Source organism: Geotrypetes seraphini, chromosome 13 (assembly GCF_902459505.1).
Source record: "Geotrypetes seraphini chromosome 13, aGeoSer1.1, whole genome shotgun sequence".
Lineage (NCBI taxonomy): Eukaryota > Metazoa > Chordata > Amphibia > Gymnophiona > Dermophiidae > Geotrypetes > Geotrypetes seraphini.
Genome location: NC_047096.1, coordinates 19,977,460 through 20,091,454, shown reverse-complemented (window position 1 = coordinate 20,091,454; position 113,995 = coordinate 19,977,460). Strand labels below are relative to the sequence as shown.

General features: G+C 42.6%; 5 protein-coding genes and 1 pseudogene across 10 annotated transcripts; 3 read left to right on the top strand and 3 right to left on the bottom strand.

Moving 5' to 3' along the window:
- Window positions 1–4,932: 4,932 nt before the first annotated feature.
- Window positions 4,933–6,057, bottom strand: LOC117347564 (C-C chemokine receptor type 8-like). Its single transcript, XM_033918659.1, has one exon. The coding sequence runs from the start codon at window positions 6,055–6,057 to the stop codon at window positions 4,933–4,935; it is 1,125 nt and encodes a 374-aa protein (XP_033774550.1).
- Window positions 6,058–14,766: 8,709 nt separating this feature from the next.
- Window positions 14,767–28,740, top strand: OARD1 (O-acyl-ADP-ribose deacylase 1). 3 transcript variants are annotated; one of them, XM_033918513.1, is made up of 6 exons: window positions 14,767–14,827; window positions 17,955–18,017; window positions 20,011–20,155; window positions 21,798–21,856; window positions 26,778–26,890; window positions 28,473–28,740. In XM_033918513.1, the coding sequence occupies exons 2-6, from the start codon at window positions 17,979–17,981 to the stop codon at window positions 28,573–28,575; spliced, it is 459 nt and encodes a 152-aa protein (XP_033774404.1). In that variant the 5' UTR covers window positions 14,767–14,827; window positions 17,955–17,978; the 3' UTR covers window positions 28,576–28,740. The 3 variants fall into 3 exon arrangements, with proteins under 3 accessions (XP_033774404.1, XP_033774403.1, XP_033774405.1); XM_033918512.1 differs by lacking the exon at window positions 14,767–14,827 and adding an exon at window positions 14,864–15,027; XM_033918514.1 differs by lacking the exon at window positions 14,767–14,827 and adding an exon at window positions 14,948–14,966.
- A 4,706-nt stretch (window positions 28,741–33,446) lies between these two features.
- LOC117347220 (C->U-editing enzyme APOBEC-2-like) lies at window positions 33,447–49,925 on the bottom strand. Its single transcript, XM_033917839.1, has 3 exons — window positions 49,682–49,925; window positions 44,310–44,853; window positions 33,447–33,735 (listed from the first exon to the last, which is right to left on the bottom strand). The coding sequence occupies exons 1-2, from the start codon at window positions 49,816–49,818 to the stop codon at window positions 44,322–44,324; spliced, it is 669 nt and encodes a 222-aa protein (XP_033773730.1). The 5' UTR covers window positions 49,819–49,925; the 3' UTR covers window positions 33,447–33,735; window positions 44,310–44,321.
- An 11,277-nt stretch (window positions 49,926–61,202) lies between these two features.
- Window positions 61,203–86,098, bottom strand: BAK1 (BCL2 antagonist/killer 1). 2 transcript variants are annotated; one of them, XM_033917841.1, is made up of 6 exons: window positions 85,877–86,098; window positions 80,530–80,659; window positions 73,889–74,030; window positions 73,340–73,483; window positions 69,116–69,296; window positions 61,203–61,756 (listed from the first exon to the last, which is right to left on the bottom strand). In XM_033917841.1, exons 2-6 carry the CDS (start codon window positions 80,621–80,623, stop codon window positions 61,697–61,699), a joined length of 621 nt encoding a protein of 206 aa, XP_033773732.1. In that variant the 5' UTR covers window positions 80,624–80,659; window positions 85,877–86,098; the 3' UTR covers window positions 61,203–61,696. The 2 variants fall into 2 exon arrangements, with proteins under 2 accessions (XP_033773732.1, XP_033773731.1); XM_033917840.1 differs by lacking the exon at window positions 61,203–61,756 and adding an exon at window positions 65,580–67,833 and having other exon boundaries at window positions 85,877–86,091.
- Window positions 86,099–86,104: 6 nt separating this feature from the next.
- On the top strand, window positions 86,105–112,787 carry LOC117347219. 3 transcript variants are annotated; one of them, XM_033917837.1, is made up of 7 exons: window positions 86,105–86,264; window positions 88,115–88,143; window positions 101,601–101,716; window positions 103,735–103,826; window positions 104,906–105,026; window positions 110,499–110,626; window positions 112,491–112,787. In XM_033917837.1, the coding sequence occupies exons 1-7, from the start codon at window positions 86,238–86,240 to the stop codon at window positions 112,527–112,529; spliced, it is 552 nt and encodes a 183-aa protein (XP_033773728.1). In that variant the 5' UTR covers window positions 86,105–86,237; the 3' UTR covers window positions 112,530–112,787. The 3 variants fall into 3 exon arrangements, with proteins under 3 accessions (XP_033773728.1, XP_033773727.1, XP_033773726.1); XM_033917836.1 differs by lacking the exons at window positions 86,105–86,264; window positions 88,115–88,143 and adding an exon at window positions 99,347–99,938 and having other exon boundaries at window positions 110,508–110,626; XM_033917835.1 differs by lacking the exons at window positions 86,105–86,264; window positions 88,115–88,143 and adding an exon at window positions 99,347–99,938.
- Window positions 88,153–89,240, top strand: LOC117347222 (annotated as a pseudogene).
- Window positions 112,788–113,995: the final 1,208 nt, after the last annotated feature.

Here is a 113,995-nt window from a genome sequence, read left to right as displayed (position 1 = left end):
CTCTCTGCAGGATGCTGTAACTGCTGGATTTATTCAGAGCTACTTGACCAATGGTGATAGTCCCCAGGGCAGGTCGGGGTGGGGGAACTTGATATCACACACCTTATGACTTGACTGCAATTAATTTGCTCTGGCATAAAGTTTCTTGTTTCCCCTCATTCGGTCCATGCGTGCCCCCAGGGTGATGAGGTAGTGCCAACTTAGATCAAAGGCATACACACAGTTACAGCTTTTAACTACTAACTCCCACTCAGTTGTAAAGGACCCACGTCTGTTTTATCATTCCCTCTGTGAGAAATTCCCTAGCCCCTATTTATCCTGTGTGTCTGTTTTAAATTTAAACATTTTTTTTTTTATTAGATTGTAAGCTCTCTTGAGCAGGGAGTGTCTCTTACATGGTTAATGTACAGTGCTGCATACATCTAGCAAAGCTACAGAAATGATAAGTAGTAGAAGGAATGTGGAAACACAGGCACCGCTATGTAGGGTTACCATATGGCTCCAGAAAAAGGAGGACAGATTGAGACATTGCCCGGATAACTCAATCCATCCTCTTTTTTCTGGAGCCATATGGTAACCCTAGAATGTGCATCACAGTTCTCGAGATGTAGAGGGCCTTATACTTCCAGTTTGGCATCTGAAGGACAAATAGAATGCAGCATCCAGAATGTGATGAACTGGGAGATGTTTAAGAGCACTTCATGCTACTCTTCACTTCTGAGCTCCCCATAGGAAGCAAGCTACATCTTGTTTTGAGTATTTTCACTCTCTGTGGCGTAGATTGAGAGGGGACAAGATCGAAACATTCAAGGTACTGAAGGGAATAGACTAGTAGATAGGGACAGGTTGTTCACCCTCTCCAAGGTAGGGAGCACGAGGGGGCACTCTCTAAAGTTAAAAGGAGATAGATTCCGTACAAATGTAAGGAAGTTCTTCTTCACCCGGAGAGTGGTTGAAAACTGGAATGCTCTTCCAGAGTCTGTCAAAGGGGAAAACAACCTCCAGGGATTCAAGACAAAGTTAGAAAAGTTCCTGCTGAACCAGAACGTATGCAGGTAGGGCTAGTTTCAGTTAGGGTGCTGGTCTTTGACCAGAGGACCACCGCGTGAGCGGACTGCTGGGCACGATGGACCACTGAGCAACAAAGCTGGTGAAAGGTATGGAGAACCTGGATTACGAGGAAAGACTTAAGAGACTGGGGTTATTCTCCCTTGAGAAAAGGAGACTACGAGGGGATATGATCGAGACATTCAAAATACTGAAAGGAATCGACAAAATAGAGCAGGAAAAAACGTTATTTACAAAGTCCAATGTGGCACGGACAAGAGGACATGGGCTGAAGCTAAGGGGGGACAAGTTCAGGACAAATATCAGGAAGTTCTGCTTCACGCAACGAGTGGTGGACACCTGGAATGCTCTCCCAGAAGAGGTAATTGCGGAATCCACCATTCTAGGATTTAAGGGTAAGTTAGATGTACATCTCCTTATGAGTGGCATGAAGTGACATGGGTAGGGGTAGGCTAGATGCACTTCTCTTTACGAGAAGCTTGGAGCTATATGGGGACCAAAACTATGCCAGGGTACACCTGGCGGGGCCTCCGCGTGTGCGGATCACCGGACTTGAAGGACCTAGGGTCTGTTCCGGAGAGGGCGCTTCTTATGTTCTTACCCAGCAGCGGCAATTCTTATGTTCTTATATCGTGTGTACAACCCTATTTTTTAAAAAAGTCTTTGTATATCACTTAGAAGTTTGATAAGCGATTTAATCAAATTTTAAATGAAACTTGTAGCTTTCATCCTATGGAATAAGCAAGCTCCCTCTGCAGATCTCCAGGGTGTAGCTCCCTCTCTGCTATCAGGTCTCACTTTAAAACCTATCTCTTCCCATCCTGGATTATTTAACCAGTCTGACTCAGAATGATAATTTTCCATCTGCCATGCACTGGTGGTGTTTTTTTTTTTTTACTAAGCATTATAAGAACATAAGAATAACCTTACTGGGTCAGACCAATGGTCCGTCTAGCCCAGTATCCTTTCTTCGTGACCAATTCCAGTCATAAGTACCTAGCAAAAACCCAAGTAGTAGCAAATGAAAGCTGAAATTATAAGATAGAAGTAAGGGGAACAGATAGAGACATCTAGGCTTTACTTCTATTGAAACCAATGGAAGTAAAACCCGGATGTCTCAATCCATCCTCCTTTTTCTGGAACCATATGATAACCCTACTCAAAGGGATTTGAGAAGATAGAGCTTCCTGTAGTGTATACATCTCTGGGCATGGCCACATTTATGTGTACTGTGGTCCCTAAACTGTAACCTTTATGAAGCAGCCCCTTTGATTAAAACTATATTGCTTTGAATCCTGAGATAAGTGAATTGACATCTGCTTGTGAGATACCCAGATAGAAAACTAGGTAGCCCTCACCTATTTACACTGGACTTAAGACAGGAGTTGATATCACTGCAGGTGCTGCTTTTGGCTGTAGTGATGTCACTTCCTAGAGTTACCATATGGCTCCAGAAAAAGGAAAATGGACTAAGACATCCAGGTTTACTTCTGTTGAAATCAATGGAAGTATGGAGGACAGATTGAAACATCTAAATTTTTTTTCCCTTGAAAGCAATGGATGTAAAGCCCAGACATCTCAATTTGTCCTCCTTTTCCTGGAGTCATATGGTAACCCTATCACTTCCTATCTCATACAGTTGTAAAATATTTGCCATGTTGAGTTAGTTTCCAAGTCATATTAGATACAGGTTGAGTCAGTTTAGGAAAAGTAGACGTGGGTATGTCAGGAATGTTGCAGGCTTGTGGACGCTGGTTTTCCCAGAGTAGTCCCAGCCCCTCAGGCCAGCTTTTGCCCAATCGCATATAGAGAATTGTAGTTTTGTTAAATTCAAATGGCAGAGCTAGATTTGCCATATTAACTCCTAAGTCTTTCAAGATTCAAATAAAAAAATGTTATTCAGGCTGGTATCCCCTGATAGGCAGCACTTTGGGATAAGGCTTGAAGACTCTATTATTGAGTTCTGAGTCCTACCACCATTTTCGAAAACAATTAAAGACATACTTCTTCCCTACATAATAATTTCCTTTAATGTTTATATAGGGCCTCTTCTATTAAACTGCACTGTTTCTAGTGCGGGGAGTTCCTAAGAGCATCGGGAGCAGCGCGGGCCATTCAGCGGGGCTCTCTGCGCTAAAAACTGCTAACGCAGTTTAATAGAAGAGGGGGATAGTTTTTAAAAAATTTGTACACCACATAGAACTTATCAGGTTATGCAATATAGAAGTTATTTGTTATGCTATAGTTTAAATATTTCTCAATTTTTGGAATCATCCAAAGATATTATAACCATGCGAGCAACTTTGTTGGTTACATTTAAGATGGAATTAGAAAACCAAACTATTCTTAAACTATATTTTGCTTAAAAAAAAAAACCAAAACAGGACTTGTTCTGTGGTCAGCAATTGAGAGTTTTTCCTGATGTTGCCAGACACGCAATTTTGGAGGAAACAGTTCCTACAGCTTAAGCCTAAGGTTTTGGCAATAGAAGCTTCTTTCTTCCTCAAATTTCCATGCAAATGTTTAGAATCTAATGAAACAGATAAATATATATTTGTGGATCCATCTCAATTCGAGAATTTCCTATAAGATAAACCTTTACTTGAGAAATCATTAGAGACTAACATTGAGGTTGATGATAAAGGGCTAGATTCACTAACCTGACTTCCGTGGGCGATCCATGGCCGATTCCAGCAGGCCCGACCAATTCACAACAACCCAAAATTCAAATGAGGGTGATCGGAGGAACGCTGCCCTTTGACTGCACGGATCGCTAGGTCAGGTTTTCAGGATAGCCACAATGAATATGTATGAGATGGATTTGCATACACTGCCTCCTTGAGATGCAAATCTATCTCATGCATATTTATTGTTGATATCCTGAAAACCTGACCTGGCTCTGGCTCTCGAGGGCTGGAATTGCCTACCACTGTCTTATGACATGTAGCCATATGATTACTTTAACAGTTTAACTTAACATCAACAAGCTTTGGGATCAAGACCACAAGCTGGATAAATCCTTTTGCTCATTTTTCATCTGGCATTTTGAGGGCAAGAGAATAATAATAATAACTTTATTCTTTTATACTGCCATAACAAAAAGTTCTAGGCAGTGTACACTAAAAACAGCTGGACAATCAGCGAAATATAATAATACAGTAAAAAATACAAACATTTGTAAAATAGAATTTCAATAATAAAACTCTCATTAAGTAATAAACTTATCGAACAAAGTGGTCTTAATTAATTTCCGAAAACTGCAATAGGATAACATAGCTTGTTGAATACATTTACTTAACCAAGATTGTTGCCTACCAAGATTGTTGCCTACCAAGATTGTTGTTCCTAGGGTCCTAGATAGGACCCTAGGAAATGCTAGGGTCCTATCTAGGAAGGTCTTATATGTATACCCATTAATTTTTGGATAAGCAAATAAGTAGAAGTTTCTAGTTTCTCTTGATGGTCTGTGCAACACAAAATGAGGATAAAGGTAAGCTGGAGACAATCCCGATATCAGCTTAAAGCAGATACAGGAAAATTTGAATAATACTCTTGCCTCCAAAGGCAGCCAATGAAGTAAACAATAATATGGACTAATATGGTCGTTCTTTTTTAAACCAAAAATCAATCTAACAACTGTATTCTGAATTATCCTTAATTTCCTTATAATTTTTTGGGTGCTCCTAAATAGATGATGTTACAATAGTCTAAAATAGATAAAATTAATGCCTGTACCAATAGTCTGAACGATATTTTTTTAATGGTTCTTAATTTCCACAATGTAAAAAAAGCATTTTTGTACCACTAAGTTAGTGTGTTCTGCTAGTGTTAAATGTACCTGCTCTGAGGCTGAACTGGCACACTCTAATCCTGTCTGTGGTGTTCTTGATGAACAAGGGTTCTTTCAGAATCTAAGGAACTCATCACAGTATCGAAAGCCTCTGACCTTTCCATATGGGCTTTGCAGGTTTTGCTTTTCCCTGCTTCCCTGAAAAGCTTCCATAATCGTGTTCGAAACTGATCAGAAAGGCCAAAGTAAATGATGGGACTGATGCAACAGTTGGCAAAGGCCAAAGCAATCGTCATGTTGGTAGCAACGTATAGTGTGGGGGTGAGAGCCAACTGCCGTCCCCCTGTGATAAAAAGCAGCAACCAGCAGGGGACCCACATGAGAACAAAGGACCCAACCATGGTCAGGATCATGACAGTGGCCTTCCTGTTGACCTGCAGACTGGAGGTTCTTTGTACAATAAGAGACTTTCGAGACCAAAGGGCGTGAATGACTTTCAGATAGCACAGGATCATCAGGGACATGGGGGGGAAGAAGGCAACTCCTGCCAGAAGTCTGCTATAAAGTGTGATCTGCTGAGTTGTCATGAGAAGGACGCAAGTCAGAACTCCGTGGACCTTTGCTACTGAACTATAGACCCACAATGGGAATGACACCATGAAGCTCACTACCCAAATGAGTAGGCAAACTAAGGTCATCAGTTTTTTGGATAAAGTCCGAGAGCGAGTCGGGTGGACCACTGCCAGATACCGGAGCACGGACACAGCGAGCATACTGTACAAACTGGAGAAATTGCTCCAGAGACAGACGGCAGGGTGGGTCAAGCAAACCACATAGCCTATCCGCCACTCCACCGTGACTAGGTTGAGAAATGTCAAGGGAATACAGTAGAAGAGAAAGACAAGGTCCGAGACTGTGATGTTGATGATTAATGGAGAAGTCAGACGTGAAAGGGGCTCAGTGCTCATCCTCCGGAGATTCTGGAGCAGGACCAGAAGCATCAGAATGTTGCCGGGTATGCCCACCACAAAGATGAACATATAGACTGAAGCCAAGATGTATCTGCTGCGAGTCAGGAAGAGGTCACTGGAGTCTAGAGCGGAGCAGTTCCTCTGGCCGCAGGTCCTAGTGGCAGGGGGAGAATCCTCAGCGCTTGTGGCATTAAAATGGAGATATGCAATTACAGGTAATATCTTCATCCTCTGCTACAGAAAGATAAGAATATCACATTAACTATAGAACAGCCTGGGAGATAGTAGTGCTGGGAAAAACAGACAAATCAATCAACTGTTCATGAAAATAAAGGGGTTGTTATTTAAAAGTAGTTATGTGCAGTGGCGTAGTAAGGGTAGGAGGTACCCAGGATCATGGAACCAGGAAGTGATGTCAGAGGGAAATCCAATACTGGCGCGAGGAGCATGCTTCCGAAGCCACTTGTTCTGGCGAAGACTTAGAGGTATGGGGGAGGGAGAGCATAAGTGTGGAACAGGGGAGGGAAGGAGCAGGGAGCATGGAAGGAGTGGGGGTGCAGAGAGGAGGGCACAGGGGGTGGGGTCTTTCCCTCCTCGATCCTTCTCCCAGGGTGAGAAAAAGAAAGGGAGAAGCCGAGTCGGCGCCCCGTTGCGGCCGGAGCCGGTTCCGATCCCGAAGCAGAACTGAGGTAACCGGGGAGTGGCTAAAACCTGAACCGGAGGCAGGATCGGACCGGGGACCGGCGCGCGCCCCCACCCCGGGGCTGAGACCGATTCCCCTCCGGAGCCGGAAAAGGGGGGGGGGGAGAGGAGCAGCGAGATCCGATCCGGAGCTGGAGCACGTGTGCAATTCGGATTCCCCACCCCCGGCTGAATTTTGATGAGTCGCTGGCGCAGGCGCCAAGAGCAGTGACACAGAAGCACACTTCACGCCACCAGGACTCACGATATTTCAACAATGCATGAGCGTTCTAGGATTTTATTTATGATATAATCATGAAAATATAAAATAAAGCACGTAATATACATTTTAAAATATGCAAATTAAAACATATGTTAAGAACTTACTTAGAATTCCGCAAAATGAAGATATTGTCACAAAAAAATTTTTCAATAGTCTATAAACACTTCACTAAAGTATTGAACCTACTGAACTCAAAAGGCGAGAATCAAATGATCGTGTACGCAATCCTAAAATAAGAATCTTTTCTAATAACATTAACACGTGTTTCATATTATCGAAGTAACACGAATATAACCGAACGTCGGGATATCAATAGGTCTGTTCGTTTGTCTGTTCCAATCTACACCAATCTGCACTTTATTGATGCAAGAACAAACCAGAGCTTAGTAGCATAAGGCATGTCAATATTTGCCATAGCAATCAGTGAACGTATGAACTATACTTTGGTGCAATCTAGTATATACAAATGAACAGACCCAATGAGACGAATGCGTTGCTCTTAACCAATACATTTTTATGTTTGTTTATTAGTCATATGCGTAGAATTTCTCCTTATTTTCGGTTCAGTGTTTTAGTGTTCACTGTTTTTAGAATAGTGTAATTTTAATTTTGCTAACAATTTGAATGTAGGCCCCTCTTGATCTTGAGGCCCTAGGCTGAAGCCTAGTTAGCCTATAGGAAAATCCGGCCCTGACTGCCTCCATTGTATGCAGATCTATCTCTTGCATATTCATTGTGAGTGTCCTGAAAATCCAACTGGCTAGATGTGTCTCCAGAACTCGGTTAAGAACCCCCTTCCCCCCCCACACACACACACCTGAACTGATGTGATGCCAGCACCCTGGCAGAGGTTCACTCAAGATCAAGAGGGGCCTACATTAGTCATTAGTCAGAGTTCATTCCTTTTGAAAAATATTTAACCAGCGTTTGCTATTACTGTATAATGCTAATAAATGAAGACTAATTCCAAATCTGAAATGACCCCTCTATCTCTTGAGAGTATGTTAATGGATGAGAAAAAACATGTTTCAATGTTCACAGAACTCAAAAACTACTCACCAAAAACCAAGGCAGAATTAACCCTTTGGTGGGTTCTCCTAGGCAAAGATTCATGTTGGTCCTCCCTTAAAAAATATATACCCCACAAATGCTCCCATACCCTTGTGATTTCTGAGTATAAAGGAAAACCAGTAGAAGAGGAATCAGGTAAGAAACCCTGTTCACCAACTCTTGCCAACTGGAAGACAAGGTAAAGGGGTTAAGAAGTTAGACAGACCTCCAAGGGCAAAAGTGGCTCCTTCCTCCTGCTCCAACTCTTCTCTCTGCCAGCAGCTGACTTACCAAGCCAAAAATCTAGCTTGAGAACCGTTGAATTACCACATCAGGGAGGATCTCCCCTAAACATCTGAGCTCTAGGTACATGCCTAGTTTGCCTATGCCTTAATCCTGCCCTGCCAACAACCTCTGTCATTTACCCTTTGGAGCCACAGAGACACTTGTCCTCCAGCGAAGTCTTTCCAAAATCTCTGAGGGAAATGACTGAAGAGCAAACAACCAGTCTGAGAGATGATGGGCACTTGATAAGTCTGAGGCATTTTATAACCTGGCCCTGAAGAGGTGAGAGGAAGGAGGGAGGGCCAAAAGGCTTTCACTAACTGCCCATGAGTGTCCCTTCACCCCAGTTACACAAGAAATCTCAGGCAGCAGAGAATAGAGCTGTCAATCAAGCTAACCAAATTACCTACTGATCTCACTTAGGGAAAAGCAGCCTTATTACAAGAGAAAAACACTGCCACAGAGGGGCTTATTAACAGTGACAAATGTTGCCACTACTACCTTAGATTTACAGGGTGCAGATATACTGAAATGGATCTCAGTGTGCTTTAAAGTCATATCACATTCAATCCTGGCTAGGGATGCTATGAGGGCAGCCCTGGTTTTTACTATCTTTAGATGTGGTTTTTGTTCTATAAGCCACTGTGGTCTTGCGATCAAATTGTAATAAATTTAATATCAAAATCCTCCACCAAAAGTAATTCCTTTTATTTATGGGGCCTCATGTCATTGCTCTTGTGTTCTGCATTGATAGGTCAGGCCCTTCAATATGGCCCCATGTCATTTCAGGAAACTGGAATTATCGATTCATTTGAGAAAAGACTCCTTCATATACTATGTTAAACATGGAAATAAAGATCTTGTCTGGATGATTTTATTTGTCATTTTCAGTTTTACCACCTCCCTATGCCTATGTGTGTTACAGAGAAAAGCCCCACTCTCATTTTCAAGGATTGTGAGGAGAGGGAAGTGTGATTGCAGAAGTTTATTCAAATGCTACAGTGAACTTCAGAAGCTAAGATCTGTACAGACAGTCAGCTGAGTTCCTGTAACAAATGCAGCTACACACAGAGCTGCCAAAGGGACTCAAGTTTTAGAGGGACACAGCTCTAGTCCCACCCCCTCTGCCAGCCCCACCCATCCCACTTCCTGGCTCCACCCCTTGGCACACATTACTGTAATTCTGCAGCCGCGGGTCCAACAATCTGCCCCTCCTTCTGGCAGCAGGAGATTTAATAAAATGTCATTTTCTGTTGCACGGGGCCAGTTTCGCAATTAGACCTGTGAGATTTTGCAGCTCTTATCATGAGACTGGTTCCACTGCAGCAGGAGATGATATCTCATTAACTCATCCCCTGCTGCCAATGGAAGGGAAGGCTACTGATTGGAAGTTATTGGTTCCCCAGTAGTAGTGCAGAAAATGACCTGTGAAAGCAGGAGTCTCCCACTGAATGCGGGAGACTTTACAGGTCCTTACAAATATATGGGTTCTCTCAGCTAAAATTCACTTGGTTGCCACCGAATGATTGATGCTAATATCTATTTATTGTACATGCCAGACCTTTTCCATTTTTTCCTTTTCCCAGCTCCAGAACCTGAGCTATACCAACCTCAGATCTATGGAAAAGAGCTGTACAGATTTTAACTATTATTCGGTTCTATACCAGGAAGCAGGGCTGGATTAAAAGGAAGGCCCAGTAGGCACGAGCTTCGGTTACCCTAGATCCAGGATCATGGTGCCTATGAAAAATCTTTAGACCACCATGGCAGCAGCAGTGGCAGCCACATCAGCATCAAATTTGACAAACTGAACATCGGGCATGTTCACCAGCACTGCAGCACTAGCGCCTACTTCTACCGCATTTGGGGGGGGGGGGGGTTTCTAGAGTATTCTAAAACCTACGTGGTAGGAGGGGTTGAGACTGCCACAGGGCCAGACTGTGAGTGAGTACATTGGCTCAGAGGCCCAACTCAGTTTCTCTCATTTAAAGCTGCTGCCACTGCCTGAGGTCCAAGACAGACTGAAGACATGCGGAACAGACTTCCTGTTCCCCTTGCTCCACTAATTCCAGCACTGTGATTTTGGCATCTGGAACATTTGGTTGGAGGCCATTGCTGCCCTTATGCTCCCACACTTCGCCCATGGGGGAGGCTGTGTATACAGACCTTGCTGTGTCCAGTACAAGGTGGCAGAGGGGAAAGGGACACCATGGCGCTGATATTCAAATGCATCTATTGGTTGACTTCAGGGGTTAAGTTGACACTAAATACTTATATTCTGCAGATCAAAGTAGACTTCTTCTCAATGAATAACAACATCTATATAAAATCATACATTTCCTGATCTGTTCAATGCATGAATTTTGGCCAGATAGCTAAAGGTGTGGCAAAAAGTTATGTTTAAAATGAGGGGAGTCAGAGGCATGACAGGGCAGGTTTGTAGACAGCAGCATCTGCCAAATTGTATCTAAGTAGGTTGGCCAGAGATTTAATAGGCCTAAGATATCAGATACCTAGGTATTTTTAACCTGCAACTGTATATTCGGTAGCATAGACTTAGCTACACTGGTAGGTATTAAATATATCTGGATAACTTTAAGTGGATATTAGTCAACTGAATATAAGCCAAATGCCCACAGATCTCTGTTACTCTTTCTAATATAGATGTTGGGGGGGAAGAACCTTGGCTGTTACTGTCTTGAGTATGGAAAGAAGATGGCACAGACCTCTTACAGAGAGTGGTGTTACTGAAATCTATAGAAAGAACTGAAATGGATCAGCTTTATCTAGAGCAGTATCTCTCTGGCACGCTAAATGCATCAAATGTTTTTTGTGGCACACTAACCAACAGAACCAAAGAAGAAGGGAGTTCCAACCTTGTCTGCAGTAAAAAACCAACCAGGAACAAACAAAACAAAACTGCAGATATGTACAATGATGTAGACAAAATTTATTGTGACAAATAAAATATATCTAAAAACCTTTTTACCAAACAAGGGACCCAACACGGTCCGTGATTCGGACAATCTTCATCAGGGGTCCATGGTAGAAAAGGAAAGAAAAATGAGTCACAAAAAATTGCAGCAGAGAAAATTGCAGTAAAAAAACGGATTAAATGTATCACTGAGGGTCACCGAATGTGTCAACCTGTGGCACACTATACAGAGTGTTTTTCACAGCACATTATAATTGAAATTATAAAATTGCAAAACCAAGAAAAAATTAAATTTGAGAGTTATTTATTTAAAGTTCTTTAAGCTACATGTATTATGGGCAATTATAACAACGGTGAAACTAGATAGAATAGAATTGCTAATCAATGCGATGGACAGGCTTGTTTTTAAGTGCAAAATATCTCAAACGTGGCCTGATAATTATCGACAAACAAACACGCATTTCATCATCCACCATCTGCAGTCATTCTCTTTTATTCGATTTAATTTCTGTCAGAGCTGAAAATTCAAGTTTGCAGAGATAAGAAGATCCAAACGGTGACATAGTAAATGAAGGCAGTTAAAGACCTGAACGGTCCATCCAGTCTGCCCAACCATACATGCTCCATAAATTAATTTAAATGGTCCTTTTTCTTAGATATTTCTGGGCCAGAAACCCAGAGCCCTGCCCGGTACTGTGCTTAAGTTCCATCTACTGGAGTCTCCATCGAAGCTCACTCCAGCCCATCTTAACCATCCCAGCCATCGAAGCCCTCCCCAGCCGTCCTCAACTGAATGTCCATATATGGGACACAGACCGTGCAAGCTTGCCCAGTACTGTCCTTAGTTCCTTCAATGTATACCCATTATTTTCTGATTAGAGATCCTCTGTGTTCATCCCACGCTTGTTTGAAGGTAATAAAGCCTTGATTGCTTAAGTTAGGATAACTACTGCACACAAAATAAAAATGAAACTAAAATTATTTGCCATTAGTTTTCAATGACCAATCACATCAATGATGCTTGTCTGGGCGGTTGTATCCTTACACACACATATGCCACGTACATGTCATCTATTCTAGTGTAAACCAAAAACCAAAAACAACTGCAGACTATGTACAAGATGCAGGCACTGTTTATTTCAAACTCTAATGGTATATACAACCTTATTACCAACCGAGGGACCCAACATGGTCCGTGTTTCGGACAACAAACCTTCCTCAGGGGTCCGTGGTAGATAAGGTTTTGCAACAAACAACATTAAAGGAAAAAAACAAGTGCTGGATTGTAAAAAGCATTGCAATCTCAATGGAAAAGCATCTTGTACATAGTCTGCAGTTGTTTTTGGTTTTTGCTTTTCGTTTGGTTTCGCTGCAGTTCCTGTTGGATTTTTCTCTTGTTTGTGATCTATTCCAGTGTATACTTATGAAGGGGATTTTTAAAAATAAAGTAAAACTTTGGAATCTCTTTGAGGCACACCACTGTACCTTGGCACACAGTTTGAGAGACACTGATCTAGCGGGTGTCCAGGAAAGATCACCTCTGTCACTAGTGAAACTCATTTTAAACTTTGAAGTCCCAGATGTAAGAAGATTCACAAAGTGGCCTTTTTTTTTTTTTAATGAATCTGTAGATAGCTGCTCCTGCACTCTTGGGGGCAGCGCTCTCCCCGCCCTGAGACCAGCAGCTTCTCCCACATGTGGAATAATTGTTCTATGGGAGTGTTAATGAGGTACCACATCGCAGTAAGCATTTCATTCACTTTGATCCCTGAGGACATGATTAGGAAAACAAAGTGATGGGCCACAGTTGTGGGGCTGAGTGTCCCTAAAGACGTCTGGTTGACTTCATAACGTGAACAGTCTTGCCCTCTTTCCGTTGTTGGAACACACACATAGGTGTCTTGGGGTTCATAAAGAACTTTGTTTTTTGTACAGTATCACTGTATGTGTGCCAAAGTGCGGACACCTCAGTTACTGGAACAATACTATCCATTTGTTATTCAGCCACCTAATGAAGTGTTTCCTAATTAAACTTGAGCTCAGAAAAGAACAAATTTATCTCATTAGCTATTACTGGTAGTCATAAAAATATGTCCCCCTCCACCACCATTCAGACAGAAACCTACCAGATCACCCCCAACTATTCCAATGCTGATCTCCACCCACAATTCTGCCAGATTATGTGATTCTTAACTGAAGACATCATATATTTATTTTACATAACACATTATATACAAGTTATGATGATTAGAAATGATCTAGCTAGGTCAGGATTTCTCAACCCAGTCTCAGAAAACACCAAGCTAGTCTGGTTTTCCAAGATCTACACAATGAATATGTGTGCAATAGATTTTCATATGATAGTGCATGCCAGCTTATGCCACGGATACTCATTATGTGTCCCAAAGTCTGAAAACCCCTGGTCTAAGGTATATAACTGACTTTCATGGTCATCTTGAGGGTTTTGAAAATGAAAGCAGTATATAGACTGGTTAATATGGAAAATAAGCACAGTTCATAGCTCATAATCCATGCCACAGTAAGAAACAAGCACTTAGCTATAGTTTGTGCTGTACTGGAACTTCCAAACTTCACCAAAGTTGCGCTACAGTCCAGGTAGGGTTGCCAGATTTTACGTCAGTAAAATCCAGACCCCCTAGGCCTGCCCAGTTCCACCCATCCCTAACCCATTACACTCCAGCTCTGCCCCTGCTGCCTCTTCGTCAGGCAGAAAGGCATCTGCGCATGCCCCCCTGCCGATACTATCAAATTTTTGCCTTCCCGCCACTGCTGTGTACCTTTTCCCGCATCCCTGGTGGTCCAGCGATGTATGCTCGTTCTTGCGGCGGTGGCAGGGGGGGGGGGAAAACATTGTTAGCATCGGCCAGGACGGGAGGGATCCCTCCTGTCCAGGCCTACCACTAGACCACCAGAGGGGGAAGAGGGTACAGGGCAGGAAGGTGGGACAGGTTGCACAGGGATGGGGGCTGGCTGAATAGCCTGGTAGGGCAGGGAGGGAAAGGGGCTGAGTGCAGAGCCTGGTAGGGAAGGGGGTTGGGGGCAGAGCCTGGTAGGACAGGGAGGGAAGGGGGTTGGGGGCAGAACTTGGCAGGGAGGAGGGATGAGTGCAGAGCCTGGCAGGAAAGGGCATGAGCGAGGGGACACTGGGTGCAGATCCTGGCACGGCACTTGAATATTAAGCCCCCGTCTTATACTCGAGTCAACCATTTTTCCTCCTTTTTGGGGGAGAAAAATGGGGGTCTCAACTTATATTCGAGTATATACAGTAAATCCAAAAGCAGCTTCTACAGGGTTTTGTTTTGGGTTCTTTTTTATTACTGAATTCAATTGCCAATTAACTCTAAGATGTGTTAAGTTCAAAGAATGACATGGGGAAAAATGTGTCCCCGTCCCCACCAGCTCTGTCCCCCATCTACGCCCGGTGGATAACCGCGGGTACTGGTCCCGGTGTCATCTTCTACAAAACTAAGGAGGCAAGCTGCTGGGTTTCATGGAGCATTTTCAGCACGTCTTGTGCTCTTAGGTACAAATTGTCTGGAATCCGAAGGAGCAGCGCGGCCAGTCACCCACTTCCTAGCCAGTCCTGGTTTTTGAATCGGCGCACACCTAATTCTGCCCATCGCAATCTGTGCAGCAAGTCCCGCGATGAACTTAGCAGAAATCCAGGGCTGGTTTTTGGTCTCCCTCCTGGGAGATGAACAGTGTGGCAGCTCTGAGAGGGAGGGACCGAGCAGAAGGCAAAGGTAGGCTGGGGCGGGTGTTAAGGATGACGACTAGAAGGGGCGTGGCATAGTGGAAGAACGGAGCCGGCTGCCCAGTCTGTCGGAGTTAAAGCAGGAAATGACGTTTTAGCGTTCCCGGAAGGCGGAAGGGAGAGGCGAGGAGAGTGGGAGCGGGAGCTTCAGGGCATCTAGTGCCCGGGGAAGTTTTTTTTCGCCTGCCTGTATGTGGCTCGTTTTGTTCTCTCGGAGTCGGGAAGCCTACAAGAAGCTGCCCTAGGCGGTCTCTGAGAGGGAGGGGACAGTTGAGGGGGGGGGGGCAAAATCCTGACCCTCCTAGCCTGGATTTTACTGTTAACTTACACTGCTAACCAGGCTTTCTTCTCATCCCAGTCCTCGGGATACGCTAGCCTAGGGGTGTCAAAGTCCCTCCCCGAGGGCCGCAATCCAGTCGGGTTTTCAGGATGTCCCCAATGAATATGCATGAGATCGATTAGTATACAATGAAAGCAGTGCATGCAAATAGATCTCATGCATATTCATTGGGGACATCCTGAAAACCCGACTGGATTGCGGCCCTCATGGAGGGACTTTGACACCCCTGCACTAGCCAGTGGGGTTCTCGGCAACCCTCACTAAATAGATGCATACAGTGGAGCTCTGTCTCATGCATATTCATTGCGGATATCCTGAGGACTAGCTTGAGAACTTTTGGGGCTAAACTATAAAAATAAGTAAGGAAACCCAGCGTTATCCAAAAGCCGTTTTAGATTAGGAAGAATAATCAAATTGAGGTAACTGTATTTTAGCAGTTCTCCCTGTCATTTTGACAGTCCTTGCAAGCTTATGCCTCAGCTTTAAGTTTCATCAGAAACAATGTGTAATATAGCTAAATTGCTAAATAATATTGACAGGTTGAATAAAAACCCGAGCTTTTGTGTGCCATAGATTTTTCTTGTCTAAATTTCCCAGCCCCTATGGCTTCCCTGTCCTGGCTCATAATAAGCAGTACTGCCCTATGGCTTCTGTGCCTTGGCATAACTGTGGGGCACACTCCGCTAAGTCTGGGCTGGGGTCCATTGGTCTAACCACTTTCTCTAATGATGAAAATATAGGGGATAACTTCATAAATGATTTTTTGCATGCAAAAATCTCATAAAACTACTTTGTAGGTACATCCATGAAAGTATGCATGGGGCCAAGAAGCATATACTTTTACATGTTGGGGGTGGAACATGACAGTCATGATTTATGCATATTATAATATTTATGTAAAATACATATGCACATTTGATCATAGAAATCTATGATGCCTTTATGGGCACTCTGTTCCATTACCCATAGTCATGTAGAGTGGCCACTGGCCAGGTATTATAGTTCAGATAAAGACTCCAATAGCCCATCCAGTCTGTAGAGTAGCAATTTGGCCAACATGGATAAATGTGTACACAGATTCTTATATGAAACGTGGTACTTTTTTTCTCTTCTCCAATTTAAATAGAGTTCCTGTCTCCTGCTTAAGTAAGCACAATAGTCCTGTTTTTCTTGGTTTAAATTTCTTATATGACACACATGGGCAACACGCAAATTTTTAAAAAGGTTGCAGATGGTGATCCATCATCAGTTTCTCTATTCCTATCCCCTTCCCTCCACACAATTATTTTACATTCTTTTACATAGTCTTCCTCCAAAAGGACTCAAGGCAGTTTATACTATAAACTGAAAAACAATTTCAGTCAATAAAAACCCTGGCCAGATTACAGTGTTCCCATCCCACTTATTGGGGAAAATCTATCTTCTCTATTGCTCTCTCTTCCACTTTGCTTCTAGGTTTCTCCCCATTACCCCCCCCCCCCCCCCCGATAGTTTGCTCACCAATTCAGTTATTAAAAAGGAGGAGTTCAAAAGTGATATCCTTCTGCAAAAGATGAAGTGTGCAACTTAATTTTTCTCTTCTTCCCTCCCATGTTTTGCTCCATAAATCCTAATTTTCTTCAGCTACTTCTTCTCTCATTATTCTCAAGTTCCTTTATATTAACTGTTTTCCTCTATTCCACTTATGCTCCTATCTAAGTAAAATGGGTTTGAAAATGGATGTGGATTTGAAAAGTTGATTTATTGCTGCCAGGCTTTTGCACTTGCCTCAGTCAAACCAGTATTCCAAGCTGCTGACTTTCCTTTTACAATTTTGCTTTCAGTGCTAAGTGGCCCAGTTCCTGAAGAAAGACTTGAGGCCAGGCCTTGTTTTTAATATCCCTCTTCTGTTGCCTTCTGATACTTGCAGTGTTGCCTGCAAATGGAAGAAGCAGAGATTGACTGGAATGCAGTGGCCAGTCAGGACAGTGTCTTTCTGTAAAGTGGGCTAGTTGGTAGTTGAAATGCTTTGTTCTAGTCACTGTGCAATGTGTCTAGTAGTCCTGAGCGCTAGGGGTATGCACCTGAACCCGTAATTTGCTTGCAGAGTGATATCACTCATCTTTCAACTCCGCCTCCCCCAGTTTTGTGCAAGCAAGTTGCTGAGATATTTTTCTGAACTGCTCTTAAACCAAGAAAAACTATTATTTTCTGGGGTTTTCCTGTTGTTTTAAGTTGGAGGCTTGGTGCCCAGATGTTTCCTCTTGTTGGGGCGTCTGCCTGGGAGAAGACGCAGATTCGTGCGGACCTCAGGCCTCTGTTGTAAAGTGCTGCATAGGGATTATTTTGTGATTAGAAAATGTTAACTTAGAATTCCTGATGGCATGCAGATTTTCATCTGTTATCACTGTTAGCACAGTGGAATTCTGGACAGATTGTCAATCTAATTTACTAATGAAATCCCTCTGTATGCATATTAGTGAGACATTGCTTGTGTGTCTGGAAATTACTAGGGAGGAGCACTGTTCCCTATAAGCTGAGCGAGAGCATTCTACCTATAGAATGGGGGGGGGGGGGTGCTGTTTCCCTACCACATTTTGAAAGGGATAGGCAAGCTCTGCAGAACTCCAGGGAATCTACTGTTCCTAGTGATTGAAAATACAATATTAAAGCACCACTTCCCACTGGCCATAATGCAGTAGGAGGCCTCCTGCTCAGTTTAGAGGGAACAGGGGTGAGGGAAGACCATGACCAGAAGATATTTGATGAATGAAACCTCTATTTCTCTTTCTTACAGCTGAAGACAATCTGTCATGTGAACATGGCCAACAGCCATTCTGAGCACCCTGCGGCTGGCCAGGTATGCACAGGTGTTCTGTGCTAACTAAATATAATAGAGAAGATATGAAATACTTTATTGAAATATTTATTGAAAATATATATTCTTAAGTTTTCTTTAACTCAGTGGATACACACATAATACATCAACATGGCAACAGGGAATAGCTGCATTTACCCATTTGAATTGGTGCTTTTTGGGGGGAATTTTTATTCTGAAAGAAAATGGTGGACTATTTTACAAATTTGTTTTATTTGAAGGCTTTCTCTTCAGACTTGTTTGATTATATGTCAGATAAACATGTACAGAGGAGTAGTCTAAAGGCATTTATCTGGATAAGATTGTGTGGATAGACGCCTTAGCTAGCACTATGTAGATCAGTGTCTCGCAAACTTTGCCAAACCGTGGCACACTAAACCTGGTGGCCGCTGCTTGAGACATCCAGAAGTGCGCGGACGTCGATGTGATGATGTCCATGCACGCGAGAAGGCCCTCCAAACGGGCCCTGAGCTGCCAATTAGGGATGCTGGAAGGGAAGACGCGGGGAGAGAAGGAGAGGCCTTGGCGCCGGCCAACTGCCTAAAGGATGTGAACTGCTATCTGCCACTCACAGAATTCTGCCAAGAGTAACTATTTAAAAAACTGTGCCAACTCAGCTCAGTATTGCCCTCGTAATTGGTTTGTTATATTTAATGGATATAGTTAGAGAATTATACAATTATGTCCTGTTGCCATATTATTGACTTGGTTGAGGTATTATCTATAAGGTTGTATAATGTAGAAGGATAAATATATTTTTAGTAAATGTTTAAATAATAATTTCGACACAAATTTTTATTGCCTACTTGAGTCCTTTCAAACCTAGTCATTTATCGTTTCATGGGTCTCGTGCCTCAGTTGTATTCCATCGCTGTTTGTGGTCTATTTACCAAGTATGTGACAGTAAGAACAGCACTCTGCTTTCTTTTCTTCACCTACTGTGTTTCCCCGAAAATAAGACAGTGTCTTATATTAATTTTGGGTCCAAAAAATACACTAGGGTTTGCTTTCGGGGATGTCTTATTTTTTTCATGTACAATAATCATCTCTCCCTTCCTCTCCTCCACTCCAATTCTTCCTGTTTTCTCACCCCCCTCCCTCCCTCGTGCAGCATCTTTCTTCCCCTCTCACCTATCCCTTTGTGCAGCATCTTTTTATCCCTCCCATCCCCCTGTGCAGTAGAACCCCACTGACCCTCCCACCATGAGACTGACATACCTCCGCTCCGAGGTCTAAAGCATCTGAATTGACGAATCTGATTTTTTTCAGCAAATCAGGTAGCACTAGTGTCAAGAATGGAGTCGGGGACATTCCGGGGGGGGGGGGGGAGGGGGGGAAACAGTCTTAACTAGAGCTTATTTTGGGGGTAGAGCTTATATTAGGAGCATCTTTATAAATCATGCCAGGGCTTATTTTCTTGATAGGTCTTATTTTCGTGGAAACAGGGTAGTCCCACCATGAAGTCTAATTTAGCAACTTCTCTACCACTAATCCAATGTAGGGGATGGAGCCAGGAATTCATGGATGCAGGTTGAAACGTGTTAAGCAGTAGAACATTATGTCTGAATGAGAGGGGAGAGATGAGGGAGGAAGAAAATCCCTTTTCTGGGTTACAAGTGAAGTGGGCGAAGATGGTTGATGGGCAAAAATGGTTGATGTTTTAGCAAATATAAGAATATCTCTGAAGAGGATGCAGTCTGGTGCTTGAGTTGGGATTTGAACCAGCTTCTTTGAAATTGCTCATTGAAGCCTGTCTAAATAATGAGCAATGATACCCTAAGCAGTAATATTCCAGGCTTCTTTAGTGAGATTTCTCTTTTTAACCACCAGTGAATCCAGAGAGAGGGAGAATAGTAGGGCTGACATACACATTTTTGCTGCTTGGATTTGATGTAAGAAATTGTCAGTGAGGACTAGAGCTGCATCCCAGTGATTCGGACTGGAGGCTTTACTTGATATCTCTGCTTTTTTTCAGATCAGATACATCAAGGGTGATCTTTTTTCATGTCCAGAGACAGATTCCTTGGCTCACTGCATCAGTGAAGACTGCCGAATGGGAGCAGGCATCGCAGTCCTCTTTAAGAAGAAGTTTAACAGAGTGCAGGAGCTGCGAGAGCAGCGTGAGTAATGCCCCAAAAGGTTACTGCTAAAACAATGTGGCATTGAAGTCTCCTGATGCTAACACCTGCCAGTATGCTATTCAGGAGTTGGGCGTTGCATGAACGTATTGAATCTCTATATTGTGTAAGGGACTGAGGGACTTTCCAGAGTGGACATAATGTCCCTTCAGATCAGAGAATCTGAGCATAACTGAATCACAGAAGTGATGGGGAAGTTTTGCTTTCTGCTCTCTAGTAAACCTGTGCCCTTCTTTTCTCTTCAGGCCCACCACATGCCCTGGTTGGGACAGAAGGCACCATAAACACATTTGTGAGCTTGCACAGTGTTAATGCTGCTCTTTACAGGTTTCCAATGAAATCATGTCATTAGGGCAGGAGGCCTGATGATCTATTTCCTGTCTCCTCCTTGCATTAACTCACCTATATAACATTGGCACCGTAACAGCTTACAAACTGATTAGTATAGATAGCCTAGAAATTTCAAAAATGATTACTGTGCCAGTGTACGTGCTTGGTGGCACACGCAACAGAGGTTGCCAATCCTCTGCATCAGATCTAGTGTATGTCCTTCTTCCCAGGGAGCTGTAGACCCAGTCATACGAAATGACATTCTGGCTTTTCAGCCTCATTAAGATCATAGCTTATGTTTTGGTTTTTTTTGTAAATCTTTATTCATTTTCATTTCTTACATCAAGTGAAAATACATACTAAAAGACAATTATTTCATAACACTTGAATTACATTCAAATACTCTTATGATATAAAATAAATATCCCCCCTTTTTGTCAATATTCCTATTTCCAAATAAAATAAATTACCCTCTCTAACCCCCTATATATTCTATCCATGTGCTAAGATATCTGATCATTAGAGTAACTAGCCAATGGTCCCCATATTTTTTTAAAATTATGAATATTCCCTTGTTGTAACGCTATCATCTTTTCCATCTTATATATATATGGCAAACTGAATTCCACCAAAATGTGTAATTTAATTTAGTATAGTCTTTCCAATTTTGAGTAATTTGTTGCATGGCGACCCCTGTCAATATTAATAATAATTTATTATTATTTGCAGAAATCGGACTCTGAGTTCTCATTGCTGTACCAAATAATATAGTATCATATGAGAGTCCTACATGGTTTTCTAATAATTTATTAATTTGGGGCATATGCTTATGTTTTGTTTTTGTAAGGCCCAGCTTATTCCTAATCTATTGTATATTTTTTTTAGTTATATATTTGATATATTATTGTTAGAAACCACTTTGAAGCCTTTCCCAGAAAGTGTCCATAAGATGATTAATTAATGAGTTTATTAATTTTTCACCTGGGTGCAACAGTTGAAAACTGCTCATGGGGGTTGGGGGGGGGGTAGTTCCCCTTGCCAGGTCCACCAGCAAAGTTACTTGTCTGTGAATCATATTAAAGCAAACCTTTACTGTTTTGATGTGATTTTTCATTTTGACAGTAAAAACTGATTTGGCCATCAGGCTTCATTGCTTGTTGCATAGAGGGATTACTTCTGTGTTGAATACAGTGAAAGTAATAAGTGGGATGAGTTCCACCTCCCTAATGGGTTCCTGGGAATCTGGCTCTGCTTCTCACTTGCCAGATCTTTGTTTTTTGACTTGTGTCCTCAGAGAAGAAGACTGGAGAAGTGGCCATTCTTAGGACCGGGGAGAGGTTCGTGTACTATCTGGTAAGGATATTCCAGTAGTAACATATTCCAGTAGTAACACTTTTATATTACCTTTGAAAAGTAACTTAGGGGTTACTCATTCTTGTAGTTTTCAAACAATTTTTATTGAGGCCAATCAATAACCACAAACAACAGGGTTCATAACACAATGAAGTAGGTACAGTATCATATAAAGCAGATGTTCCCCAAAAATAGTGACCATTGACCCCCCCCAAAAAAAACATTTTTGCAATGTACCCTCCCCTCATCTCCCTCCCATAAATTCCTATCCGGGGAAGAGAGAGAGAGAATCCCAATGAAATCTTCAGTAGTATAACTTGTCTGGTGGCCTTGACGCTTATGGCCCCCAGAAAATATTAGCTACCTCTATCTACACCCCCCTCAACTAGAACATCAACATATTCCTACAAGCAAATACTTTCCTTCTCATCAGCCCCACTATTATAACATATTGAAAAGCAGACTTTGACTTTTTGGATCTAAAGAGGCCAAATAAGCATCCCAAGTATTTAAAAATCTTTTTCGCTGTTTTAAGATGGCCCTCTACTGCTCGTGTCTCCCAAGTGATGAGGGTATGAAGCTGAGCCCTGCATTTCCATTAAGATGGGATTCTGAGGAAACCCAGGACTGTACTATGCATTTGCAAGCAAGGAGGCACACCTTACGACACAACATGATCCTCCCTTTGGGTATCCCAGAAAAGTTTCCAGTATGTCCAACACCATCTGCTCCACTGTACCCTCAACTGTATACCTCACAGACCAAAAATTTTGAATATAGTAGCATGACCAAAAAGATTGGGAAAGTTTATTAGATTCTCTACCACATTTAAAACGTAGGGGGTGGGGGATACAATGCCTCCTATTCTATATAGCTGCACTTGGGTAAAATAGGCTCCACACAGCACCTCACCACTAATTAACTTGGGCACACCTGTAATATTTCTCAGGCGATACCATTGTCCAAAAGTAGTTTGAAGCTCCCCTTCCCAACCTAATTTTATATGTTGCAGGTCCTTATGTCTCTCAAATGGAGTCAGGGCCTTATGCAACGCCGACACTGAGTTATTGAAGTCCTCCACCCTTACAAAGAATGCTCTAATACTTTGCCCTATTGGTTGACACAGGGGTTCCCTTGGTAGTGATTCTATGTAATCTTTAACTTGACAATATGCAAAAGTGTCGTGTACCCCCCCCCCCCCCCCAGCGATTACCTAACCTGTCACTTAGAACATCTAAGGACTTCAGCCAACCTGTATCATCTAAAATATGTTCCAGTAGATACGTATAAACCTTTCTTTTCCCATTCTGATAAAGCAGGGTTGTTCATCTCTGGCTCAAAAGTTGAATTCCCTCTTAGTGGTAGTTGGTTTGTGACCCTCACAGTTTCTGTATTAAAATCCCCCACAAATCCTGCATAGATTTCAGCAAAACACTGCTACGCAAGCCAGATGGTAGGGCTCCACTTGACATATGCAGCAAAGCTTGTAAAGAGTATGGGGCGTAAAAAGCAGATTCAAATGAAATAGGTGTATGTTGCTGCTCCCTTAGCATCGTGTCCTTTTTTTTTTTTTTTTTTTTTGATGATGATGTGATGTTATAAAGACCCAGGTTGGGGATGCCTAGACCTCTTTGATTCCAACTCCCAACAAGATAAGTCCAGTCAAACCTTGGTTTGCGAGTGTTTTTGCAAGACGAGCAAAACACTCCAGCAAACTTTGACTCGCAAACCGAGCATTGCCTCGGTAAACGAGCACGTACGCGCGTCATGTGTAAACACGTTCTCCATCAATAATATTAATTGTTAATAAGTTATAATTTTTATAAGGGGAATCCATGCTGCCGCCCGTGAGCCTCTGCCGGTTGGTGTCTACTCTTCTTTTCTCTGTGACAGCACCAGCAGCAACTCCAGCCCGAGGCCCTGCTACCAGGGGAGAGAAGGCAAAGGCTTCTGCGGACAGGGCCCAGTGCAGCTCCAGAGGCACCCGAGCGGCACATGGAGGGGGGAGAGAGTGGAGAGCGCAGGGAGGACGGGATGGAGGCGAGGCTGGCCCGAGCCACCGCTGTCACCAGGAAACAAAGGGTCAGTTCAGAGCGAGTCAGTGTAGCATATAAGTAATCCCAGCAGACTTTATTGAATGCCTTCTCCACATTGAAAATTATAAGCAAAGAGGACAGTCCCTCAAAGGTATGATACTCCAGCCATGTCCAGATTTTCCTCAAATTTTTTGCAACCGAGTGGCCTTGAACAAACCCAGCTTGGGAACTATGAAAAATCTTAGGGAGTACTCTCGCCAAGTGATTGACTAGTATTTTAGCTAAAAGTTTTACCTCAAAGTTGAGTAGTGAGATGGGGTGATAGGACCCCAGTTTTGTGGGGTCCCTCCCTGGCTTCGGAAGTACTGTTATCTGAGCCACATTAAGATGTTCTGACATAGCTTCAGCATTAATCATCACATTAAACATTTTAGTAATCGGTTGTACTATATCTGCTTTCATTAACTTATAAACTCAGCTCGATATCCATCCAAGCCAGGAGCCTTCAAAGTAGAACTGTGTCCAATAGCCTACTCTACTTCCCCTTCCTGTATAGGTGCATTCAAGACCTCAAGTTGTGTTGACGTGAGATGAGGCAAATCTAACCCATCTAAGTACAGTTCTCCAGGCAAACCTGTCTCTGTTGGAGAGGCATCTAATTGAGCATAAAAATCTCAAAACGCCTCACAGATCTTTTTGTCTCTCCCTTCAGGGCACTAGGTCAGTATTTTCTTACGGCCTTCTCTTTGGGAAATCAACAGTGCAAACATTCTACCACTTTTATGCCCATGAGCATGCAGCTGAGGAAGCTTTTCGTTCAAGGTTGCTTGTATAGAAAGCAGGGCTTGTTTATTGGTGGGCATGGGATGATTCACACATTGTTGCCTTATGGCAGCTAAATGACGTGATGATTGTAAAATTTCCCGGTCTCGTGCTTTCCTAACATGACTAAAACCAAAACAAAAACTGCAGACCATGTGCAAGATGCAGGCACTGTTTATTACAATATAAATGCAGTATGGTAAATATACCACCTTATTACCAATCAAAGGACCCAACACGGTCCGTGTTTCGGACAACACCTTCCTCAGGGGTCCGTGGTGGATACGGTATATAACTGACTGCAATGAACGAATCGAACAAGTGTCGTACCGGCTCCAAAGCATTTTAGCCGTGTTGGGTCCTTTGGTTGGTAATAAGGTGGTATATTTACCATACTGCATTTATATTGTAATAAACAATGCCTGCATCTTGCACATGGTCTGCAGTTTTTGTTTTGGTTTTTGCCTGCTGTTTGTTTACTGTAGATTCTGTTGGATATACATTTTGTGCTTCCTAAAATGACTAACATATCCAGTGATTTTGCAGTTTTTCCAGCCCCTCCAACCTTTTCTGCCTCTCACTGCTACCCTGAGTGGATCTGTAGCTCTCTTTGCTACTTTACAGGCCTCCAACCCGAATTGTGCAGAAATCAGGAGAAAAGTATGCCCCTGCATTGGTTTCAGTGTGTGTCACATCAAGGGACTGTTTGCTTCCTTTTTCTGTGGGTAGGAGTCATGGACTGTGAGAGATGTATCTTGTCCTCTGTGATATAATTTGCCTCAGGAGTAGTGAAAGGAGACTTACTGTGGTGCTCTCTTCCTTCAGGGTCAGCCCCATGATGCTGGATGTCAGGGGAGAAGAGCATGGAGTGTGCTGTGATGCTGGCTTTGCCTGGCTGCAGGAGGGGGAGAATGCAGTACTGCTATTTCCTCCTGGAGATGGGGTTTCTGTGATATATGGGCCCTGCGGCATTGTCTTTGCCTGGTTGCAGGAAGGATTGGAATATACTGTAGAGATTTTGCTTGGGAGATGGATACATTCAGGAATAATAGGTATTTCTTAGGTCCTCAAAGGGGTCATAGTCAATGTTTGTCTGAAGCTATGAAGGATGAAAGGAATTAAGTAGGAGGCTGGTTTTCTTGGTACTCATTACATTTGCTGTCTTACTGGAGGAGAAGGAACAATGAGAATATAGGTGGGGGTCAAGCAATCCACAGTACTCCCTCTCCTATGCATATTGAGGTTGGAGTGCAGTATACAGTACATCTTGGCTGTAGATCTGCACTGGTACACTACTCCTCTCACAGCCCCACAGGAAAAGCATTGTTACTATCCCTACGTTATGAGAACACTTGCTATTTTCTGGACAGTCTGCCCATTATCTTCTGCGTGCACCTTTGTTTGTTTAGTTTTGCTTGGCTATCCACCCAAAGTCTTTCTACCTGCATCTCGATTGCATTGCATTCTGTCATCAGTGTGCTCACCTTAGTATTTTCCATAACATTAACCTGGAAAGCTTATCCAGTTTGAGGTGTGGCTGATATATCCCACCGTCCACATAGAACTCCTGATACAAGTAAGTAACTTTACTTAATTTCTGTGGCAAAATTGAAATTAGAATTCCATTACCACATTCTGAGGCTATGTTTAGCCCCCCCCCCCCCCCCCTTCTCAAAAAAAAATACTCAGCAATGGAAGATGCTGTGATGATACATTATTCACTGTTCCCTCTAAGCTGAGCTGGAGTCCTCCAACTGCATTGATGCCAGTGGGTGGTGGTACTTCAATATTGGGCTTTCAATTGCTAGGGACAGACAGGTTCCACGGAGTCCTGCAGAGCTTGTCTGTCCTTCACAATTGAAAATGAGATAGTAAAACAGCGCCCCCGCTGGAAGGACTGTAGATGGAGGACTCCTGCTCAACGTAGAGGGAACAGTGGATAATACCGAGTCCAACACAAAGCAGTACAAAGTAATACAATCAATAACAAATTGTAATGAAGGTGAGTGAGATTAAGGCATATCTGACATCATTATTTATTCTTTATCTTCTCTGCTCTCTAGATTTCAAAAAAGAAGGTGTCTGATAAACCAACCTATGAGAATCTCAGGAAGTGTTTAGAAGCTATGAAAGAGCACTGTATAAGGAACAGGGTCACTGACCTGTCTATGCCCAGGTATGGGGACGAAGAGAGCACTGTGTAAGAATCAAGGTCAATAACCTGGGGCAAGCGCTATGTAAGGAACAGGGTCGCTGGCCTTCGTCCAAGTGTGTCAATGGGGAGAGCACTATTTAAGGAATAGGGTTACTGACCTATGTCCAGGTGTGCAGATAAGAAGAGTGCTGTTTTTATTTTAATTATTCTTTATTGAACATTCTGGGATACCATTCACCATAACATATAATCGGCAGCATCGTAACGATCTACACTCTACAGCATCCTGAATGTACTTTTATATTAATTAGTAAAACCAATAGCAACTATCGAGCCACCTAACGCAAGGAATCATACAAAAGTAAAATACAAAAATAAAAGTGAAACCCAATCTCCACCCTCCCCACATCCTCCTAATAAGGACTGTGTTTTTTTATATGTTTGTCTAGATCCAAGTATATCCCACTCCAACCAAATCACTGGATACCATTTTTGTTTATATTTATCTTTCCGACCTACAGGGTTACTATGATCTTATTGCATCTGCAAAATTCTTCACAAACTATTTTCCATAATAGAAATGTAGGATCTTGTGTCTCCTTCCAAGCACTAACTATAGTCATCTTTGTTGCTAGAAGTAGTGTCATAACAAGTGCTCCTTGATGGTCCTACTCAAAACTCACAGTAAACAAATGAAAGGCAAGTTTTGCCAAGAAATCCCTGTCCATTTATTTAAGGCCTTCCACAGTAGGTCCCAGAATAATTTGCTTTTAGTACATTCCCTCTGTTGATGCTCATAGTTCCTAACTTCTCCAATAATAGTCCCTCTCTGTTAGCTATGGCAACTGGACACATCCGCTTTTGAGGTATCCAGTATAATCGAAGCACCAATATATATTGCAATTGCCTATAATTAGTCACTTCAGAGCAGTGATGGATGTACCAATATGCATGTTTCCAAAAGGAGTCTTCTGAGTTGCAAGACAATCATCGTTCCCCAGCCTTCTGATGATGCTGAGACATCGACCTATCCAGGGAGCTCAAATCTTTATACGATCCAAGCAAGATCTTTCTAACCATTGGAATTTTGAAAATATTCTATAGTTGTGGATATTCTGCATGAGCTTTCTTTTTTGGAGTTGGATAGTTGTGGGAAATCAGGCACTTGAAACTATTGAAACAATTAGATTTCTATGGCTGTAACATCCTGAGATGAGCTAAAACCGCCCCATCTAATATTAAGTCCACACATTCCCCAAGGCACAAAAATTCCAACCTTTCCACCATCGGTTTAAGTTACTGTGTAGAAAAAGGATGTTAATCCTTCAGTTTACTTGCAGGGTGAAGAGCTTCAGAGATGCCCTGGTCATTTCTTTATGATGTCCCTGGGGAGATTGTTGTTTAAGGAACAGGGGTTCTGACTTCCTATGGGGAGGTGGGGAGAGCACTATGTAAAGAACAGGGTCAGTGACCTTTCCATACTAAGGATTGAGATTTTATGAGGCGAGGAATGTGAGAAATATTAAACCATAGTATTCTGGACCTCTATTTTACATTAATTCAGTTCTCTCTGTTGTTTCTCTCCCCTCCCCCCCCCAACCAGGATTGGCTGTGGCCTTGATCGCCTTCAATGGGAAAAAGTCTCAGTGATACTTGAGGATGTGTTTATGGACACGCAAGTCCGAATCACAGTATACAGCCTCTGAAAGCATCTTTTCCCCAGTTTCACAATCCTCAGGATACAGATAGAGACACTGAAGGAGGCTACCAATTCCAGCTAGTTCCTATAGTGTTTCTCTAGCCCTTTTTCAGTCTTGATCCTTACTTTCCTTTATCAGGGAAGCTCTGGCAGTTTGAGAACTGGTGAGATATACCGTGTTTCCCCGATGATAAGACAGGGCCATCAAATAAGACAGCCCCCCCTTTTTAGAAAAAATTGTAAAATAAGGCACCCCCCCCCCCCGCAAATAAGCCACCCACCGATACCTGCGCTTACCCGAATCGGGTGGTACGGTGGGTGACTCCGTGTGGTCCCTCCGTCTACCGCGGGGGTTGGCAACCCGCGGCTCCAGAGCCGCATGCGGCTCTTTTCCACCTTTGCCGTGGCTCCGGTAGTGTGTCATGCAGGCGTGCATCTTACAAGTCCGGCGTCGCGGCGGGAAATAGCCATGCTGAGTGAGCTCAGCACATACACAGATGAAAGCCTTGCTTGCTGATTGGTCCGGCGGCCGTGCCGCCGGACCAATCAGCAAGCAAGGCTTTCATCTGTGTAGTGCTGAGCTCACTGCTCAGCATGGCAATTTCCCGCCGCGACGCCGGACTTGTAAGATGCACGCCTGAAAAAGAAATCATCCTGGCCGGGGTTGGTGTCATGCTCCGGAGATCTACTGCCTTCCTATCTCCCTCTCCCTTCTACCTGCTTCCGGCCACATCCCCTGCTCCGCGGCTCTCTTCGGCAACTCAGCAGTAGCGATCGACACAAGCTTCTGACGTCGGGGCCTACCCTCTGCGAGTCCCGCTTGTTTCAACTTCCTTTTTCCACAAAGGCGGGACTCGTAGAGGGAAGGCCTCGATGTCGGTAGCTTGTCTTGATCACCGCTGCTGACAAGTTGCTGAAGAGAGCCGCGGAGCAGGGGGGTGTTGCCAGGTGCAGGTAGAAGGGAGAGGGCCAGATGCAGGACTCGTGGGTGAGGGAGCAGAAGAGAGAGAGAAAGGATAGAGATACAGAGGGGACATAAAAGGGTAAATAAGGCATCCCCCCGAAAATAAGCCCTAGAGCATATTTTGGCCGTCCAAAAAAAATAAGACAGTGTCTTACCATCGGGGAAACACGGTAGTAACAGCAAACGGATCTTTAAAATGTACTTTGCTACTCCTTGGGGCTAACTATTCATACCAAGAAGAACCAAAGAGATGATTGTCTTTTGAGGGGGAAGGGTACAGCAGCCACTTCTGAAAAGTGATAGTTTGAGTTCAAAAATGTTGATGCATCACCCTGTCTTCCTAGCACCATTATATTTATTTTTGGATTCTTTGTACAGAGCTTTACTGAGACCACAAACAACTTTCCAGTGCAATAGAGATTGTATTCTGAACCGTTAGGGTACTCCATCAGTGCTCACGAACATACTGCAGATGTCAATCATAACTTTTCAACTCCTCCTCCACGGTCTTCTGCCCCCTTCAGTTCTTCATTTTGCTGGTGAGAACGAAGCAGGCGAACTGACCAGCACTTTGAGGCAGAGAACCCCCTCTAGATCCAGCTACTCTTTCAAGGAGCTGAAGCAGGCTGCAGCACCTTTTCCCCAGTACAGCCTAAGGGGAACATTGGGGGGAGGTCTTGAAAACTGTGTTTTAACTGTTTCTACAGTTAGAATTTTAGGGGAGAAGGACCGAAGACCTATTTTTGTGGTTTTTGGTCAGCCCTGAAGGACTTTTAAGCCTTTTTTGGTGCCAAAACGCTGCTGTGGTGGCCATCTTGGATTTCCCAATTTTTGTTTTTCATCTTTTCATGTTAACCAGTCAGGGGAGACCCACTTCCAAGGCTACCATCTCTAGATGGATTCGTAGAGCTATTTCCTCTGCATACATTGATTGTGGCAAACAGCTGCCTATCTCTTTGAAGGCACTTTTGATGCGTGGCCTCCTCTTGGGCAGAAGCAAGGGTGATTCCCCCTGAGGAGATTGTAGGTCAGCCTTCTGGTTCTCCATTCATATTTCCACCAAATTCTACAGGGTGGACATAACAGCACAGGAGGAGGATGCTTTCAGGTCCTCAGTATTACATGCAGACTCATCTCTCCCACTCTAGAATTTGGGTACTGCTTAGCTACGTCTTATGGTTCAGCATACCATCCCTATTGCACTGGAAAATGAGATTAGATTATTACCTTGATAATATATTTTCCAGTAGATAGAGATGGTATGCTGACCCCCCATAATGACAAACCGCCCCATTTCCAAGTGTCCAGTGCAGAAAGAGATCTGAATGGTCTCCAACACCCACTTAATTAAACACAGATTGTGTAATTCCAACACTTAATGGGTAATGATATCAATCCTTGGCCCTTATTATCACCTCCTCCTTGATGTATTACTTATCACTTTCTGTTGTTTCATAATTCAATAAACAATTTCAAATAAAGCTTCACAACAGAAAGTATTTTCTCTTATCTTTTAATGTGCAGAATCACTAGCCTGCCCCGACAGAGCCCATTTCGCCACAAAAAGGCTTTCTCAAGGGTTCTAAAGGAGCTCCACTCGAGTGTCCTTCCTTTTTTTAGGACTAGGGAGCAGCAGAGACCATGGAGAAGGAGGAGAAGTTAAGCTATGATTGACATCTTCTGCAGTTTGCTAGTGAGCACAAATGGAGTACCCTACGGTTCAGCATACTATATCTATCTACTGGAAAAAATATTATCAAGGTAGGAACATAATCTACTTTTATCTTATGTGCCTTTCTCTGCTGGTTATTGCAGCTTTATATGTAACAGACTCTTTCTTGCACAGTTACGGCCTTGTCTTCTTACCTGTCTCTCAAGACATCTCCTATTGGAAATCTCTTCAGAAGGGATTTCTTATTCTCCTGTGTTGGAAAGAAGGGTGTTTTAGAGAGGATTTGGCCTGAGCAGAAGGCAAGCTACTTCCTCTAGTTGAGATGCCTGATTTGTAATACTGCGCATTCTTAGATAACAGAATTGCTTGGCCATTCTTTAGGTGAGAAACCTGATTATACTGTCCTGACATTTTATGATGAAATAAGATGTCACCTCATTGAGAAGGTTAAATAGGATAATAGGAGAGCATTTATGTTTGGTAGGGTTACTACATTTTTGTACAATAAAAATTGAGTTAAGTTTATCTGGGAGATGTGTGATTCTTGCTTTCTTGTGGTGATGGGGATCTCTGAAACTAGAGTATTAGAGGCCTGAATCTTATGATAGGGCTGTTTTGAGCCACTGTCTTGTACAGCTGCGGTTCTCAAACATTGTCCCTGGGGACCAGCAGCCAGTGGAGTTTTTGGGATATCTACAAGGAATTTGCATGAGAGAGATTTGCATATATTGGAGGTAGTGGAGCTTGCAAATCTCACTCATGCAGATTTATTGTGGATAGCCTGAAACTTCACTGACTGGTGGTCCTTCAGGATGGGTTTGAAGACCATGGTAGGATTGATGCTGTCCCTGTATAGCAGGGGTGTCAAAGTCCCTCCTCGAGGGCCACAATCCAGTCGGGTTTTCAGAATTTCCCCAATGAATATGCATGAGATCTATTAGCATACAATGAAAGTTATCCTGCTGCTGTATCGGGCAATGGTGCACCCGCACCTGGAGTACTATGCTCAATACTGGTCGCCGTACCTCAAGAAGGATATGGCGATACTCGAGAGGGTTCAAAAAAGAGCAACAAAAATGATAAAAGGCATGGAAAACCTTTCATATGCGGAGAGGCTGGGGCTTTATTCCTTGGAAAAGCGGAGACTTAGAGGGGACATGATAGAAACTTGCAAGATCATGAAGGGTATAGACAAGGTAGAGAGGGACAGATTTTTCAGACTTGCGGGGGTAACAATAACAAGAGGGCACTCGAGGAAATTGAAGGGAGACAGATTCAGAACAAATGCTAGGAAGTTCTTCTTCACTCAGAGGGTGGTGGACACCTGATACGCGCTTCCAGAGGAGGTGGTAGAGCAGAGTACGATTTTGGAGTTCAAAAAGGGATTGGATGAATTCCTGAAGGAAAGGGAATTGAGGGGTATGGTTAGAGGGATACTATACAAGGCAAAATGTTGTATGTAGAAGATCACCAACAGGTCTTTGACCTGGAGGGCCGCCGTGGGAGCGGGCTGCTGGGCACGATGGACCTATGGTCTGACTCAGCAGAGGCGATGCTTATGTTCTTATGAAAGCAGTGCATGCAAATAGATCTCATGCATATTCATTGGGGAACTCCTGAAAAACCGACTGGATTGCAGCCCTCGAGGAGGGACTCTGACACCCCTGCTGTATAGCATCAGTGTTCCTAAGGGCCACTGATGAGCTGTAGACCTTGGTTAATGGTGCTTGCTGAACAGCTAAAATAGCATTCATAAACCCAGTCCTTCTCATTTGTTAGAGCCTCTCAGATCTGGCCCTTTGTATGGGAAAAGATATGGCTGTGATTGACACACAATTTGTATCACTAACGACACTCAAAAAGCTTTCATTCTCCCATTCTATTTTTTGCATGATGGATTTGTGATAACTGTGAGGCTGTAGAATAGCTTTGAAGGCTCCTTATATGGCAATGTCACTTGCACCTCTACTATCAGCTGTCTCTTAAGAGAAGCTTTATATTCAGCGCTGTAGGAGGAAACAGTTTAATGGAAAAGAAGCATGAGGGGCTTTACTGCACAAGTACATTTACTGCCATTGCTAGCAAAAGACCAGAAAGTTTAGCTGCTTGTTTTCTCCATTCACTTTTGCCTGGTGTCCAACGCTCACTGCTTGTGAAACTGGTGTTTCTTCCCACAGTGCCTGTAAAACAGTCTTAGGAATCAGACTGTTCTTTTAACTTTACATAATACAAGTGCACTTGATAATTTTAACTACTGAGCTGCTAACTCTTCTTTTAATTAGAAAACCATTTATTGCAATGTGTCACCAAAGAGATGTTGAAAGCCATTGACCATTTGACCCACCACAGCTCCAAGCCGCATGCGAGCTCCTGCAGTTCAGGTCACTGTGAAAGACAGTTACTGTGAGTGGGCTTTTAGCATGTGGAGGATAGGGCCTGCCTTTTGTCAGACCAGATAGATAGGCTCAAAGTCTAATGAGATGTGTCCCAAGAGCCCGAGTCTATGGTGGCAGATCCTGTCGTATCCCAGCCTAAGGAGAAAGAGAGAATGATTATAGTATGGAGGTAGAGTTAAGCACTTACATTTCCAAGGAGCACTTTACAAGATTGTTTTATAAAAGTATTTTTGAAAAGGAACATTCTGCTATCCAAAACAACCTAGGCTGAAGAATGTGGCTGATAGAGCTGGGACACAGTATATCATTTTCCCACCGATTTAATTTCTTGCAACTTCTGGAATGGCAAAAATTCCCCATAAAATATTGCAGATAAAAACTTGTACTAAAGCTTTACAGGATGTTGGCAATTAAAATTAGCATTTTGTGCACTCTTCTAGTACCTCAGGGTAGTCCTTGCTTTCGTCTGTCCTTTTAAATTTCCCTGTTTAATCTCTGCTTTAATAGTTGGAACTCTCAAAATGTACAACTTTCCTTGTGCTGACAAAGCTCTTTAGGAAGGATTGAGGTCTCTAGGAAGGGTTGGATGAGTATCTCCATCTGTGCTGTCATAGCTTGCTGAGAAAGGTTAAGTGAGCATCCCCCCCATAATGTCGAAGCTCTGTGGGAACAGTAGATAGAGCAGCCCCCCACCCCATACAATCAGAGCTCTCTTAGAAGAGTTTGGTGGTCCTCTCTGTGCTACCAGAGCTCTCCAAGATTGATACCTTGTTGAGGTGCATGGCAAACAGATGCAGATAAGAACTTCTCTGAACCAGCTGTTGCATCTCTCATATATCACCCAGGAGCACCTGGATAAATGGGACCCCTTAGTTTTTGTGACACACCACTGAAGTTACTAAAGCTCTGAAAGGACAGAGATCAAAAACAATAAAAGAAATATATTCTGCCAAAGTCAGAGCACTAGCAACAGAAGGCAAAACAGATGGTTTTAGAGGAGAAAATGAAACCTATAGAGGTGGTGACAGTGAAGATGATATGGATCAAAAGGATGACTCTGCAGTGATGTTGCGAGAAATTAGAGAAGCAAAAGAAGATATGAGAGGACTTCAAGAGAAGGAGAGACCTTCACTGGTAAGAATTTGCTTGGAAATTGCCTTTAAAATTGGGGAAAGGTAGACTTAGAGTTAAATAGGGAAGTTCAGGGACTTTTATTTTAAGTGCTCTACTTACTTAGCAAAGGAGTGTGTGGGATAGTTTTTCTTAGCAAATAAAGTCTCTATTACAGTTCCATAGGCTAGCATTTAAGGAGACTATTTTTAAGTTACTATAGTATTGGTATAAAGCACAGCTAATAATCACAAGAAGACTCCACCCCAACTCCTTCCTATCCCTGGCCTAATGCCTGATTTATAAGCCCCTGAATCAATTAGGAGGCTACAAATTTAATTGGAGCATCTCTATTGGCCAGTGATTAGCTCTTTTAAATACAGTCTACTTAGATCTCTAGAAGGGAGCCTACCGATAACATTTAAATAATAATAAAACCCAAATATTAGCATAGCCTAGCATATAACTAGCAATCTTAATAACTTAATAAGAAATCACCAATAATAAGATGCAGGCAGCAGTCCAACAGCAAGATGGGGGATACCTTGTCTTTTGCTCTGAGTGTCACATGTGAGAGGTCATATATGTACATTCAGTGCGAAGAGCTCCTAGCACTTAGGGAATGAGTCCAATTTCCGGAGGCAAGAATAACAGACTTAGAGGAGCTGAGGCAGACAGTTTTATAGAGGAGGCCTATAGGACTTAGTAGAGAAATCCCACCTCCAGTCTGGCAACCTCTGTGCTGCCATGGAGGAGAAAGGTCTCCTAAAGAGAGAGCATCACCATGGAGAGTCAGGAAATAATCCTGTAGCCAGAACTTGCCCTCCAGATGATGAAATATCCTCTTGCACCGAGGATGTATCTCCAGGGATAGGGACAAGATTGTAGTTAGAGATTCAGTCATTAGGCATGTATAGTAGATAGCTGGTTGGCTGATGGATGTGGGGATCACTTGGTCATGTATCTACCTGGTGTGAAAGTGGTAAACCTCATACATCACCTAGATAAGATTTGAGACAGTGCTGGAGAGGAGTCTGTTGTCTTGGAACTTGTGGATGCTGTAGGGATATCTCTGCATCACCTTTTGTAGGCTTGAGGCCTTGCTAGGCTGTGAACCATCTTTTCTTCACTGAGTAAGATGTGGGGAAGATATCAGTGCCAGAAATTGTATTCAATTCTGATGAATCAGAGAAACTTGTACAAATCTCTGTAACACTGGATGATTTAATGGGTCAATTTGACAAACTGAACAGTAGCAAATCACCTGGACTAGATGGTATACATCCCAGAGTGCTGATAAAATTAAAAAATGAACTTGCAGAGCTATTGTTAGTAATGTCCTTTTATAGATTGAGAACTGGTTGAAAGACAGAAAAGAGTGGGTTTAAATGGTCAATATTCTCAATGAAAAAAGGTAAATAGTGGGGTTCCCCAGGGGTCTGTGCTGGGACCCTTGCTTTTTAACATATTTATCAATGATCTAGAAATGGGAATAACTAGTGAAATAATTAAATTTGCTGATGACACAAAGTTGTTCAATCACAAGAGGATTGTGAAAAATTGCAAGAGGACATTGTGAGACTGGAAGACTGGGTATCAAAATGGCAGATGATGTTTAATATGAGCAAGTGCAAAGTGATGCATGTGGGGAAGAGAAACCTGAAATATAGCTATGTGAAGGTGGGTTCTGTGTTAGGGGTCACTGCCCAGGAAAAGGATTTAGGTGGATTGTTGAGGATACGTTGAAACTCTCAGCTCAATGTGCGGAGGCTGCTAAGAAAGCAAATAGAATATTAGGAATTATCAGGAAAGGAATGGAAAACAAAGATGAAAATGTTATAATGTCCTTGTATTGCTCTATGGTACAACCGCACCTCGAATACTGTGTGCAGTTCTAGTCGCTGTATCTCAAAAAAGAAATAGTGGAATTATAAAAGGTACAGAGGAAGGTGACAAAAATGATAAAAGGGATAGGACGTCTTCCCTATGAGGAGAGGCTAGGGCTCTTCAGCTTGGAGAAGAAACAGCTCAGGGGTGATATGATAGAGGTCTATAAAATGTGGAGTGGAGTGGAAAGGGTAGATGTAATGAAGCTACTAAATAGTAGATTTAAAACAAACCGGAGAAATTATTTCTTCACACAACATTTTCTGGAATTCATTGCCAGAGAATGTGATGAAATCAGCTTAGCGGGGTTTAAAAAAGGTTTGGATAATTTCCTAAACGAGAAGTCCGTACTAGGCCATTATTGAGATGGCTTGGGGAAATCCACTGCTTATGCCTGGAATAAGCAGCATAAAATCTGTTTTACTACTTGGGCTCTAGCTAGCTACTTGGGGGCCTGGATCGGCCACTGTTGGAAACAGGATACTGGGCTTGATAGACCTTCAGTTTGTCCCAGTAGGGCAATTCTTATATTCTTTCAAAGACATCGTGTATCTTTCCCTGTTACTTGCTAACAAATTATTTTGCTCAGCCAAGGTCAGCCACCTCATACTAGCCTGATAAAGTGTGAAGAAGCAAGCTTCTCATGCATTGCTATGTCATCTGTCTTGCTTTCTTATCTTGGCGGAACATTCTGTATTGAGAAAGAGAATCCATCTAGAAGCCTATTCACCCTCCTTGTGTGTGACTGTACGGATCCTGACCATCCCAAGTTGTCACCTGGATCATGAGTGAAGAGAATCGGCATCAGGCTGAACTAGAACTTTTGGGTCTGGCTTTAAGAGAGAAAGGAAGGAAAGAAGAAAAAAAAAAAAAGAGATTTCCTGGTTATTGTGTGTATATGTCTGTGAAGCGAAGGCCTAAATTGTCTGTGATGCATATGAACTGTCTTATGTGCTAAGACCAGCACCAGGAAGATTGCTGCAGTTATTTACTGAACATCCAACTGCAGGAACTGCGCAAGGAACTTTACTTATACCGGAACAAGGGCTCGCAGGAAAGCTGGTAGCTTGAAGAGGAATTGTTTCATTAACATCGGACGCTGACTCCAGCTGAAGAAGGGTGAGAATGGGATACCTCGTACAGTTCCAAGGGGTTAATTGGTCACATGTACTTTGCTGGCTAAGGGTCGGCTATTTCAGGGACTCTTGGTAATTAATATAGTTGATGCTTTGTGATATAATAATAATAATAATAATAATAACAGTTTATATACCGCAATACCGTTAAGTTCTATGCGGTTTACAGAAGATTAGTGGAGTACAAGTTGAGTTGACGTACAAGTTGAGTTAACTTAAGGGATGTGGGAACAATGGGGAGAAAGGGCAAGAGAGGGGAAGGAGGGAAGTGGATCAGCTGTCTAGGTATTTCAGGAATAGGTGAGTTTTGAGGCGTTTCCTTAATACCTCATAAGTGGTGGGCAATAGGAGTTGTTCTAGGTCTTTACCCCATAGAGCAGCCTGATGTGAGAGAAGATGCTCATGGTGTTTTTTTAGTTTGCATCCTCTAACCGGGGGAGAAACGAAGTGCGAGTGGGAGTTTCTCTTGTGTTTGTTGGCTGAGAAGGAGAATAGGTCAGTGATGTATTTAGGGGTTAGACCGTAGAAAACTTTAAAACAGAGGCAGGCGAACTTAAACTTTACACGAGCTTCCATCGGCAGCCAGTGTAGCTGTTTGAAGTATGGCGTCACGTGATCGAACTTCTTTAGACCGAAGATTAGTCTGACCGCAGTGTTTTGCATTAGTTGTAATCGTCGCATATTCTTTTGGGGGATTGCTAAGTAGGCGATGTTACAGTAGTCGAGTTGACTTAATACGAGGGATTGTACCAAGATTCTGAAGGCAGAGTTATCAAAGTATGCTTTAATGGATTTAAGTTTCCAGAGGGTGAAAAAACTCTTTTTGATTAGGGAGTCCACCTGATCTTTCATGGTGAGGCATTGGTCCAGAGTTACACCCAGTTTTTTAATGGTGGGCTGTATGGGGTAGTTATGTTTGTTGATGTCTAGTGGGGTTTTGGTGTCAAGAGGGCACGGTGAAGCGACAAAGAATTTTGTCTTCTCAGTATTGAGCTTGAGTTTGAAGTCTGTCATCCAATGTTCCATCAAGTTTATGGCTTCTGATGCTTTGGAATTGTTTCCGAGATGGAGTTGATATCTTCTTAGGAAATTTCTGTAGTATAACACATATATATTTTGTAGTGTTATTTTGTAAATAGTTGTAGTGTTACCGGATATATCTACATATATATTTTTGTGTAATCGTCAGTATATTTTTGTAACCTGCTTGCCATATTTCTAAGTGTTTATATTATAAATAATATATAATCCCACATTGGCATTATTCTCCTAGTAAGGCAGCCATAATAGAATCACAGGGTTGCAAGAGGTGCACTTATATCTCTACACATGAGTTCAGAATATTGCTATCTAAGTGATTTTCTGTTTTATATTTGCACCTACAGTACCAATGACATGGGAGAGAGGTTCTAGAAGCCAAATTTAGGCTCTTAGTTAGGAAGCTGACAATTAACTGAAATGAAGTATTTTTTATATACTTATGAGCTAGCTGCTAAGTTTGTGAACAGTTTACAGGACAATAAGGGACGTGAGATGCCATTAGTGACAGAATGGATAAACATTGAAAATGTAGAGAGTGGATCAGCTGTGCAATGAAAGGCAACCTGAACGGAGAAACTGCCAAGCGGAAATAACTATCCGCTACCACAAGGCTGCTCACTGAAAGGAGTTTGTGATAGTCAGGGACACAGGAGAAGAAGAAAATGGACCCTAGGACCCTTTGTAGTTCTTGCTCAGAGATAAGAACTGTGGAAGTCGATAGAACAAATGTGTCGAGATTTATTCATTCTTTACTTTAGTGTACTTGGGGGCTTGTGAATAGGGGTTGGTTAGGGTTGAGAAAATATCAGGGGTGAGAGTGATTGGGCTGGTAAGTATAGCTTTAAGATCCAGTAAAATGATAAACTTACATATATTATAATGTAAGTTTTTTTTATTTTGAAGCTGGAGTCGGAATAGTTATACCAAAAACTGACTCTGACTCCGTCTCAAAATACTTCAAATGAGTTCTGTTCTGTCAGTGGCGGAAGGCGGGATGGTGTGATTTGAAAAGGAGGGGCGAGAGGGTTGGGGGAGGCTTGGCAGGGCAGAGATATGGAGTAACAAGTTGAGTGAGGGAAAACGCTGAGTTGCAGCTTGGGGTAGTCAGTGTTTTATTTGAATTTTGAAAGGATGGTTTGCTGTTTTGTTGTAATGTTGAGACTGTACATACGTGTACATACTTGAAATGTTACTTTGGTTTATTTGAACTTCAATAAACATAAGTGGTTCATAGATATCTGAGAAGGTTTGGTTGAACAGCCCCTTCTGTGCTGTCAGCGCTTTTTGGGAAATTTTGGTAGGCTGGTCTCCCCATGCTGTCAGAACTTTTCCCCTGTGCTGTAAGTGCTCTTTGGGAAAGATTGGTTAAGTGTCTCATCCATGTTGCCAGAGCGCTCTGGGAAGAGTTGATATAAATGACCCCTTCCAATGCTGTTGGGTGAGTGGCCTCAAACTGTCAGAGCTCTCTGAGTTGAACAGCCCCCTCTGGGAAGAGTTGACTGATCACCCCCCTCCCACTCTGAGATCTCTGGGAAGAGCAGGCTCAGTGGCACCTTCTGTGCTGTAAGTACTCTCTGGGGAGAGTTAGTTGAATGCCCACCCCACCATCAGCGTTTTCAATGAACGGTTGGTTGATGCCCTCTCCCCCTATGCTGTTGGAATTTTTTGGGAAGGTTTTGGTTGAGCATTCCCCTGTCATGCTGTCGGATCTCTCTTGAAAGGGTTGGTTGAGTGTCCACCCCACGCCGTAATGTCTGAGTTCTATTGTAAGGGGTGATTGAGTCCCGTCCCCCCAATGCTCTTAGAGCTCTTTCTGGAGGGTTGGTTGAGTGCGCTGTCTCTTAGAGGTCTCTGGAAATGGTCAAATGTATGACTTGCCCTGTGATATGAAATCTATATCAGAGTCTGGTCTGAGCACACCAGAATCTATGTAGTGGTTCCCCCCTCCTCCCTCTCTTTTTTGCCTCTTATCTTCTTCCTACATCTTTTGGGTTTTTAATAATAATAATAACTTTATTTTTCTATACCGCCATAAGCGGTTCTAAGCGGTTTACAAGGGAAGAGACTGTAAACAGACAGCGACATTACAGCGAACTTTCAAATTTACATTGTCTTGTTAAGTTTAGTCAGGTTTATCTGGAAGTGTATTGAAAGTACATCAGGTTGAGATAGGGTCAGAGAAATTTGTCAAAGAGAGAGGTTTTTCTTTTTGTTTTGGTTTTTTTTAGAATTATCTTTATTAGCAATTGCAAAGGACACATACAGCCAGTATGAAGAAAGTGCAGAAAATGCAACAGCCAGAGAAAACAAGTGTGTGTGTTTGCTTGGGGGGTTTTGCTATTTAAAACTGTTAATTGTGATGGGCATCCAGCCAAAGGGTATCTGTGCTATGAAAGAGTTTTTATTGACTTTTTAAACGTTTGGTACGAGAGTGCGTTTGAGATGAAGTTGGTTAAATGTTTGTTCCATTTGCTTATGTAATGCGCAATCTTATATCCCACTGAATCCTCACAAATTGGAGTTCTAGGTGGGTTATAAGCAGCATATCACTACATAGAATCATACATGAGTTATACATATTACATAAAATTATACATGTAATATAAGATAAGGCATCTAAAACAGTAAGTAACCACTAACATTGTCATCCTATAGAGTAGAACAACAAAAGAAGAGGCACAGGAGATATCAGAGACAACCTCCAGTTACATATATCTTATTGATAATTAGTCCAAGGTCCAAATACAAGTCCTTGAATACAATTTGAATATGGCCCTGACTAGGATCCAAGTTTTGGCGACTTCTTTTCTGAGCAGAGACGCCGAAGCATTATCGTGAAAAATTTGCAGAGCATCACAAATTCCTTGTAGTCCCCTGAGGAAGGCGATGCAGTTGCCGAAACTTGGATCCTAGTCGTGACAACATTCAAACTGTATTCAAGGACTTGTATTTGGACTTTGGACTAATTATCAATAAAATATATGTAACTAGAGGTTGGTTTTTGACATCTCCTCTGCCTCTTCTTTTGTCCTGTTTTCACTTCGAGGTTTGGTGTCTTCTCTCTTTGTTCTTCGCATCCTGTAGAGCAGGGGTGTCAAAGTCCCTCCTTGAGGGCCGCAATCCAGTCGGATTTTCAGGATTTCCCCATTGACTATGCATGAGATCTATTTGCATGCACTGCTTTCATTGTATGCTAATAGATCTCATGCATATTCATTGGGGAAATCCTGAAAACCCGACTGGATTGCGGCCCTCGAGAGGGGACTTTGACACCCCTGCTGTAGAATAAACGTTTATTACAAAGTCTGAGTCTCCTTGGGCCCTTAACGGGGACTTCTTGAAAAGCTATGTTTTCAGACTTTTGCGGAACAGTGCATATACAGTGGTTGCACAGATTTTGATGGGAAGTGAGTGCCATACTTTTGCAATGTCGTAGTTAAATGATTTGCTATGAGGCGTCTTGTATTTTATGTCTTTCAGAGTTGGGAATGACAGAATCAAGCAGTCAAGAGTTACGATGATTAGCAGATCTACCTAATAGTTCAGTAAATCTGAGGAAGCTATTAGGGGTTATATAATGCTATGGTGTCCTGAGCCTTCTTGGTGTTTTTTCCACTATTTCTATATTCCCCCGCTCTGCCAAGGGGTCGGAAACCACAATTTCCTATGGAACTCAGCTAATGTGACCCATAACTTCCTGTTAACAATGAGTGATGGTCAATCATCCTCTTCCTCCTCCTCCTCCTCCTATGCAGGGTGTGTGAATGCTGCTCCAATCCAATCGTTTATATACCAGGTCTTCTCCTAAATTAGGGGCTCGACTCGGTTAACATAAAGAAACGAGGAGATGGAAACCGTAGCTAAATAGAAAGAGCACATTTCTAAATCCTCAGTAAGGTTACTCATGTATTGATTGTTGAAAAAGTCATGTTTTTAAAGACTCTAAAAGTATATAGAGAGAAAGTAGTTCTAATCTCAACAGGAAGTTCATTCCAAATTGAAGCAAAGATATATGTAAAAGAACGGGAAACATAAACCTAAGGCTTTCGTTGCTTTAAGTGAAGGAAAAGAGAGATTAGACAACTGAGAAATTCTTGGTTTTGTAGTTCGTAAAGAATTGAAAGAGATTGAAAAAAAAGCTCCATGTAAGATTTTGAATATTATGCTTGCACATTTAAATTGAATTCTAAAATAAACTGGAAGCCAGTGAAGTGCCTTCCGAAGAGAGGAGGCATGGTCTTATTTCCTTTTTCTATTGATCAGTTTGGCTGCCTTATTTTGAATCAGTGGTAGTCTCTTCACATGACCCTTACTCAAACTGACATAAAGAGCGTTACAGTAATCCAGCTGCGCCAATACGATAGCTTGGACTAATGTAGCAAAATGTTGCGGCATCCTCAGGTGGTAGGGGCCAGATTCCTAGCCTGGGAATCAAAATCCAGGACTCCTGCATGGCAGTGTGCAGTATTATCCTACGGGGGCACTAGGCCAGCCCTTCAAATAATTTTTAATAACAACTAGCCACTGTGCTGATGTACTAGGGTCCAGGGCAAGGGTTCAAAGATTCTTCCCCCCCCCCCCCCCCCGGTACTTGTTCTGTACCCTCCACACTCACCTCTATAATCGGTGACCCGTCAAAAGCACACTGAGCATTGTCACGCCGACAAAGCCAAACCGACAGTTGCGCTCAGGGATAAATGCGCGCCACCGCCTGAAGCCATTCTGACCATTCCCATTAGTGGTGTTGGGGGAACGCCCCCCCCCCCCACTACACTAAGAAATGCTTGTGCTCACAGGGGAACCCCCCCAATACACCCACTCTTCTTCCGAACACTGGCTCTTCCGCTCTGAGGGGCGGTGGGGGGGGGGAACCCTCACATGCCCCCTCAATGTGAGCGTATTTCTCAGTGTACTGGGGGGGTCCCCCCCACACACACACCCCTCACAGCGCTAACAGTTACGGTCAGAGTGGCTTCAGGCGGCGGCGGGCAGTTGTCGCTGCGCGCAATTGTCGGCGCAGCTTTGTCAGAGCGCTTCTGTCCTGTGCTCAAACGTCGGTGTACCCTATAATCTCCCAGTCACCCAACCCCATGCTCTCTGTCAGTCAACTGCCAGATGTAAAACAGACAGTGCAGTTGAAAGCAAGAGAGAGGCTTCAGGCCATGATCATTTTGTAGGGCCTGGAGATCAGTGCAGATGCTTCAGCCTGTGCTTTCTCTTATCTTGAGTCAATAAAGCCAGGCGATTCCCCGATGCCAATTTTTCTCATGCCACAACTTGGGGGAGGGGGGTAGCGCGAATGCTGTAGTGGCTGAGAATTGGGGCTTTTTGTAGGAGATTTGGGGCTCAGGTCCTCTGGGCCCAGTGCTAACAACACCTCTGCCACTGTACTTTTAAGTAAATATATTTTTTTTAACTTAAATTACATAACAAAGAGAATCTTCCATTTGTGGACTATTAAAGGGATGACAATAAGGAGAATAATTTAGGGCCAGTGTCATGGGGATAGTCTCAAATACCAAAAATCTGCCATACCTTTTCTCACCATCAGTGCAGGATTTCCGCCAGCTTTTCCTGATAGTATTGGAAGTTCTCTTCAATGTCCTCCCAAGGGGTGAAGTTCTGCCCCTCCTCTGTTTCTACGAAATTCTTCCATACGAACTCAAAATCCTGTGGCCGCATTATGCTGATCTTGCAGCCAGCCGCCTTCATGCGTTGCAGTGCCGCCTGGATCTCGGGCTCCTCCCACATAAAGAGACGACCCACCAGCAACACCAGCTTCAGGTTCTTGTTCTTGCGCAGGACCTCCACAATGTGGTCTGCACACGCCACACACGGACTGGATGACATATACCATGTGATCTGGTATTTCACGCTGGACGTACACTGGGGCAGAAAATTGTTGAAGAAGGCGTCCTCTGCATGGGCAGAAACGTGTTCATCTTCCAGGTATCCACGCAAGGTGCTTGGCTCCTTCCCCTGCGTCTCTACTATAAAGCACAGGAATGTTTTGTTCCTCCCTGAGCTGTACTCCACATTCTTGAACTGGAAGTTGAAGAAGAAGGATGGCAGTCGATCCCTAGAGAGAAAAGGATGAAGAACTCACAAGTGAGTCTAGAAACAAGGATTACCACTCTTTCGTCTATAGAACTGTAGGAAGATTTATGGTAGATACTAATCAGTTGCATGAACAAATCACGTCTCTGTTAGTGTTGTCTAGGGAAAACCATAAACGCTGATCCAGGTTCAAATTTCTTGGTCTATTTATACGACACCAAACCCAGGCTAATGAGAAATATTTTTATTATGAAAATAGAAAAATATAATTCACAAGCCAGTTGCAATATCTAAATATTGTTCACAAAATTTCTGATTACATAAATGAAACTCAGTACATAATTATCACAATACACTTGTTAGCAACATCGAGAACTTTCCTCATGCAACCGTTCATTCCTAGAGGCGATATGCTTTGTGGGTCTGTACCCATCCCTTGAGCCACTGTGTGGCCATCTGTACGTCCCCTAGCCATCCGGTCCTGAAGTTTACAGTATATACTCTGTGTTCATTCTTTGAACCATTAATTTAAAAGTTCATTAAAATATCACTTGCACAATATCACAGCACCTCTTATATGGAACTCCATTCCTCAGTTTATTAGAAACGAAAGAGACCTTGTCTCTTTTAAAAAATCCTTAAAAACTTATCTCTTCAAAGATGCTTTTAATCTATGATTTTCTCAACCAAAATTTCCTTTTAACTTGCTATTTTAAAGTCCTATTCCCCTTATGTTATTTTCCTTTATATGTTCCTCAACTCTTGAAAATAAATTGTAACTTCTCCCTTTTTTCCTTCCCTATTCGTGTATTGTCTTTTGTTAGTTTGTCTTTTATTTATTATTGTATTAGCTGTTATATTTTAATTTGTATTGTACATCGCTTAGGAAATTAAATAGGCGATTTATCAAGAATTAATAAAACTTGAAACTTGTATAAAGACGCATTTGAGACATAGATAAGACAACTCATATACTATTAATTCTTATGCTCAAATACCTAATCTTAAACAGACCTTATGTATAGGTTACAATCTCCCCTACACTTTCCTTTAGGCTTAGCCATATTTTTAAAATTATTCTTCATTACCCTCCGGATGTTTTTTCCCCTAAATGTACCTTTATCAAAAAGATTGTAGTTCACCCTTCTTTCCTTTTGTATCGATAATTATTTGTACGTTTATTTGTATAAAATTGTTTTATTTTTGTCTCCCAATTTTAAATTATCATACGCATTGAAGTACTTGACATTGCGTGTACAACAAACTTTTAATAAACTTGAAACTTGTCCATTCCCTGACCTCTTCAGCCCTAGAGGTATCAGTCTTCCTGCATCCAATCAGTCTTAGAGGTAATAAACTCTGTATTCTTGTACCCATCATCTGAGCTGTTTCCAAGAGAACATAAGAATTACCATACTGGGATAGACCAAAGGTCCATCAAGCCCAGTATCCTGTTTCCAACAGTGACCAACTTGGGTTACAAGTACCTGTTAAGATCCCAAGGAGTAAAACAGATTTTATGCTGCCTATCTTAGGAAAAAGCAGTGGATTTCCCCAAAACAATAATGGCTTATAAACACTTTTTTAGGAAATTATCCAAACCTTTTTTAAACCCTGCTAAGCTAACCGATTTCACTACGTTCTCTGGCAATGAATCCCAGAGTTTAATTACACATTGTGTGAAGAAATATTTTTTCCAGTTTTAAATCTACTACTTAGTAGCTTCATTGCATGCCCCCTAGTCCTAGTATTTTTGGAAAGAGTAAACAAGCAATGACAGACTTTATATCCCCTGAACCAATTAGCCTCAGAGATGACAGGTTAGTATACTGTGCAAAAGCCCGAGTCATCAATTTCCCTACAGAAAGCGGTACAATATGCTCTACGGTGATAGGGATGTGGGTGTTTTGGGGTTAACTTTTCCCAAATGTGTTAACTCTGTGCATACCATGACAGAACTGAATCTCAGTTTTAGGCTATAGCATGTTGGAGATGATCTTTCTCTCTCAAATTCATTGCTAACGCTGACCTCAATGCTTGTATTGTTCTAAAGAACACTGTCTTCTGGAGGTCATAAGGTTTAAAATACACAGATAAGAGGTATCAAAATATGCTTGGTAATTCTTTTCAATGCCAGTGAAGATAATGCAGATGGGACAGTAGGGTGTAGTGTGAGATAAGGGACCATAAAGTGTGATGTAGCATAGGAGAGAGAATGAGGAGTATGTATGTGTGTGGAGGGAGTTTAGAAGGACAGAATCAGACCATAGTATTCTAGGTCATAATTCAGCATATCAAAGGGCAGTAAGCAATGGTCAGCCAAGCCTTAAGCAGTAAATGAAATGATTGGAGACTGACCTAAGATTATGAAGCAGTTGAAAGCCTTATAAGGAAATCTAGTAGTTAAGACAGGAAGTGGACTAGATTTTGGATTAAGAATGAGGTTCTTGTATATTCATCTATTCTGGAAAATAGCTAGTAAGGGGAAAAAATTTTGACTTAGATGATGAGTGATATCCTACAAGGAATTTACCTTGGATAAATGTGGAGAGGGATAACTAGGATAGCAGATTGGATGAATTAATTGGTCTTTTCTGTGCCATCATCTACTGTTACTCTGGCCAAGCAGAGCTATATTCAATTGACCCCTCCGGTGTGAGAGAAGGTGGTACAACAGCTGCGAGAGCTCATGACCCCATCATATAGGTCAGTGTGTTCCTGAACCCTCTCCTGGAGACACATCTTACAGATAGCTGGGTTGGCAGGATTACCACAACTAATATGTTTAAGATAAATGTGCATACAGTGGGGGCTGGGGAGGGCTTCAATGGCTGGAATGGTTTAGATGGACTGGGGTGAGCTTTGACGGAGGCTTCAGTAGTTGGAACCTAAGAACACTACCGGGCAGAGCTTTGGATTCTTGCCCAGAAATAACTAAGAAGAAACTTCCCCCTCCCAACAAATTTTTAGATTGAATCAGGTTGGGCAGACTGGATGGACCATTCGGATCTTTATCTGCCATCTTCTACTATGTTAACAATGCATGCATATTCATTGTAATCCTGAAAACCCCAGCTAGTTAAGTATGTCTCCATTACAGAGTTCAGAAGCACTGATGTCGATGGTAAGAACATGCACTTGCAGCCACTTGCAGTTGGTTAGCTGAGAAAGCTATTTGGGAAAAGGAAAAAAAAGTACAACAATGGATATTTAAAAATATCTAAGGGGGGGGGAAAAAACCCATCTTGAAAAAACACAACAGCGAAGTCTCGTAAGAGTCAAGGCATGGGCTTGATGCTGCTGTTTGAACTTTGGAAGGTACTGCTGGCTGCTTCTCTGAGAGAGATAGTAACATAGTAGATGACGGCAGATAAAGACCCGAATGGTCCATCCAGTCTGCCCAACCTGATTCAATTTAATTTTTATTTTCTTCTTCTTCTTAGCTATTTCTGGGCAAGAATCCAAAGCTCTACCTGGTAGTGTGCTTGGGTTCCAACTACCGAAGTCTCCGTCAAAGCTAACTCCAGCCCATCTACACCCTCCTAGCCATTGAAGCTCTCCCCAGCCCATCCTCGACCAAAAGGCCATATACAGACACAGACCGTGCAAATCTGCCCAGTACTGACCTTAGTTCTTCAATATTTACTATTATTTTCTGATTCTAATCTAGATCCTCTGTATTCATCCCATGCTTTCTTGAACTCCGTCACCGTATTCCTCTCCACCACCTCTCTCGGGAGCGCATTCTAGGCATCCACCAGAGAGGTGAGATGACTTATATTTTCCAAGTTTGCAGGGTTCTGGAAAATGAGGGGTTTTGTACTCGATTTGCTCCTTCTGGCAAAGATTTCCTGGCAAGCAGGAGGATGTTCATCTTGGAGCTCTGCCCCACCCCCTCCCCTCTCCCAGGTTGAAGAGCAGGATTCTGAGCTAAGTTAAGCTGCAGACAGTTCAGTCATACAGCTTCATTGACAGTGAGGTCTGCAAGACCAATGCAGCAAGCATGGCCTGGGTTGCTCTCCTGCAACTTGTGCCTGTGCCTCAGAACAAGATTGTGTGTTATCAATTAGCAGAGTACAATGTGACTCCTCCCCCCCCCCCCCCCCAGCCTCCCCCTCCACTAAAGTAGAACTGGTTCATTTCTTAACCTTTTATTTGGCATTGTTGCTACTACTTATCACTTATATAGTGCTGAAATGTGTATGCAGTGCTATACATTTTGACATTTATAATCGTTCCCTGCTTGGAAGAGCTTATAATCTAACTTGGACAGACAGACATGACATGTAGGGTTGGGGATGCAGAACCCAAGGTGAGAGGAGTCGAAAGCACTCTCAAAGAGGTGGGCTTTTAACTGGGCCTCGAACACTGCCAGAGACGGAGCCTGCCGTTCTGAACCCCATTCCGTACAGTATCTGTCCTTCCCTGCCTTCCCAACCACCCCTCCCCCCAGCCCATGCATCATATGTTCTTCCCTCTATTCCCAATCCCATACCCATCCCCCCCTCAGCGGGATCCTATGGCACAATCTCTCTCTCCAGCTCCCAACCACCTCCCCACCACTCTTATGGGGGGATCTGCATCTCCAAATGCCTGTTACTTGGCACTGTTGCTCTTGTTCAACATAAAGCAGCCATTTTCACTATCTGCCAATTAAAGGGTTAAAGGTCCTGTCTCTTTTGATATGTATTAGCTACTGAAGATATGTAATTAAATAAAATGGACAGACCAGAATGGATCTGTCATCGGTACACATGAATGGAACTGGGATATATATATTTTGGGGGCAGGGAGATGGGGTGCTAATGATAAATCAGCATGATGTTACAAAGAAGAATTTTTCATCTTACCCGGTAACAATTTCAAATGGAGGTAACTCCTCAAGCTCCAGCTTTGGCTCAGACTCTTCAGACTCCTCTGTCTGGTTCTCGGGACTTCCTTCATCTTCGGGAGGCTTGGACTGGTTCTGTGTCTCTGCCTCTGCCATTGCTGCAGGCGTCTGAGGCAGTAGAAGAGATGGCGATAGTGACAGAGCGTGAGGATGGTGTGCTGGGACCTGCGCTGCAGACACGACACTTGGGACGGGTTTGCTTGTTGAAGCTGTAGGCTGGAGCTAAATATGGAATAAATTGCTGAGGGCCTGGAATGAAGCCCGGACCCTGACACTGAGTGACCTCAGAACCTGCAGATACAATGCTCCTTTCTCTCCGTCCCTTGAAGCACTAGGGCTAAGAGTAATGACAAGTGTTGACAGAAATAATTTTAGAAGCAGCTGTAAATGTCTTATTTGTCTGTTCGTGGTGTAAAGAGCTGGCAGAATTACAGCAGGTATCCAACACAACAGCTTTGCCAATGCCCATTAATTTTGACCTTGAGGTCCCGTCTTTCTAAACTCCATTTATACATGTGGGGGAGAGGAAGTGGAACTTTTGTTTAAAATCTGAAAGCCAGAACGGGAGTAAACTATAAAAAATGAAGACCTAACTGGCCAGTATCTTCCATCTCAGTGAGAAGTCATTCCCCAAATGCTCTTCTTGGACACTATGGGGCTCATAATCGAAAGAGAAAAACGTCCAAAAACCGGCCTAAGTCGGCACTTGGACGAACATTTCTCAAAAACGTCCAAGCGCCGATAATAAAACCGGGTTTTGGACGTATTTAAAAACAACCTAGGCCTTCATAGTGCCGCTCAATGTCCAAAGCTAAACGGGGCATTTCGGGAGGCGTGTCGAGGGCGGGACGTGGGCCAGCTTAGACTTAGTCGTACAGCATATAAAACCGAAAGTTTAACAACAGAGCCTAGACGGAACTTGGACGTTGTGACTTAGACCATGTAAAACATGGTCTAAGTCACAAAAGCCCACCTAAACTCACCAGATAAGCACTGCAAACACATAACACAGACCCCCACACACTACCCCAGTGATCACCAACCCCCCCAACCCCATAAAAATTTTATTCACAACTTTAAATTTCAGCCTCCAGACCATCATCGCCTGGCAGCCTGGCATAGGAAAGCCTAGTTGTCCAGCCCAGAGGCAGCTTAAGTCATCTTGGGGGTGGGTTAGGGACCCATAGAGAGGAGGACCCATGCCCATAAGCCCCTGTAATCACTGCATTGATACTTAAACATGTGCACTCCCCCTATACACCCCCAAAACCCTTTTGTACTGGCATATAAGTGGCTCCTGCAGCCATAAGGGCTATTTGGGTCGTAGATAAGTGGCTCTAGGGGATTCTGGAGGTGGTTTGGGGGGCTCACTGTCACCTATAAGGGAGCTGTAGTGAGGAGAAGCCATGGCACCCTTTTTGTGAAGTTCACAGCAGTGCCCTGTAAGGTACCCCACTATTTAGGTGCCATGCCTGGGTGTGCGGTCCATCACTTTGCAGACCCCTCCCACATCCAACAGGGCTTGTTCTAGGCGTTTTGGACTTGGACGGAAATGTGGTATAAAGATAGACAATTTAGTGGCTTGGACAATCAGATCGTCAGGACATATAATTAGGCGATTTTCAAAAGTTGGACATATCTTTCGAAAATGTGGCTTAGGCTCTTTTTAACTGGACGACTTGCAAGATGGACGTAAATGGACTTAGACGTCCCTTTCGATTATGCCCCTCCACTCCTCTAATTCTAGGAAGTTGTGCAGCCATATTTGTGAATAGCACGCAAATTTGCGCTTGCAAGTTATAGAATAAGGTCAATTGCATGTGCAACTTTAATAAAGACCTGATGGTGTTAAGCACCAATGCCTATAATTGGCCTTAAGTGATACGAATTTTCACCAACTAGGAGTTATGCGTGTAACGGCCTTTAGTTGGCATTTGATAAGTTGTGCGCTCAAATTTCTGAGAACGAAACTTCAAGTGGGAGCATGCATCAGGGAGGGGAAGGCCCGCCATTTTGAAGAGGCAGGTCTGCTGGCCGGAAGTATGCATCCCTCCGGTCAGCCATCATAGGTAATGGGGAGGGGGGTTGGCAGCGGCATGGGGGGTGTTGTGTGGCAGTGGGAGTGATTGAGCATCTCTCATGCTGCTGGGGAGTTGCTTGACATTGTGGGCATGAGAGAGTGGGCATCTGTCCCACTGCTGGGTGGAGTTCAGAGGCTTATTGCTTGACCGGCAATTCGATTTGGTTGGGGGGGGGGGGTTGTGTTAATTTTGCCTTTGTGTCCATCACTATCACTAGTGATGGGTACATTTAGATTTAGTAAATCTTCGCTTCTCTCCGCCAATCTCATTTGCATGAGCGTTGTTTGGAGAATGACTCGCTTTTTAAAAAAATCGCTACAATAACGGCTGCGACAGCAGCCCATTGGTTTTTAATGCAGATTTTTGAGAATCTATCTCTGTCTTTTATAGATCTCTATCATATCTCCCCTGATCCATCTCTTCTCCAACCTGAAGAGACCTAGCTGCTTTAGCTTTTCCTCATAGGGCAGTCGTCCCATCCCTTTTATCATTTCCGTCACCCTTCTCTGTACCTCTTCTAATTCCACTATATCTTTTTTGAGATACGGCAACCAAAATTACACACAATATTTGAGGTGCAGCTGTACTGTAGAACAATACAAAGACATTATAACATTTATATTGTTTTCCATGCCTTTCCTGATAATTCATAACATTCTATTTGCTTTCATAGCTACCGCCGCACACCAAGCTGAGGGTTTCAATGTATCCTCAACGATGACACCTAGATCCTTTTCCAGGCCGGTGACTCCTAATGTGGAACCCTTGCACCACATAGCTATAGTTCGGGTTCCTCTTCCCCACATGTATCACGGGTTCCTCTTCCCCACATGTATCACCCCTGGCCTTTGGTTGACTGCTTTTCTGTTTACATGCCTGTTGAGTTATAGAATATATCCCAGGCCTGTGGTTCATTGGATTTCTGTTTAGTCTATGCATCTATCAGGTTTTAGGGATACACCACTGGGCTGGGCTTCACTACATCTCTGTTTATACATTAGAGTGTTTGTTATTGTTTTTTGGGTTGCCCAGATTGGTATCTATGTCTACAGGACAGCTCAATCGCTATCTCCCGTGACATTTTCCCACACTTAGTTTGGGAGTCCTGAGCTGGTGAAAGACATTTAGCTTCTCCAGTGATCCACCCCCCATCCTGCTGACCCACTTTCCTTATTTTGGAAGCACATTTCTAGATAAGTGAGCCTCCTCCCCTATTTCTCTCATTCTCTCCCCCCCTCCCCCACTCCCACTGCATTGTCCATAGACCTAGGGCACTGCCTTGTGTTTAAAGGGCGAGTACACCAATGTTAATGCCCAACAGCTGTGCCCTCCCATAGGATAGCTCAAATTCCCTGACCTAGACAAAACCATGACTGGCAGAGCACCCATACATCGCTTTGCTTTCCTGGATGCAGGAGGAGACATTCAGCTGACCTAAACAGAATTCACCGTACTTTTGAATAGAGAATGACATGGGGACAAATTTGTCCCCTTCACATCCTCATGACTTTTGTCACCGTCCCTGCCCCTGCCCCATTCCTGTAAGCTCTGCCTTAACCGCACAAGCCTTGAACACTTATGATTTTAAAGTGTTTGAGGCTTGTGCAGATGAGGACGGAGCTTAGGCATTGGTGGAATGAGGCATTATGACATCACAATCTGAGCTCTAGAATGTTGCTACTTATGATTTTAAAGTGTTTGAGGCTTGTGCAGATGAGGACGGAGCTTAGGCATTGGTGGAATGAGGCATTATGACATCACAATCTGAGCTCTAGAATGTTGCTACTTATGATTTTAAAGGATTTGAGGCTTGTGCAGATGAGGACGGAGCTTGCAGGAATGGGTCAGGGACAGGAAAAGAACTCGTGGGGACAGGATGGGAAAATTAGTTCCCATGGGGACGGGGAAAAATTTGTCCCTGTGTCAATCTCTACTTCTGAACACTCTATAGACAATCTTTGACTGAGCCCAGAAACTGACTTTAGAACTCTCACAACTTGAAGAATCAATTAGTTCAGCCCAGAATCAGAACACAGGCAACATTTTCCTGATAGCCAAGAAATTATTGAAGCCCTGGTACTAGATAAGGTGTAATTTTGCTGCTTCAGGAATCTCAGTTAATAGTTTATGGGGGTGGGGGGAACCTTTCAAATTTGGTTGTTCCCATCTAACAGCCTTTGCTCAAACCAATTTTGGGAGGTTATTTGTATCATATCATATATGTCAATTCAGGTCTTTGTGTGGTTCAGTGAAATTTTGGAATGCAAAGATATTCAGCTTCATTGAGGCATACAGAGTCTCTGCTGCTTGTGACCAGTTGCATGGGGTTAGGATGAAGGAGAGGTGATTGGAGTGTTAGGGTGAAGTTGAGGTGTTAGAGTGTATAGGCAAAAAACAAAAGGAATTGACCCCAAAATATCCACAAAGAAGAAAATCCAGAGAAAACCAAAAAAACTCTGTGGAGTGACGATGTTCCTAAATGGACTTTATTTGAAAGTGTCAAAGTTCCAAAGGTACACTGAAATCATCCACATAAAATAATTTCATCCACATAAAAATAAATCATCCACATAAAAGCATTAAAGGACCTAGTCCGCTGGGGATTCACGACCCAACACGATCCGCGTTTCGACAAAAAGTCTTCTTCAGGGGACCCTGGGGGTCCTATAAAGATGAATAAGTGGGAAACAATTATGTGGTGAGCTGGAAGTGAGACACTGCTTGCATTTGCAATAGAGTGTATAGGAAATGAATAGATTAAGATGAATGAAAGCTGACTGGAGGGGGAATAGGAAGTGTATAAGGTGTTAGGGTGTGTAAGAAGCATACAGGATGTTATGGTGAATGGGAGGTGCATGGAATGTTAGGCGAACAGGAAGTGACAAAGTGAATAGGATGTTAGGGTGAATGAGATATGCATGGTGTGTTAAGGTAAATGGGAGTTGCATAGGATAAATGGGGTGTTAGAATGATAGGTGAAAGGGGTGGGAGAGGAACATGAATAGACAAAAGTGAGTTTTGAGGTACTTCAGTGGGGAGGGTGAATAGCAGAGATAGGATGGTGCTGCTATTGACCTTTGACCATGGATTGACAGGGATGAAGACTTCTGTTGCTGGCATGTCTGCCTTTTGCCAAGTTTAGCTCTTGATAGCTGAGAACAGCTGTCTGAAGTGGAGGGGGGAAAGGAGTTTATTTTCAGGATCGCTGCTGGTTATAGATTCCAGTATCTCCTAGCCTGGGACATGCTCCCCTGCTAACACCATTTCCAGCTGTGAATATTCCATTTATAAATACATCAGAGAGCGGGAGAGAATCACCATAGCAACACTCTCCCCACAAAACAAGCCTTCTTTCCCTTCAAACATTGGGCCCTGCCTGTCACTTTCTGACTCATCTCTTCACAATCACTGCAGGCTTCTTCTGTATCGCCCTCCTAATCCTCCCTCCCTTCATTCTATATCATTTGTATCTCCCTCCCTTCCTTCCTATCACACTCCTCTATATGCATCCCCTCCCTCTCCCAATCACTCCCTCTTAATCTATACTGTGTGGTGGTATAGAAATTTTTTCATAAATGATTCATGCTCCTCTTTATTGTATCTCTTTCTCCTCAATCACCTCCTCAGTTTATAACATATACAGTATATCCCCCCCCCCCTGGCCTATCACACGCCTTCAATATGTATCCCCATTCCCCTCCCTGTCACTCTGCCCAGTATATAATGTATGTCCCTCTTGATCAATCCTCCCTCCATATCACACTCCACCTATATATATATATATCCCCCCCTACAGTCTTAACTCCATCTATCATACTTCTTTCTGACTGAAAATTAAAATAACCTTTCAACCCAAACTGGGCAAAAAAAGGATTTGAGGCCAGTTTCAGTACTTGAACTGTAATCAAAATTTGGTTAGCTTCTAATCTGAAGGTCAACTATATTTACACACGCATGGCATGAACATGAGAGTAGTCTTGGCACCTTCAGTGGCTGATTTTGAAGAATTTATATGCATTACATTGGTTCAATAATAGTCAGACAAGGCTACATTTTATAGACTCCCAATCAAAAACTACTGGGTAAAAATGTATATAGAAAAGTCCCCCCAAGTATAGAACCATACAACTAACAAAAAAGGGTGAACTACATATATAAGAAAAAACTTTCAACCTTGAATAGGTGGTGAAATCACCCCTGTAGGTGTTTCAATGCTCTATCATCGCACCATCGTTATCGGTGGAAAGAATTGTTGAGAAAAACTTGTATTGACTGTGATACAAGAAAACTCTATAATCAATAATGTCTTCAACTTTTTAAGTATTTGAGAAGATTGAACTTAACTTGAAGGGTGTTTAGGAAGTGGTCTCACTCCAGCGGGCTCTAACACGTTTCGCTGTTGGCTTCTTAAGAGAGCCCCTGTAAGCTGGATCAGTAACAGAGTAAAACTTCTTCCTTCCTCTTCACCCATGATTACATCACTTCCTGGTCACCCTTTTTTGTCAGTTGTACATTTTATAGACTATATTTTATTTATATGTGTGGGATCCACGTTTGAACTGCATCAGTTTATATTGTGGATCAAGTTGAATAATAGTAATAATCTAAAATTTAATATGGTTTGTGATCAGGATAACATTGATTTTTTTTTGGGGGGGGGGAGGATGGGGGGATATTAAAATCTATTGCCAGGCTGGGAAATTGCAATCTACTGAAATTTCATAATCATCAAGAAGGTTAGAAAAGGGTTTACCGATTAGTCAATTTTCACAGTTGTGGGGATTTTGTCATTATTGGGTGAATTTAAGTTGTGAGCAATAAACATTTGCTCATTTTTGCCTGGAGAAGGTGCTGAATGACATATTGGGGCATATTGATCAGAGGTGTTTTAAAACTAACTCTACTAACTACCCATTTGTTTCTTATTACATGATGTTTTTGAAAAGATCAAGTTGTAATGTCCAGGGTACAGCTGGCTTCTCTGTAAACGGTGCTGAACTTTGTAGGCTGGCGCAGGATTCTGGTGTAATGTAAGAGCTGTCAAATTACAATTAATTGAGCACTAAGCCTGTCTTTGCTCCTGTGGTGGATCATTGTTTAACAGCTCAACATGACTTTAAGGATTTATGCTGGCAAGTGATTGAACAAATGGCAGAGCATTAGCAAGGTGGGGCTCAGTAGTACTCTTACATATCTTAAATATGTAAGAGTAATACTGTAACACAGTACCACACAGTAAATGACGGCAGATTAAAGACCTTAACGGTCCATTCAGTCTGCCCATTAGTTATATCCATTAAAAATACATGATTAATTTAATTTGTCTCTTCTTTGATATTTCTGGGTCATAGACTGTAAAGTCCACCTGGTATTGTCCTAGGTTCCAAATGCTGAAGTTTCCATTCAAGCTCACTCTAGCCCAGTGGTCTCAAACTCAAACTCTTTGCAGGGCCACATTTTGGATTTATAGGTACTTGGAGGGCCGCAGAAAAAAAATAGTTAATGTCTTATTAAAGAAATGACAATTTTGTATGAGGTTAAACTCTTTATAGTTTATAAAACTTTCCTTTAACAGTTAAAAGGAAAGATATATAAACTATAAAGAGTTTTACCTTATGCAAAATTGTCATTTCTTTAATAAGACATTAACTATTTTTTCTGCAGTCCTCCAAGTACTCTATTTTTTCTGCAGCACTCACATTTAAAGTGTAATATCTTTTCTTTCTCAAAACTGGAATATTTCAATCACTAAATTGAAAATAAAATCATTTTCCTACCTTTGTTTGGTAATTTCATCAGTCTCTGGTTGCACTTTATTCTTCTGACTGTGCATCCAATATTTCTTCCCTTCTTTCAGCCTCCTATATGCTTCCTCTCCTCCAGACCTCATTCCCTCCCCAACTTTTTCTTTCTTTCTCTGTCTGTCTTTCTCTGATTCCGTGTCCCATTTTTTGCTTTGTTTCTGGCTCCCTGCCCCCCCCCCTTCTTTCTTTCTTCCTTCCTGCCCTCCCCCATGCCACCGCCACTGGGGAATAGGCTGCTGCTGCTACCGCCATCAGGAACAGGCCGAGATCTCCATGCTTCTATTCTCCACGGGGCCGACCAACTCTCGCCGCCCGACATCAATTCTAACGTTGGAAAGGACGTTCCGGGCAGCCAGGCGATTGGCTAGCCAGAACGTCCTCTCGACGTCAGAATTGACGTCGGGCGGCGAGAGAAGCAGGGAGATCAAAGAGCACGGTGCCGGCCTGTTCCCCAATGGCAGCGGTGAAAAGGGAAGGGAAGCAGGTTGGGCACCACTGCTCTAGATGAGCCGCACTCTAGGGAGAACAGTGGAGGGTGGTCAGCTGTGCAGACCGCCCCCCCCCTTGGTACGCTACTGGAGCAGCAGCGTGTCTGACCAGCTCGTTCCGTTCAAAGCCGCGGGTGGCGGCTCCTTGCGAGATCCACGCCTGCGTCTGAAGCCTCTCTGATGTTGTGATGTCAGAGAGGCTTCCGATGCAGAAGTGGATAGCGCGAGGAGCTGCCAACCCGTGGCTTTGAACGGAATGAACCGGCCAGACACGCTGCTGCTCCAAAAGGAAGAGAATGATCCAGTCCAGACCGCGGGCTGCAAATAAAACTTGGAGAGCCACATGCGGCCCGCGTGTTTGAGACCGCTGCTCTAGCCTATCCAACCATCCTGTTTACAGGATATCTACCATAAAGTCTAGGCAGTAACATCCTCATGCTCCAAGTTAGTGGAGTTCCCATTGATGCCCTCCCCAGCCCAAATCATCATATACAGTCCACAGACTGTGCAAGTCTGTCCAGTACCAGCCGTTTCTCTTTAATTTACATTCTTCATTTTCTAATTAGTCCCTCCTCTCCTCCACAGTATACATATTTAGGTCTTCCAGTCTCTTCTCATACTTCTTTTGGTTCAAACCCCTTATAATTTTTGTTGCCTTCATCTGGACCGCTTCAACTTTTTGTATCCTGTGCCAGATACAGCCTTCAAAACTCAACACAATACTCCAAGTGCAGCTTCAACAATGACCTATACAGGGGCATCAACACCTCTCCTCTTCTGCTGGTTATTCCTCTTTCTATACAGCCAAGCATTCTTCTGGCTACAGCCACTGCCTTATCACAGTTTAGATGCATTTAGATCCTCAAATACATTCACCCCACAATCCCTCTCTCCATAAGTGCTTATCAGCCTATCACCTCCCAGAACATACAGTGCCCTCAGATTTCTACCGCCAAATGCATCACTCTGCACTTCTTTGCATTGGATTTTAGATTTATACTTTGAGAACTGACATAAATGCAAGGTGGGGATCAAGAAGTTCCATTAAGAGCAATACTGGATTTATACTGTTGAGAACTGACATACATAAAGGATGAGGGTGGAGACTGAGTGAGAGTCATTGAGTTGATTAATTGAAGATATAGTGGTTGGCTGAAGGTGAATTTCTTCAAAAAGGCAGCAAATAATTCAAAATACACACATATACCACCCATTTTCACTCTCTCATACTGAAAGGAGTGAGGTAATAATGAGAAAACAAGATGAGGATAAAGAAAGCAGTTTAGGTATACAACAGTCCAAGGGGTAACTAAATAAGAACCAGGGTAATTAAAAGATTGGTACCAGCCAGCTCCAGCAGATGAATACAATTGGATTTTAGTACATCAGCTTCCCTAGCTACACTAATTGTTTAGATTAGCAACAGAGCATATGAAAAAGAATTTGATGAGGACAACTAGTTACCTTAGGCAGAACCTTCAGTCTTGCATCTTCACGCTCACAGCTTACCTTTCTTTTGTTGCTCTGGCACAGCATTGCCCAGGATCTCCCCAGTTAGTGAGTGGACATTCTTTGATTTAAGCTTTGCAAACACCTCAGACATTGCAGAGCACCCCTAATGCTTGAAATCAGCGTGACTGGTTACAATTGTTTGAACTAAGTATGCATTGGGCATGGCTATCCTCAGAGGCAGAGTGGTTCATTGCATCATGGCTCACTCCCAGAACTGGGTGCACCAATGTCCTGTGAAGGACATTTTGGCATTTGAATGCAGAAGGCTTCTTTTCAGTCATGGCTGGAAACAGGGTTCCCTCTAAATCAGGGATGTCAAAGTCCCTTCTCAAGGGCCGCAATCCAGTCGGGTATTCAGGATTTCCCCAATGAATATGCATGAGATCTATTTGCATGCACTGCTTTCGTTGTATGCTAATAGATCTCATGCATATTCATCGGGGAAATACTGAAAACCCAACTGGATTGCAGCCCTTGAGGAGGGACTTTGACACCCCTGCTATAAATAAAAGAAATTTAGGTTCTTTCTTACTTCAATTTGTTAACTCAGTTTTTAACAGAAGTGGTGAAGAAGCTGACATTCTCCATAGATTCTGTCATGTGATAATTGTGATATTGTACATCCCGCTTGCCTACAAAGAATATTGAGGGCATACATAAAACCTCATCAGAGATTTATATAGCATGGTGCTTCCCAATCTTTTTATGGCCTGTGACTCCATGATTACAGTCAAAGTTGTTTGACCCCCCTGGAGGTGCAGAATAATGATGCATCTATGGAGCCCCCTTAGGTTGTGACCCCATTTGGAGTCCCAACCCAGTTTGGGAAGCTCTGATACAGAAGTATTTTCATCTCTTTTGTACTATGCTAAAAAAAAATCTGAACACCAAAGTGGTGGAAGTCAAGTGCAATATAACTACGAATAAAACTACTAAGCAAAGCCTCTTAGATTTCTCACCAGTGAGACAGCTGCAATAATCTTAGACTTTGTAATCTTCAGAACCGATTTAACTGATTATGTCACATTTAAATATTCAAAATTCCCATTTCAATAGAATTGCACAAAAAGTTATCAAGGCCATGAAATTCCACATTTTTATTTTACATGCACAGAATATAAAACATTACACAAACAATGCACAGGATAACTGAAGAGGTGGAGTCCAGCCCCACTGTAAAAAAGGAAGATTATTAAAGAAAATATTTAATCAAAATGGGGGCGGGAGAAGGGGCATTATTCAAAATACACAGTCTCCTAAATCAGTGTTTTTCAACCTTTTTACACCTATGGACCGGCAGAAATAAAAGAATTATTCTGTGGACCGGCTGTTGAAGAACACTGGGCTAAGTCGTGGGCCAGACCCCGCCCATCTCTACCCAATCTCCACCCCAGACCCCCGCCCCCATAATAGTACTAATTGCACGTTGCACGTCCCTTGCCTCATCTGGAAGCCTTCCCTCTGACGTTGCAACGTCAGAGAGAAGGCTTCCAGTTAGGCGCAGGATGCCCGAATGAGCCACTGCCTGTGGCTTTGTGCATTGAATCAGTTAGGAAGAGGGAGCTGGCTCAAAGATAACACCGCATCGATCGCACCATGGACCGGCGGTTGAAGAACACTGTTTTGGGCCTGATGCAAGTGCTGGCCCTGTGGACCGGCAGGAAATCTCTGTGGATTGGCACTGGTCCATGGACCGGTGGTTGAAGAACACTGTCCTAAATCATGCTTTTAAGGCTGAGTGCTGCTTTTTCTTGGGTAATTTGCTCTCCTTTGGACTATTTCTCAGCAAACAGGAGCATGCCTTCCTATTAGTGATAGAAGCGGCAGGAGGAATCTTTCACAATGAACTCCAGTTTGGCAGCCCCTCAATCATCCATTTACTATGGCAGTTGCTACAGGAAAGCAAGTCAGTGTTGGCCATGGAGGTTTGCCTCCGCCAGCACAGTGCACCGCTAGCTGCAGTGCATGATGGGAACCAGAGACACCTAATTTGAAAACTCATGTTTTTAACCCTTTATTTGGCACTGTTGCTCAGAAGGAACATGTGTTTTTATGGTTCTTATGGGAGATCTGCATCACCAAATGCCTGTTACTTGGCACTGTTGCTCTTGTTCAACATCAAGTTACGTAAAGCAGCCATTTTCACCATCTGCCAATTAAAGAGCAAAAAAACAAGGCAGCAGATTATCATCAAACCACATATGACATCAGATATAAGTATATGTAAAGTTTGAACATGGTTGAAAGCCTTCCATTTTTACACTGAAGGGCAGGAGGAAAGCGGAGAATGCCAGCTGCAGCTAGGGAAGGCAGACATGACTTTCCCCATTGGTGCTTCCAGACCCTGTACAGGCGAGTTACTGACCATCCCCTTGAACATCCAGCTCAGGGACTGGACCTGTAGCTCTGGTATATGGGGAGTGCTGTTACAGGAATTGCTAGCACAGTTATAGCAGAAACAGAGGTTGCATAGGAGTGTAGACAGTCAACACAGTTAGGTATAAGTCCCTTTTATCATCATGCTGATTGAAAAGCACATAAATATATATAGTACAATTGACTCCTGAGTTTACAGAATGCATTATTTGATAAAAAAAAAATAGTAAAACAAAACAATCTTCAAAAGAGTCCTGGATATCAAAACCTGTGATATATATAAAACCAAAATCTAAAACATTCACCTCAGCTCTCCCTTTCTCCCAGGGAAGATTCTAGCACTGCCTTGTGGGATGGACATGGAGTGACCTTGCTACCATATTGGGCTCTCCTTCTCCCCCCCCCAGCAAGTTAAAGAGTGTATCACTTCCATCAGTTGAGGACAGGGGAAGAGAAAAAGGTAATTAGCTGAGTCAAAAAAAAAAAAAAAAAAGTTTAAAAAGGCATAAACCTGTCAAGGCGTCCCTTATCTACTAGCAAAATAGACTTTCACTGCCAACTCTTCCCATCAGAAAATGAAATATAAGAAAATAAAACACAAGCAAATCTAAGCCATGATTCTTGAGCAGTGGAACCTAGATTCCCAGGCTTCACTTCCCCTCTGGCAGGTTTTTCAGACGTACAATCCAGATGAGGAGTTAGGGCAGATCTATATATTCCTCTCTTATCATGCCTTCTCTTAGGAAGGATGTGTGGCTAAGACCATGATTCACTAATTAGCAAAGCTGGCCAGCAATGTCTCTGAAGCTATAACAAAGGTTCTCGCATGCTGTTTGGGCAAGAACAGCGTGAGGCAATGTTTTTTAGAAGAGAGACATTGCAATGGAGTACAGTGACATCTCTTATACCAGAAGAGATATTCTTCACAGCATCTGTTATGAGTTCCATATTATGTATTTTGTAGTCTAATTTCATAAATAAAACAATGTGGAAATGAACTGCTAACCTTCAGTTACCCAACCCATAGGCTCCAGTTCCAACAGGCTGGCTGGGGCCAGACAAACTTCCTGAATGCTGGCTCCTGCTTTACTTGTGGGAACAACAGTTGTGTTTCATTATCAGTGCCTTAAACATGTGAATAGCTATATCCCTCAAGTATCTTTCCTGCGCCTGCAGATAAGGTGGTAAGCTCTCCAGGAAAGGGACTCGCTAAGCAGGTAGTCTGTCTTATACTGATGGTGCTGTATTAATAGTGCATTACCACAGACTCTGTAGGTCCGTACAATGCACAGCACCATTTATGTTGTATCCTACCTACTGACTAGGTCCAAGAGGTCCTGGACCCCTAAGGAGTAAATATGGGGACTTCTGCTCCATCCCAGGACTGCTACTGCCTGAACAGTCACTGATAATTTATGGTATGTAAACCACAATGCTGATAGGATCTAGAGCAGGGCTGCCCAAGTCCAGTCCTCGAGATCTACTGGCAGGCCAGATTTTCAGGAAATCCACAATGAATATGCATGAGAGAGATTTGCCTGCACTACCTTCTTGGTATGCAAATCTCTCATGCATATTCATTGTGGATTTCCTGAAAACCTGGCCTGCCAGTAGATCTCGAGGACCGGACTTGGACAGCCCTGATCTAGAGGTTTGAATAAGAAGATGACATTGTTTAGTTTTGTTTTTCCCTTTCCCGACTAGTTCAATAAAATTGCACTAAACAGAAATGTAGGCAGTGCCAGTCCTGACGCCACCCTCCAAGGATTCAAGACAAAGTTAGACAAGTTTCTGTTGAACAAGAACGTGCGCTGGTAGGGCTAGTCTCAGTTAGGGTGCTGGTCTTAGACCAGAGGGCCGCCGCGTGAGCGGACTGCTGGGCATGATGGACCACTGGTCTGACTCAGCAGTGCCAATTCTTATGTTCTTATAAGAGAGCAATGAACATTAGTCCAGGGATCTCAAAGTCCCTCCTTGAGGGCCGCAATCCAGTCGGGTTTTCAGGATTTCCCCAATGAATATGCATTGAAAGCAGTGCACGCACATAGATCTCATGCATATTGATTGGGGAAATCCTGAAAACCCGACTGGATTGCAGCCCTCAAGGAGGGACTTTGAGATCCCCGGTTTAGTCTCACTCTAATCAGTCAGACTGACAAATGCAGCAGTGTGCAGCTTGTGCCTCTATAGATGCTACAGCCTGCACAGGAGGAAGAAACAAAGACAGGGATAGAGGGGCCCAGGACCCTATCAAGTAGTTTAATAAACTAAACTAATAAGAGAGGGGCCAGTTGGTGAAAAAGAGGATACAATGCAAAGGCACCCAAACAAGAGCAGTGGAAAAGCCTACAGCCAGCCAAAGGGCTCGATTTATATTGGCTGCAGATCCCAAAGTAATCTACGCATATGGAGGGAAAACACCAGCCACCTGGCTTCGAGAAAGATAGAGCCATCGCAGGTTTCTAACCTCTCTCCCAACACTGAGATGCACTCTAGAACCTGCAGGATTATTTCAAGAATCACAAGAATGCTAGCTGTATTAGTGGTTTTTGTACAGCACACCAAACTTAGCAAGAATCACTGAGTTTACAAAACAACTAGGCAGCTTTCAGACAAAATTTAATGTGGAAGGATGTAGGGTAATACATTTAGATCACAAGAATGTGCAGGTGTGACATACCTGCTGACATTAACAAAGGAAAAGGCTTGAAGTATTAGAAGATAAAAACTGGAGAGGGGGTGTGGAAAGCCAGGCAGCTGGGCATATGGCAGTGCACCTAATTGGATGGGAAGAGGGGGGAACAGAGAGCTATGATTGAGTATATTATCCTATGCCTGTAAATGACATCTCCAAGAAGGTATAGAGGCGGTCATTAAATTAATAAAGGGGACATGGAGATGATATGGGCTGATTGTCCATAGAGGGGCAATTTATATTAGGAAAAAGAGACATTTAAGGAGAGATTCAATTACACTATATAAGTACATCAAAGTATTCTGCAAGAATGTTCCAAGGATCCTTCTCCCTCCCCCCCTCCCCCAAAGTATGGCCATGATTGTAACACTTTTATCTCCCCAGTGGGAATGGATGATAGAAATTAAAACCCTCTTCCATCTCCAAATTCTGAACCTCAGGCTAAATGTCCACAAGGGACCATCACGGCTGAGAAGTACCTAGGCAATTCTGGTCTTCAAATGTCAACAAGTGACTAATTTTTTCAAGATATTCACAAGAATATGCATAAGATTCACCAAGATCTGGATGAAATGATCATATTTGGATACGTATCTTCTTCTGTTTATCTCATGTTATCATCTGCTCAGGATTTGATTTATCTTGTAGGATATAATATTCAATTAAAAAAAAAAAGAATATGCATAAGATGCATTTCCATGCACTACCTCCGCTATCTGCAAACACAGCTTATGTGTATTCACTGTGGACATCCAGAAAAATGCAGGGCTATGGAGTCGGTAGATAAATGTTCCGACTCCGACTCCTCAGTTTTTTGTACTTCAGACTCCGACTCCAGGTACCTGAAATTTCCTCCGACTCCTCGACTCCGACTCCACAGCACTGGTTAATTTTCAGATCATTAAAATGGAATGTCAAGTTGAGAGAAATGAGCATTTTCGACACCACCTTCTTTTTGCTTTTAATCAAGGTTCTAAGGCCGCAGAAGCTGCTCACAACATTTGTGCTGTGTATATAGTGGGTGCTTTAGCTGAAAGAATCACTTGTGATTGGTATGCAAAGTTCAAAAATGGAGTCGGTAGATAAATGTTCCGACTTCGACTCCTCAGTTTTTTGTACTTCTGACTCCGACTCCAGGTACCTGAAATTTCCTCCGACTCCTCAGCCCTGGAAAAATGACCAGCTTGTGGCGCACAAGGACCACAGCAGTATAATCCCTGGCTTAGACCTTGCATTTGACCTTACCTAAAAAGAAGTTGGAAAGTAATCACCAGGGATCGTTTTACCAAAGCAGTTATGAAAGGAAGAGAATAATAGATTTCAAAACCTTCAGAAAAAGGGAATTTTAACTTAAAGTAGCAAAGTTTTAGAATTGTTTGCCAGTTGATGGAGTTATGGCTACTTTCAGTCAACCCAAAAGTAAAGTGATCAAGCTTTCAGAGGACAGAGATATTGGCGAGTATGAGGATACAGGTAAACACTAGCGAAAACAGTAATGCAACAGTTCTGAGCTGTTCATTAGATCTAGAATCCGAAATAATTTTTTGCAGGTCAGGAACTGTCTACAGAGGGACGAGGCCTTTCATCTTGCCCTGGATTACCGTACAGAGTGACTGAACTTAAATCTAACCAAGTATATGTAAGCTAAGCAAAACCAGAAATACACCATGATATAAGTTTAAAATCTAACACTAACCCCCTCTTTTACTAAGGCACACTAATCGAATTAGCACACGCTAAATGCTAATGCATCCATAGACTAACATGCACGCGTTAAATCGGTTAGTGCACCTTAGTAAAAGAAGACCTAAATATCAGTCTTCCTTAGGAAATAAGGTCCACTGGTTGTTCAGTAGGGAGTACACACTGCCGTGCTTCTTGCTTACTCAGCACAATCTGCAAACACACTACAAGTCAAAGTAATGGAAAACATGGGACAGTGTGTCAGAAGAAGTTGCACAGCGGTGGTTCATAAAAGTCTCCCCTTCTGCTCTGTGTTACAGTTAAAGTGCATGTAGGAGGGAAGCTGCCTTAATTTGTGGTCTCATCACTTGACTAACCCTGTACAAAATATGGGCCTGCCCCTGCCTGTGCAGAATGGCTGCTCTCCTTAGCTATCCAGGCTGTGGAAGGGAGGCTAGCACAAAGTGCCCAGGACACAAATGGGAATGTTAAGCCGGTATGTAAATAAAAACAGAACTAAACATATTTTAAGAAAGAGAGCAACCTTGGAAGCTATTTACAAGTTCTTGGTATTTCAGCATATTTTTAGGGGGAAAAAATGGCATGAGGATAACGGATACCCCAAAAGAATGGAGCAAGGAACTCTAAACCACAATTTGAAGTTTACGTGCACCATTCTCTTCCTCAGCTCCCTCATGCCCAAGAGTTTTTGAGAATGGCCTCCCCTGAGTGATTCATACAAAGGATACCGGCATGTAGGCAAGACATCTACAGAAGAACAACCCTGTCTGACTGACACACAACTAAACCCTTCCCCATACAATCTGGCCAAAGTCCCAATTAGTCAATGTTTGTATCCTAACATCTTTGAGATAGGAGCTCCACTGGCACTGATGTCCAAAAATACCAGGCAGAGGTAGGTTTCTCTAAACAATGCATTTGTGGGGGGGTTGGGTGGGGGTCTGTCTGGTACGGACAGATCCTGGCTCAGTACATCATGTGCAACCAAGCATTCAGCTGCATGAACGTAACCATATGTGTCATGATGTATGAATCAACAAATGTTGGACATTCACAGAATGAGAAAGAGAAGAAAGAAGGTAACCATATTAGTGGATGTTAACTTAAAAAATAAAAAAAAAATGTTTAAAAAAGCCTACTGCAGTCCCTTCACCCTAGTAAAAGCAAAGCATCCTTGTCTGACCCATGTAGTTTTGGCAAGCCGAGCCCTTCCCACAAGGGTGAAGGCGAAGGAGGTGAACTACAACACTTGGGTCCTGCAGTGCCCTTTACAGATGTTGCTCCAAAGCCCTTTGGTGATATGCTGAGGTGCAGTGGGGAGGGGCTCATCTCCTCCTCCCCATGGCTCACGGGCTGAAGAAACGTCGTACTACAAACTGGCCCACGACTACCACAGCCAACACCACCAACACATATTTGAAATAATCATTGTCTAGCTCCAATGCTGCCACCTGGTGGGGAGACAAAAAAAACAACAATACTACTTAGAGAATGCACTCAGGATCATATGCAAGACAGCCACAGTCTCTTGCCTTTACAAACTCCCAGGAAATGTGTTCAAAATTAAAAACTGGTGGTTGTTATTGTGAACTATAAGCAGAAAAGTTCCTTGAATTTTGCATAAGGGTATCTGCAGTAAGGTACAACATTTTTCCCATAGTGTCCTCCTACCCAGTGTATCGCGACATACCTGAAATCTCAGGTGGCACAGATTGCGATATACTGATTCTGGTTGAAGTGGAAGAGTAGCCTAATGGTTAGTGCAATGGCCTGAGAATCAGGGGAACTGAGTTCAAATCCCACTGCAGCTTCCTGTGACTTTTGGCAAGCAACTTAACCCTCCATTGTACTAGGTAATAATACATAAACTACTTTAATTGTAACCAGAGAAAGGCAGCATATCAAATCTCTTCCTCCCCTTTCCCTTCCTCACAGGCAGAGACAATGGCTCCGGTGCCTCTGCCAGCTGACTTCTACTGTCGCATCGGTCGTATCTGCCGGGACTCCTGCCTTCCTCATCTCCATGCCCCTGGACCAACAGTGGCAGCTCTGTGTGCTTTTAACTTTGGCACACAGCTGCCGCTAGCAGTAGTTTACTCCCTGTTTCATCAGGCTGCCTCGGGGCCTTTGCTAAGCCAGCCCGCTTCAATGATGCGATGCGGGCCAGCTTAGCAAAGGCCCTGAGGCTGCCTGATGAAACTGGGGGTAAACTACTGATAGCAGCAGCTGTGTGCTGAAGTTAAAAGCACACAGTGAGCTGCCGCTAGGCTAGACAGGATAGGTATTGCTGAACAGGGAAGGGAGACGGGGTACTGCTGAACATAGGGAGCAAGGAAGGGGGAAGTGGTACTGCTGAACAGAGGGGGAGGAGGGAAGGGAGAAGGGGTAATGCTGGACAGAGGGGAGGTAAAAGGAAGGGATACGAGGTGCTGCTGGACCTGGCAGGGAGGGAAAGGAAAGGTACTACACACTGGAGTTGAGGGTGAGATGGTGCATGGGGAGAGAGCATGTTGGATTGAGGGGTGGGATGCCACTCGAGGGAAGAGAGAGAAAGCATGCAGGAGGCAGAAAGTGTTGGACTCATGGAGAGGGTGAGATGGATGGGGAGGACAGAAAGGAGGGAAGGAGAAATGTTACACTGGGGAAGGGGGAGAGGGCAAAGAGTGGACATATAGTTCCTGAGGGAGCACACCTCCATCCTCCTTTCTCTGGGACCCCTGAGATCACACTCACCCATCCTCCCTGCTGTGCAATCCAGCGAGCGATGCGGTTGCGCATTATAAATTCAGCAACAAAGCGTGCAATGCGGCTCAGAAATCCTCGAATACCATTCTGATAGACATAAATCGCCATTCGGTAGCCAAAGCCCAGCAGTGCAATCACACGTCCCCAATTAATGCCGCTCTCAAAAAGACTGTGAAGGAAAGATCGGTGATGGTGAGAATAAAACTAAACACCCCAGAGAGGGCCTATCGGTACCCTATGAAGCCTCGTAACAAGTTTTAAATGCTGTGTTCATAAGCGAGTTTCATAAGCTGTACCCTTTTGGAGAACCTTATAGGTCAGGGGTAGGGAACTCCGGTCCTCGAGAGCTGTATTCCAGTCGGGTTTTCCCCAATGAATATGCATATTCATTGGGGAAATCCCTACCCCTGTTATAGGTTGTGCCTTGTGAAGCACACACAAGAGAGAGGAGACATAACATGTGCTGCATACAACCTGGCACACCATCTTGATGAAGGGAGAATTTTACATGCCGCATGTGTGCGAGGAGAGCATCAGAGACTTTGCCTTGTGAAGCCTCATACACATGGAAGGAAGTACCTCAAAACATTACATATCTGAAGGGACAGGAAATTCTGCTAGAGCAGCTGTAGGCAGTCATCCTTCTGATATAATAAACAGACATAGGATAACACTGAGGGGTAGACAGACAGTAAGTAATTAGTGCTCAGAAACAATGGGCAGGAAAACTGAAGAAAGGAAGAGAGACAGAAGAAGCAATGCACAAAGAGAGAGACTAGCATTTAGTGTTATAACACTATTTACTGAACTTAAAACTGTACACAGAACTTAGAAACATGATTTGATTGAAAAGTTCAATGCAAATGGTACTCATCAATAGCAACACCTCTGCTAGATGCATCAGATATGGCTTAATTAAGTTTGCTCATCTGAATCAACAGCCCAATTCTGCAATCCTTTCCTCTTCCTCAGAGGTCCTTGGTGCTTGTCCCATACTTTCTTTCAGTTCTGATACTGCCCTTGTCTCCATGGCTATGCCATGTATTCAGTACCCTTCCTATAAAGAAATATTTCCTTAGACCACTCTGAATCTTCTCTTTTTTACCACTGTGCTTTCTACCCGTGTGTAAGATTGAGAAATAGAGCAAGAGAGAATGCACAGCACATACTGTGGAGTTACCTGTTAGTTTTGCTGTCCTGAAGCAGAAAACAGAGCTGATAATACTGGGCAGCCTGGAATCCCAGAGGAGGGAAGGCAGGAAACAAAGGACAGAAGAGGAGAGTTAGACACCACTTGAAGGGAAGGTCTACTGTTGGGATTATGCATGCCATATTGTGGAATTCACTGATGCAACAGAGCCTGAGATGCTGCCAGTGGCATAGGTGGGAAATAGTGGTTAACTTATTCACTATTTTGTCTTACAACCCTTATTAATGTATGTTTTTAATCTCTTAATCAGGATCCTCAGCGGCACCACTTAGAGCTCAAATTATGTCATTGCTCTAAGATTTATGTGTCAACTCATCATCGGGTCCCACTTTTTAATCTTATTTGTCTATTTAAGACTTTAGCTTTTATGTGCATTGAACTTATTTAAGATTATTTTAAGCATATACTTAGCTTAGAGTTATGTGGTCTCTGGCTAGGGATCTTACTGTTAACCACTGTTTTTGATGACGACTTGTAGAAGATTTACACCCCTTGTAAGATATTCATATCTATAGTGCAGATTCACTGATAGGTGGGAAATAGGCAGTGTGGCTAGTGATACTGCCTCCAGTTTTCCTGTTATTTCCTGGGTCATGGTCACCAGATGGGTGGGCCTAAGGCCCACCTAGGCCACTGCCTGGCTACTCCTCTGTGTCTCTTCAATGTCCTTCTGAGCTCAGCTGCTGTGGCTCACTTTTGGCCATCATTGTAGGTTCTTTTTAGTTAAATCAGCAGCTGTAGACAGGGAACCCTCTATTGTGGCAAATTGATTCTGTAACCTTTTTCCTGTGACAATATCAGTGTCTCAAATTTCTGTATGCTTCTGCTGCCTGGATATTCCGAACAAACAACAAGGCGAAAACCCCATGTAAAGCTAACACATAGTAAAAACGAGGGGCTGGAACTGTGAACATCAACCAGAGATAAAACGAGTAAACATTTATTAAATTAAAAAGTCAATGAAACAATCTTTTTATCAAGTATTGAGTCCAATTTGTCGAAGACCCGACACGGTCCGTGTTTCAGCATCAAAGCCTGCCTCAGGGGATGAGTAACATCTAAAGGGCAATATTGATAAAATAAAACAAACCAAAAACCTTATAGCCAGAGATATTTAAAAGTGATATTATCTATATGTGCTTGTGCCATAAGTATCTTACATGAATACATAAATATAAATTTGTGGGAACTAATAAATGTAAAATTTCTTATAAAGAGACATAAAAAACAGGTGAAATTTTATCTCTGGTTGATGTGCACAGTTCCATCCCCACTTTTTTACTATTTGCTTGGATATTCCTGCCGTTGTCCCCCTTTTACTAAGGCGAGCTACTTGTTTTAATGTGAGCTAAATGCGTCCATAGAATATAATGGACACATTAGCATTTAACGCGTGCTAAAAAGGCTAGCACGCCTTAGCAAAAGGACCCCTGTGAATTCAAGTAATAAGGAGCACTGCAATGTACACAGTGTAACCAAAAGCAGGGTATAGGGAGAAACCTTAGAATGGTTGCATAGTGTATGATACATTTTTAAAAATTAAATACAGGGGAAATTTGACCACAATAAAAAGAGAGGTTCACCTTTTATTCCAAAAATCAAAGCATATAAATATTTGAAAAATATTAGTAAGAAAGGTTAGGAACATAGGAATAAGACTCATGAAAAATATACTGAAGAAATAAAAACGCTGCTGTTTTAACTAAAAATACATAGAGAACACTGAAGGTTGTAAAGTCAATCCAGTAGCTGCAGTAGCAGAGGGATCCACATTTCATGGCTGAATGCTCCTGCTCAGCATCAGGCACAGCTTGAAGGTTCTTATCTTTATGAACTGCCCGAGGGTCTAGGCCAGTGAATCACAAACTGTGTGCTGCGACTCACTGCCACCTGCTGACTGCCTAGAGAATATGCCTATAGACAGTCAGCCGGCACCTCTCCTCGCCACTGGCGGTTCAGGGCCTTCGTGCATGCGCAGATACCGGCATGATGACGTTACACATGTGCGTGATGTCATCGCGTTGACGGCCGTGCACTTCTGGGTGCCCTCGAGCTGCGGTCCACTGTTTAGTGTGCCGCAGCTCAGGATAGTTTGTGAGACACTGGTCTAGGCACTTACTGCATGTATGCTCTACCCGATAGGAACCCTCTCTCTCTTAATGCCCGACAGGATCTGTTTCCTTTCTGATGGCATTTTCTATTTTTCTTTTTATATAGCCGAACATATGCATTGACCACAATAGCTATCCTTAATATACTCTGAACTGACAGGGTGTCAGTCTCTGCCAGGGCCAGGGGTCATTTCCTTAAGTGGAAGGCATAGTTTGCACAGTTCTTGAACAATCTGACATTTACTAGACTGGTTAAACTGTTCAGAGAAGGGGAAGCATGAATTTGGAGGAAGGCAAGCGTGAGAGATGAGGAGAGTGAACGGTGCAGAGGGCAGACAGAAAAGTCTTGGACTAGAGGGAAAAAAGGAGAGGAGCGTTGAAAAAAATGAAAGTTCCTGTGGTGAGGAGGGTGGAGTTAGTAGATTGTGAAGAGTAATAAGAGTGAAGTTAGGAACAGCTGAACATAGGCTTAAGAGAAGACTGGTGGGAAAAGTGTATGGTGGGTCAGAAGCATGTGGGAATGGAAGGATGGCAGACATGAGGATAGGACTGGTAGAAAAGAGCAGAGCTGAAACAATGCAATGGTAGGCAGATGCCACAGGCAGAAATTGTGCAAGGCAAGAGCAGCAGTGAAACAGAGAGAAGGGCTGGCGCACAGATGTCATAGGTTTAGGGGAAAGGGAACAGAGACAGGAGCAGGGGTTGTATGGTGCTGGAAGAAGGTAATGTTGGCAAAAGCATTTTGAAGGTAGGAAAAAGGGAAGATATGAAAGTGCTTTAAGGGTGAACAGACGTAAATTCACTTTGAAAGGATGGCAGTGAAGGGGAGAGATAGGAGTGGCAAGGTGGAAGGCAGGAGTGAGGAGGAAACCTTTTCACCCATGCTCTTACCTAGTGGCGATCCTCCGAAAATAATCATAGGCATTGTCCATATTGGGCTGCAGGTGCTTTAACATGTCTTGGAATTCACTGTCATAGCGCATATTAATATCATCACCGATGAATGCCAGCCGACGTCCGACATTATTGGCTGTGCTGAAGAAGAAACAGCAGAAAAGGCACTGGCAGGATTTCTTTGCCATTAGGACCAATAGCACAACTGAACACATCAAGCCCCCCAAATATTCTCTGTGGATGTATGGAGCTCCAAAAGAGGCTTCCACTAAGTAACTTGACAAAGACTATGAAACCTTAAGGACCAAAAATCTGGATTGCATGATATCTTTTTGACTATATCTGCAAATGGATCTTTCACATTTAAAGGGTAGAGTATTTAGTCTAGGTCAGTAAAAAAACTCCCAAGTTAATGCATTTTCAATTGTTTTTTTTCAGACAGCAGACTGTGAAAAATATACAAGGGTGTGAAGACTTTGCAAGGTATTGATTTTTGTATACAGGGCTGCAGGGCTCCATTTGCACCCAGTGCCTATCTCATGTTACCTGCTCAGCTGCCCAGAAATCTCAGTAATCTCGGGGTCCACAGGCACGACCTCTGCATTCTCCTGCTGCTCCATCTGGTAACGATGGAAGGCATAACTACGAAATACCTCTTCTGTTTCTTCAGCCACTTGCTCTTCTCTATCTGGAGGAGAGTGACTGCATTAGAACCAGACTTGTCATACAACCTAAAAGGTACAAGGGAAGTGCACAAGAGGATCCACTTGCAGCCTAACCAGGCAGAGTTTCTGTCCCCTTTCCTTACATAACTGAAATGAAGGCACATAGAATCATGTGCTGTGCCTCTTTGGCCCATAAGCCACTCTAACCACTACTGCCATATAGGTGCCACCTGCAGCCATTTGTGCTATTAGGATGGTAGCCCCAGGTACGTTAGATAGATTGTGAGCCCACCGGGACAGAGAGGGAAAATGCTTGAGTACCTGATTGTAAAAACCGCTTAGATAACCTTGATAGGCAGTATATAAAATCCTAATAAACTTGAAACTATAGTAGGTTTTGGGGGGCTCACCATAAATTATAAGGGGGGTTATGGTGAGATATATAGCTGGCATCCTTTATGTGAAGTTCACAGCAGTACCCTCTAAGGCAGTGGTCTCAAACTCACGGCCAGGGGGCCACATGCGGCCCGCCAGGTACTATTTTGAGGCCTTCAGTATGTTTATCATAATCACAAAAGTAAAATAAAACCGTTTCTTGATCATATGTCTCTTTAGCTATAAATGACAATATTATTATTAAGACTTAGCCAAAAGGAAAGATTTATAAACTATAAAGAGTTTTACCTCCTGCAAAATTGTCATTTCTTTAAATAACACACAGTACTAGGTTCCTTGTGCAATTGGTTTTGAATATGTCACGAGGGAAAGACCTCAGAAGCCTGCACCAAACACAGAATATTCAATTCTTGCGATGGTTTAACTCTGCAGGACAGGTTCTCTATCATCGGTCTTTCCCTCGTGACATATTCAAAACCAATTGCACAAGGAACCTAGTACTGTGTGTTGTGTATTACATTCAAGAGGTCCTTTACCATTTTTTGTTTCAAGTAGTGATTTCTTTAAATAAGACATTAACTATTTTTTCTGAGGCCCTCCAAGTGCCTACAAATCCAAAATGTGGCCCTGCAAAGGATTTGAGTTTGAGACCACTGCTCTAAGGTGTCCCATAGCTCTGTTGGGATATCTTTGTGGCTAGTCCATTACTATGCTGGCCCCACCCATGTCCAAATGGTCAGGATTATGACTTTTCAACATGGATGTTTTTCTGATTGAAAAGGGGGTATAAAGTTATACATCCCAGTGGCCAAGACATCTAATTAGACAATTTAAAAAAAATTATATTTGGATGTCCAGCAGTTTGCCATTCGAAAATGGCCATTTCGTTCCTCCAACTTTGGACGTTCAGTTGGACTAAGATGTTTTTTTCAAAAATGCCCCTCCATGTCTTATAGTCTGCTGTTATCCCAAATAATTCAAAGTGGATTGCAGTATGTAGAAAGCCTTCTCAATGGAGTTGCAAAACAATTCTCTCCCCCCACCAAAAAAAAAAAAAAATTAACATGCAGCAATTAGTCCTAAAGAAAAAACATTTTTAGAATTGTTCTAATATACAAGATAGATGGTCATTTTCTAAATTAAAGAGGAAATCACCAACCATTTCCTCTAAAAGTTTGCCCTTCAATGGATTTTAGTTGAATATTCTTCATGGAAGAGAGATCTAAATCAAATCTCTGTCTTCGTCTTGAATTCAATTGACTAATAGCAAATACAAGTAAACACCCTAGATCTTCAGCATTCTAACCATGAAAACATTAAAAAAACAAACATGCAATTTAAAAATATATACATGAATCCTAGAGGCTGCCTACTAACTTCCCCTTTTGTTATATGTCGTTTAGTCTTTAACCCCGATTCTTGTAAATCTACGATGTTTGATGTTTTTATTATTGTACACTGCTCAGAAGTCCGATTGAGCAGTATAAGAAATTTTTAATAAACTTGGAAACTTTCCACATAAACCCAAACTCTGCCCTGGAAATACCTAAATGTATACATTTAGAAGTATGACCATAACAACCAAAGGTCCATCGAGCCCAGTATCCTGTTTCCAACAGTGGCCAACCCAGGTCCCAAGTACCTGGCAGAAACCCAAAGAGTAGCAACATTCCAAAGCTGAGACTGTGATGTCATAATATCTCATTCCTCCAATGCCTAAGAGCCAGCCTCATTAGTGATATCACAATAGTTGGTTATTCTTTACTTGACTCAAATAAGAACTGCCATACTGGGACAGACCGAAGGTCCTTCAAGCCCAGTATCCTGTTTCCAACAGTGGCCAACCCAGGTCCCAAGTACCTGGCAGAAACCCAAAGAGTAGCAACATTCCAAAGCTGAGATTGTGATGTCATAATATCTCATTCCTTCAATGCCTAAGAGCCAGCCTCATTAGTGATGCCACAATAGTTGGTTATTCTATACTTGACTCACATAAGAACATAAGAATTGGGTAATACCAAAAGGTCCATCAAGCCTAGTATCCTGTTTCCAACAGTGGCCAACCCAGGTCCCAAGTACCTAGCTAGATCCCAAGTAGTATCAGTAGTTTGTACTTTTATACATGTATACTACCCCTCCCTGACTAATTTGATAAGCTCCCACTTCTGCACTTAAAATCATGTTTATAAAATTAAACCCTTTGTGCCCCTTGTGGAGTCAATCCAGCATCAAGTCAAAGAGACTGCTTCCTAAAATAGGTGTGTTTCTTTAATAATCTCAATATATATAAAAAACAACAACAACAAATTCCTACTGATGCACTTTAATTGCATGTTATAAGGATAAGAATCCTTGTGCAAACCACAGCATAATATTAACTGCCAATTATTTTATCACCATATTATTCAATAGTCATCATAATTAGATCTGACCTATGTTTCTAGGTACTGCTGATGTGTCACCTGAAACCCTTTGGCATTTCTCTGCTATGATGACCAATTAAAGCTATCACCTCTAGAAGGGTTAGTTGAAAGATACCAATAACTCACTTATTTGCTCAAAAAGAATCACAAACTTATTCAAATGTATTATTTGTGCAATATTATTTTGGCCCAGCAGTTTCCTTCTGCTCCTTAAGCTTCCAGCTCAATCTGAACCTTTGAACTACAGTGCCAGAGTCATCATTTACAACTCCCTGGAGTGTTTACCTGTATCTTATCTCAGAGGCCACACACCACGGCCAGTACGGAGTCCTAATTAAAAAGCTGTGATACCTCCCTTTCCCCCCCCCACCTCAGCCCGAATTCACTTAGGGTTTACAAGAATCAGATCCAAAAGCGCTGGTCTTTGATCAGAGGGCTGCCGCGTGAGCGGACTGCTGGGCACTATGGACCACTGGTCTGACCCAGCAGCGTCAATTCTTATGTTCTAGCATGCAGTACAACTATGGAGCCAGATCTGAAAACTACTCAAATCTAGGGTCTCACAAGTGAATCCTACAAGGGCAATATTACCTTCCTTTTCTGTTGGTATGCTTATGCACCCAAGCATATCATCAGCTTTCCCAGCTTTCTGTAGAACTGCATATTTCATTATACAAGTACCTCAATCCTCAGACATTGTTCTCCAACCTGTCCTGTGCCTCTCAGCTCAGCTTGGTAGAGTTTATACTACTGGGCTCCTTCTCCAGGTCCTTCTTCGCCTGTCCCTAAGATGCCAGCCCCATAAAAATCCCCTTCCATTCTCTCCATTTTGATCTCCAAGATCCGTTGTCCTCACTCCTGTTCTCTAAAACCCCTCAAAATATATTACTTAGACATGCCAAGAAGGTCAGAAAACAATTCTATTTTTATAAGCTACAATCAACTTGGCATATTTTAAGATGCAAAATTTCACATAATTGTATAATCCTTATAGATCTGCCTCTAAGCTGCCACAGGAAAATGTACAGCTTTGCACACAAACAATAAGGAATAATAGTAATGTTTAGTGATGCATATTCAGCGAGGGCTCAGCCCGTCCCTGGGGAATAAACTGCAAGGTAAAATGAATTCTATTGTGTCTCAGCCCATCTTGATAGTTGAACCGATACTCATGCAATGCATTCTGAGATGTCACCTTTTTTTCTATAGACTGTCTTTCTATGAGTGTGTGGAGTTCATATATGATCTCACAGTGAAAGAAAGCAGCTACTGAAGATAAAGCAGGACAGACTCCAGGATGCTCAAAAGCAGAGCAACAAAGAAACTGATTAATGCTTCCCTAATACTATTTGCAAGACTGTTAACCTCCTCTTTTCAATCCACAGGAGATCAGTACCTCATCTCCCTCTTATACCCTTCCCTATCTACAAGAGACTGTCACCCAAAATGTTCTCTGTTCTATTTACAAGAGAACTCGGTCCAGATTCCACCCTCTCCAAATGATTGCTACCCAGAAAATCATATATTTCATCCATAAGAGACCCATCTCTACATCCTCTCCAATATTTGCTGCACGTGGCCACAGATTATTACATGTTTAGAGTCTCTGGGATCACTGTTTAGTGATTATTGCCTATTTAAAGGCTCTATATATGAAAACCTGCACACCGTAGATCGGAACCAACAGACAACAATTCTCTAAAACTAACAGGGTTGGTGGTAATTGGGAATTGTCCAGCAGTGCCAAAGTACAGTATTTAAGCAACATCTACTAATTTTGACAGATGAGAATGTGGAATAGTGGTTAAAGCTACAGCCTCAGCACCCTGAGGTTGTGGGTTCAAAACCATGATGCTCCTTGTGACCCTGGGCAAGTCACTTCATCCCCCTATTGCCCTAGGTACATTAGAGAGATTATGAGCCCCCCAGGACAGACAGGGGAAAATGCTTGCATACCTGAATAAATTCATGTAAACCATTCTGAGCTCCCCTGGGAGAACGATATAGAAAATTGAATAAATAAATATTTATTTTAAAAATTTCTTCCTCGCATAACACCTAAGTGGGTAACAGTAGAAAACATACATATTCAGGACATACTATAAATAAATAGATTATATTACTACAAAGCTTGGCGGTAAGGCATAAGGTTGGGTTCGGGATCCTGTGAGCTACTCTATTCAGAATGGTATAGACCCTATAAACAGTCACTCCTCTCCATGGCTGGCACTGAGATATAGCCTTGTAGCACAGATAAGAATAATATGACAGCCTGGACGGGTCAACTGGTCCTTCTGTTTTCTCATCCACTATTTTACTAGCAGCCCCTGTGAACACTGTGCACTTAGGGTCAGCTGGTGGTGACACTCTCTTCTGTCCTACTCTTAATACTGATAGTCTTTATCTTGTTATTAAATCTTTATTGATTTTCAATTTAAATTCAAGCATATGTCTTATCTTAGTTCTGACTCTGCAGGAAGCAAAGGATTTAAAAACAAAGAATGTGTTTGTAGTGTCATTAAAGATTTGATTAAGCATGAAATAATTACATATGTAGCCTGTGCCTCCTCCTTGTCAGACTCTTAGCTTGGGCCTGTTCTAAGCTCATTCTCTTTGAGAGGCTAAAAGCTATGTAAAAAAAAAAAAAAATTAGATCACAAAAAAATCAATTCTATGTTAATTTAGCCTCTAATTTTACTTGTTCCAAATGGCTCGTTAGGATTCTATCATGCACCTCTTTCTTCATTTATACTTTCCAGCACTATCTGACGCCCATCTTGGGAATCCAGCTATAAGCACCACTGAAGGGGAAGATTTTCCCAAGAACATCAGACTCTCTTCAACTATTTTGGACTCAATTAATCTCATTGATTTCTTACTTATGGTCATGCAATATTGCGCAGGACCCCAAATTCCCTGGCCCCGCCAATACCTGGAGGTCTTACTCATTTTATGAATGTGGCAATACTATTTGCAATAAAAACTATTTTGGGCTGCTGGTTAGTGCCTAATGTTCCAAAGTTACAAACCTGGAGAGGTAATATGATACAACAAATGAGAACGGAAAGGATGTGTATTCAAGACTTTGATTCTCTATCGAGTTTGTGGTTTCAGCAGAACTGGGCCCCCTTTTGGGGAGACAATGACTTCTGGGGCACAAAGCCACAGTCTCAACTTGGGAGGACACTGATATGGTGGAGCTAGGGGAAGGAATAGGTTTGGGGAGGGTGAGTGTTATTCTTTTTTGATGGTATAATCAAAGCGTCACTTGGATTACACTGCCATGATGGAATCCGTGAACTATAAGATGTTGAAATTAATACCTATTTGTTAACTTTTGTATATTTCTGATGCTTTGAATAAAAACAAGATTTAATCATAAGAGCATTCCCCCACCATAAAAATGAAACAAGAATGTTCAGCATCTTTAATCAGAAGACTATTTTTCTTGTAATAACCATATCTTGCTTTTCCTGTTTATATATCCTTTTAAACTGTACAGCACAAAATTAAACCGAGTTGATTTCAACAAGACCAAGTCTTGAAAGCAGATGTGCACAAACTGCAACAGGAGATATGGGAAAAGAGTCAGGGATTCATACATCAACTGCTGCTGCTCTTAACCCTTCAGATCATTGTTTTAGTTATTGAGCAATAGAATACAGCTTCTTTTTATGTTTGTTTTAGGTCAAGTTTTCCTTACTGGAAAGCAGCAGCGAGGAACGTCGGCGCTCCTGCCCACCACTGCCCCTGCGCAAATGGTGTCCAGGAGGCTTGTCATTGTTCCCTGAGGCCATGCTGTGGAGGGCAGTTGCTACCAGGACCGGCTGCGCCTGGAGGAGGAAGAATTGAAAAGCAGGTTAATAAACAGAGAAAAATGAAGGCCCATCTAGTTTGCCCAACCATACCATACATTATCCCCTTTTCTCCTTTACAGATCCAATGTTCTTGTCCCAAGCTGTCTTGAATTCAGAAACACTCTTCGTCTCCACTACCTCCACCATTCCAAGCATTCACAAACTTTTCTGTGAACAAGTATTTTCGAAGGTTACTTCTGAAACTATCCCCTTTCGCCTTCATGCTATGCCTCCTCATTCCAGAGCTTCCTCTCAACTGAAAGAGATTGCCTCATGCATATTTATGCCATGTAGGTATTTAAACATCTCTATCTTATCTCCTCTCTCCCCTTTTCTCCGAAGTATACATATTGAGATCTTTAAGTCTGTCCCCATACACCTTATGCTGAAGATCACCGGCCATTTTAGTAGCCTTTCTCTGGACTGACTCCATCCTGTTGATATCATTTTGAAGGTGTGGTCTCCAGAAAGGTGATGAAAGATCACTAACGAACAAAGAACTTCCAAACTATTCATTCTAGCTGCAAGAATAACAATAACAAGGCAGAGGAAATCGCAGAAGGAACCCAACCAGAATGGATTCCCCAAAGCAGGAGAAATAATGTCATTAGAGAAATAATGTTCTTTTAGGGACATTGTTATTGTAGAGACATGATCCCCTTTCTCTAAGAAAATGCAAGGATCTTTTGGCACAACACACAGTAGAACAAATTTAAAGAATTATGAAATCAACACTCCTCTGAAAAGATATCCCAATCAATCTGTATGAAAACAAGAATCAATAAGTTATAATGAATATTATTTATGATTATTGTGTAAATTCTTCAAAAGAATATCTTTGTCATTACAAATTAGCATAAAGCTATACAGCCAACATATAACACATTGTTATAGTAATATGAAGATTAGTCAAAAATATACTGTGCTTCCAAAAGAAAAAATCCCTAAATTAAATAGTAAGAGAAAATGAAATACAAAACATTTTAATGACAAGAAATAAATGTAAGAACATAAGAGTTGCCATACTGGGACAGACCAAAGGTCTATCAAGCCCAGCATCCTGTTTCCAAAAGTGGCCAACTCAGGTCACAGGTACCTGGCAAGATCCCAAGGAATAAAAAGAGTTCAGTCATAAATTTTGCTACAAAAATAAAATTAAAAAGAAGACAGATTTCCTCTTGTGTTTCAATAAAGATGCTGTTTTCCTGTTGTGTTCTGTTGAGTCACTCTAGGGTTATTACATGTACACATACAGAGTTCACAGCCATTCTAGTCATGCAACACTATTGTGTTCAGCTCTGTATGTCACACCCAAGACTTTACACTCACACGTGATGAAAACAGCCATACAGCAAACAATAAAATGCTCCAGACTTATGTGCCGACTATGTAACTCACTATGAACAATGCCTCCAGTGCATCACAGACCTAGTCAATCTGGGGAATGAAAGACTCAGATCAGGAAATGAAACCAGGATGACCTCTGCTGGCTCACATTGTTTCTCTTTTTCAGACTCAGCCATTACCTTCTGTTCCTTTGTGTTGAACAGCAACCAGAGATGGGATCCTGGTGCCATCAGGTTTCATTCCCAAGTATCTGGGGATTTTATCTCTGTATTATATCCCCCTAACATACATGGAAACAAACAGAAAAAAAAGACAAAAATCCCTCCACCTCCCCAACTGAATGTCAGTGGAGAGAGCTACAGCTGAAAGTGACATTTGTAAAACTGCTGTGCACAGTCTGGTACTCTGAGCTGGTTTCTCTGTGGCCTCAAGGCAGCTGAGAGAGCAGGATCAGCACTTTCACTTTTGCTTTCTAGTCCCCCAGGCTGACTATGCCTTGGCATGTAGACTTCACTTGACATGTTTGTGAGTACTAGAAATTTCTAGAATTTTAGCACCACCTTTCCAAATAGTGCTCAAGATAGCTTACAATAAATACACATTTCTTCCCTAGAGAGGGATGCCCTGGAAAATCTTAAAACTTGTTCTGCATCTTATGATGACCTTTCACCTGTTTATAATTGCCTAATCCTTATGACTGCTGTATCTGTCATGTATTACTATTTTAAACTCTACAATTGTTTTGTAAACTACCTTGTACTAGGTATCAGCTAAATCAGTATAAAAATGTCATATTAAATTAATTATTGCACAGCGATCATACAATGTTGGTGGCCTGATCCCACACTGAGCACCCAAAAATCAATCTAAAGAAAAAGCTTTAACTTTATAAGCTGATCACACTCTTTAAAGACTGTGTCCCCTCTATGTAAAGGCAGCTTTTGGCAGTACCACAAGCGAATGGGAAAATCCCACACATGCAGAAGAATGTAATGATCTATGCTGGAAAAAGTCTGCTCCTCAAAGAATTCTATCACTGATGTAAGACACACCACAGAGACTTAGCTGCATCTGGACTTTCTTTGAGAATTATAAAGCAAATAGTTTCCAGATCCTTCACTTGGTTTGTAGCTTGTTGTGCCATGAGTGATGCCAACAACAATGCCATTGGTAGGTTAATTCTTAGAAACATTTCCCAAAGTGGACAGGTCTCAGCCGAGATGCCAGACTAAGACAAATAACCTATCTGTGTGCAGCAGCAGTTTGATACAGCATTGACGGTGAAGAATTATAATTTTTGTGACAATAGCAGAAATAGTGGCATTACCAGCACTGATGAAAAGTCTAGCAATTTACTTCTGTACCTTTTCACAAAAATTCCATGGAAATTTAAAACGAAACAAATTGAAATATTAGTGCTGGAAGAGGAGTCCCTCAGGCTTTAAGGCAATTAATGGGCTAATGGGGAAGAGCTGAAGACTCTTCAGTGTAAACCCAGTATTTGTGAAGCAACTGAAACAAAGTTATCATTTCTTGTACAGCTACACTAGCAGTAAGACACTGTACATATTTGGACATGAACAATATAAAGCATGGACAAAGGAAACCTGGACATAGTCAAGAATGAAATGGAATGCACAAAGGTGGATGTCAATGAACTGAAATGGACTGGCATCAGGCATTATGACTCATATTATCAAATATGGAAATGAAAGACAAGGAAGAATACAGTAATAGCTGGAGCTTCTAAAAACATTCAAGAAAAATGGAAGAAAAATTTTAAAATTAATTAAACTGCAATCTGTCCTTTGAATAGGGACTTGTATACTGACCAGTTTAAATCATGGAGTTTAAATCTATTCAATAGAATCATGTGACCAATTCTGCTTTATGAGAATGAAGGCTGTGATTCCATTATCAAGCAAAAGCTATACAAAATAGGACAACTAAAAAAAAATCACATACTTCTAGCTGTGCAAACAGAGGCACTGCATTCACAGAAACTCTTAAAAATCAGATAAGAGCAGAGCTAGGACGCTTCCTCCTACTCACCACACACACACACAAAAAAAGAATACAGGGAGTCCCCTGGATTAAGAATGAGTTCCATTTTTAAAACTGTTTTTAAATTGAATTTGTATTAACATAAGAATTGCTGGGTCAGACCAGTGGTCCATCGTGCCCAGCAGTTCGCTCACGCGGCGGCCCTTAGGTCAAAGACCAGTGCCCTAACTGAGACTAGCCTTACCTTCGTACGTTCTGGTTCAGCAGGAACTTGTCTAACTTTGTCTTGAATCCCTGCCGTGGCTGAACTGGAAGCCTTCCCTCTGAGCACAGAGTAGTGGAAAATTTTCTTTTTCCCTCTCAAAGTCTGATCCTAGTACTCTTCCCACCATCTCCACCTCTGAGACCCCTCTTGCATCCATCCCACTGTTACCTCTCCACCACCACCTCTGAGACCCCTCTTGCATCCCTTTCCATCCATCCCACTGTTACCTCTCCACCACCACATCCTCTCATTCTCTCTTCCCAATGCATCTCTACCTCACGCTCCCACCACGTCCAATAATTCTCTCTCCTTCCCTATACCCAACAATTCTCCTCTTTCTTCATTTCCCCATGTGCACCATCTCTTTCTATCTCATTCAGGCACCCAAACCCAACAATTCTCCCTATTCCCTCCCCCATCTCAGTATCTTCCCCTCACCCCCTCCATTCTTTCCCAAATTCATGCTCCCCTCCCTCCCTCCTTCCATCCTTTGTCCAAAATTTGTGTTCTCTCCCTTCCTCTCATGTCTCAATGTGCCCTTCTATTCCATGTCCCAAGTTCACACCTCCCTCCTGAGTGTTTACCTTCTTCTGGCCAACTCCCTCATCCTCTTTCCTGCCATACTCATTTCTCTTCACAAAGCCACAGGCAGCGGCACCTATAGACGGCCCGCGGCTGACCCAGAAGCTTCGCTCTGATGTCAGAGAGAAGGCTTCCAGGTTAGCTGCGGGCCACCTGTAGCTGCTGCTGCCTGCGGCTTTGTGAAGAGAAACAAGTGTGGCTGGAAAGGGGAAGGAGCTGGCCAAAAGATAAACACCCATGGAATGGAAGCACGAACTTGAGACAAAGAACGGAGGGAGAGGGGCGTGTTGGGACATGGGAGGGAGAAGAAGGACCCCATTCATAAGTATGAGTCCAACATAAGTCAGGTTTATAATCTGACGGTACCTCAAAAAGAGTGCAATAATCTCCTTCCACTCTGTGAAACAGTATAAAACCCTATAAACCCCCTCCCCCCATTATATAGCAAACCTGCCATACCATAATAGCGCTAACCCCCTGGACTCAAATAGCAACAACTATGAAAAAGGCAGGACTGAAAATATTACCCCAAATCCTCTCCTGTTGAGCAAACAGAACCAGCAGGAAATAACTCTGTATGTTTGCAGCAGCACCAGAAGAATATCTTAAAAGAGCGGGTATGTGTGTATGTATTAACATGTAGCATGTATAGACAACTTATATGAAGCAGAAGGCATACAAATATAGAAATAAAATATATATTGCATCTAAGCCCCTGCAGCCTCTACTATTCCAAAACTCTCCAACCACTCTCAGGCTGCACCCCATCAATCCCTGCTGTCGCCTCTCTCCCACTATTTCAATACCTTCTAAACCCTAGCCTACAGAACCCACTATTCCAAAACCCTCCAATTTTCACTGCTCCTCCGACCTAAGGTGCCTACTATTCCAACACCATCAAATTCCTGCTGCCTCTCACCCTCCCCTGAATAAGGAGAAAAAAAAAATCAGTGTAGATTAGAAGAGGAATGAAAAGTAGCAGAAACGCTACTCACCCTGTCCTGGGCCCGTCTTCAGCAGCACAGGATAAAACCTTCCTTCCAGAGTTTTGCAATAGAAGCAGACAGTTAAGAATAAAAATTACATTAACTCTTGGTCTAGACACGAACCCTTCCTCTCCCTCCCCTCTGTGCCAGCGCGCCCTCTTCCTGGACGCGGAGGCTGCCGGGACAGAGTCATAGAGGTGAGCAAAGAGCGCTCGTCTCCCTCTGGCGGCCTCTGCTGGCCTCTGCGTGCTCCTGCAACTCAGGCTACCAAAGATTGAGGCGCAGGGAATGTACCGGCATTACGGTTTGCGCTTATGTTGCCAGATACTTACTTAAAGCCAAGTACAGAAATCATTTTGCGACCCGGGAGATGTGCAGTGTTTTCTCTGGCAAAGTGGCAAGTTATATTTTGCTTCTCTAACTGCTGTTTCTCGGTTGTTGTTGTTTTTTAATGCTCAGTAGTATGATGAATATTTATTTCCTGATCATTCTTTGGTAGTAAGTCTTAATTTCTCTGTCAGCTTTTGGAAATGTGACGTCACAGAGCTAAAAAAACAAATGCATTTCCTATTGTACTTGGAAAATGTACAGTACATTTTCCAAGTACAATAGGAAATGCATTTGGTTTTGTAGCTTTGAATTGCATGCAGAGTCATTCTCTGTGGTTTCCTTTTCACTCTTTTCTAATTCGTGAGCACAAATTCTATATTCAGTATTTGCTGAAGGTTTATCAGTGATCTGTATTTTGGAAAAGATGTTTAGTATGGGGGGGAGGGGGTGTTCTTTAGTAGTCTTGCTTGTTGGTATATAAGCTCAAGGTTTAGTTTTGCTTAGTTTGTTATATTTTCCGTACATAAATATTGGTGCTCTAGGATCTGGTGCAATATTTGCAGTACAGTTCTTCCCTTTTCATAAGAAGTAGGGTTGTTGCCACCTGGCTTTAGCATACCAAGGGCAGGGCAGTGGGGGGGGGGGGGGGGGGTCTGGCCAGGTTGCAGGTAATAGGGGTCCGTGGAGTGGTCTGCATGCACGTGGCCGTTGGCTCCACCAGTCCCTGCTCCCTCTCACATCAATTTCCTGTTTGGGGGCTGGAGACCTGCAGAATCAATAGTCGCATGCATGTATGTGGAATGCAGCCCCGCAATTGCTCCACTCACCTCCCCCAGTGCTCGCAGGAGGGGGTGCTCTGCCCCAAGTTCCTGCCATGCCAGGTATACACTACCAACTTGTCCTGGAAATTAGTGCTAATACGGTTTGCTAGATAAGTTTGTATATATCTTTATAGGGTTTTATATTATTTCACAAAGTGCCTAGTAGTGGAGTTTGTGGCACAAATGTTTTTGTGTGATAAGTAGCAGGAAATTTCTTAGTTTTGCTCTGGGTTTAAGTTTCTGTGAATACAGTGTCTCTACACAGCTGGAAGCATATGATCATTTTTAAGCATGATAATTCTTCATCCATCTTCATTCGCAACGAGTGGTGGACACCTGGAATGCTCTCCCAGAGGAGGTTATTGCAGAATCCACCATTCTAGGATTTAAAAGCAAACTAGACGCACATCTCCTTACGAGAGGCACAGAGGGATATGGGTGACTAAAATTACGCCAGGTGTACACCTGGCTGGGCCTCCGCATGTGCGGATCGCCGGACTTGATGGACCGAAGGTCTGATCCGGAGATGGCAGTTCTTTTAAAGCAGAATTGGTTGCATGATACGATTAAATAAATGCATTACTCCATGATTTAAATTGGTCAGTATAAAGCCTCTATACTGAAGAGAGATAATGGTTTAATTAATTTTAATAGTCCTCAAATGATGCTCTTCCAAATTATTTCAATAAAGACGTTCAATATTTAAATAAGAAAATAAATAAACCAACATCCTCACAATACTCAATAGAGTATCTTCAGGACTTCAGAGGTGAGATTCTCAGAAATCAGTGAGACTGCTGATTCACCACAATCTTCATTAGTTCACTGTTTTTCCACCAATTACTTTAAATGCTTAATAATACTCAATATGAACTACTGAGAAAAACAATGGACTAATGAAGATTGTGGTGAATCAGGAATCTCACTGATTTCATTCTGAGAATCTCACCTCTGAAGTCCTGAAGATTCCAGCTATTGTATATTGTGAGGATGTTGGCTTATTTATTTTCTTAATTCATTTTAAAACATAGGTTCTCCTTTTTTTATTGAATGTTTCTAAAAGCTTCTCCCTGATTATCTGCTTCTACAATTGCAGGTCTCAATGAAACCTCATCAGAGCTCCATGTAAGTATCACATTGATACATGTAAAAATGACCCCAGTATGGATAGCCAAAGAACAGATCTTCTCAGAACGGGACTGTATGAAGAAACAAAAGGTGTGAAAATTGGTAGAAGACTCAACAACCTTTGCTATGCTAATGATATTACCTTACTGGCTAAAAGTGATCTGAAACATCTGAAGTGCCCACTTTTTCTTCATACTGATACCATTTCGCTAGATCTGAAAATCACTATGAAAGACTGGGCCCTGCAGGAGGTTATTATACTCTGATACTCATCAAAATCCTCATCACAGAGTATAATAACCTTCTGCAGGGCCCAGTCTTTCATAGTGATTTTCGGATCTAGCTGAATTTGTACGCCAAATCACTAGAATGCTTGGTAGAAGAGATTTAAGAAGGCGGAACGAGCGAGAGGGACTCCTAGGATCTTGTAGCAAAGGGTTTGGGCACAACAGAGTTTTACAGCTGTTCAGAACACTACATTGAACAAGACAGCAGGTTTTTAAAAATAATGGTAGAGCACTGGAAGCTGCAAGACTAAAGAAGAACAGGAAAGAGACCTCTCCCGAGAAAGTTGCTGAAAATTGGCCATGATGTCAAAGTTCTACTCAGCTGAATGTCAAAATATCAAAATAACAAAACAAAATACATTCAAAACCTGGATGGTGAGAGACTCTTAATAGTTTTTGAATGTATTTGGTTTTGTTATTTTGAAGTTCTACTCAGAACATCTGACATACAGGGAGTTCACACTGATTCCAATACAATAAAGCTGAAGCCGAGGAAAGATGTTCTCCTGGATAACATTTTCTGTGATATACTGCAACGAAAACCATAAACCCCAGGCAGAATGAGAGCTGTGAGAGAAGCGTATCAATTTGATTAATGTTACATCATTGAGCTAAAGAGAGGGAGAACTGGGTGTTTTGTTGTTTATGAAGTACCTGAGCACCATCTGTTGGATTGCCACCTGTACCCCTGAGGCAGGCTTCTACTACGAAACCAAAACACGGGCCTAGTTGGGTCTGCAAGTTAAATTGGTTTTTATATCATATGTTTTTTTAAATAGTTGATTGCATTTAATAAACCCTACTTTATCCCAGGTTGATGTGTACAGTTCCTTCCCCACTTTCTTTCTACTATACAAATAAGTTCAATATGCTTGACTCAACAAACAGTCAAGAAATCCAATGACATATTGCTCTTGGCAGAACATTAATGAAGATCCTAGAAACAATCTTTGAGTGCAAATATCTGACTCTACATGTAAAGATTTGACTTGTCCAGGCCATTTCAATATTGCCATATGGATGTGAAAGCTGGACAATGAAGAAACAACACAGGAGGACAATCAATGCCTTTAAATTATGGTTCTGGAAAAGAATTCTGCATATACCATGGTCTGCCTGAAGAACAAATCAGTAGGAGAGGAGATCAAACCTCAGCTTTCCTAGGAAGCACAAATGACAAGATGTTGATTTTCATACTTTGTACACATCATATCAAGTAAAAGATCATTAGAGAAAGACATCATATATGATAATGCTGAAGTTCAGCACAAAGGAAGAAGACAAGCAGCAGTTAAGGATTCCACTCTCAATACAGTAAAACCTTGGATTGCAAGTAACTTGGTTTGCAAGTGTGTTGCAAGACAAGCAAAACATTTTATTAAATTTTAACTTGATATACAAGCAAGGTCTTGCAATACAAGTACATACAGTATACACACATCACAACGGAGCCGATGGTTCTTCTCTCTCTGACGCTGCGGGACTGTAGTGATTGTTCTAAACGAGCAAAGTTTTGCAATACAAGTACATGCAGTATACATGCGTCACATCATCACAACTGAGCCAATGGTTCTTCTCTCTCTGATGCTGCAGGTGTATAGTGACTGTTCTAAACGAGCAAAGTTTTGCAATACGAGTACATGCAGTATACATGCGTCACATCATCACAACTGAGCCGATGGTTCTTCTCTCTCTGACACTGCGGGATTGTAGTGACTGTTCTAAACGAGCAAAGTTTTGCAATACAAGTACATGCAGTATACATGCGTCACATCATCACAACTGAGCCGATGGTTCTTCTCTCTCTGATGCTGCAGGTGTATAGTGACTGTTCTAAACGAGCAAAGTTTTGCAATACGAGTACATGCAGTATACATGCGTCATATCATCACAACTGAGCCGATGGTTCTTCTCTCTCTGACACTGCGGGATTGTAGTGACTGTTCTAAACGAGCAAAGTTTTGCAATACAAGTATATGCAGTATACATGCGTCACATCATCACAACTGAGCCGATGATTCTTCTCTCTCTGACGCTGCAGGTGTGTAGTGACTGATCTAAATGAGCGAGGTCTTGTAATATAAGTACGTTTAGTATTTTGTATTAAAGTTTTAGGGTTGGGGAATGAATCGTCTGAGTTTCCATTATTTCCCATGGGGAAATTCGCTTTGATATACGAGTGCTTTGGATTACAAGCATGTTTTCGGAACGAATTATGCTTGTAAACCAAGGTTTTACTGTAATTAGTCACCTGACCAAAGCGCAGTTTGCTGTGAACACAGAGGGTCACAATGTATTTACACTGACTCAACAGTACTTAACAACACCAATAGGAGAGGAGTATTTCTGTGGCCCCCTTCACCGTTCACTGTCAGTGCCCGCTTGTTCCTCATCCTTCTGCCTAGGAGTGGCCCCTTGGTAGAGCTGCTGCTACTGCACCCAGAAGTTGTGGAATCAAATGTATTTATTTATTTTAAAACATTTGTCAACCGCCTATTCCTAGGCAGCCTTACAAAAATAATATACACAAAATGGAACAAACAAGACTTATACAAACATCTTAAATTACACATGAGTAGTTACATCTTAAAAAGCCATAGTTTCAAAGATCCTCACAGTACAATTCATCCTAAAACCATCATTAGGCAACACTATTCCTTGTGACCCTGGGCAAGTCACTTAATCCTTTATTTCCCCAGGTGCAAAATAAGTACCTGTATATATGTAAACTTCTTTGTGTGCGTAACCACAGAAAAGGCAGTATACATCCTAATTCCCCTTCTCTTTCTTCAGGGCAATGGCATAGCCAGACCTGTCATTTTGGGTGGGCCCATAGTTAAGATGTGTGAGCCTTTCGGAACTCCCCCACCCTTGTCTTATATGTCTCTCTTCTTCCTCTGCTCTGGATCAGGCATTTATCACCCACCCACAGACTGGCAACTCCCTCTAAAGCCCCTCTTCCTAGTTTACCTTAGCATCTTCGCAGGAAGTAGCGGGTGTCCTGCTAGAGAGGAAACAGGAAATGATGTCAGTGAGGGTGGAACTTGGCAGAGAGAAGCCTTTGAGGCCAGCACAGGTAGTAGATGTGTGTTGCTGTGCCGTCTGTGAAGGTGCAGAGGTAGATTGGATAGGGGGATTTCAGAGGAGGGTTGCTGGACCACGGGCAGGGAGAAAAATACTAGATCTGGGAGCAGAAAAGAGGAAGAGAAGTGGCCCCCATTTTTTTGGTGGGGGAGGGGAAGGGCAGACAAGATGAACCTGAGCCAAGAATAGATGGGTGTATGCCCACCCTTAGCTACTCCACTGCTTCAAGGGGATTCTGTAATACTACTGGATCCATTAACTCATCTGGATGAGCTGCTGTCTGGGATGGAGGGCTGAGCTGTTTAAAAACCTTCTTCCATCCTGGGTGCTACAGGAATCAGAGGGTGTGCACCTCAGCACAGTGTGTATGCATTCTTGTCCCCAGATACATACCCTGCTGGTTCCTAACAGATAGTCACCACTCTGACTCCTCAGTACATTTTATCAAGTTTCAAGTTTATTTGATATAATTCTTGTTAGAGGACCATCTAGGTAGTTTACATGTTAAAATACAATAAAACCACACAACAATTACTGGTCATATCTTGAATTGACTACTGTAATGCTTTGCTCAATCAAACTTATATGGAAAGCAAAAAAATTCGACCACGTTACCCCACTTCTCGAGAAGTCTCATTGGCTCCCAGTAGTACACTGAATAACCTATAAGATCTGTCTATTAACTCTTAAATCAATACTTTATAAAACTCGCTTTATCGAACGAGTATTAACACCCTATACTCCCGCCCGATCACTTAGATCTAACGACCAACACTTGCTTGTTATCCCTTCTCTGAAATTTATTAATACCCGGAGGCTATATATTTTCTTTGTCGTTGCCCCACAACTGTGAAATTCCCTTCCAATATATATAAGGGAAGAATATCTTATTGACAGATTTAAAAGCAAATTGAAATGCTTTCTTTTTAAAAATGCTTTTAACTGCTAATTTTTTTTTTTCACTACCATTTTAATCTTTGCCAGATTTTTAGTAGTCGTCATTTCCTTCCATATAATTTTTTTCCTTATTCGTTTCCTTTATTGTCACATATTGTATTGCTTCCCCCATTTCCCTATGGGTTTGTTCATGTCCATCGTTTGTCTTTGTTAATGAGGCCGTCTCCCCGTAATGCGAAATGTGTTACATGTTTTTTAGACTTGTTCATCGCTTTGTATTAAGATTATCAAATTTTAATAAAACTTGAAACTTGAATTATTATTTGTATAGACAGATAGATAAGAATATGAAAATGGTCTGTGAATTATTATTTATTTATTTGATTTTTTAGCCCGTCCTCACAAAAGAGCCCAGAACGGGTTGCAATGAATATATTGGTGCATTAAAATTATAAGTAAGATAGGTACTTAGAAATTCCCTTACTGTCCCGAATGCTCACAATCTAACTAAAGTACCAGGAAAAATGACAATTAGAAGAGTAATAAAGAAAGAAAATAGAGATAGAGGAGAAAAATAAGAAAATAAACATTCTAATAAGATTACAATGATCTAAAGGAATTTGAAAGGTTAAAAAGAGGGGAGATAGGAATAGATGCAGAGGGAGAACCGTTGAAGCAATAGAATTCTGGGGAAATTTAAATGAAATTTGAATGATAAAATAAAACAAAACAAGTGGTAAAACAATGATTGAGATTAACTCCCCTCCTAAAAAAGAAAGGCATGAGAGCCAGGAAACATGCAAGACAATATTTTGAGCCACCTAGTGAGTGCCGCTGTTTGAATAGAAAGAACACTCAGCAATAGTCATTGTTTACTTTGGTAGTAGTTTCAGCTTCTGATGATTACGTATGATGAATTCTTTGGATGTCTAAAGGCACTGTAATGCTCATTATGTAATGAAAACTCAATGTACAGAAAGCTATGTGCATGAGACATTGGACTGGACCACAACAATCTAAAGGGTAAAGGGGATGGAACTTGATATGTCGCTTTTTCTGTGTGAGTTACCTATTTTAGACAGTTGCTTATTTTGTACCTGGGGGCAACGAAGTGTTAAGTGACTTGCTCGGAGTCGCAAGGAGCTGCAGTGGGAATTGAACTCACAACCTTAGGGTGCTGAGGCAGCTGCTCTAATCACTAGGCTGCTCCTCCACTCTGTGTATGTAAATCAAAAAACATTGCAAACTGTACATATATGCTTTAGAAAAAAAAGTCAATAAACATCAAAGTAAAATCAAATAAACAAACCCCTCAAGTGCCAGCTAAGCCTAGATCTTTCTGAGAGAGAAAGAAATATTGTCTGTATTGATACTGACTCACTGGAACCTATTTAGTATGCATTCTCTAGGGCAGTCTGGGAGACGCCCTGTACACAATGATTCCTGCTGAGTTTCTGTCCTGTACAGGAGACCAGGGGAACTTCAGGTTAAGTATTGCAGGAAGCAACTTCAAGGCATGAACTTTTTATCTAGGAATGATAAAGAAGGGGATCACGAACAGATCGGAGAAGGTTATCATGCCGCTGTACTGGGCCATGGTGCGCCCTCACCTGGAGTACTGCGTCCAGCACTGGTCGCCATACATGAAGAAGGACACGGTACTACTTGAAAGGGTCCAGAGAAGAGTGACCAAGATGGTCAAGGGGCTGGAGAAGTACGTCTCCTTTCACCCCATGGTTCTTCAGTTTCCGAAGTAGGCGATCATGGGGTACCTTATCAAAGGCTTTTTGGAAATCTAGATATACGATGTCTATGGGGGTCTCCTTTGTCCATCCGTTTGTTAATTCCTTCGAAGAAGTGCAATAAGTTTGTTAGGCACGATCTCCCCTTGCAGAATCCATGTTGGCTGGTTATCAGAAGTTTATTCCTTTCAAAATGCTCATCGATGTTGTCTTTTATCAGTGCTTCCACCATTTTCCCTGGAACCGAGGTCAGACTCACCGGTCTGTAGTTTCCCAGGTCACCTCTTCATTCCTTTTTAAAGATGGGCGTAACATTGGCTATCTTCCAATCCTCCGGGATCATGCCTGTTTTCAGGGATAGATTGCAAATTTGCTGCAGTAGTTCTGCTATTTCCTCCTTTAGTTCTTTCAGAACCCTTGGGTGAATTCCGTCCGGACCTGGGGATTTGTCAGTTTTTAATTTTTCTATCTGCCTGTGTACGTCTTCAAGGCTTACCTCCATGGTTGTTAATTTTTCTGCTTGGTCTCCATTGAAGATTTGCTCAGTTTGCTGTATGTTGGATGTGTCCTCTTCTGTAAATACAGACAAAAAGAACATGTTAAGTTTTTCTGCCACTTCTTTCTCCTCCTTCACCACTCCCTTCCTGTCTCCATCGTCCAACGGTCCCACCTCCTCCCTAGCCGGCTGCTTCCCTTTAACATATCTGAAGAACGGTTTGAAATTTCGTGCTTCCCTGGCTAGCCTCTCTTCATACTCTCTTTTGGCTTTTCGAACCACACGGTGACATTCTTTTTGATACTTCCTGTGCTCTTTCCAGTTCTCCTCAGTTTTGTCCTTTCTCCATTTCCTGAAAGAATTCTTCTTATCGCCTATTGCTTCCTTCACTATTTTAGTTATCCACACCGAGTCTTTTGTTTGACTCTTTTTGCACCCCTTTCTGAATCTGGGAATATACAGATCTTGGCGATAGAGCTTGTACCCCGGCAGTGCTGTATCCCATTTGTTTTCTTCATTTCACCATGTTTTAGAGACTCCAGAGACTTTAGGTTTTGCTACTGTTTCTGCCTGAATAACCCAAATGTTGGACCTGAGCTCCATCAGTTTTTTAGCATTGCCAGAAGACCCAGTTCCAAGAAGAAAACTTTTTGGTCACTTCTGGTTTTAAAATTTAATCTTCCACTAACTGACCCCCTCTTTTACGAAGGCATAGCGCTAAAACCCACGCTATGCCTTCGTAAAAGAGGGGGTGAGTCTTTGCATAAAATTAGGAAAGCAAAAAGGCTGTCCTAACTTTATCCAGTTACTGGTCTGAATATCAGCCACCAAGGATCCAGATATTGAATACCGGTGCCTGGATTATGCCTGGCATTGAATATGTAAATCTTTTTCTGCTCACGGTGGTACATCTGCTCTTTACCTCACCTGCCAGTTTTCTGCCCATTAGTCTAAAGCTGTGTTTTCCAGTACTCTCTTGGAATTATGCTAACCAGTCTGGTTTTCAAAATGCCATAATGAATATGCATAAGACAAGTTTGCCTACACTGGAGACCCAGCGTATCCAAATGTATCTCATGCATATTCATTACGGCTGTCCTGAAAATGCAACTGGACAGGAGTGAGAAACACTGAACTAGCAATTGTAGCCTTTTGTCTTTTTTGGCCAATTTCTAACCAGCTGGAAATATTCCTCACTCCCATCTTTCTTCCTTTGAAATCAGCACTATATGCAGCACTATATCAAATGTTTTTGCAAAATAAACTATATCAGTCCTAGGAAAGTGTGTTAACATTCTTGAAAAAGTATATAAGGTATCTGCTCTCTCTACTACTACTATTACTACTACTACATGGATTCACTAGAGGTAGGTCTTGTCAGACAAATCTGAACAATTTATTTGACTGGGTGACCAGAGAATTGGATAGATGGAGTGCACTAGATGTGGTGTATTTAGATTTTAGCAAAGCCTTTGACAGTGTACCACACAGATGTCTAATAAATAAACTGAGTGCTCTTGGGATGGGCCCCAAAGTGACAGGCTGGGTCAGGAACTGGTTAAGTGGAAGACGACAGAGGATAGTGGTCAATGGAGATCGCTCTGAGGAAAGGGATGTTCCCAGTGGTGTGCCTCAAGATTCTGTTCTTTTTAACATTTTTATAAATGATATTGCTCAAGGGCTGTCAGATAAAATTTGCCTCTTTGTGGATGATACCAAAATCTGCAATACAGTAGTTACCCCGGATGGTGCGAAGAACATGAAGATAAACCTAGCGAAGCTTGAAGAATGGTCTGAAATTTGGCAGCTAAAATTTTATGCTAAAAAATGCTAGGTCATACATTTGGGCTGCAAAACCCAGAAAGAATTGTACAGTTTAGGGGGTAAGAACATAAGAATTTGCCTCCGCTGGGTCAGACCAGAGGTCCATCCCACCCAGTGGTCCGCTCCCGCAGTGGCCCTCCAGGCCCATCACCTGTGCAATGGTCCCTGACTATTCCTATAACCTACCTCAACTACTATCTGTACCCCTCAATCCCCCTATCCTCTAGGAACCTATCCAAACTTTCTTTGAAGCCCCGTAATGTGCTCTGGCCTATCACGGCCTCCGGAAGTGCGTTCCATGTGTCCACCACCCTCTGGGTGAAAAAGAACTTCCTAGCATTTGTTCTAAACCTGCCCCCTTTTAATTTCTCAGAGTGCCCCCTTGTACTTGTGGTTCCCCACAGAGTGAAGAATCTGTCCCTGTCTACCTTTTCTATGCCCTTCAGGATTTTGAAGGTTTCTATCATGTCTCCTCTAAGTCTCCGCTTTTCCAGGGAGAATAGCCCCAGCTTTTTCAACCTGTCAGCATATGAGAAGTTTTCCATACCCTTTATCAGTTTAGTCGCTCTTCTCTGGACTCCCTCAAGTATTGCCATGTCCTTCTTGAGGTACGGCGACCAGTACTGGACACAGTACTCCAGATGTGGGCGCACCATTGCACGATACAGTGGCAAGATGACTTCCTTCGTCCTGGCCGTGATACCCTTCTTAATGATACCCAACATTTGATTTGCTTTCCTTGAGGCCGTCGCACATTGTGTCTACCATCACCCCCAGGTCTCTTTCAAGGTTGCTTACCCCTAGCAGTGATCCCCCCATTTTGTAGCTGAACATCGGGTGAAGAACTTATTTGCATGACAGAAGAGCGGAACTTGGGTGTGATAGTATGTGATGATCTTAAGGTGGCCAAACAAGTTGAAAGGTGACGGTGAAAGCTAGAAGGATGCTAGGGTGCATAGGAAGAGGTATGGCTAATAGGAAAAAGGAGGTATTGATGCCCCTGTATAAGACTGGTGAGACCTTATTTAGAATATTGTGTACAATTCTGGAGACTGCATCTTCAAAAAGATATAAAAAGGATGGAGTCGGTCCAGAGGAAGGCTACTAAAATGGTGTGCGGTCTTCGTAATAAGGCGTATGGGGTCAGACTTAAAGATCTCAATATGTATACTTAGGAAAGGCAGGAGAGGGAAGTTATGAATACTAGAAAACTTATGAACTCCTTGTAATGCATTTGCCTAGGGTTTTCAGTGGCTACTACGATGATGGGTAGCCACGGAAAACCCTTTTTTTTGCATCAGCAGGACAGCTTTAAGAACATAAGACTTGCATACTGGCACAGACCGAAGGTCTATCAAGCCAAGTATCCTGTTTCCAGCAGTGGCCAACCCAGGTCCCAAGTACCTAGCTATATCCCAAGTAGTAAAACAAATTTTATGCTGCTTATCCTAGAAATAAGCAGTGGATTTCTCCAAGCCATCTCAATAATGGCCTATGGACTTCTCTTTTAGGAAATTATCCAAACCTTTTTAAAACTAAGCTACCTGATTTTATTTTTCACCACATTCTCCGGTAACTAATTCCAGAGTTTAATTACACTAAGAGTGCTTTAACGACTTACTGCCACAAAAAAAACTTTTGTGCATAGGGGCCTGAATCTTTGGGAAGATTGTACCAAGACCAGATCGAAATGGAAGGCTTTATGCTCTGTTTGTGATTTATAAACAGTTGTACAGAGTATTGTCCCTTTTTATACTTTAATAAAAAGATTTTAATGCAAAATAAGTGTTTCAGGGTTGTGCAGATGAGGCCAGAGTCCGCAAGGATGGGGACTGAGCTTGCAGGGATGGAGACAGAGCCTGCGGGGACGGGGCAGAGATGAGGGACAAACTTTGTCCCCTTGTCATTTTCCAGTTTGCACCTTACTCCAAACCTGGTTTGCCCGATTGCATGCATTAATTTCACATTTTGAATGTGAAAGGCATAATTACATATCTGTTTATACACTGGAGACAGAACCAGTCAGTGTAGTTACATTTGCTAACTCCGGAGCATGCGTTTTATTGACAGTTATCCAGATTTTCAGCGACAGTCTGCTTTACTGACATATATTTGTATTGTTGCTGTTTTGTGCAGAGCTGGACCTGCTATGGAAATGCTGTGTTCAAGTGGCAACCCAAAGCTGCTAAGTTAATGAATTCCAAGAATGAGATTTAAGTTCAGTTTTGAATTTCTGACAGCCCCATCCAGGTGCATTATGGGACCTGCATCACTGATTGAACAAGGTGGAATCAGGGACTACAGACATCACACTGCTTTGGAATGTCAGTTCAACACAAGGAGTGGCCTAACCTTGGATAATTTAGCCATGCTGCAGCTCTAGGGGTGAGTAAGAATTTACACTGCAAAGAGTTTAAAGCATTAATCAAAGCTGTCCTGTGGCCCTCTTTCTGGAAAGAGACTAGCAGTCCTCTTGGCTTTTTCATCTCTTCTGTTGTATTTGGGCTCCTGTGGTTCAGATTTGAAATGGGCAGAGTTGAACTAGAAATACCACAATGCACTGAGGTGGAAGCTCAGACCCTGGAATCTGTGGACAGCCTCTTCTAAGACTTCCTGTGCCTAAAGTTAGGGGATTGGCTAAGAATTTCCTGGTAATAAGAGGATTGGCTGACCATTTCCACCATGAAGGGGATTGGGCATAGATTGTTTTGGATTCTGGGCTCAGAAACAGGTCTGAGAGCTCCCTGGAGAAAAGGAATTGGCTGTGAGTCCCTTGGTTTTCAGTTTGTCCTCTGTGTTTAAAGTTGATTGGCTGAGCGTTCTCAGGTGAAAGGAGATTGGCTGCAAGTGCCTCACAGGTTTGACAGAGTTTGGCTGAGAGTTTCTTAGAGGAAAGGGATTGGCTGAGAGCATCCCAGCTTTGCCTCCCTTGCTGAAGGGTTTCTGGAAAGTTCTGCTGGCTTAGCCTGGGCCTGTCCTGCTCCCTGTGCACAAGGGTTCAACATAGAGCCCTGAATTCAGCATGTCAACTATGCTTCAGCTCTTCCATAACTTGGTGGGCCGCAGGAGCCGCCTGCAGAATAGGGATGACGGGGAGACTCTTGGGGACCCCAAACAGTGGCCCCAGTTGGCCCAGGATCCCCAGGAGCAGGGTGATACCCCTGAAACCCGGGGACACAGCCCAATAGCAATGAAGCTTGAGAGTCTGGGGTCTTGTTCTGATGGCCCCCTCAGCCTGGGTGGATCCCCATTGCTAGGGGAAGCCACAGGTCTGTGGATGGGAGACTCCCAGGACTGGATGGGTACAGGGGTAACCTCAGAGCAGAAGGAACCTGTGCAGGGGGAGAAACAGGAGGGGGAAGGCCAAGAGGACAGGGGGAAAAGTTTGGTGGAGAGAGCCCCAAGTGAGCCATGCAATGAGAAGCCTGGCAAGGAAAAGAGAGAGAAGGCATCTAAGGCGAGGTAAGGCTGAGAGTGACAGGGTCTTTCTGTTATCTGACCACATGCTGTGGAGGAGCTCAAGTTACTAGAGGACTTGAGAATAGCCAGGAGGATTATCCATTCCAGGGGGGGGGGGAAGACTTTTTGGCCCGTCCTGGTTTTAAACTTGTATCTCAAAGCAGCATAGTGTTTGTAGTCCATGATTCTACCCATTGAAATCAGTGCTGCAGGTCCCATAATGCACCAGGGTGAGTTTGGCAGAAATCCAGGACTGTCCAAAAAGTCTCTCTCCTGGAAAGGGTAATTTGGCAGCTCTGGGAGGGTATAGCTTCTCAATAAACAAACAAAAACACGGCACAAAGTTTACTGCTTTCAACTTAAAAATGAGAAATATATCATTTTTCCTTAAAACCAAAATGTAGGATTATTTTGAGGACACAACCTGTTGTCTGTCCTAGTTCTATCTCAACATACATGGTCCTCTGGATCTGATGTCCTCCATCCCCATGCATGTTCTAGAGTAAAATTAGACATGATTCATTCTCTCAAGACAAGGACTGGATAAAATGCAGATCTTCTGGATCCTGCTCACTTCACCTTAAATCATGTCTGTACATCAGAGGATCTGGAGGATGGGGCTTTTGAGATGATGGGACCCTTTCTTCTCTACCAGCAGTTTACCCAAGTGTCTTCTGAATCTCCCAGCGGCATTTAAAGTAGAGGAAAAGGAAGCCAAATCCTCTGGACCCCCAGATTCTGTGCTTTCTACTTTAAAAGCCACTGGGGGATCCAGAGGATGTTTTGGTAAATTGCTGACAGAAAAGGGAGCTAGTTCTAGTGCAGCTCTAGTGGCTTAATCAGGCTCTGGATCCAATGATGGCACATAAATTGGGTTTATGCAAAATCCAACTTTTCCCATTGACTGTGATACCAATCAGAACAGACCCATCTGTTCTTCATTATTTAGCACTAGAGCATAATTTTTCTATCCCGATGATCCCATTACAAGTCAGGTTTTCAGGAGATCCTTAATAAATATGTATGAAAGATACATACATTAATTTCCTGCATATTCATTGTCAGTCTCCTGAAAATTTAATTGGCAGCAGGAAGCTCTGATCTAGGATCTTGCTTTCTGCACAGAAGCACCATCTTGTAACTGCGTTGTAGGCAGCCAGTCATATTTGCAAATGCTCATCTCACTGCATGTAGAGACTTATTTTTGCTTCTCAAGAGGGATCTGCACTATTAATGCCTACATCTAATGAAACAAAACCAAAACTGGCACTGCATGTCTTATGACCTGGAATCATTTGTGGAGGTGGGGTCAAGTTCTGCTTTGGGCTGGAAATAGCAGAGGAGGAAATGTGGTAGTGGGGAAGAGGGACAACACTAATAACTAGAACTTGCAAGGAACTGAATCTGATGAGCACGTACCTCCAGGTCCTAAAAAAACAAATAAACTGGTCCAAGGTCTTCAGCTTCTTTTTTTCATTGTATTCTAAAAGCAGAAAGTGCTGCTCGTTTTGAGAAATGCCTTGACTGCTTTCCAAATAGGTGATGTAAAAAGAAGACTGACTCACCGGTTTCTCGTTATCTGTAGTGCTGAGACCACCTTAGAAGCAGTGTGTGGTCATTGACTAAACTCCTTCCTGTCCCTTGCTCAGGCTTCATTCTTTTAAGTCCTCAGGTCCTGTGTGCCAGTGATGATACCTCTAGTCTTGCTATGGCCATGGGATCCCTGGAAATATCTGCTGAAGTTTCCAGTGCAGAAGAAGAGAGCGAGCGCCTTTTGAAAGGTGAGAGGAATAACAGTTGGCTCAGGGAAAGGTTGTACTTTGATAAATTAATAAATGATTTTTTTTTTTTTTTCATTTAGCAGCTCTGAACAAAATGTCACATAAATTTCAGGCTGTGAGATTGATCTTAGTCCTGATTTTCTAAATTCTATATTTTTAGTACAGTATTTTAAACCCTGTTCATGAAGAAGAATGCTGGATTAGAAACGTACCCTACGATTGTGAGCAGAGAATGTGGTAAATGGAATTATTTTACGTCCCTCCAGACTGGCACAGACGGATGGGTTTACACTGCTCTGCCAGCAGGTGGAGACTGAGAACACACTGGGCAGTCCTTCATAGAATCAGTCTGTTCTCAGTCTCCAGCAGGTGGAATGGTAAGCCTATGCTGTCCTGTTTTTCTAGGCCTTTTCTAGGGGGTTTTTCTAGGGGCTTTTCCTGGCCTTTTTATTGTCCAGGCTGAGCTTGGGGCCCATGGAGGTCCTGTTAAACCTCAAGGGCGTCACTCTCGAGTGGCTGAGTCCCTCCCCCACATTCCCTCTCCCCCCCCCAATTTTTATTTAAAGGTGCCTCAGCTGTACGCCTTGCCAGGGTGCAGACACTACAGCTTGGAGAGCCAGTGAGGTCTGCTTCTTTAAGCATTAAATTTTAATTAAAAAAAACAACCCAAAAACCTGAGGCAGAGCCATTGATTTTCTCTAGTGCTGGTCTGAAGGGAAGTTTCATTCATTAATTTTTCTCCCTTTTAACTAACCGGCGGTTTATTTGAGCCTGCCTCATGGTTCACAATGAGCACTTCTCAGCCTAAGAAATGCTGAGTGTGCTCCCGCCGAAGTCTCAATGCGGCCAGTATGTGCTCTTTGTTCATGGCCTTGTGAAGGGGAACCCTCATTGGGGTTGACATCGGGTGCCAGCAGGAGGGATTCCCCTGTGAACGCAAAGGGACAGTTGGCTGTGGGCAGTAGGGAAGCCTGAGATTCCTTAATCGCCCATGGTTTGGGGCTTCCCCAGCTGTCGCAATTGTTGCCGGCAGGGAGGGCCGAGGTTTCCTGACCGCCGCATGTACTGGAGATTCCCTTGCTGTTGCATGAGGGTTTTCTGGAGATTCTCTTTTCAAGGCTGGTTCTTTTCAGGCCTCAACAAAAAAAGTGAAACAGAAGATACTGGGCGTACAGATTTCAAGTGCAAATATTTGTTTTCAAAATATCATTGATAATTCCAAACTCCCTTGAATGCAGAACTTCTGTGTCAAAGTTGTGACAGAAATTGTAACATATACTCTTGGCTTATGGAATCTACCATGAACACGGGACCCTACATGGGACTGTATTTCGGTGGTATTTTGCCTTCCTCATGGGTCCTGATAGTGATCTTTAACCCAAGAACTGTGAGCTTTAAATGCAGTCAACCTTCTTGACCTGCACAATGATGGTGTTTTGGTCCTTTCCCCGGTTCAAGTGTGAACCCGATTATTGTAGTTTTACTGGGGGTAGACTGAGATCAGCTCTTAAGTTTGACAGGCCTCTGAAGAGTTTTAGACCTGGCACGGCTAGCTTGTGTGGGTAAGGTAGATCTGAAGGGAGCTGGGGTGTTGCTGCTGACCTGTGGGGAGAGGAGGTGTTGCTGCTATTGCTGACCCTGGTGCAATATTTTTTTTGCCACGGGAATAAGACCTTTTACCACTCCTACGGGGTGTAGAAGGCCTTGTTCCTGCTGCAAACCAGCCACATTTTTTCCCATTCCCACAGACTAACTGCGTTTTACCATGGAAACCCTTCCCCATGTCATTCTCTAGAATAAATTAACAAGTAAGAATATGTTTTACCTTTTAGTTTGTTAAATTGTTACTTTCTATTTTATTGTACTGTAGTGTTCTCATCTTAGCTACAGGTTGGTTGAACCTCACCTCTGTCTGCTTGGGACTGTCTCTTATACAACGAAAGGAATGAGGGAGAATCCTGAGCTGAGATTTAATGGCATTAACAAATGTCTCATTATTTCTGGACTTGCCTTTCCAGATACCCCACCTGAAGAAGTTCCGAAGGCTCTGTCACCATGGAATAAACTCCTGCACATGTGTAATAAGCTGAAGAGATCCCAAGTTTCCACGGTACATCTGGGGTTATTTTTTTCTGTGTACCAAATATATCTGATCATTTTTCCCTTTTGTATAGCTGATTATAGGTACAGCAAATATGGATGGTTGATTTAGATAACTGCATAAGGATTTGATGTATGTACCACTGTTATTCTCTTTGTATTTGTGTATTAGACATTGAATTTCTTCCCTGTTAGCATTTTTTTTCCAAATAATTTTTGTGTCTGAATAGATGTTTATGTATGAGGAAATTACTTTAAAAATGTTTGCACCTTCTCCCTCCTCCTATGCAGAGAAAAAGGTATGCTATCCACAGTGTATGTACTTTTTGCCATGGGGAAATGGGAGCCATCAAGAATGATGGTTAGGTTGGACCAGTGCAAACAGTAGCATAGTAAGGGGTGGCGGAGCACCCCAGGCCCCCATCTGTGTGGGGGCAGTGGCACCAGCACATCTCATCCTCTTTTCCCACCCATCTCTTGAAATCTTCTCCGACTGTGAGCAGCACACACCAGCTTCAGCTCTCCTGACGTCACTTCCTGGTCATGGGACAAGGAAGTGATGTCAGAGAGTGCCAAGACCAACACGAGTAGCAGGGAGGTGGTGCTGGATGCATTATTGGCTATGTTCCTTGTGATCTTCCTTTCTATTTCTTCTGTTGTAGTGGTGATCGATTGCTTTGTTAAAACTGAAGGGGAAACTACAGCCCTGGAGAAGGAGGCAGTGTTGAAGAATGTAAATTTCATACTTCTGCAACAAATCTTGCGATTTGGGGGATATTACCTATAGTCAGGAGGACTCCTAGACACATCTATCAGAAAGAGGATTATCGAGGTAAGAACCTAATCTTACCTTTGAGCTAGTGTAAGTGCTTGTGCCTAAAGATAGGTGCGTATTCTACAAAGACAATTATGCCGTAATTGTCAGTATAGAATTTGGGCTTGGCATGCGTCATTCCAGCACCTAGCTTTAAGTGATCTTTTCAGAATTACTTCCATACACACATACTGTGAACTATTGGCAAATTATTCATTTCAAATGATAGCCCATCCCTAATTATAGCTGTGGAATGCCTCTCTTCCTCTATATAGGTTCCTGTAAATATGGGAGATTCAGAAGTGATGGAAGGGAGTTCAATGAATCTCATTGACTATAAAGCTGCACTGATCTCGCCACAGTGCCCAAGCACCATGCAGTCTAAAAATGCCCTAGGTAAGTGCTACAATCCTGATTCTTAAGGAGAAATGTGAAATCTAATTACTGGTGAAGTTCCGCACCATGCAAAACGTGAAACCCAATTACTGGCTTCCTCTTCACTGAGATCAAATTCTGGAATGTGACCTGCCACTACCTCTTTGGGTTTGAGATCTGTAATTCCCTCTATACTCCTCTACCTTTTCCACCCCTTTATCCCTTTGTATTTCCCTACATGAGCAGCTTATATTGATTCATCGTTTTGTCCACTGTCATAATTAGATTGTAAGCTCTTTCAAACAGGGACCATCTCTTGTGTGTTTAATGTACAGCGCTGCATGCGTCTGGTAGTGCTATAGTTATTATCCACGGTGGCTCACTGTAAAAATGTCAGCATGTCAGGACCAGGCTGGGTGGTGGTGGGAACTATAAAATTGAATAAAATGATGTCCCAATCTGGTTGCTGATCTGTTTTAGAACTATGTTTAAAACTTTAGCATTCAGATCTCTTCAGAATCAAGAAACCAGCTTTTCTGGACTATGTGGTGAGATGTTTGGCGGTAGAATCTCATCTGCAGATATCAAGATTTATCTGGATTCTAACAGTGAATCAAACTGCGAGAAGAATGCAAAGGGCCTTTCCTTGTGGAATTCTTATATTGTACATGGCCATATTAATTACACAGAGAAGGCTTTTGTTTCTTGGTGGTTTGTTTATTTCAGATTTTAAAAAATAAATCCAGCTTTCCTCATTGTCCCTCCAGACAAGTCCAGGTACAGTAGAACGCCAATTATCTGGATTGCTTCCGGGGGGGGGGTGGAGGGGAACAAATGCCTCAGTTTATATTTTAGTTCCCCACCAAAGTACCATTTCTATCACTCTCCCTCCAACTAGTGTTCCTTCTCTGCTTCTGCTACTGCTGCCATCAGCCCAGCCCTCCCCCCCCCCAAACCAGGAAACTTTCCCCCCCCCGTCAGCACACCCTCTACAAGAAAAGAGAGCAATCCCCTTCCCTCCCAGACAGACGCCACCAACCCCCCATCCTGGTTCCAGAGGAAGGACTCCGGGCCTACCTTGTTTCCCTAGTTTGTCTATTGGTACACTGGGCAGGAGTGATCCTACTTGCTCCTGCCATGCTCTATCAGCGACAAAAATAGCTGCTGAGACTTTCAGCGCCGACACTGCCCCTGTAAGTCTTGTTGGCTATTTTCATCATTTGAAAGAGCATGGTCAGGAGTGAGTAGGAATCGCTCCTGCCCCAGCATGCCGCTAGATCACCAGGGAAACAAGGTAGGCCTGGGATCTTTCCTGTGGGTCCAGGAGAGGGTTGGTGGTGCCTGTATGGGGAAGGAGGGGGAATGCTGCCTTTTCTTGGGGAGGGGGTGTGCGCTGACGGTGTTAATGTCCAATCATTCAGATTTTTGATTATCCGGACTACCCTCTGCCAAGGTTAGTCCGGATAATCGGCATTCCATTGTATCTACTAGAATCTGAGACGGAGTTATGTGCGGGGTTAGACATTGAGCCCAGAGGTGAACTCCTTAGGCGTTAGATTTGACGAACCTCCTAAAGAGCTTCTCAAATTGCCTCTTCACAGTCTACTTAAGGAAGCTCTGTTTAAGAATTGGGAGACTCCTCTCACCCTTCCCATAGCTCCAAGAAAGATTGTACAGAATACATTCTTGTCCTGGCTTTTATAAGCCACAATTGCCACATCAGTCTTTGCTGGTTGAATCCACTCTCAAAAAATCCTCCAGCAGAAGAGTATATGCTACAGCACCACCAGGAAGCGCATCAGAAATTCAGTGGGGTCAGGAGACAGCAAGCCTCAGGCTCTCGCTCCTCATCAGCTACTAAGAAAGCATAATGACACCAGGCCAGGGGCCAAGCTTTCCCAGATTGGGGGCAGACTGTTGGCCTTTTGGTCGGTCTGATCTCAGATTGGCGCAGACTGCTGGGTTCTAGACATAATCCAGGTCACGTTGTAACTTCTCCAGCTGGCAGGAGAGAGCCTTCAAAGTTCGGGCTATAGTAAAAAGGCTACTGGCTCTTCAGGCTGTAGAGCTGGTCCCGGTGCAGACTTGGGCTTCATATACTTCATCCTGCCAAAGAAAAGCTTAGATGACTGAGGACTAATTCTAGTTCTAATCAGTCAATGAAGTTGATCATAGTGACAGTGGCGCTGGGGGGAATTTTTTTGCTTCCCTCAGCCTGGCTGAGGCCTATCTTCACATTCCCATTTTCCTGGTCCACAGGAGGTACTTGCTATTTCATGTGTTGGAGCAGCATTTCTAGATCTTTGCACTCCCCTTTGGTCTGGCCACAGCACTTGCACCTTTACCAAGGTGATGGCAGTGGTAGCAGTGCACCTCCGCAAAGCTGGGATTCAGATACATCTATATTTGGCCAATTGGCTAATCGGAGCTCCGTCCAAGGAGGAAGGCAAGCTGGCAGTTTTAAGAGTGGTGCAATTCCTCCAGTATTTGGACTGGGTAGTCAAATTCAAGAGTCAGCTGGAACCAGTTCAGCACCTGGAGTACCTGGGAGTCTTGTTTGACACGGCCTTGGGCCGAGTGTTTCTTCTAGAGTTGCACAGACTGAAATTCCAGATGCAGATTTCGGAGCTGCTCCAGAGATTGGCTCCCATGGTGTGGCATTATCTGCAGGTCTTGGAGTCGATGGCAGCAACCATAGATGTAATTCCTTGGGCCAGAGCAAACTTGAGACCTCCCCAAGAATCTCTCCTCTCTCGCTGGTCCCCTCAGTTGGACTCACTACAGCAGTCACTCTCCTGGTGCATTAACACTACCTACAGCAAAGAGAAGCCTGCAGTAATGACTAAGGTCAGCTGCCCTTTCCAGGGGCATGCCTCTTTGCATCTCCTCCTGGGAGATACTAATGACTTATGTCAGCCTTCACTACAACGGACTCCCAGTCCAGTGGCATTGGATTCCGACTTAGCAGCACTGGTCCATAACTCGCCTGGAACTCAGAGCCATTTGTTTAGCACTTCAGGCACAGAAGAATTCTCTGTAAGGCAAGGTAGATGGAGTCTTCTCGGACAATGTGACAGCGCTAGCATATATCAAAAGGCAAGGAGGCTCCAGAAGTACTCCATTGTGCCTAGGAGCTCAACTCTTGTTCCGGTCGGCAGAGGCTCTCACAGGCTTTCTCACTGTGCACCTAGCAGGAGTGGAAAATGTGCAGACTTACTTTCTCAGTGAGCAGACTCTCAACCTGGGGTATGATCATTGTCTCCACAGGAGTTCAATGGTGGGGGCCTCCACAGATGGATCTGATGGCCTTAGCGTTGAACACCAAGGTGCCACATTTTTTAAAGCTGAATATACGAGCTCGAAAGCGAGGGGTTGGATGCGGTAGTTCAACCTTGACCAGAGAATGAACTCTTGTATGTGTTTCCCATGTGCCCATTGCTGGGTCATGTCATGCGCAGGACTGTGATCTATCCTAGTATGGTAGACCTAGTGGTGCCTGATTGGCCTCACAGACCATGGTATGTGAACCTAGTCCATCTACAAAGAGACAAAGGCCTCAGACTGCCTGTCCAAGTGGATCTTCTCACTCAGGGACCGGTTCCTATCGAGAATCTGGAACACTTTGGGCTTACAGCATGGCTTTTGAGTGGGCAACCCTGACAAGCAAAGGTTATTTGGACGTGGTCTTTACCACGTTGCTCAGCACTAAGAAGCCATACACGGTGGCAACTATGCTGAGGCCTGGAAGTCCTTTCAGTGCTGATGTACGATGAAGGATGTGGAGTCCTGGCGAGCCCTGATTTTGGTAGTCCTGGATTTCTTGCAGGAGGGACTTCAGAAAGGGCTCTCGGTAGGTTCTCTGAAAGTGCAAATAGCTGGCTTTTTCTGTTTTGAAGCTCGGTGGGAGAGAGGCTTCTTAGCCTCTCATCCAGATGTCGCCCGATTCATTAAAGAGGCTCTGAGGTTGTGCCCTCTGGTGCGTTCCCTTTTCCCTTCCTTGAACCTTAACATCATGTTGCAGGGTCTCGGTACTGCTTTGTATGAGCCCTTACAGGAAGCTTCCCTTTTGGATCATACAGTCAAGATAGTGTTTCTGGTGGCGATTTACATCAACGAGACACGTTTCTGAGTTACAAGCTCTTTCCTGCAATGAACCGTTTCTTAGGATCAAAGAAGCAGGGCTCTGTTTACACACAGTTCCGTCCTTCTTGCCAAAGTAGTCTCATCCTTCCACATCAATCAGGAAATCCATTTGCCCACTTTCTGCCCTACAGGGTCTAAGAAAAAGGATAAAGCATTGCATTTGCTGGACATCAAGCGAGTTCTTCTTCGGTACCTTGAAGTTACCAATGAGTTTCACCTTTCAGATCACCTTTTTGTTCTGACCAGTCATGCCAAGAAAGGGAGGTCGGCGTCTAGAGCTTCGATCTCCAGATGAATTAAAATGGCCATTGCCTCTGTGTGTGTGTATATAGGCTGTGGTAAACAGCCACTGATCTTGTTGAAAGCGCACTCCACTAGGGGGTTGCTGCCTCTTAGATTGAGACTAGGGCTGTCTCACCTGAGAAGATTTGTAGAGCAACTAAATGGTCTACCCTTCATACCTTTACCAGGTAGATGTAGTGGCCAGGAAAGATACTGCTTTTAGGTCTTCAGTTTTGAAGGCAGGCTCAGCGGGCCTGCCCTAGACTCTAGAAACTGCTTTGGTACATCCCTAGCGTTCAGGACCACTAGATAAATTGCACTAGAATGAACCTAATTTGTCTTTCTTGCAGATGTCTAGTGGTCCTGAAGCCCCACTCTGTGTATAGGCTTTGCCTGCCTTCTGCCTTAGGATCAGTCTAGATTTGAAAAATTCTCATGTCTGTCAGAGGAGCTGAGAGAATAAAAAAAAGAGAAGATGACACATAGGAAAATCCTTATAACCATACTGTCTGGCTTAAGTCTTAGTGCTGGTTGCACAAGTTCAGATGTTATAATATTATTTATTATGTTTGTTACAGAGCAGAACAAGATTGTAGTGTTGGGGAATTTCCCCTGTTTTGTTCCTTACAGTTATGTCTTATTATTACAGTGCCACTTGATTGTCTTTTTTTTTTTTACAAACTGAGGGGACAGGAGCAGCTCCCTGGGAAGGAGTTGGAGGGGAAGAGGTGACAATAGGAGAGGCAAGGGAAAGCCAAACATATAGGCAGCACTGGCATTGAAAACATGATTTACACTTTTCTACAAGCAACTTGCTAGTTCAGATAAAAGACCCTAATATTCAGGACCACTAGACACATCTACAAGAAAGAAGATTACTGAGGTAAAAACCTAATCTTTCTTTGCATTACCTCAGCTTCTGCTGATTACCATTGTTTTATGACAGCAGTATGCCTCTGTGACTGCTATTTTCCCCTTGTGACTTTTTATTGTGAGGAAGGGAACAGGACTAAAAGGAGCATCCTTTCCTCTTGAACTTCTTTCTTTTGTTTCTTTTTTTTTTTTGAGGCCCTATAGAAGCCCATATGGTGAAGTCCCAAACTTCTCTGCTCTGGATGAAGGAGGATGAAATGGAGACTGAATTGTTGGGACAGTCTGAGGCTCTACTACATCAAACAAGCATGGTCAGCAATGAGGTGAGCTAATGTACCTGCAGTTAGTATTAACTTGAGGTGGTAGAGATGACATATGCCCAGACCATCCTGCAGACATCAGTGATTCCTTTCCAGGTCCACTTTCTAGTTTCTGTTCTTTTCTCAGTAACTCATTATGTGATTAAATAAGTGTCAAAAAACAAACAAGAAGAGACAAATGCCCCTATGGAAACAATCAAGTGTAGAGGTGGACCAAGAGACTTTCAAAAAGCAACGCCAGAGAGAAATCAGCTATACCATAAAATCTTTGATGAAAAAATGTGTGTGAATAAACCGGGGTTAAGCAATCCCAATATGTATTAAATGTGTCCACTAGAGGATGTAAATTATGACACAAATAAACATGTACTGGTCACAGATTTGTGTTTTGGTATAAGCGCTTGACTCATGAGTCTCATAATCTGTTTTAATCCAGTTGGAAAAAACTGGTAATGTATAGTCTACCAAAATTCCTTCAAATTTGCTTTTGAGGTTGCCAGCAGCAGCTGCCCTTCATACTCAGTGGATAAGATATTTAGAAAAATAGTTGGACTACACTATACATTATTAAACTATTTCTGTGGCAGTTAGTCTTCTGTTGGCTGCCTTAACTCCTGCTAGGTCTTTTTGTGATTTGCATGGTATATTTATTCTTCTGTTGCCCACATAAAACCTACTCCCACTTAATTTAGACTACAGACTGCCTGCATAAGGAAATCTCTCCTCTAGTCCTTTTTCATGAGCCTCTTTTAAGTTCTGGGGAATGTCTTACCCCCTTTCCCCCATTCCTCCTTTGAGCCCATTGGATTTAATTGATACCTGAGTTGCCATTTTGTATTTCCCTCAGGGAATGATCTATTCTTTATCGTCCCTCCAGACCGGCACAGAAACTGATGGGTAATAGCTCACCCTGGCCAGCAGGTGGAGACTGAGACACAAACTTTTGGCTGTAGTACAAGTGGGCTGTGCAGTCCAAGTGGTGCCACAGTCAACTGGTTGAGTCCCTTCCCCTATTCCCCCCCCCCACCTCCCCAAATTTTTATCTTTAGAGGTGCCTCAGCTCTAAGCCTTGCCACTAATGGCCGCATACCATCTGCAGAAAGTATCCACTCTGGATTTTTTCTCTGTGCCTCTTCTGTGCTTTCTAGCTCCACCTACAGTTTTTCCTTTCTGCACGCATGCCAGCAGGAGTATGTTTATTCTGCTCTCTCCATTTTATTATTTTATTCAGTGTTTTTCATCCCTTTTTTTTTTTTGGAATTTCTTGTGCCCTTCAGACCGACATTGCCTCAGGAAGTAAAACCTGGATGTCTAAATCTGTCCTCTCTTTTCTGGAGCCATATGGTAACCCTAGGCAAATGAATCAAACATTTACAGAGGATCTTCACAAAAAAGTAGCCCCTAATGAGAGAGCACGTGGCTTTAATTGAAGAAAGGCTTTGCAGTGCTGTTGAGTGGCCCGTGCTACATCAGAAAAAATTTGGATTTTTCCCTAAACAAAATAGGGAATCTTTCCTTTTTAAATACATTTTCAACACAGCAGCTCTATCCTTTTTCAGAATAAAAAGTGACCAGGAGTGTAACCCTCTCAGAAATGTTGTCTTAAGAATTCTCAAAGAAAACAGTTAAATTGAAAGAAACATTAGACTCCTCCTCCTGAGCTAACCATATAATCAATGTAGGTAAATAATTCAAAATACCAATCTGTTCCACTTCTCCAATTGCTAAAACCTACTTTAGATATCTCCTAAAAGAAAGATTAGGTTCTTACCGCTGAGTAGTGACCAACCTACTATCCTATAATAGGGATAGTTCCATTGGTGAACCCTCATGGCAGCATAAGTAATGGTTTCCCTTTCCTCTCCAGAAAGAAGCTGAGCATACAGGAAAAAGGGCTGAAGATTAGGCATTATGCTGCTTAAACCACTTCAAGTCTTCCCTCTCTCAGAGGAGAAATTTTTACCACCGAGCATCTTTTATGAAAAATAAGCAATAACAAGCTCTAGAATGTGCAACCAAAGTGCTTCTACTATGCCCTTGCCAGGGCCATGAGCCTCCGACGCCTTGGGCATGTGGTGAAATCCTTTGATGCACATTGTGGAATGCGTTGCTGCCTGAGACAAAAACCCATGTTTTGTTTTGAAAATAAAGTTTAAATGTTAAGTTTAAATTCTGCTTCTGTGTGTTCATTTCAGTGAGGTGAGACTGCAGCTACCTGGTTTCTGCTTGGTACCTGCTACGGTTCACCGCATTACATGAGCAGCGGCATGCTCTAGTATGTTGTGTGTTTCAAGTTTCAAGTTTATTATTAAATTTGATTAATCGCCTATTCAAAATTCTAGGCGATGTACAATTAAAATAAAATGACAGAGTTAGGGGAAATAGACATAACTAACAGAAAAAACTAAATCTACTAAACATGATAAAAAACCAACTTCTACAAACATATTAAAAACATGAGGAGAGGCTGGGAAAGAAATACAATCTGTTCATAAAGAAAAACAAAAATTTTGGTCCTGGAGAATACATACTACAAGGTCAGCATCTATGAGTCAAACATGGATGTTTTTATTACATAGAGTTTTATGGACCCCTACAAGATTACAGAAATTAGATAGTAGTAGATCTAATAGATGCTGGCATTGTAGGATAGAAGTGGGGACATTAGATCATTTATTATTCTTTTGTCCCTGTATTAATTCCTTTTGGAAATTAATTTGGCCCCAAATTAATAAATTATTAGAAAATCATGTTGGACTATCATATGATACAATATTATTTGGAACAACAATGAGAACACAGAGTCCGATATCAGCTAACAATAATAAACTTTTATTAATTTTAACAGGGGTCGCCATTCAGCAAATTACTCAGAATTGGAAAGATTACACTAAATTAAATTACACTTTCTGGTGGAATTCAATTTGTCATATATATAAAATGGAAAAAGTAATGGCATTACCACAAGGTTATATTAAAAAATTTAATAAAATATGGGGACCATTGACAAATTATTCTACTGATCAGATATCATAACACATGTATAGAGCATATAGAGGGGGTAGGGAGGGTAAAATATTGTAATAATAGTATGATATAAAATTTTGATAAAGGGTTTCTTTAATTTACAATGTAAGAACATTTATTGATAATTTCAAGTGTTTTTTCATAATTGAATGTAATACATGTATTTCACTTGATGTAAGAATTTAAAAAGAATAAAAATTATTTACAAAAAAAAAAAAAAAAGAAAAACAATTAGGTTAAAAACGGTAGGAAAGGGAAAGAAAAAACTAGAGATGCCTGTTAAAGAATAATGGCCATGTCCAGGATCTGTAGAGATACTCAAGGCTACAAGCTTGGATCACCTAG

Coding starts and splice junctions, on each gene's coding strand:
- LOC117347564 (XM_033918659.1), bottom strand. CDS start 6,057: ATGAAGATATTACCTGTAATTGCATATCTCCATTTTAATGCCACAAGC.
- OARD1 (XM_033918513.1), top strand. CDS start 17,979: ATGGCCAACAGCCATTCTGAGCACCCTGCGGCTGGCCAG. Junction 20,156..21,797: donor GCAGGAGCTGCGAGAGCAGC/GTGAGTAATGCC, acceptor TTGTGTCCTCAG/AGAAGAAGACTGGAGAAGTG. Junction 26,891..28,472: donor ACTGACCTGTCTATGCCCAG/GTATGGGGACGA, acceptor CCCCCCAACCAG/GATTGGCTGTGGCCTTGATC.
- LOC117347220 (XM_033917839.1), bottom strand. CDS start 49,818: ATGGCAGAGGCAGAGACACAGAACCAGTCCAAGCCTCCCGAAGATGAA. Junction 44,854..49,681: donor CCATTTGAAATTGTTACCGG/GTAAGATGAAAA, acceptor TTTTCTCTCTAG/GGATCGACTGCCATCCTTCT.
- BAK1 (XM_033917840.1), bottom strand. CDS start 80,623: ATGGCCTCAGGGAACAATGACAAGCCTCCTGGACACCATTTGCGCAGG. Junction 74,031..80,529: donor TTCCTCGCTGCTGCTTTCCA/GTAAGGAAAACT, acceptor ACTCTCCTCCAG/ATAGAGAAGAGCAAGTGGCT. Junction 69,297..73,339: donor TTTCGGAGGATCGCCACTAG/GTAAGAGCATGG, acceptor TTTCCTTCACAG/TCTTTTTGAGAGCGGCATTA.
- LOC117347219 (XM_033917835.1), top strand. CDS start 99,499: ATGTCAACTATGCTTCAGCTCTTCCATAACTTGGTGGGCCGCAGGAGC. Junction 105,027..110,498: donor GCAGTCTAAAAATGCCCTAG/GTAAGTGCTACA, acceptor TTTTTTTTTGAG/GCCCTATAGAAGCCCATATG. Junction 110,627..112,490: donor CAAGCATGGTCAGCAATGAG/GTGAGCTAATGT, acceptor TTTCCTCTCCAG/AAAGAAGCTGAGCATACAGG.